This window comes from Ochotona curzoniae, unplaced genomic scaffold, assembly GCF_017591425.1.
Source record: "Ochotona curzoniae isolate NIBS_2020 unplaced genomic scaffold, NIBS_Ocur_1.0 contig_883, whole genome shotgun sequence".
Classification (NCBI taxonomy): domain Eukaryota; kingdom Metazoa; phylum Chordata; class Mammalia; order Lagomorpha; family Ochotonidae; genus Ochotona; species Ochotona curzoniae.
Genome location: NW_024466599.1, coordinates 43,296,614 through 43,440,792, shown reverse-complemented (window position 1 = coordinate 43,440,792; position 144,179 = coordinate 43,296,614). Strand labels below are relative to the sequence as shown.

Genomic DNA, 144,179 nt, shown 5'->3' with positions numbered 1-144,179 from the left:
CTCAATTCTTCACTTTTACTCTGTGATGTTCTTTCATTTGATGGTATGCTATATGTTGAGCTCCAACTAGGCAGCATGTATTAAGTGCTAAGGATTCAAAGAAAAACATAGGGGCTGGCTTTGTGGTGCAGCTGGTTAAGTTGCTCTTTGTAACTGCAGCATTTCATTTCTAAGTGCCTGTTTCAGTTACAGCTGCTTCACTTCTAATCCAGCTTCTTGAACATGTACTTGCAAAAGTAATAGAAGCTAGCCCAAGTACTTGGGCCCGTACCACCCACGTGGGAGACCTGGATGGAGTTCCAGTATCCTGACTCCAGTCTGGCCCAGGTCAGGCTACATGGTCATTTGAGTAGTGAACCAACAGATGAAAAATATTTCTCCATCACCCTCAATCACTTTCTTAAGCAAATAAAAGAATCTTTTAAAAAAGAAAAATATAACTGTAAAAGCAATGTTCGACATTTCCTAAGTGTCCATCATCTATATTTTAAGAGGTTTTATGTATTAATCTTGTATCATCTTGTATTAATTATCAATTGCTTGCTTCAGAATTGCCCTAAAGATGTTTTTCTGAACAGTTTCTAAAAAAAAAATATTTATTTTATTTATTTGAAAGGAAGAGTTGCAGAGAAAGAGAGACAGAGAGATTTTCCACTGGCTGGTTCATTAATCAAAAGGCTGCAATAGCTTGGGCTGTGCTAGGCTGAAACCAGGAGCCTGAAACTCCATCCAGTTTTCTCACATGGTGGTAGGGGCCCAAGTATCTGGACCACTTCCCCAGGCTCATTAACAGGGAACTGTATTAGGAGAGGAACAGCTGGAACTTCACCTGGCTTTCAACTGAGGTATTGACATCACAGGCAGAGGTTTAACTCACTGTGACACAGTGCTCTTTTCCTGAACATTTTTAAAGTATTTTCTTTTTAAAAAAATTTATTTTTATTTGAAAGTCAGATTTTACAGAAACAGGTCTTTCATCTGCTGGTTCACTCCTCACATGGCTGCAGTGGCCAGAGCTGAGCTTATCCAAAGCTGGAGCCAGGAACTTTATGTGGGTCTCCCACATGGGTGCAGGATCTCAAGAACTTAGGTCATCCTCTGCTGCTTTCCAAAGATATAAGCAGGGAGCTGAATGGAAAGTGCAGGAACCAGGATATACATTTATACCCATGTGGAATGTTGGCACTAGCAGATAAAGGATTAGCCTGCCACACTGCCCCCTATTTAAACTACGTTCTAAATGTAATGATTCCTGAAAGCTATTTTTATTTGGCAAGGGAAGGGTGTGTGTATAGAATCATGGGGATTACTTTGATTGAAGAAGTCATTTTTAAATAAATGAGCTGAGTCAGAATCTTCTTTGAGGCCAAAAGTCTTTTTTTTTAAAGAAGTCTCTTAGTGGCACTGGCCAATGGCTCAATGGGATAATCCTTCAAGTTCAGATAGATACTCTGATTCCTAGCTTATTCCTCAAATGTCCACAATAACCAAAATTGGACCAGACTGAAGTCAGGATCCTTGAATTCAATCTGTGTCTTCCATGTAGGTGTCATTTATTTAAGCCACCACTTGCTACTTCCCGGGGTAGCATTAACAGAAAGCTGGACTGTGAAGTGGTGTGGGGCGGGAAAGGAGGGGTGTTGCAGAGAGCAAGTTAAACCACCACCATAAGAGCAACAGTTTGGGTCCTGGCTGCTCCACTTCCAATCCAGTTCATTGCTAATGTGCTAAGTAAAGCAGTGGAAGAAGGCCCAAGTGCTGGGCCCCTGCACCTAATTGGGAGACCCGGATGAAAGTTTTGGCTCCTGGCTTCAGTTTGGTGGTTGTTGTGGCCATTTTGGCAATGAACCAGTAAATGGTTCTCTGTCTTTTTTGCTCTCTCTCTCTCTTCTTTCCTCTACCCGTCCCTTTCCCTCTCCAACTCTACCTTTCAAATAAGTAAAATAAATCTCTCTCTTTTTTTAAAGATTTATTTTTATTATTTTTTCATTGGAAAGGCGGATATACAGAGAGGAGAGACAGAGAGGAAGATCTTCCATCCGATGATTCACTCCCCAAGTGAGCGCAACGGCCGATGCTGTGCCATTCCGAAGCCAGGAGCCTCTTCCGGGTCTCCCACGCCAGGCTGTCCTCTACTGCCTTCCTGGGCCACAGGCAGGGAGCTGGATGGGAAGCAGGGCTGCCGGGATTAGAACCGGCAGCCATATGGGATCCCAGGCATGCAAGGCAAGGACTTTAACCACTGCGGCATCGTGCCAGGCCCAGTAAAATAAATCTTTAAAGGGAAAAAGAAAAGCAGGGCTGGGACTCAAACCTAAGCACTCTGGTGTGGGATGCACATGTCTCTGGGTCTTGCTTACTGGCTCCAAACATCCACACAGAGGACATCTTTTCATGGCCTCTTACTATTCAGGTATCAGAAAGTGAAAACAAAATCTCACTAGAAAGCTGGCTGACAGGTGATTGAATAAATTAAATGCAGGTGAAAATGAAAAGTCTTGCTTCATGTCTGACATTTTCTGAGTCTTTCTGAATACTTTCTTCTCTCTCTAGCCGATGCAGAGGTCCATGAAACCATTCTACTCCCCAAATCAAGAGTGCAAGGAAAGGACTGTCTTATTGCTGATTTCTCATGGTGGGAAGGTTGCTGGCTTTCTTCCAGGCTGCAGTCTCCTGGAGAGCTGGGGCAAGTATCACTTTTTTTGTTTGTTTGTTTGAGTGAAGCAATGTAGTATCACTTATTTTTAAACATTCACATCCTCTCACAGCACCTTACACAAATTGGTTGTAAAAAAACTATTTGCTACATCAAATTGGAGTATTTATGATGTTTACAAAGTTTAAATGTGGCAGGTGGTCCAACTGGTGAGGCACAGGACCTTATATCTCAAAGGAAGGCCATGGTGTTTGTGGAATACCTACTAGCCAACTATGGTAAAATGAGTATGAATTAAGAAATACTAATCTATGACCCATACCTGAGAAAATATTCAAAATATACATTTTTGATGGCCTCAGAGAAGCAACCTCTTCTTAAAACTAGTAGACTTCTTCCTCCTCTTTTTAAAAATATTTATTTATTTTTATTGGAGACAGAGGAAGATCTTCCAGCTGATGATTCACTCTTCAAGTGGCTGCAATGGCTGCAGCTGAGCAGATGCAAAGCCAGGAGCCAGGAGCTCTTCCGGGTCTCCCACACAGGTGCAGGGTCCCAAGGCTTTGGGCGATCCTCAACTGCTTTTCCAAGGCCACAAGCAGGGAGCTATATGGGAAGCAGGGCTGCTGGGATACAAACCAGCACCCATATGGGATCCCGGTGCATACAAGGCGAAGACTTCAGCTGCTAGGCCACATCAGGGCCAAAACTAGTAGACTTATAACTGATCTCCAGCTTCCCATCTTAACCTTTATCATACCAATTTTCTCCTCATTCATCTATATGTGGATGACGTGTCATTCCCTTGGTAACAATGGCTGCGGTGTGAAAACCTATAAGGCCTGACACAAACTGGTCTCTGCATATCCCTTTCCAAGTCCTTTCTGCCTTGGATATCTGCCATGCTCTTCTCTCTACCTGGAGCTCTTTCCCCAGTCTCTTTGGATGGTGGGTTTTCTCATAGCCTCTAGGTCTCAGCATTAATGTCGCTTCTCAGAAACACCTCCCTGAACAGTTCTGTGTTTTCTTAGCTTGTACATTTATCTATTTAGCATATATTATTCCCAGGGCCAAACTAAATACCAAAGTTATTTTCATCTCATCTGTGATCATTTTAGAAATCCTCCAACTAATCCCAAATCCATAGTCTCAACCACCTCCTTCATCTAAATCTCATACACTATTTCACATGCCCCAAACCAGGGTCAGGATGGACAGCCAAAGACCAATTGATAGCCCAGAGCTTGGCCTCCCATTCATTTCCCTCAAAAAGCACTTACTAAAGTCTCTGGCCCATGCTTTCCCCAAGTTCCTGTTTCTCTCTCTCTCTCTCTCTCTGACTTTTCCCTTTCCTCTCTCCCAGTGGCCCTCAGTGCATGGCATGTCTCCCTCTCTAGGATCTGTAAGCAGTAAGTCATCATTCTTTCAATGCCATTAGCTTCTTCTCAACTTGTCACTCAGTCACCTTTATAAATTAAGACCTGGGCACAAATTGACTGCACTATCAAACTGACCACTCTTAGTTGCTCAGTATCCATGCTTTTTTTTCACTTTAGAAAAATTTCCTCAATGGGACATATTTTTTTACTTGTTTATATACTGTGTTCCTGACACCAAGTGTAAATGCCATTAAGGGAAGAATCTCATTTGGTGTATTTCCATCATTCTGGTATTTTCAAATATAGAGTACACAGTACATACTCAGTCTGCATTTCACTAAATGATCAAATAAATATTTAGTAAAAGGAAGAATAAAATGCTATAGGTAAAATCGTGGCCACAGATTACAGAATAGAATATTTTTTTAAAAAGCCCTGTATAATGAATCTCAATCTCTTGTGTTAATAACATTCCCCCAGGGGCTTGGAATATTATTTTTCTATATCCCTGTCTTCTCATTTTAAAATAGTTTTATGAGGTAGAGGCAAGGGGTAAATACAATGATATTTATTTTGGATGCGTAGACATGAAAATTACTTTTATTTCACATGCTGAGAATAGACATATGACCCTAGTACAATGCAAGGTTTGCAATAAAGCTGCAAATGGACCACACTGACATTTCCATCTGTTGTAACTGGACCAGAACTTCAATCACCAGCTGAAAAAACAAACACAGGCACAGCAGGCATTTGCCCTATACCCTGGGTGCATTCCAAAGTGAAAACCACGTGCAAATAACCTAAACGGCTAATGCCTCCTGATTTAGAAGTATTAAAGATCAGAGTGGCTGTGGCAGTAGAACCTAGAAAATGAAGCCCAATGGGAGAGAGAATGATTCACAGGACAGGGAAACAACATATGGGCCAAAAGAAATCACAAAATCTTCCACTTCTTCCTTTCCAATGATCAAACAATGGGGTCTTGAGCATATAGACAGTGTTGCTACAAGGGGAGGAGAACAGCCCCAGTCCCAGCACTTGCAGCAGTTGCCTCATTTTCATAAAGAGCAGAACCGGGCTGTGCCGGGCTTAGGAGCTGCTGGCATGCTGCTCAGGCTAAAGTTACAGCTGCACTGGCTGGGTCTTCTTTTGTAATGAAACTTGATGTGAAACAAAGCCCGCGTGGACCAGAGCCCTCAGTGTGCATCTCTACAACACACAGGAGAGATGGAAAGTGAGTGACGTACTCTGCCGGGTGCAGCAGTTATACGGAGGTGTCAGCCATATTGCCACAAGTTGCCCAACTACTTCTGTGTTAGATGCTCTCTATTTTTCCTTTTAAATCTTATTTTGACTTCTGATGGCAGGGAACAACAGAGAAGGTGACTTCAAGTACACAGTCATGGCCCACACTACTTCCTTTTGTCCTGTGAATATATCTGATTCCTAATTTGACTTTTATTGCTCTGCATAAAACTACTCTCTATATCTAGTGGCATTGGAAAAAAACCAACTATCTTGTTATGCTCCAACTGTGAGGGCTGGGAGTCTGTAAGACACAGTGAAGAGGTCTTTGTCTCATGGTGTAGTGACTGGGACTTCAGCAGGAAAAACTCAAATGCTGGAGGAGAGTGGGTAGGCTGGGAGCAGCAAAAACTGGAACCCTTCATGCTAGTGTCTAAGCTGGTATGCCCAAGGGTTGGCTGCAGTTGGGACTGTTGACTAGGGCACTTGAGGCCTCCCTGTGTGGCTTGGGTTTCTCAGGGGCACAGTGTCAGATTTCCAAAGGTAGCAGCCTGGAAGCAAGCATTCCATGGAATAAGGTACAAGCCAGAAACAAAAACCTTGCCATATTTTCAAACGATCGTTTATTTACATTTAAAAATATTTACTTATTTATTTGAAAGGCAGGGGCACACACACACACACCAGGTAGCCTCCATTCACTGGGTCACAAAAGCTAGGGCTGGACCAGGCTGAAGCCAGGAACTCCAGCCAGATTTCTCCTGAGGGTGGCTGGGACTCTGTAGGAGCACACTGTGATCCTAGAGGGTCAGCGTGCACAGGATTACAGTTGATTGGATAATATTTGCATGAGAACCGAAAGGCTACCTTTTGTATAACTGACTGGATATCATTTGTATGAGAACAGTTGAGTGGACAGCATGTGTATGAGAACACTTGGTGGAATATACAAAACAAAAGGAGTTCCAGACAAAAGCATAGAAACAGTTGATGGGTTTTGTTGCTAAGCTCAATACCTACTCTCTTAACCAATATAACCCTCAGTGTATAAAGTCTGATGCCATTTATAAACTTCGGCTTTGACCATCAGTCAGGGTCCACGCGTGTTATTATTGGCTCCGTGCACCAAGTCCATTGCTGTGGGACAGCGACCAAGACTCAAGTACTTAAATCATCATCAGCTGCCTCTAGACACACAGTAAGCTGAATGGGAAGTTGAAGACAGGGCTCAATCCCATGAATTCCAATATGGGATATCCTAGGGGTTGGCTTAATCTGTCATGGCACAACGCCTCCCTCTACCTCTGCCATATTCTACAGATTACAAGAGACATATGAGCACCTTGGATTCACAGGAATAGGAATTCACTTCTTCCCCTTGGCGGAGTGATAGCAGTTACACAGCAAAGACCTTTATCTTGGAACCCAGTTTGGCTGCTGAGGGACAGCACCCAGTATATTGCTAAAATCCGCTTTTACAGGGAGATTCTAAGAGCCACATCTTAAGTTTATTTATTTTTTTTGAAAGGCAGAGTGATAGAGAGAGGGAGAGACAGAGAGAAAGGGAAATCTTCCACCCCTGGTATATTCCCCAGTGGCAGCAATGGTCAGGGCTGGTCCAGGCTGAATCTGGGAGTCTGGAACTCCATCCCATTTTCCATGGAGCCCTAGTTTTAAGGTCATTAGAAGGCCTTTGTCTATGTGATAAGCTCTATGAGGTACCATCTTAGAACTTTCTGGTATATCACAGGCCCAATCTGGCTTTGACCTTTGCTCTAGAATTAAAATTGGAAAAGTTTTGTCTCTGGAATGACTGGGAACAATAGTTTTATTTCTTAAATTCAGGAAATGAGGGTTCCTTTATAATTCTTCCACGTATTGCTCCTTTTTTGGTATTCCTCTCATCACTGCAACTAGAAGAAGTAGTGGACACTTTCAACCCTCTGCCTAAAAACTTTGTTCTAAGCCTCACTGTCATCAATACAGTTCCTATTTGCCATGTGACAGAAGGTAATTTTGTTAGGCAACTTTCTACTGCCATGCAGAAAACCTTTTTCTCCAGCTTCCAATAACATTCTCATTTTCTTTCAAGTACTTGACATTCTTCTGGAGCTGCATCAGGGTTCTGCTCACAGTCTTCTCAAGGGCTCTCCCAGCTTCTGCATGTCATCAAGTTCCAAAACTAATGCTTCACATTAAATTCTAGGCTTATTGCATCACACCATTTCCAATGAATAAAAGCTATTCTGTTTATAACGGTGGCATCACAAAGCATCTCAAACTTTTTGGTATGAAACAAGAACCATTTAATTCTGCTTATGATATGAATAAAGTACAAGGAAGGCTTGTGTTTGTTCCATAATGTTTGGGTTCTCAAAGATAGAGACTTGAACACTGCAAGTGACTCATTTGGCTGGAAGATGAGCTCATCTCCAGATTTCCCCTTTCATATATCTGGCGCATGAATCAGGACTGTCCTAAAGGATGGATTAGCTGAGACAGCAACTGGAGCACCCACATATGATGGGCACTTCTCTCAGTAAGGATGGTTCCAAAGCGAGCATTCCAAGAGCACCAGGTGCACATTCCCTGCCTTTTCTGACTCAGAGTCTTATGGTTTCACTTTACTACTCTCTGTCAGTCATGGATGTCTTTACATTTTTTATTCATTATTTTTATTGATTCAGAAAATAGGGGTGGGAGTGAGGTTTGAGAGATGGAAAGAGATCTTCCATTTGCTGATTCACTCCCCAAATGCCTTTAAACATTCAAGACTGGGCCAGGCCAAAACTAGAAGCCAGGAACCCAGTCTGGGTATTCATAGTGGGTAGCAAGAGCCAAGTACTTAACCCTCAGCCACTGCCGCCCAGGATGTGGATTAGCAGGAAGGTGGAATCAGAAGTGGAGCCTAGGAGCTGGTGTGATGGTTCAATTGGATAATCCTCTACCTGCAAACATTGCCTCCCATATTGGCACTGGTTCATGTCCCAAGGTTTTGGGCTATCCTCTGCCACTTTGCCAGGCCATAAGCAGGGAGCTGGATGGGAAGTGGAGAAGCCAAGACATGAACTAGCACCTATAGTGAATGCCGGTGCTGGCAGGTGGAGGATTAGCTAATTGAGCCATTGTGCTGAGTCCCAAAAATAAATTAAAAAAAAATTTTTGTGTGGTTTTCAAGGTTTTATCTAAACACAAATTGTGCACCCAAGCTGGCTATTCGTTTTCTTGGCAGCACAGCCTGACACTGGGGTTGGTGACTCAGATGGCTGGCTGGGCTGCTCTTCCCACAACGGCTTTGTGGTTCCTGGAGGCTACACTGTGAGCAATCTTGGCACAGTATGAGTTGTTGCACATGAGACGCACCTCCAGTTCCTTGATGTGTGGACCAGTTACTTGTGGAAGCTGCTGGGCAGTATGTGCTTCATAACCGATGTTGGGCATCAGGATCTGGCCCTTGAACCTGCTCTGCATTCTGCTGTTAGTGGCTCTGGGATTTGGTCAGTTTCACTTGCTCTTGACAAAGTAGTCTGACCAGTGATGGCTGAACTTCTTGGTCTTCTTTTTGACAATCGTGGGCTTCACCAGAGGTCTGAGGGTGGCTGTGGTACCTTTGGGGAAGCAGTGGATCCCACAAATTTAACCCACACTCCTTCAAGCGAGGTGCTTATGCCCCGGGTGCATGAGCTGTTGCAGATTTTCTAGTCACCAGCCATGGGGCAAGCTGGGACTGGAATGGGTGGCTCTGTGGCTTCACTCTCCTTGTTGTTTCCAAAGCTGGCAGAGCACTAGCCACTATCCAGACCAGATCCGGAGGTGTGAATAAATCTTAAATTAAAAAAAAAAAAAAAAAGGTAGAGCCTGGAGTGAGATCAGAGCCACAGTTAGGGGAGGGAGTGAACCTTGTGATAGAGTAGGTTAAGTTGCCACTTGGGATACTTGCATCATATAAGAGAGTGCTGGTTTGAATCTCAGTTATTCATCTGCTAATGTGCCTGGGAAGGCAGCAGATGTTCAAGCACTTGCTTCCCTGTGTTCTACATGGAAGGCAACGATGGAGGTCTAGCTCTTGGCTTTGATTTGGCCCAGGAATGACAGTTATGGGTATTGACAAGGAGGGAGCAGCAGATGAAATATCTATCTTTGCTTTTCCTCTTTGTCACTGCATCTCAAGTAGACAGAAACCAAATCTTTAAAATAAGTGGAATGAAGAATCAAACCCTGGCACTCTGGTATGGGATGAGGGCCATTCAACTGTTGGTTCAAGTGACTGCCTTACAAGTTTCTTTTTAAAAGATTCCTTTGGTATTTAAAAAAGAAATCTTAGCTGTTTTCAACCAAAGGATCAGTTTTTGGATCCACAGCTTTGTATCCTACTGAAAATAGGAGCTCCTCTCTCGAGAATTACATATTCAACCACTTGGTTATTCATTTAAGAAACTTAGGAGTAACTTTTTAAAAATAGTTTTATTGTAATATAATATACATGCCATTGAGTTCACTCATTTCAAGCACACAATTCAAAGTCTTTAGCATATTCATAAAGTTTTATAGCCAACTATTACTAACTTAAAATGTTTCATTATTCCCAAAAGAAACTCTGCATTTTGTATCTCTCCACACCAATGTAATCAACACTCAACCAGTTCTAGGCAGCCATGACTCTACTTTCTGTTTCTATAGAGGTTTTAAAAAAAAAAAACACATTTATTTATTTGTTTGAAAAGGTTATAGAGAAAGGGACACACATACATATATACACACACACACACACACACACACACACACACACAAGGCAAGAGGAGGGAGGGAGGGATAGAGATTTTCTATCTTCTAGTTCGCTACCTAAACGGCCAAAATGGACAGGGATGGACCAGGCCAAAGCAGGGGCTGCTTCAGGATCTCCCACGTGGGTGGCAAAGGCCCAAACACTTGAGTCATTTTCTATTATTTTTCCCAGGTGTATTATCTGGGAGCTTGATCAGAAATGGAGCAGCTGAGACTCAAACCTGTGTACATGTGGAATGCCAGTATTGTAGGCAAAGGTTTTGACTGCCAGACCACAGTGCCAGTCCCTACATGTGTTGATTCTACACATTACATAAAAATGGAACCATTCAGGATGTGGTGCTCTGTGATGGGCTTCTCTTACTTAGCATATTTTGAAGGTCCATCTGTGTTTGTTCCCTTATTATCCTTACTGGAATTGCCAAGCCCTTTTCCTCACATCAATATTCATACATGTGATGGAGACTATAGGTCGGCTCAGGCAGTCAGCAGCCAGCAGCCAGCACAACCTCCTTGCAGTGTGTCTATCTCCAAGACAAAAACTCATATATTAAACGAGAATAAATAAAACTAAAACACACACATACATGATCAGTGAATTAAAGAGCTGGTTTTTGAAAAAATAAACAGAATCAATACACTACTGATCCAACGAACCAAAAAAAAAAAAAAGAAAAGAAACGAAAAAGGAGAGGACACAAATTAATAAAATAGGAGGTAGGGAAATATCACAATGGATGCCAAGATACATATAGAAGCATCAGGAATTACAGGAATTACTACAAGTGTATGCCAACAAATTGGAAGACCCAGAAAAAATAGATAGATTTAGGGACACATGCATTCTACCTAAATGAAGCCAAGCTTATACAGAAAACCTAAATAGAATAACTAAGATGGAGATTAAATAAAAAATTAAGACTCTCTCAGCAAATAAAATTCCAGAGTTGAATGAATAACTTCTCTGCTAAATTCTACCAAACTTTTCAAGAACTAATTCTAATTCTTCTTAAACTACTTAAAACAATTAAAAGAGAAGGAATCCTCCCAAATTCCTAGAAGACAGAATCACCTTAGTTCCCAAACCGGAAAAAGACAGAATAAAGAAAAACTACAGACCAATGTCATTGATTACCATAGATGCAAAAATCCTTCACAAAACACTAGCTAATCAAATCCAACTACACATCAGAAAGCTCATAAGCTCACTCACTCAGACCAAGTGGGATTTATTCCCGGTATACAGGGATGGTTTAACATGCACAAATCAAAACCTGTGGTACATTACTACATTAACAAGCTGAGGAATAAAAACCATAGGATCATCTCAATAGATGCAGAGAAAGCATTTCATCAAATACATATTATTTCATGATGAAAACGTTAAGCAAATTGGATATAGAAGGACCATTTCCCAACACAAGCCACCATTACATTGAATGCAGAAAAGTTGGGGAAATTTCCATTAAAATTCAGAACCAGAGAAGAATACCCTTCCTTCCTTCCTTCTTTCCTTCCTTTAGATTCATTTACGGGCCCAGCACAATACCCTAGTGGCTAAAATCCTTGCCACTAGGGATCCCTTATGGGTGCCGGTTCATGTCCAGATGACCCACACTTCCCATCCAGCTCCCTGATATTCTATATAGGGGAACCAAAAAACTAAGAGATTATTGGAACTCATAAGCGAGTTTGGCATATTTGCAGGATATAAAGCCAACACAAAATTAAATAGCCTTTGTATGCACAAACAATTCCATGTCTGAGAAAGAACTTTGTAAGATCTGTCCTATTTATAACAGCTTAAAAATATTTAATACCTTGGAATAAATTTAACCAAGAATGTAATGTATCTCTCCAATGAAAATTCCATACAAGACAGAAAGAAGTAGAAGACACACACGTGCACATACACACACGCACACAGACACACAGAATCCATGTTCTCATTTTTGGTAGACTTAATAGTATCAAAATGTCCATACTACCGAAAGAAGTTTATAGATTCAGTGTGATCCCCATTAAAATACCAATGACATTCTTCTAGGATCTACAAAAACATAATGCTAAAATTCAAATGGAAGCACAAGAGACCCTAAATAGCTAAAGCAATCTTAAACAACAAAACAAAGCTGAAAGTATCACAATGTCAGACTTCAAAACGTACCACAGGGACCTGGTGCGGTGGCCTAGCGGCTAAAAGTCCTCTCCTTGAACGCGCAGGGGATCACATATGGGTGCTGGATCTAATCTCAGCAGCTCCACTTCCCATCCAGCTCCCTGGTCTAGGAGAGCAGTCAAGGATGGCCCAAAGCCTTGGGTTCCTGCACCTGCATGGGAGACCTGGAGGAAAGTTCCTGGCTCCTGGTTTCGGACCAGCGCAACACCGGCTGTTGCAGTCACTTGGGAGTGAATCAGTGGATAGAGGATCTTTCTCTCTGTCTCTCCTCTCCTGTCTGTATATCTGACTTGGCAATAAAAATAAATAAATCTTTTTTTTTTTAAAGATGCACTACAGGGCAGTAATACTCAAAACAGCCTGGTATAAGCACAAAAATAGAACTGTAGGTCAAAGGAACAGAATGGAAATCTCAGAAATTAATCCACACATCTACTACTACTGGACAAGTGAACTGAAATTAGTTCAGGGAGAAATGACAGACTCTTTGATAAATGGTGCAGGGAAAATTGGATCTATGCATATAGAAATACCAAAGAGTAACTGCACATTTAGCAAAAACCAACTCTGAAATAAAAGATAATTATTTTTACTTCTGTTTTTAATGATTGATTGATTGATTGATTTTATTTGAAAGGCAGATATACAGAGTGAAGGATAGACACAAAAGAAAGATCTTCTATCTGCTGATTCACTTCTCAAATGGCTGCAACAGCTGGAGCTGGGCTGGTTTAAAGTCAGGAGCCTGGAACTTCTTCTGGGTCTCCCATACAGGTACAGTGTCCCAAAACTTTGGGTCACCCTCCCCTGCTCCCAGGCCATAGCAGAGAGCTGGATGGGAAGTGGAACTGACAGGACACAAACCAGTGCCCAAATGGAATGCTGGCATTTGCAAGCAGAGGATTAACCAGTTGGGCCGCTGCGCTAGCCCCCCTCTTTGTTAAAGTTTCATTTCATTTTGGTTTATTTGTGCTCAATGTTTATATTTAAAGTTTTACATATTTATTTGCAAGGTAGAATTACATATAGGTCAACACAGATCTGTCTACAGGTTCACTGCCCAAATGCCCACAATAGTTAGGACCTGGACAAACTGAAGGCTGAAGCCAGGAGACAGGAACTCCATTCATGTCTACCTTATTGTTGCCAGAACCAAGAACTCAAGCCATTATCTGCTGCCTCCCGTATGCACTATCAGGAAGCTGGAATGAATGCAAGGGTGGAATTGGGGGCACTATGGCATGGTTATACATACATACCGTAGGGGTACTTGTTCAAGTCCCAGCTGCTCCTGTTCCTCACTGCTCTTGCTGACTCTAGCTTGTCCTTTAGTTTCAACCAACAAGTGGCTCCCTCAGAGCCCTTTCTGAGCATGTCCCATTCCCAGAGTTTGACTTTCCTCGGGTTATTCCTGCTCTCCACAGCTCACGCTTCTCCACATTGACACTGGCATCAAGTAGACACCCATGCGCTATTTGTTTCATGCCTTCTTCACTACCAGCCTACAATCTCCATGAAGGCAGTAAACTCATCTTATTGCTTCGTGTCTGCATCTCCAGCCAGTGGCATGATCCCAGGCAGTAGTAGCCATTCTAAGAGATTTTCCATCTTCTGGTTCATTCCCTAAATGTCTACTATGGCTGGAGCTAAGCCAACCTGAACCTAGGAGCCAGGAGCCTCCTCTGGGTCTCCCACATGGGTGCAGAGTGCCAAGGGCTTTGGATCATCTTCCACTATTTCCCAGGCCATAAGCAGAGACCTGGATCAGGAAGTGGATCAGCCGAGACTAGAACTGGCACTCACATGGGATGCTGGCACTAGCCTGTTGAACTACCATTCCAGCCTCTATAACATGCTTGTTTCTTTGTTTTTAACAAAAACAACAACCTAGCCTTACCTCCTTTCATTGTGACTGTATTCCAGTTACTATTTGGCCTATCTTTGCAAGCCAAGGTTTGTTTGCCTGCAACACGGTTGCATGTCTCTCTTGGGTAATGGCTTTCACTATCCCTTTCTGGCCGACCTGAGGAAGGGAACAAGCTTGCGAGTAGCGAGTAGCGATGCCTCAGCAGGCAGCTGTCTGTGCAGCCTGTGCAGCAAGGCAGGCCAGGCAGCAATACAGATGGTGTGGTTGGCAGACAGGAAGTGGAGAACCCGTGGGGGCTCTCAGAACAGAGATGGATGATTTCTATAATCTAACCCATTGCCTGATTCAGACACTCTTTAAGGAAAATGGGTTTTGAGTGCTTACACAGATGTGTATATTTTTATACACATGTGACATTTGCACTCAAAATTTAAGTTCGTTCAAGTAAAGATGACAGAAGAAAAATCAAAGGGAAAAAAAGCTCTAGAAGAGTGATTCTTGATGCTTTTTGGATATGAAAATACCAGAACATGTTGATTTTATTTATAAGTTCCAAAGTGATAAGTTCATTTTAAAAAGGTTTATGCACTATGGACAAACATTCATTCAGGAAGTATTTATTTCACACCTACTATGTATAATACCCTAGACAAGGAGCACACACTTGGCCTAATGGTGCTACTAGGGATGCTGCTATTCCATACCAGAGTTCTTATGTAGAGTCCTGGTGCTGCTCCTGAGCCTACTTCATGCTGAGATGCACTTAGGGAGACAACAGATGACAGCTCAAGAGCGTGGGTCCATTTTACCCACGTCAGATTGAGGCCTGGGCCCTCAGCTTCAGCCTGGCTCAGTCACAGCTGTTACAGACATTTGGGGAGTGAAACAACAGATGAGAGGTTTTTTCCTCTCTTTATGTTTCTCTGCTTTTCAAATATATATATATTTTAAGATCCTAGACTAGAAAGCAAAGACACAACGGTAAGCATAAACAGATGATCTCCCACAAATCCATCTTCCAGAGAAAGAATTGCTAATATTTCAGTGCCGTTTGTTCTATCTTCACACATGTCTGACCCTCCTACTAAGCATCCCAGGTCAAAGATTACTGGTCTCTGGGTCACAGATGAAATGTTTGGCTTTATAGCAGCTTTGTACTACACACTACAGGTCTATCCTTGACCAAAGTTTATTCTTCCAATTAAATTCAATACCAGCATTTACTATAGAATTCCTTCTTTATTATGAGTAGTTCTTTTTGATGGGATTCATTTTTGTGGAAGCAGGTACAAGAGCAAGTTAAAACAAATACTGCCTGTCATCCCTTACATCAGGTGAATAGGTGAAAGATATTTCAGACACAAGGCAACCAGGAGGCATTTGTCCAGGAAGTGTGTTAGAGCCTTAATATCCACTAAAGTCAGAATGTTTGAAATCATTTTAATATTTGAAAGGAAGGGAGGTTTCATGTTGTTCACTGGAGCGGATCCACATACCCACAAAGCATTGCGGATATGTCTGATGTCAGCATACTCCTCCCACGTCAGAGATGCTTGTGGGAGTGTGCTGGGTGGAGCATATGGCTCAGCTGCCTCTCATTTACCTTGTCTTGTGTGTTTCACTTTAATGATAGGTCTGGACACATAGTTTACTATGTAACTTTGGATTGGTATCTTAAGATTAATCACTCCTATAATTTTAATTTTTGTACTGAATAACAAAGTTAAATAGTCTTGAGTGATATTTTAACTGGGAATTTTGATCTACATATTCAAGAAGGACTAGGACTGTGGTGCAGGTGGTTAGGCCGTCTCCTCTCTCAGGATCCCACTTCTGAGAGGCAGTTTGAATCCTGGCTCCTCTGCTTCTGATCCAGCTTCCTGCCAGTATACCTGGGAAGGTAGTGGATAATAGTTCAAATGCTTGACTCCCTGTCACCCATGCGGGAAACCAAAATGGAGCTGATAGCTCCTGGTTCCAGCCTGGCCCAGTCCTGATTGTTGAAGCCCTTTAGGAAGTGAACCAGCAGATGGAAGATCTCTTTGTCACTATGTCTTTCAAGCAAATGTTGAAAAAAATTTTAACTTTTAACTTTAAGAATTGTTCAAGGATTTTCTTTCTTCATGAAAGGAAGATCAAAGAAGGCACGTTTTACAAAGAGTAGCTAGCTTTTTTTGTTTCTTAGTTTTTCCTTAAAATTAAAAAAAAATTTATGATACAGTTCTATAGGTTCAGCAATTTCCTGTCCTACCCTCCCCATTTCCCCTCCTCTCCACTGATTTCCCCTATATTATTATAGTAGTATAGTCTTTCAATAAGAGTCACAAGTCCATTATTCTGCTATTTAAGTGCATCCTGACATTTTAGGTATAGACAATGGTAGAAATGCCAGCATCCCACTGTCAAGATATATTTAACAGTTTCATTGGGAATTCATCTTTTATTCAGGAGTAGAGATGCATATTGCAATGCATTTTCATTTTTCAGTACGTTAGTTTCTATTATACAGTTTCTCCAGATAAATGGATGTACATACATGTTTGCCTATGCACATATATGGATCTTGTATTTTACATGAAGTTTGCCTTATATCAGAGAAAACATATGATATCTATACTTTCTGAAAAAGATTTTATTTTTTATTGGAAAGTCAGATATACAGAAAAGAGAAGAGACAGAGAAGATCTTTCATCTGCAGATTCACTCCCAAGTGACTACAATGGCTGGAGCTGAGCTGATCCAAAGCTAGGAGCCAAGAGGCTCTTTCAGGTCTCCCACATGGGTGCAGGGTCCCAAACCCTCAGGTCATCCTCGACTGCTTTCCCAGACTACAAAACCGGGAGCTGGATGGAAAGCAGGGCTGCCAAGATTAAAACTGGCGCCTATAAGGGATCCCAGAATGCAAAGCAGGGACTTTAGCTACTAGGCTACTGTGCTGGGCCCAATACCTGTCCTTTTGGGATTGGCTTATTTCATTGATTATATAAAGGTCTCTATATGGGACCACTTTGTTGCACCTGGTTTTGATTAAATAATTTATATCACCTGCCTATTTTCTCAGGTTTTACTTTGTCATTATTAAAGTTTCTTACGTTAACTTACATTTGTGAGGAGTGATTCAAACATGCCATCTTGGGTCCAGCGCCATTTCCTGTTTCCCCATCCGCACAGCCTGTGAAATTCACGCCATTCCGGTTATCTACCAATCAGATGTAACCTGGCACCTTATCTGATAATTCCACTTCCCAATTTCTGGTCCTTCCCCCTACCTGTGGCTCAGATAATCTCAGTCACCTGTCCCTGGGGCAGCACACATTCCACACAGCCCTTCCCTTCTCCTTCCCCCCCTTGCCCCGCCCCCCGGCCCCGCACTCTTCCCTTCCCTTCTTACCTAGCTCGTCGCTGTCCCCCTCGATCTTGTCCCTTCCCCTTCCCTGGCCGCCCCCATCTTGCCACCATGGCAGGAGACATGTTCCTTCCAGTTTTCTCCCCGTCCACACCTGCTCCCATTCCTACCCTGCTAGAATAAAGGACCTACTAAGGACCTTGCTGTGTCTGGGATTTGGGCTTGCGGTAAACCATTCGTGAAAAGAGGACTTGGCTGCAGTAATTGGCTGTGTGTAACAACGTAAGAACTTTTGGAACTTTACGCTGAAAACCTAACAATATTTGAGCTCTACACATATGTGCTCACAATAATCCTTCAATCAAATCTATACATGATTTATAAGTAATGCAATGTATTCTAGAATTTGATTCCAACCCATATCTTCTCCTTTTAAATCTTGTTCTCATTTTATTTGATTGGCAGAGACAGGCAGCGATCTTAAAGCCAGGAGCCCAGAACTCCATCCAGGTCTCCCTTGTGGGTGGCAGGGACTCACAGACTGGAGCCATTATTTGTGGCTTCCCAAAGTTCACATTAGTCAGAAGTGGGAGCTGGGACTCCAACCAGGCACTTAGCTATGGCATACTCACAGGGGATCTTAAGGGTGACTTTATAAACACTACACCAAACATCTGCTCTGCCTCATTTTCTGCTGTTAAAATTTCCCTTGTCCAAGGCCCACTTTTAAAAGATGTGTACATATTATTTAGGTGAGAGTTGTTATTCTGTAGTCTAGACTGAGGCTCCTAAACAGTGTATATTTTGGACTTCAAAGCCTCTATGAATATCAAAAAAGCAGATGGTCGTGGTGCATACTGAAGTTTGTCATCTCTAGAAGTGTGAAATAGCTTTGGCTAGAAAAACCATTAACTGACTCTTCCTGGAAAGAAAATTTGTAAGAAAGGTAGCAGAATCATTTCATCTGTTTCAAGGCTCCTTTCCCATCTGCACCCTCCACCTTTTCTTGTATGTAATCAGAGGGGAGGAATTCTCCATGCAACCCATGCAACCGTTTGCATTTCATTTGTATACATGTCTGAGGACTGTGGGAGGTTAATGAGGAACAAAATGAAGGGCTAAGAGAGCCTCCCAACTGAACTTTGAGTGAAGCTAACAGTTTTTTCATTATAAAGGAAAGTATGTTAATGGAAGCAGGTAAGTCTTAAAAGAAAGATTATTTATAACAAATCCAATGCCCAAAGTTATCTTCACATTTTGGTGAAAATCTTTTCCACATTAGTTACACAATTCTTTAAAAAAAAAAACTGGGATAGTACCTTCCCTCTAGTTTTTGAAATTTGCAAATTACATATTTGATTTTTTTTTATTTCCTATAGAGTTTTGCAACTTTTAACATGGTGTAGTTATGTCTTCGTTGGACCATTCTTCTAACAGCTAGCTCATAGAGTGCCATTTCCTATAGCACTTGTAGACTTGGAACTAGCCCTAGTTTATGGTTCTTTAGTGTGTGACCTTTTTTTTTTGAACATTTTTTCAGGTGGTCCAATCCACTTTATACTGTCTTTTGGCAGCTTGCAACCTCCTCCCCCATTCTCTCCATGGAGTACATAGCAGGAAGGGGGAGAGGGAGATGGACAGCTGGCTGGCTGAGCCAGCACTAACAGCAGTTTCCTGTAGAGAATGCCAATCTTTTCTTTTCCTACAGTATTTTTTAAATTATTTTTTTTAAATTTTGATGATTTTTACATAGGAGTTAGGGTGCAAAGGATCAAGGGCTATAGGAAGGTGGGTGAGACCATTATTTCCACATTCTCTTTTTTCCTTTCTGTATCTGGGGGAAGGGGAGAGATAAGAGAAGAAGCCACACTCAGGCTTCCAAGTGCCTCTGCACCCTGGGATGGAGGACAGCCATCTGACACTATTGCAGGGTATGGGGCATATGCCAAGGGTCCTGCTTAAGAGGTTTTAATAGTTCAACAATTCTGAATTACTGCCAATCTTGCCATTCCAAGCGCAATAAAATCTCTCCAGAATCCACTGGCTGACATAGTCTACCCTAGCATCTCCGTTTGCCCAGGTATTCACTGCCAACATCTGGCTGGCATAGTTGATCGATTTGTTCTGTCCTCTATCTTCTGTTATAGTCTGAGGGTCCTCTGCAGGCTCCAATGTACTGCCATATCCTCCATGTGCATCTGGATATGATGTCCACTGCTCCATATAAGCCACTGAGAAGACCCAGCTCTGACACATGCACTCCACAGTCAGATGATGGAAATTGCAATTTCCTCCATGGTTGAAGTTCTACATTTGATCTTAGCCAAAAGGCTGAGAAGTGATCATGGTTGAAGCTCTGAGTTCAGCAGTTCAATTGGAGAGATCCCCAAAGAAACTTGATCTGAGATGATCCCAGTCCTGATTCTTGTGTGTACTTGCCAATACAGGTATGGCACAGTCTGACATCCCAGTCAGTTTATGCATATGCTAGTGGTTGCAATTGCTGGGTCAGTTCTGTCTCCAGCCCTGTCTTCTACACAAACTAATGGGTATTGCAGTCCAGTCCTGCCCACTACACACTCGGCCCTCATGCAAACCAGTGGGAGCTGAAGCCTGGTCAGAGTGACCACAGTAACCCTACCAGGCCTGCCCCCTGCCCTGGTTCCCATGCTTGCCGGTATGTACAGCAGACTGGTCCAGTCTGTCCCGCATCCCATTCAGCTCTCATACATGTCAATGGGCATTGAAGCCTAGTGAAACCCAACCAGCCCTACTATCTAGCCCACTCACTTGCTGGCAGGTGGAAAGTGGCAATCTTTTAAAATGGCAATAAAGGCCCATTTTAAATTGCTGGCTGATCACAAACACGTAAAAAATAAGAATAAAGATTTGTAATATTTTAATTGATGGGCCCAGCGGTGTGGCATAGCAGCTAAAGTCCTCGCCTTGAGTGTGCTGGGATCCCATATGGGCACTAGTTCTAATCCTGGTAGCTCTACTTCCCATTCAGCTCCCTGCTTGTGGCCTGGGAAAGCAGCTGAGGACAGCCCAAAGCTGTGGGATCCTGCACCCGTGTGGGAGACCTGGAGGAAGTTCCTGGATCCTGGCTTTGGATCGGCATAGCATCGGCCGCTGCAGTCACTTGGGGAGTGAATCATCGGACAGAAGATCTTCCTATCTCTCCTCCTCTCTGTATATCTGACTTCGTAATAAAAACAAATAAATCTTTAAAAAAAAGGATTTGTAATATTTTAACTGAGAGATTCAGAGAATAGTTGTTCTGTCCAAATGATGGAGTAAAAATAAGTGTATTTTCCATTTTATCTTTGAGAGACAAGGAGAGAGATAGAAAGATTATAAAAGAGAGAGAGAGAAATCCTTTCACTGGCTGTGCCAATGACAGCCAAGACTCTGGCAGGAGCCATCACTGCTGCTTCCCACGATCTGCATTAGTAGGTAAGTAGGAATCAGGCACAGAGGTAGTAATTGAACCAGGCACTCTGATGCGGGATACAGGTATCTCATCCATTGTCTTAACTGTTGGGGCAAAAGCTTAACCCCAAAACAAAATGGGACAGTTATACAGCTAGCTGGCTTAGGTTTATTCACTGGAAGTCATACTCTCCCTGATCTTTGTAAATCTATCAATCAAATGATTCCTCTCCAGGACATGCTTCCTATCACCTGGAAACCATTGCCGTTCCCAAGATCACATGAAGACTGGCAATGCAGAGAGTCAAGCTTCCTGTTCCCCCAGAATGGAAGACAGAAACATTTTCCTCTTTCCCACCTTTCCCCTCCCATCCCACCCCACCCTAGCCCACCCCGAAACATGCCCCATGTGTATCTGTGATCATCTCACCTCTTAAAAAAATAATATTAAAAAAAAATACATTTCAGGGCCCGGCACGATGGCGCAGTGGTTAAGGTCCTTGCCTTGCACGCCCGGGATTCCATATGGGCCCTGGTTCTAATCCCGGCGGCCCCACTTCCCATCCAGCTCCCTACCTGTGGCCCAGGAAAGCAGCAGAGGACGGCCCAAAGCTTTGGGACCCTGCACCTGTGTGGGAGACCCAGAAGAGGCTCCTGGCTTCAGATCGGCATAGCATCGACCGTTGCGCTCACTTGGGGAGTGAATCATCGGATGGAAGATCTTCCTCTCTGTCTCTCCTCTCTGTATATCTGCCTTTCCAATAAAAATTAAAAAAAAAAATACATTTCAGCCTTTTCTACTTATATAGAGTGAGCAGATTTCATATTGTATACGATACAGATTTAGAAACATGGGGGCCACTCCTTTCCCCTCCCCATTACAATTGTTTTTGAGTCTGTAAACTTGCATCCCAGAACTGAGATGCAGCCCAGTCACATGTAGCACAGCTCTAGGGCATCCATTTGCATTGACTAGATTACTGTTGGTGCACCTTTGCATGGCACAGCAGTGAGCCCTTTGCAGCTAGCAGTGCACAGATGGAGGGTTCAAACAGATTAACAGGAACAAGTTAGACATCTGCCACCTCCTCCCCGGCTGGCTATAATCTGAGGTACATGCCTATAGTAATGGTACTTTCTTACTTAGGGTGAGTTTTCTCCGTAATCCAACAGGTTTTCTGAGGCAGGTGGTTTACATTTCTGGGTGGAGCTGGGGAGCCTACACTGCCCTTAATTTTGGGACTTTTCCAGTGTCCTGGGGTAATCATCTTCAATTACTCTTTGAATATCTTTCCCAATATAGTTAGTACATATACAAATTTCTAGTTAGGTATACAGCCACCCACTTTTTTTTTAAACACTTGAAGAAGTACATTTGTGGAGTTGTATTATTCCTTGTCTTTTCATTTAGTAACATGTCTTGGTGACTATGCTATATAAGTGGCATCTTGGGCTACCTCCTCCTTTCTCACAGCTAAATGGTATCCCACTGTGAGTGCCTAAGACTCTTCATAGGCTCAAATGGAACTACTTCAAAGACAAGCAGTTTGCTCCTAGAGGACATCTCCAGAGTCTCATTGGGAAAGGGGCACCAACTTTATAAAAGGATTAAACAGGATAGCAGAAAGAAACAAGCTCACCCTGAAGGTAAGCAGGGGTCATCCTTTGACTTGGAACCACAGATAGGATCTAAAAAAAGGAGAAAACAAATCCCAGGAAAATATGTGTGAGAGAGGAAGAGACTGTGGTTGGTGGTGGTTCCTGTGAGAACTGTGAATTGCAGTAGTTAGGTGACTACTTAGGAAAGCTTTGGGTGGGAGAGGAAGCTGGAATGATTAACTCATACAACTAAAGCTGGAACTCCCTACACATGCTCAGTGAGCAGTGCTGGGTCCCTGAGTGGGAGGACATGGAGGTTAAGACAGCTTTTAGGACATCGCTATCACACATTAGTGCACTTGGCTTTGAGTCTCGGCTCTGCCCTCAATTCCAGCTTCCTGCTAATGTGCATCATGGGAAGCAGCAGATGATGCTGAAGAAATTGTCTCGCTGCAACCTAAGTGAGAGACCTGAATGGAATTCTGGGATCTTGGCTTACTCCTGGGCATTTGAAGAGTGAATCAACATTGGGAGATCTCTTTCTCTCTTTGTTCTTTTGAACTAACTAACTAACTAAGTAAATAAGTAAATAAGATTTTATTTAAAAAGATAGTTCTAGGAGAAGATAGAGAGCAATGAAAAACACAAGTCCTGGTGAAGACAGGCAGGAAGTTGGCTCCACAATACTGAGAAAGATTATTCCCTGCAGACATGCCAAATGGCTGAATGACAGTATTAATTTTCCCCTTTACCCGACTTTCCAGCCCTGGCAGCATTAACTAGACACCCAGAAATTAGATCCTGGCCCTTGGTTTTGGGAGAAAACAGAATCCATGTGCTATGGAATAATGAGAACCAAGACTGTCAAGGCACGGATGAGAATTTCTTCAGTGTTCAGCTGATCAGCTAAGGCATGAGAGAAAAACAGGGCTTAAAAGACACTTAGCTCTCAACCTGGAAAGCAGGAAAACGCTATTATTACAAATAACCAAGAAGGTTTCAGCATGGCAGTCTAGTGGCTAAAAGCTTCACCTTGCATGTGCCAGGATCCCATATGTGTACCAGTTTGTGCCCTGGCTGTTCCACTTCCCATCCAGCTTCCTGTTTGTGGCCTGGGAAAGCAGTGGAAGATGGCCCAAAGCCTTGGGATCCTGGACCTGCATGGGAGACCCAGAAGAAGCTCCGGGATGTTTGCTCCTGGCTTCGGATCAGCTCTGCTTCAACCATTGAAGCTGCTTGGGGAGTGGACAAGAGGACGGATCTCTTTCTCTGCATTTCTTTCTCTCTGCACATCTGGCTTTTCAATTAAAAAAAATAATAAAATAAATCTTTTTAAAAATAAAGAAATGAAAGAAGCAAGAGGATTTGGAAAGCATGCTAGGATAAATTATGATCTAGACATCTAAATTCCAAAATTAGGAATGTGAAGCAAGAACTGATTTGCTAAATAAGTCAGGTTTTAAGGTGTCACTAAACAGTGAAGGTACAGGTTGAGCCAACATAACAGAGGCTTCACATTTGGGGGCTTAAATTCTAGTAGAAGGAATAAGATGAGAGTTCCGATGGTCAACATCTTAGCGCTTAGCTAATGAAAGTCTCAGTCTGGAAAAGCAAACCAGGATGCCCCACAGCATTCACTGCTTGCCCCGTGTTCCTGTTGGGCTTTTTTGTGGGGACACTTCACAGAAGGATATTGGGAAGGACACAACTCTCACCATGCTGCTGATCTCCAGGCTGTACCACCAGCCTCTCTCTTCTATTTTCTAGATTCCCATGACTTTGGTCTAAGTGCTTTACTTGGTGCAGACCCAGATCCTCATTCTGATCTTTTAATCTTTCCTCTTCAACTCTTGACCAACCTGCTAAGCTATTTGTGGATGATCACAATCTGGCAATTGAGCCTCTTATTTGATCGTGACTGCTGCATCTGTGTGTTCACCCTCAAAACTGAACAAAGCGTTACCAAGAAACCTGTAATAGGTCACCTGCACACACACATATGACCACAGGTGTGTACTAGTACTGAGTCACTGCAGCTGTGATGTGACACAGGGGCTTGCAGCACCTACTCCTGCAATCTTCTCATGCCTTCTGACCCTGTTCTCGCCTGATCCTGGCTGTGCCATGTCCTGTGAGCCACTGATCACTGATAAACAGAAACCATTTTACAGTGGCAGTTTTGGCCACAAAGTTATAATCCTTTCTTCTGTCTACCAGAATTTGGAAGCATGCATGGTGCTACTTTTTAAAGATTTATGTATTTATTTGTGAAAGCCAAAGTAAGAGAGGGAAGGGTAAAGAGAAACACATAGAGAGAGATCTTCCACCTGGTGACTCACTCCCCCAAAAGCTACAATGGCTGGGCCAGGCTTGAAGCCAGGAGCTAGAAACCTCATAAGATTCTCCCATGTCAAAGATCCAAGTATTTGGGCCACCTTCTGCTGCTTTGCCCAGGCCATTAGCATGGAGTTGGATTGGAGTTGGATCGGAAGTGTAGCAGCCAAGACCTGAACTGGCGATAATACTGGCAGCTGGCATTTCTAGTATTGATCTGCTATGCCACAGGGCTGGTTGGCCCCTGGTGTTTTCACATGGTGTAAAATCCCTTATGGGAGGTGGGATGCATAGCCTTGCTACAGTTCCATGAGAGTCTACATTATTACTTTCTTATTGGCACTTGCTACAAGTGCCACATGACATCTTTTCCCACCACTGTTATTTAAAAAAAAAAGAAGTTTGTTTACTCTACTTGATAAGGCAGAATTAAAGAGAGTGGGGGATGAGAGAGACACTTGCCAAATGGCTACAACAGACAGACAGGACTGGGACAGGCTGAAGGAGTCAGGAATTCCACCTAAGTCTCCTATGTGAGTAGTAGGAGCCTAGATACTCACACACGTTTCCTCTACTTTCCCAGGTACATTAGCATGGAAGGGGATCTGAGGTGGAACAGCCAAGACTCAAACCAGCACTCATATGGAGATGCTGATGTCACAGTGTGCCACTACATCGCAATGCCAGCCTCACACTGGGACTTTTGATATCTTCAATACATTCATATTTAGAATCATCTGATACGATAATCCTATGATTAATACTTCTCTCAGCTTCTCAAAAAAAATCTTACCTATTGTGCTATTGGACATACCCTTCCACTGGCATTCCATCCAAGTTCCCATTTAGAGAAAGTTCTTTGTTTTAAGATTTAGTTGTTTATTTGGAAATTGAAGATCAGGGGGAATGAGAGATAAGGAGAGCGAGAACGGGTAGAGAGACAAAGATCTTCCATCTTCTAATTCACTGCCCAAATGACCTCAAAGCTGGGGCAGGGCCAGGCCAAAGCCAGGAGTGAAGAGCACCTTCTAGGTCTTTCATGTGGGTAAAGAACTTGATGGCATAGGTGTCCATTTTCCACTACTTTCTCAGATCATTAACCAGGAGCTGAACTGGAATTGGGGCAACCAAAACTCGAAAAATGGCCATATTGGATGCTGGCATTGCAGATAATGGCTGTGTGTGTGTGTGTAGGGGATGTAGTGACAGTTCAGCAGAGCTTGGGCGGTGAGAGGGAGAAGAAGGAGAGGCAGCTAGTTCATGAAAGAGATCTCTTTCATTCAGAAGAATTGACAGAGAAGGAAATGCCAAGAAAAAAAAAAAAACCAAAAAACAAAATAAGAATAACAGAGAGCCAGAGGACACAGGAAGCGGTGGGAATCCACAGGACACTCGGTGGTGATAAGCCGAATCTGCTTATGGTTATTCAATTTTCATTCTTTGAAAACACAGAGATAGAGACATGGAGAGGCCTATCACCTACTGGTTTTCTCCAAAATGGCCCCAACAGCCAAACTGAAGCTAGGAGAGTGGCAAAGACACAAGTACTTGAGCCAACACTTGCTACCTCCCAGAATGTGCATTAGCAGGAAGACGGAATCTGAAGTGGAGCTCAGAGCTTCCTGCCCAGGCCTGTGAAAAAAGGAGCAGAATATGTTTCAAGTGTTTGCACCCTTGCCACCCTTGCAGAAACCCAGAAGAAGCTCTTGACTCCTGGCTGATTCTGCCAAATGGAGAGTGAACCAGTGAACAGAAAAGCTCTCTACCTCTGTCCCCTTCTCTCTCTATCACTGACTTTTGAATAATAATAATAGCAATAATAATAATAATTAGAATTAAGAATCAAGTTAGGTCCTCTGATATAGGATGTAGGTGTCCCAAGCAGTGTCTTAATTGCCTTGACAAATACCTGTACCACTTCCACCTCCAGTCTCATAACTTCTAAGATGAGGAATTCCAGGGTGCTATTTGCCTTAGCAATTAAGTTTCCAACTAAGACAGCCTGGTCCCTTATCAGCAGTACCTCAGCTCACATCCCTACTCTAGTTCCGGCTTCCAGCTTCCAGCAATGTAGACAATTGGTGGTATCAATGATGACTAACAGAACTGGGTTTCTGCCACTTGCATGGGACCATTGGATTGAGTTATTGGGCCCTTGCTTTGGCCTTGGTCCAAATTTGGCCTGCTCCAGCCTCTCTGGCCTTTGGGGGAAGTGAGCCAAAAGATGAGAATCCTCTGTCTTTCTTGCTTTTCTTTTTTAAAAATATTTATTTATTTTTATTGTGCAGTCAGATTTACAGAGAAAAGAACAGAGAGAAAAATTTTCTGCCTGCTGGTTCACTCCCCAAGTGGCTGCAAAGGCTGGAGTTGAGCTGCTCCAAAGCCCAGAACCAGAAACTTCTTCTGGGTTTCCCATGCCAGTGCAGGGTTCCAAGACTTTAGGCTTTCCCAGGCCACAGGCAGTGAGCTGGATGGGAAGGGGAGCAGCCAGGACACGAACCGGCACCCATATGGGATTCTGGCGCATGCAAGGCATAGATTTGGCCACTAGGCCATCACTCCAGGCCCAATCCTCTATCTCTCTAAAATAATTTTTTACATGCCAGCAAGAAAAGAAAAAAGATGAGTGATTTTTACTCCAGAGCAGAACTGAGTGGTTTAATTCAACTCACCCGACAAATCAGTGACAATGCCCGAGCAGTCTCCAGGTTTCTGCCTTCTACCCTAGCGTTCTTGCCCTGTGTTCTGTGCAAGTGGTGTCTTCTCCATTTCCCTTGCAGCAGATTAGACTGCAGTGTTCTGCTCATGACAATTTCATTCCCCACCCTGCCCCCATTTTCTTGATTTATAGAAACCATCACATGCCACAGAGTGACATTATTGAAGGAGAAGGGGATTTGCTGATAAGCCAACAAATCACTTTAAGAAAAATAAAATACTGCCACTTGGGTTGTCACATCCTCCTTCCGATCCAGCTTCCTGCTAAAGTGCCAGGAGGCAGCAGAGGATGCACAGGTACTCCCACATAGGAGTCCCTGCTGGCGATCACGGCTCCTAATGGTATTTGCTGAAAGAAAACAGCAGAAGGGAGATCTCTCTCTTTTCCTCTCTCCATCTGTCTCTATCACTCTGCCTTTCAAGCAAACTTAAAACAAATACTGTGAGGAATTTCAACAAGAATTTTTCCCATGAGTAAAGTGGCTCCATACCTTCTCGCACAGACACATGACAGAAGCAGGGACATTTCTCTCATACCCCTGCTTTAAGCAAAAAACCCAAGTGGGGATCGCTCCTTTTATTCTCTTCTATAAAACTTATCTTGGTATTCCAAGAATGTGTAGTTAAAAACACCAGATAAGAAAAGCTGACTTATCACTGGGATGTTGTACATTGCCACAGTCAATTTAGTCTTGTGTTTCCTGACTTGCCATTATTTTATGACAAAAGTTATCTGGTGGGGAGGGGACCTTTCCGATTGAGTGATATGAAGTAGGATTTGTTTCTGAGGCCTGGTGCTTAGGCCCCTGAATAGCTGTAGAATTTGTATCCACAAGGCCCCCTGGCCTAGTTTGGCCCATGAGTCCTGACAGGAGTATATTAAGATGATATTAAAAATTAGGACTGGAAATTTCTAGACAGTCTTGCAGGGGAAAGTTTGTTAGTACCTGATGACTCAGAAGTTGATCCTCCTTCCTGCAGTTACACAACCGCAGTGGCTACTGGAAGGATAGGGCTTCTCTTCACACTCCCGCTCCTCTCTGCCTTGGGGACATTTTGTTTTCTGTTTCTTCCTCTCCTTCTCCTACTCTTAAACAAACAAACAAAAACTCCACACCTAATTTATTTAAAAGGTTGAGTGACAGAAACAGTGCTCTGCCACTCACTGTTTTGCTCTCCAAATACCCACAACATGAAAACCATGCAGGTCTCCCACATGGGTGGCAGGGTCACATGTACTTGAGCCGCCATCTGCTGCCTTGTACTTTAGCAGGAGACTGGATTGGAAGGAGAGGTACGACTCAGTCCCAGGTGCTCTGGTATGCGATGTGGGCCACACAGGCTTCACCTGCTGCATGAAGCACCTGCTCCTGAAGGTCACTTTTCATTTGTTTGCTTTGCTTTGTGATCCTGAGGACATTTTATTTTAATCACCAGCAATTTTTATTCAGATATTGCAATTATGATACTTAGTGGCACATTAAATATACTCTGAGCCTACAACTTGCTCATATACCATCTAAAGTCTCTAAACAATTCAATTTTTTTCAGGATCAGACCTTTGGGTCTTGCTTCCCAAAAGGTTCAAATACACTAACGATTTAACCTGTTAAGCTCAGAGATAAATTCCATACTTCTTCTCAAAACACACTGGTATTGGGCCCAGCGCCGTGGCCTAACGGCTAAAAGTCCTCGCCTTGAATGCGCCAGGATCCCATATGGGCGCCAGTTCTAATCCCAGCAGCTCTATTTTCCATCCAGCTCTCTGCTTGTTGCCTGGGAAAGCAGTTGAAGACGGTCCAAAGCCTTGGGAACCTGCACCCGTGTGGGATACCTGGAAGGAAGTTCCTGGCTCCTGGTCATTTGGGGAGTGAGTCACTTGGGAAGATCTTCCCATCTGTCTCTCCTCTCTGTATATCTGACTTTGTAATGAAAAGTAAATAAATCTTTTAAAAAAAAATATATATAGGTATTTAAATATATTATGTCTAAATTACTTGAGGAGAAAAGTAACCTCCAAGAGGACAAATGATTCAGAGACACAGGGCATTCATTCATTTGTCACAGCTAAAACTAACATATGGGTGCAGATATATGGACATTTGAAAATATCTGGAATATTGAGATGTTCAAATTTTCAATTAAGATCTTTGCCACTGTGCATAGAGAACATTAAGAGGTAGCTGGGTCTCTCAGGCGGGAACTCACACTGGTTGGGCTCAGGCTGATGTATGAAAGCTGAATTCCAATACATCAGTCCCTGATGAAAACAAGATTGTTGCTCAGTCCTGGGACCTTGTACTGGCATACTAATAACTACATGTTTCAGTAAGGTGCACTGTAAGTCTAACCATTTTCTGGATCATAAAAGAAGTCTCAATAAATTTAAAAAGAAGCAAGTCATACACAGTGTTTTCTCAGTCCAAAATAGAATCAAACTACAAATAAATAATAGAAATATCTCCGGAAAATTCCTAAAACACACACACACATATAACTTGTGGGTCTAAGAAAGGAAAGGGAAATTAGAAAGTATGTTTGGACTAACTATAAAGAAAAACAAACATCAACATTTGTGGATACAACTAAGGAGGTGTTAAAAGGAAATTTCTTTTTTTTATTATTTATTTATCTTTTTAAAGATTTATTTTTATTATTTTTTCATTGGAAAGGCGGATATACAGAGAGGAGAGACAGAGAGGAAGATCTTCCATCCGATGATTCACTCCCCAAGTGAGCGCAACGGGCCGATACTATGCCGATCCGAAGCCAGGCGCCTCTTCTGGGTCTCCCATGCGGGTGCAGGGTCCCAAAGCTTTGGGCCGTCCTCGACTGCTTTCCCAGGCCACAGGCAGGGAGCTGGAAGGGAAACGGGGCTGCCGGGATTAGAACCGGCGCCCATATGGGATCCCGGGCTTGCAAGGCGAGGACCTTTAACCACTTGCGCCACCGCGCTGAGCCCTCTTTTTTTTTTAATAAAGATTTATTTTATTTTTATTGGAAAGGCGGATATACAGACAGGAGAGAGACAGAGAGGAAGATCTTCCATCCAATGATTCACTCCCCAAGTGAGCGCAACGGCCGATGCTATGCCGAGCCGAAGCCAGGAGCCAGGAACTTCTTCCTGGTCTCCCACACACACGGGTGCAGGGTCCCAAAGCTCTGGGCCGTCCTCAACTGCTTTCCCGGGCCACAGGCAGGGAGCTGGATGGAAAGGGGCTTCCAGGATTAGAACCAGCGCCCATATGGGATCCCAGGCATGCAAGATGAGGACCTTAACCACTGCACCACCACGCCAGGCCAAAAAGGAAATTTCTAAGTGGTAAATACTAGCATGAGAAAACAAGAAAGAGGGCCAGCACAGAAACATAACAGGCTAATCCTCTGCCTGCAGGCATCCCATATCCATGCTGGCTCCACATCTAATCCAGCTCTCTGCTTATGGCCTGGGAAAGCAGCAAAGAATGGTTCAGGTCCTTGGGACCCTGCAACCACATGGGAGACCCACAAGAAGCTCCTGGCTACTGGCTTTGGATCAGCAAAACTCCAGCTGATGTGGCCAACTGGGGAGTGAGCCATCAGATGGAATACCACACTGTCTCTCCTCTCTCTGCCAAAAAAAAATTTACCTTTGAAATAGAAATAAATAAATCTTAAGAAAGAAAGAAGAACGAGACGAGAAGAGAGCAGTGAGAGGAGAGAAAAAGGATTGGGACTGGCACTGTCGCATAGCAAGGTAAATCTCTGCTTGTGATACTGGCATCCCAGATGGATGTTGGTTTGTGCCTTGGCTACTCCAATTCCCATCCCACTTCCAACTTATGGCCTGGGAAAGCAGTAGAGGATGCCCTAAGTACTAGGACACATGTGGGAGACCTGGAAGAAGCTCCTGACTTCTGGCTTTGGACCAGATACTTCTGGCCATTGTAGCCATTTGGGAGTGAATCAGAGAAAGAAAGCTCATTGTGTGTGTGTGTTAACCTGTCTCTCAAGAAAATAAATAAATCTGAAAAAGACAGGAAGGTCTCTCATGTGGTACAGGGGCTCTGCTGCTTTCTCAGGCCATCCAGTGGGGAGCTGGATCAAAAGTGGAGCATTGGGCCTGATCTGGTAGCCTAGCAGCTAAAGTCCTTGCCTTGGTGGGTGCCAGGCCGGGATCATCTCCATGCTTGGAGCCCTGATTCCAGCCACCCCATCCACGCGGTGACCTGTCCCTGGGCCTGCCCAAACTGCAGACACTGTTCCCTTCATGGTGAGTACACCAAAAAGGGAAGTTTGGAGGGCTGGGCTGGCATGGGCCTCACCCGCCGCCATCATGGTGTGGTGGATGGGATTGGGGAGAGGGTGAACTTGGGACCTGAGGTGCCAGGCTGGGATCGTCTCCATGCTTGGAGCCCCAATTCCAGTCACCGCATCCATGCAGTGACCTGTCCTGGAGTGGCCAGTGCACCATTCAGCACCAGGTTCTGCCTGCTGGCCACCAGGCAGCCAGCTCTGGGGTTTTGGGGCTTTGAATTGCTGCTTAGGTATCTCCATATTAAGCCCACTGTACTTCTGGGATGTCAGTCAATCCTAACGACTCCCAACGACAGAGTAACTTTTCCTTTGAAGGTTAGCAAGGGTAATGAGACCTGGTAGGTTGGAGTAGAGAGACCAGACGATCTTTTCTGGATAAGACTGATATACCAAACTCCTTTAAATCCTCTGTAGTACTTGTAATCACTGAACAATGATGATCACCGAACACCAATCCATGCAAAAGCTAAGGCTCAGGGCTTGTCTAGCAGGATCATATCCTATTACCTGACATAATGATGGATCAGGAAATGGGTCATATTAGGTAGGACCACGACATTAAGTAGCACACGAGAGAACCATATTAGGAGGTAGATTCTGGGCCCGGCGCGATGATGCAGTGGTTAAGGTCCTTGCCTTGCACACCTGGGATCCCATATGGGCACCAGTTCTAATCCCGGCAGCCCCGCTTTCCATCCAGCTCCCTGTCTGTGGCCTGGGAAAGCAATCAAGGATGGCCCAAAACTTTGGGACCCTGCACCCGTATGGGAGACACAGAAGAGGAGGTAGATTCTGTGGGGGATGTGTGGGCCAAACCCTGTGGAAATAATAGCCCCACTGGTTAGCTCAAGATTTGAAGGGGTGATGGACTAAACTAGGTATGACCAAGGAGCCTGCCATCACTCACAGGTAAAGGAACCCACAACAGTCTGGACTGGTCAAAGCAGCACCCGAATGTGCATCCTGAATAAGGTGTGGGGTGGGCCGGGCTGCAACGTTCGCCAGATCATACAAGGCCAACTGGAAGGCCAGACTATGCCAGACTCAGTCTAAAAGCCAATGGCATGTATGAGAACTGGGTCTGGGAGTGAGTCAAGTGGAGGAACTTGGGAAACTCCTCTGGTGGGTCATAGCTCCCACTGGTGATCACATGGTCCAGATATGGGGATCGGACAAGCTGGGCAAAGTAGCTCCAATGACTGTCTAATGTGTGGATTGGTAATGGAACTGGGTGGACTGGGCAGGACTGAGCAAACCTTAGCCCATAAGCAAAATTAAAAATCAGGATGGAGCACAGGTCATGCCGAGCTAGGCTTTTGCACCTACTGGTCTGTGTGAGCCAGGGATGCTAAGCCACAACGTAAAGGCAAGGGCCGGGACAGGTGAGGGACTGTGCCAAGCTGAGTCAGAGCAACCACTGGCATGTGAGTGATCTATGGCCGGGAACAGGCCCAGTTGGGGAGATAAGGGGACAACCCTAGCTGGGTTGAGGTTCCTATCAAGGAGCACGGGGCTGGAATGGGGGCTGCATTCTGATCAGGATAAGGTTGTAGTCTCACTTAGCACAAGTTTGGACGGGGACTGGATACGCCAAGCAGGGCCAGACTCCAACACCATCTGGTGCTCTGGAGGACCAGGATAGATGTGGGACAGACTAGGCTAGGTCTCAGCCCGTACTGGTACGCGCAAAATCTGGCATTGGGAGAGGTTCTGATGGAGGAGCCTGGGCAACTCCTCTGGAAGGACACAGACCATGCAGGTGAGTGCAAGAAGCATAATAGGAAACAGCTCAGAACAGGCAGGTTTCTCACTGGCATACATTGGGCATGGGTTGGGGGCAGACCAGACTGAGTCATCTACTAGCAAATCTGAGCACCAAAACAGAGTGTGGGTTGAACTAGGTTTGGTCACAACAAAAACAGTGCACAATATGGAATGCCAAGGTGAGGTTACCTGTACTGGATGTGACAACACCCAACCAGCACATGTGAGAACTAGGAAGGGAGGGGCGGAACTGGCAGGAGGAATTTGGGGGTGCTCCCCTGCTGGATGGCTACTCCCACTGGAGAGCGTGAGCTGGGATGGGGGCAGACCAGACTAGGCAGGGCTACAACACCTGTGTGCCTCATGTGGATTAGATCAGGGAAAAGCCAGGCTGGGCTGATTATTCTTACTGGTGCAAGCCAAAATTAGAGTGGGTGAGGGTTGTTTGGGCTTAGCTGCTCCATCAGCTGGCAGAAGCTGGCACTGGGGGCTAATTCTGCCAAGTCAAACCACAGAACCACCTGGAGAGTGCATAATTCAGGAGTGGGAATGGCCTAGAAGAGATATAGTGGGCTCCTCCCACTGGGGTTACCACTCCACTGGAGGACACAAAAACTAGGACAGGGGCTGTGGTGGCTAGACAGAGAGGCACTCAACAACATCCGCGAGGGCTGGATAGTGGAGCTAGTTAGATGGAACTAGGCTTTAATATCCATCCACATGTATGAGAGCCCAATGGGATGTGGGACAGACTGGACTAGTCTGCCACACATACTGGCAAACCAGGGTAAGGGGGCAGGCCTGGTGGGGGTTATTGTGGGTCGCTCTGACTAGGCTGCAGCTCCCACTGGTTTATGTGAGGGCCGAGTGTGTGCTGGTCAGAATCAGGCTGGACTGCAACACCCATTGGTTCCAGGGAAAGTCGGGGCTGAAAACAGAACCAACCCAGCAATTGCAATAACCAGCTGATAGGGGCGACGGACTGTGCTGGGCCCTGTACTTGCTAGCACATACAAGAATCTGGTCTGGGAACACCTCAGAAAAAGTTTGTTTGGAGATCTCCTCAACTGAAATGGTCAGAACCCTAACCATGAAAAGGCAGAAGACAGAACAAGTCAATCAACCACCTCAGCTATATGTTGGCAGTGAAAAACTGGGCAAATGGAAACTCTAAGGTAGACTATGTCAATCACTGGATTCTTCAACGACCTCATCGTGCTTGGAGTGGCAAGATTTGCAGCAATTCATGAATGGTTAACTATCAAAACCACTTGAGCAAGACCCTCGGAGCATGCCCCACATCAGGGACCTGGAGTGGGTGGCTGATTGGGTGGGGCTTCTCCCTCAATATCCCCCTTTACTTCAGATACAAGAAGGAAACAATGTAGAAATAATAGTCTTACCCATTTTCCTGTAGCCCTTGAACCTTTTAAACTATGTAGCAATTATCAAAACTATAATTAAAAAATGGAAAAAAATCTGAGGCACAGTAAAAAAATAAAAAATAAAAAAATCTGAGAGAAAGAGAGAGAGGGTGGGAGGGAGAGAGAGAGGGGGAAAAAAGAGAAAGAGAAAGAAAAGAAACCCATTAAAGTAGACAATGTTAAGAAAATAATAAAGATAAGAGCAGAGATGAGAGCCTGCCATAATAGCTTAATGGCTAAATCCTTCCCTTGCATGCCCTGGGACCCCATATGGGAACCAATTCATGTCCTGGCTATTTCAATTCCTATCTAGTTCCCTGTTTGTGGCCTGGGAAAGCAGTAGAGGACCACCCAAAACCTTAGGACCCTGCACTCACATGGGAGACTCAGAAGAAGTTCCTGGCTCTGTGTCACAGCTCAGCTCAGCTCTAGCTGTTGTGCAAATTTGGGGAGTGAACCAGTGGGAGGAGGATTGTTCTCTGTTTCTCCTTCTCCCTACGGATCTGCCTTTCCAATGAAAATAAATGTTTAAACAAAGAAACAAAAAAACACATAGAAGTAAATCATTGTGGTCCTGGATTTGACAAGTTTCTTATGCACCAAAAACAAAAGAACAGATAAATTAGACTTCACCAAAATTTAAAAGTTTGTTGCCTCAAAGAACACTATTAAGATTATCAAGAGATAGCCCTCCAAAATAGGAGAAATTGCAAATGATTTATCTGATAAGGTCTCTTACTTTTCATAAAAACTTTTACAGTTTCAAATGAAAAAACAACCCATCCATAAAAATGGATGAATGATTTGGATAGACATTTCTAAAAAAAAAAAAAAAAAAAAAAAAAAAAAAAAAAAAAAAAAAAAGATGTACAAATGACCAATGACACAGCAAGAGATGTGCAGTGACACTAGACATGAGAAAAATGCAAATAAAAACCACAGTGAGCTATGACTTACACTTACTAGTATAACTATAATTAAACACAAAACTAGGTTGGTAAGGAGGTGGAGAAAATGGAGCTTTTTGTGTCTTACATGGGGGGTGTAAAATGGTAAAGCTGCTGTGGACAATGATTTGACAGACAGCTCCTCTGAAGTTTAAATACAGAATGACCACAGCATCCAGCAATTCCCATGCCTGACATATTCTCAGGAACTGAAAAAAAAAAAAAAAAAGGTGTTCAAGCAAAAATGTCTACATGAGTGTTCCTAGCAGCACTTTCCACAATGGCCCAAGGGTGGAGACAACCCTAATATATATGATCTGGTGAATGGACAGACAAAAGTGCATGCACGGGCTGGGATAGAAAAGCTGGTATTATGGCATAGCAAATTAAAACTACCACTTGCTGTGCCAGCTATCTATGGCTGCACATAGTTAAGTTCCTGGTGCTCCACCTTTGATTCAGCTATCTGCTAAGGGCCTGGGAAAGCAGTAGAAGAGAGGACATCCACATGGAGTCTCTCACTCCAGGCTTCAGCCTGGCCCAGCCCTGACAACTAGAGCTATTGGAATTTGAAATTAAGAATCTCTTTTTCCTGTCTCTCCTTCTATCTTTCTCTCGTTTTAAATCTGCCTCTGAAATAAAATAAATAAATTTTTTTTAAAATTTGGATAGTTAGATACACAAAGAGGAAGAGAGACAGAGAGGAAGACCCTCCAGCCACTGGTCCAAAGGCAGAAGCCCAAAGCCTCCTCCAGGTCTCCCACACAGGTGCAGGGTCCCAAGGCCTCAGGCCATCCTCAACTGCTTTCCCAGGCCACAAGCAGGGAGCTGGATAGGAAGTGGGGAGGCCGGGATTAGAAACGGCGCCCATATGGGATCCCAGGTATACAAGGTGAGGACCCCAGCCACTAGGCTATCGTGTTGGGCCCAATCTTTTTAAAAATGTATAGACACACATTGATACAGACAGATGCTCCTTGACTTACAAAGCAAAATATCCCCAATCAAAAATGCACCAACTATGGCTAGCCTATTGGATACCCTCGCTTAGCAACACAAGGCACTGTAGTTAGAGAGCTATGGCTCACTGCTGCTGCTCTATGTCAAGAGAATATCAGATGTACAACATTAGCTCAGGACTAGTTCAAAATTCAAACAAATTTCTGTGGCAGGTGTTAGACACAGTGGTTAAGATGGTGCTTGATCATGCATCCCACACAAGAGTGCCTGGTTTTGAATCCTGGCTCTGTTCTTGCTTCTAGGTATGGCTAACACACATTTGAAGCAACAGGTGATGACTCAAGTAGTTGGGGTCCTCCCACTACTTGGGAAATCTGGATTGAGTTCCTGGCTCCAGGCTTTGCCTAATCCAGTGCCAAATATTATATAGGGTACTTGGAAAGTGAATAGATGGTGGGAAACCTTCCTTTTCTGTATTTCTCTTACACACACATATACAGACACACACACATGCAAACACACATAACTGCAATCATTATGACTTACAAATAATTCAGGTTGCAAAAAGCACACATTTTCAAAAAGCATCGTTTCTATCAAAAATCATAGTTTCTACTTTGGTACCCTTGTAAAATTGAAAAGCAAAATGCGTTTTTGCAGTAAAATAATATTCAACTATAAAAGGGATGAAGTAGTGAAACACAATACAACATGGGTAAAACTTGAAAAGTGGAACAAACTGTTTAGAGTAGGCCAATATGTACTGTATGATTTATGTACATAAAGTATCCAGAACAGGCAAACTGATAGAAACAGCACATTAGAGGTGCCAGAGGCAGGAGGGCATGGGGTGTGGGATAGAAGTACCTATTCCTCTGCAACCCAACATGGGCTTCATCAAAAATGTGAACCTGGACTTGGCACAGTGGCCTAGCGGCTAAACTCCTCACCTTGAACACACCAGGATCCCATATGGGCACCGGTTCTAATCCCAGCAGCTCTACTTCCCTTCCAGCTCCCTGCCTGTGGCCTGGGAAAGCAGTCGAGGATGGCCCAAAGCTTTGGGACCCTGCACTAGTGTGGGAGACCTGGAGGAAGTTCCTGGCTTTGGTTCGGCACAGTACCGGCTGTTGTGCTCACTTGGGGAATGAATCCTCGGATGGAAAATTTTCCTTTCTTACTCTCCTCTCTGTATACCTGATTTTCCAATTTAAAAAGAAAGTGAAATTATCATTTTTTGAACAATAACCTCATGAGGGACTATTCTTGTGGCTTAGTGGAAGTTGTTGCTTGCAGTTCCATGGTCTGATCATGAAGTGCACGTGTCAGAGCTGAGCCATCTCAGTGGCTCAGATGGAGCAGTGGATAGCATATCCAGGTTCACTTGTAGGACCTGGCAGTACATTGGAGTCTGCAGAGGACACGTGGTACCACAACAGAAGATGGAGGACAGAACAAATTGATCAACTACCGCAGTCATGTGTTGGCAGTGAATACCTGGGCAAACGAAAACTCTAAGGTGGACTATGTCAGCCACTGGGTTCTGGAGAGATTTTATTGGGCTTGGAGTGATGAGATTGGCAGTAATTCAGAGCTGTTGAATTGTCAAAACCTTTTGAGCAGGACCCTAAGAGGCTTTCGGGGATCCTGGGTTAGTGTTTGGTGGCTGTCCTCCATCCCGGGGTGCAGAGGCATTTGGGAGGCTGGCTGTGGCTTCTCCTCTTGTCTCTCCCCTTCCCCCGGATACAGGAAGGAAAATAAGAGAATGTGGAAATGGTGATCTCACCATTGACCTTTATCATACTAATCAACTATGCAAAAGTCATGAAAAAATAAAAATAATGGAAAAAGAAGTTGTTGCCTGCAGAACCAACATCCTTCTTTTTTTTTAAGATTCATTTATTTTTATTGGAAAGTCAGATATACAGAGAGGAGGAGAGACAGAGAGGAAGATCCTCAGTCCAATGATTCACTCCCCAAGTGAGCGCAACAGCCGGTGCTATGCCGATCCAAAGCCAGGAGCCAGGAACTTCTTCCAGGTATCCCACACGGGTGCGGGGTCCCAAGCCCTTGGGCCGTCCTCCACTGCTTTCCCAGGCCACAAGCAGGGAGCTGGAAGGGAAGTGGAGCTGCTGGGATTAGAACCGGTGCTCATATGGGATCCCGGGCCGTTCAAGGTGAGGACTTTAGCCACTAGGCCACGCCGCCAGGCCCCCAGCATCCCTTTTCAACACTATTTTGAGTCCTGGCTGCTTTACTTCCAGTCCTGCTCCCTACTAATGTACCTGGGAAAGCAGTGGAAGTTGGCCTACATGGTTGGGCCCCTGCATTTATAGGGGAGACCCGAAGAAGTTCCTGGCTCCTGGCTTTAGATTAACCATTGTTGTCACTGGAGAGTCAACCAATGGGAAGAAAATCTGTGTTTGTGTGTGTGTGTGTATAATTCTATCTTTCAAATAAAATACACATATCTTTTTTTTAAAGAACTTGAGTCTGCAATATGTACAGAATATTTTTCAAGCCCACAATAGTAAGACATACAATCCAATAAAAAAAAATGAGCCAAAGATCTATATGGAGAATATTACTTGGTCTGGTGGCTAAGATGCCGGCAACCTATAGCAGAATGCCTAAGTTTAATATCCTACTCCAGCTGCTGATTCCAGTTTTTTCCTAAAGCTAACTCTGGCAGGCAGTAGTGATGGCTCAAGTACCTGGGTCCTTGCCTATCTCTGTGGGAGAAATGGGTTGAGTTCCTGGTCCCAAGTTTGGCCCTCATCCCAACTTGATATAGGCGTTTAGGAAATGACCCAGCGGATGGGACATTATGTTTCTCTCTGCCTCTCAAACTAAAATAAAAAGGGAAAAAAACCGCAGATTACACGATTAGCTGCTAAATACTACTCCTACTGTTCTATCATTGAAACAGAGAGTGTGTGTGTGAGATTTGAATACTTAACCCAAAAAGATCTACAGATGACAAATATGCTCATGAAAAAATATTCAACATGTTAGTCATCAGAGAAATGCAAATTAAAGGCTTAATTAAATACCACCAAACAGCAGTGGCAGATTCAAAATACTAAAAAAAAAAAAAAAAAAAAGCCTCTGTACTCTGTACTAGATATGTACAGATATTTTTTCTTTTGTCATATCTTTTTTTTTTTTTAAGATTTTTGGATTTTTATTTCAAAGTCAGATATACAGAGAGGAGAGATGATTCACTCCCCAAGTGAGTGCAACGGCTGGTGCTGTGCCGATCTGAAACCAGGAGCCAGGAACCTCCTCCAGGTCTCCCACACGGGTGCGGGGTACCAAGGCTTTGGGCCGTCCTCGACTGCTTTCCCAGACCACAAGCAGGAAGCTGGATGGGAAGTGGAACTGTCGGGATCAGAACCGGCACCCATATGGAATCCTGGTGTGTTTAAGACAAGGACTTTAGCCACTGGGCCACCACGCTGGGCCCTCTTTTGTCATTCCTAAATGGTACAATATAACAAGCATTTTAGTGGTTTTTTTTTTTTTTAAGATTTATTTATTTACCTGATAGTCAGAAATACACATAGAGATTTTTCATCTCCTGGTTCACTACTCAAATGGTGCCAACAGCTCAAGCTAGGCCAGTTCACAGCCAGGAACCAGGAGCTTATTCTAGACTCCCACATGGGTTCAGGAGCCCAAACACTTAGGCCACTTCTTGCTGCTTTCTTAGGCATAATGGCAGAGAGCTGAATGGGAAATGGAGCAGACAGGATTCGAACTGATGCCCATGTGGTACCACAGGCATACCCACTATGCCACAGCACTGATCCTGTATGTATTTTTATAGCATCTACATTGCATTAGGTAGTCTAAGAATATACAAATGTCTTCAAGTATATGGAAAGATGTGTATAGTACATGTAAACACTGTATCATTTTTCATAAGGGACATAACCAATTTTGTGTTTTGCTAGTTGTACAGGTCCTGGAATCAATCCCCCAGGGACAACTTTATAAGTATTTTGGAAAATAACTAAGCAGTTTCCTACAAAATCAATTATATGTTTTCCAGATGACCTAGCAATTTCTCCCTCTGGTGTTAACTCAAGAGAAATGACAACAGATTCTCAAAAAAATTTGTAAATAGATATTAACAGCAGCTTAATCTTAACAGCTCAAACTGGAAACATCCTAAATATCCATCTTTGGTAAATGGGTAAATACACCGTGATGTATTTGCAGCAATATGTGGCAAAATTTTTTTTAAGAACTACTTAAAGGAACGAAGAGCAAATGCCAAAACAAATATGTCAGACATAAAAGGGGTATGTATTGTATTATTCTATTCATGTGGAAGTCGACAAAGTACAAAATGACAGTGATAGAAAGTCAATCAGTAGTTTCTAGCTACCAGGGTTTGGGAATAAAGTATCAGCTACACAGGGTGACCTTTTTTGAAATACTGGAAATATTTTACATCATGGCATGGTGAAGAGTAACTGATTGTACACTTGCATCAAAATCATCTGAGTATATGCTCATTAAGTTATATTTAATAAAGTTTAAACTGTTTCTCAATAAAGAAGGTCCCTATCATCTTGACATTTCAGGACTGTCTGGCGTCAGGGCAACCTTCTGCTTCTCAATAGTAATGCTTGAATTTAGAAGGAAAATCCTTGAAAATTCTGAAGTTTTAAAGCCAGCTAATCTATTAGCAAAACTTGAGGGTAGAAAAAGGTATTTTCAAACATATGAGAGAACTTCAAAAGTGAATGAAAAATAAATTTGAAAGACAAGTTTACTTTTGTACAAAAAAGAATGAAATTCTAGTCTAATTCTTCCATAACATGTATTTCTCTGTAAAAATTTAAAAGATCCCTCGTAGGGGCTAGGACAATAGCTCAACTGGCTAATCCTCTACCTTGCAGTGCTGACATTCCATATGGGCACTGATTCACACCCGGTCGTTTTACCCCATCCAACCCCCTGCTTATAGCAGGAAAGTAGTGGAGGACAGTTAAGGCCTTGGAATCCTGCACCTGCATAGAAGACCTGTAGGAAGTCCCTGGCTTTTGACTGGTTCAGCTCCTGCCCATGTGGTCACTTGGGGAGTGATCCAGGGGATGGAAGATCTTTTGCCTATGGCTTTCCATAAATCCTGCCCTTTGCAATAAAAATAAATGCATCTTTTAAAAAAATCCATCATATGCATAAATTTCAGAATTTTTGGCACCAAAATAAACTTCTCTTATTTCCATTTTCCAATAAGTTTTAAAGTACAACATTTAATGCTGATAGCTCTGCATACAAACCTGTTTTAATTAAACCAGCAAAATTGAATTAGCTTTAATCTTTGCCAAAATTATCATATTTACTAGGTGATGTGTACCTGGAAAACACTTAAGTATATTAGTTTCTACTTTTCTGGGAAAAATGCTTAATTTACCTAAGCATTTATTTTAAGCGAAATCTTCCTATAGGTACAAAAAAAGGACAATTGTTGAGATTGAGAGTATTCTGCAGCAAAAAAGAACACTTTAAGATACAAAAGTCCAAACCTCCAAAGGTAAATATACATGCTTTACTTGGGACTGAAAACTAACGAGCTTTTTTTACAGCTTAATGATAGATGCAAGAAGTGTCCCCAGAGAGGATACAAAAGGTAGATTCCCTTAGAGATCCAAAGTTCATCCAAAAGACAGTCCAGGAAAGCAAAGATCTTCCTTGTTAATAAGGCAACAGAAGCTGAGACCATCAATACAAACTCTCCTGAAGGCTGCAATGGCTGGACAAAGAGACACTTTTGGGATTGTAACTTCCAGCCACCTGGCCAGAGGCCTGCTTGTCCTCTCCCACCCGTCCCAGCTGGCTGAGACCACAGGGAAAATCCTCACTAGTAACCAAGTCTGCCTCTCAAGACATAGAACTCCAGGAAAAGAGGATCTTACATTTTTTCCTTCTTATGACAAAGAACACAAAAGGGACAAGGAAAAAGAGGTCTATTCCCGGAAGATGTGGATTAATAGCCAATGGGTACCCAGAACTCCACTTGTAAGTCACAGTTCCCAGAACCAATGCTTACACATGTTTTTCTTCTACCAATCCCAATGTAGAAAGATAGGACAAAGGGGAAACGTTTTGCATTCTTCTGTCAACCCAGGTCTGCAGTCAGAAAACCAGGCAAGCTGACCATGGTCAGATTTTTTACTTTCTACTGGCTGTCAGGTCTCTCAGGATGCCGTGGACAGGTCCTAGATTGAGTGGGGTGTCCTAGCCTTTTAAGATCTCAACTTTGCTGGTCAGAAAAGTGCAGAGGCAACAACAACAACAACAACAAAACCCCAAAACAGAAACAAAACAAAACGCCACATCCATCCCCTTAGGGTCTGGCTGGATCTGAGAATTAAATGGTTAGGACACAGATGGGCAGGAGAAAAATCCAGTATCAACTTTAAGGACAGGGGACCCTCACAGAGAAATAAAAACCTCAAGGAAACAAGTAAGCACAATCAGGTTTTTTTTTTATATATATATATTGAATTGAACTGAAAATGTGATAAGGTCAAGGGCTTCGGGCTAGGGTAGTTCACTCAGTGGTGGAAGTGACTCAGAAGATAAAGATTAAAAAGGCTTGTTTGTACACAATTCTTTAGCCTCAACTTTCCTGTCCTTGATGATAAGGATGTTGCTTCTTTCTAGTACAAGGAGGGTATCTTTCCCATGGGAATCTCATCTTCTGCTTTTAAGAAATAGTTGTGAAGGTCACATTGACCTTCTTGCACCTTCTAGTTTTTTTTTTTGAGTACTTCATTTAAATAATAAAGATGCCAAAATAAGATATTTGAAACTCTTCCATTAGAATATATGAAGAATAGCATGCCTACTTTAAAAAAAATCTTTATTTGAAAGAGTTACCGAGAGAGATATTTCATCTCTGACTCACTCCCTAAATGGCACCAACAACAAGGCCTGGGATAGGACAAAGTCAAGAGTCAGGAACCCCCCTGGATTCCCACATGGCTACAGGAGCCTAAGCACTTGGACCATTCTTTAATTGCTTGGCCAGGCACATTAGCAGGGAGTTGGATTAGAAGTGGAGTAGCTGAGGACTGGATTAGCACTTCATAGGGAATACCAGTGTCTCAATCTACAGCTTAATTCGCTCAGCCACCATAATAACTCCACTGCTTAAAATGTAATCTAGTATTTGTGATAACTATATTGATTTGCACAATCCCTTCCTCCCTCTTTTTGCTTTTGTGACTATGGATTAAGTTGAGGCAGATTTAATAAGTCAATTTTCAAAAATCAATCAACTTTTTTTGAAAGATTTATTTTATTTTTACTGGAAAGGCAGATATACAGAGAGGAGAGACAGAGAGGAAGATCTTCCATCCAATCATTCACTCCCCAAGTGAGTACAACGGCTGATGCTATGCCGATCTGAAGCCTCTTCCAGGTCTCCCACACGGGTGCAGGTTCCCAAAGCTCTGGGCCGTCCTCAACTGCTTTCCCGGGTCACAGGCAGGGAGCTGGATGGGAAGAGGGGCTGCCGGGATTAGAACCAGAGCCCATATGGAATCCCGGGCGTGCAAGGTGAGGACCTTAATCACTGTACCATCGCGCCGGGCCCACCGCACTGGGCCCAAAATTCATTAACTTTTAAAGTATGAAAACAAAGTGATATGGGCCCGGCACCATGGCCTAGCGGCTAAAGTCCTCGCCTTAAACATGCCCAGGATCCCATAAGGGCGCCGGTTCTAATCCCAGCAGTTCTACTTCCCATCCAGCTCCCTGCTTGTGGCCCGGGAAAGCAGCCGAGGACAGCCCAAAGCCTTGGGACCCCGCACCCGTGTGGGAGACCCAGAAGGAAGTTCCTGGATCCTGGCTTCGGATCAACTCAGCACCGGCCATTGTGGTCTCTTAGGAAGTGAATCATCGGACGGAAGATCTTCCTCTCTGTCTCTCCTCCTCTCTGTATGTTTGACTTTGTGATGAAAATAAAATAAAAAATCTTTAAAAAATAAAGTGATAATCAACACATTGTTCTTTGTCACCTAATTTACAGTAATACAAATTATGTGTTGCCAAATTATAACAAGAAATACTAACATATTTCAAATACAAATATTACAGATCCTTTAGCAAAATACTACACATGTATATGCATTATAGAATTCTTTGGTTAAACTTCTAAATTTTACTTATTTATTTGAAGGGTAGAGCTACAGAAACAGAGAGAGGTGTCCCATCTGTTTCTCTCCCAAATCCCTACAACACTATTAGTAGATCTGTGTCAGGTCAAGCTGGGAGCCAAGAACTCAATCTGGGTTTCCCGTGTGGGTGTTAGGATCCCAATTACTTGCGTATCAGCACTGCTGCCTCCCAAAACCTGTACAAGCAGGAAGCTGAATCAGGAGCTAGAAGCAGAACCAGAACTCTAATCCAAGTAATATGATGAGGGACACAGGCCTCCTAAAGGGTGTCTTAATTACTATGCCAAATGACCTCTCCCAAATTCAACTTTTGACAGAATATAAAGGTGAAAATCAGAAACAGAACCAGGGGCTATAGTGTTGGCTCAACTAATCCTTCACCTCTATTTGCAGCCCGGTTGTGTCCTAGCTGCTCCATTTCCCATTCAGCTCTCTGCTTATGCTCTGGGAAAATAGTTAAGGATGGCCCAATGCCTTGGGACCCTGCACCTTCATGGGAGACCTGGAAAGAGCCCCTGGCTCCTGGCTTCAAATCGACTCAGCTCCAGCTGTTGTGGCCATTTGTGGAGTGAATCAGCAGATGAAAGATCTTTCTGTCTTTCCCTCTCTCTGTAAATCTAATTTTTAAAAAACATTTATTTATTTATTATTGGAAAGTCAGATTTACAGAGCAAAGGAGAGACAGAGGCCTTTCATCTGCTGGTTTACTCCCCAAGTGGCTGCAATGGTCGGTGTTGAGCCGATCTGAAGCCAGGATGCAGGAGCTTCTTCCAGGTCTCCCACATGGGTGCAGGATCCCAAGAATTTGAGCCATCCTTGATTGATTTCCCAAGCCACAAACAGGGAGCTAGAAGGGAAGTGGAGTAGCTGGGATATGAACTGGCATCCATAAGTGATCTTGGTGCATACAAGGTGAGAACTTTAGCCACTAGACTACCATGCTGGACCCATCTTAAAAAAAATTTGAACCAGTAATTATATTAGACATGAGACTTTTCCCACGGATTTAATGACATGGAAAGTGAATAAAAGATAGGGAATTGTTCCTTGTTAGTCACTGAAGAAGATTTTTCCCTTGTTTGATACCTCTGTGGATATTATTTGCCTATGTTGACATAAAAATCACACTGGAGTTGAATCAATAGGAATGCTTTTCTTTTTGAAAAGCTGCAGAAAGGCTACTGTGAATATGGGTACATTCTTGCAACACAGAAGCTGTGGTTTGGATCCTTACAGCTACCCATCACTGAGCACCTTCAAGTTGGAAAGCACCGTGTGCTCCTGCTGGCATGAGAATTCCCAACTTGAAGACCACTAGGGTAGACTCAAAGAGGCTCAACATGTCTTAAGAAAATATTGCCATCTAGTGGCAAGTACTCAAGTCGTAGACACGGGGACCTACAGGTTTCCTTGACCCTTTGAGGGGCACTTCTGTTGGGATCAGCCCCAGGCAGCCAAATAGCATGCGTTTATATTACATGTTACATTTAACATGGTGCTTTCTACATATATCATGTTTTTTAATCATTCAAGCAAGCCCTTGGGGGGGGGGGCGGTGCTACTTTCTTCTACAGATGAAACCACTGAGATCAAGGAGGATGACTTATCCAAGATCTCACATCAAACGAATCATTCCACATTTGCTTGTCAGGCACTGTTGCATAAAGGTCATTATCCTAAGCTAGGAGTAGTGGCATGGGTCAGGGGTGATCAAAGATGGCAAAGTCCCACATCCACAAGTGATTCACAATCTAACAAGAACACAGAATCCTGAATGGTGGGATTAGGATTTGCAGGCAGGACTACCAATGTAGGTCAGCGTCCTCCCCACTGCACTGTGGAACAGGAAAGAGAGATGTCAGCAGGGTGCTAGGGCGAGCCCTGGAGACCCTGGGCTATCAGATGAGGTCACAGAGGAGGATGCTTTCCAAGCAGAATGACTGAAAAAATGTCAACCAAGCACTTGGCCTGCCCCTGCCTCCCCTTCTAATCTGCTCTGGGCTTGGAAACCAGATAAGGACATTTATTGAAAGAGTGTTGAATAGGAAAATAAAGGATCTGAACAAAAGCTTTTGAAGCTGGCTGAGGAGGGCTGTGCAGGAGCCTTAGAGTTGAGACACTGGCTGTTCTTGGGGCTTTCTCAAGATGCCTTCCTCTGAGTTGAGGCTGAATTAGGCAAGGAGTGAGAGTAAGCAGAGTTCCAGCAAGACAAGACTGCCACTGTGAGCATGGGGGGACAGTTCAGAAAGCCCACTACCTTCCCCTGCCACACGTGAATCCACAGGTACTGTGTAGGCTTTCTAACATGGTGCACAGCACACATGGGCCTGCTTCCTGCTCTTGAGCATTCCACATTACTGCCTAACCTGAACCTTTGTCAGATTTCTCCCTCTGCCTTGTTCTTCCCATGGCTAGTTCCTGGTCTTGAAGGATTGAATTTTAAATGTCTTCTCAGAAAGCTCTTCACTGATGGCTCTGCCCAATGCAGGGTCCTCCATCTTTACTACATTGTCTACAAACACCTCTTTTATACCCTAACAATGTTCTGTAGATAGTTTTCTTTGCTAACTGAAATTTCAGCTTCCACTACCTTCTAATAAACATGACCTTCTTTCCTATCTCTCTTCCCCTACTTGAATGTAAGCTTTGTGAGGGCAGCTGTTATAGACACAGCTTGCCTCATGCCTGCATCCCTACCATCTAGAATTGTACTTGGCCCATGGTAGGCACTCAATAAATACTTGTAAAATAGGCTGAATGGAAGCACTTCCTCACATTGTCTCAGATGGCCACTCTCCATAAACACAGCCAGGCTGGCCTGGTTTCCAAAATAGTTGCTGACAATTATACTTGGCAGCTCTTAAAGCATCACTGCTGTGTACCTTTATTCTAGGAAATAAACTTTGGGTCACCTTTCTAAGGCCCAGACCATGGGACATGAAGTCAAATAGTGATCAGTGCATCAAATCTTGGCTTCCTTGGCCTGCAATGCCATGTCACTTGCTAACTACTGGGCAGCATATTAGGTAATAAAGTCAGGATATATTTGGATATTAAGTTAGCTTCCTTCTCAATCAATTCACAAGTGAACTCCCAGGGGAAGCTGGCTCTCTGGCTTGTGGCCCACAAGTCACCATGGCCCTGGAGAAAGTGGAGCTTCCCTCCCTTATCCCCTGCCCACTCCTGGATTTAAAAAAAAAAAAAAGTCCAGTTCAACTTCTGTAGCTGTGAAGTTGCGTGAATAGAGCCACATTTATCACGTGAAGAGCTGGAAATGTACTATGGAAACACCAACTGCCAGTGAGCACCATGGGGGCCAGGAAGGAGCCAGGTGCTTCAGCCTTGTGATCTTAGGGGACATTCATGCAGCTCTGGTTCCTACATGGCACCCCTCGGGGTATAGCCATGAAGGACTCCTGTGAGGAAGGCAGGCTGGGGCAGCGTACTCCCTCACTGAGGAGATGCCAGCCAGTGTCCCCACCCCATCTCCATCCTCTCCCCCAAGGTATCAAGTCCTCTTGCCTGTGTCAGCTGTGTCTTCTAGTCTCTACCCTTTGCCTTGTATTCACTACTTCTGAATCATCGCACACCCTCCCCTCCTCCCTCCCTTGCTTTCAGCAGTCTCGGACCTGATAAGTGTTTCCCAGGCCAGGTCTGTTTCTATCCCACAAACAGCCACTTCTCCTCAGCTAACATTTTCCCACATCCTCCTGGCTTCCACTTTGACCTGTTAAGTAACCCATAGGGAATTCGCTGATGTGGTCAAAGGTGCGTTCATCTCTAAATGTGCAGATTACAACAAGATGACTTGATATTTTGTGATTGTTTTTACATCTGAGGTGAGGAAGACCTTTCCATTTGTTCAAGTCTTCATTTGTATTTCTGAGGAATATTTTAAATATTTCATCGGGGGAGCCCAATGCTGTGGCTTAGTGGTTAATGGCTCTGTCTGCAGTGCCAGCATTATCTATGGCCATCAGTTTGAGTCCCCTTGCTGCTCCATATCCACTCCAGCTCCCTGTTAACGTGTCTGGGAGAACAGCAGACGATGACCCAAAGAAATCCAAAATAAATTCCTGGCTCATGATCAGCCAAACTCTGGTCACTGCAGTCATTTGGGGAGTGAACCAGAGGATGGAAAATATCTCTCCATCTGTCTCTTCTTCTCTCTGTGTAAATCTGCCCTTCAAATACATAAATACATCTTTTAAAATTCCATCACATAGATCTTTTTTTTTAAAGATTTATTTTTATTATTATTTTTTTTTTTTTGGAAAGGTGGATATACAGAGAGAAGAGACAGAGAGGAAGATCTTCCGTCCAATGATTCACTCCCCAAGTGAGCCCAATGGCCGATGCCATGCCGGTCCGAAGCCAGGAGCCTCTTCCGTGTCTCCCACGCGGGTGCAGGGTCCCAAAGCTTTGGGCCGTCCTAGACTGCTTTCCCAGGCCACAAGCGGGGAGCTGGATGGGAAGCGGGGCTGCCGGGATTAGAACCGGCGCCCATATGGGATCCCGGGCATGCAAGGCGAGGACCTTAACCACTTGCGCCACCACGATCTTACACATTTCTTGGCAAGTCTATTCTTAGCAATTTTTCCTTTTGTTTTGCCATTATGCATAGTGTCTTTTCTCCACTATATCTAATTATAATTTGTATACATAAGAACTATTTTATACCTTACATCTATTAATTAAACTCCTATTTATAGTGGAATCCATTTGATTCTTTTTTGTTTGCCCCATCACAATCACAACATGTGTAGATACTTAAACTGTGTGACTTCATTTTTCCAGTTTTGATTTCTCTACTCTTGTCCAAATGCATTAATATTATCTAGAACAAAACTGATAAATAGTGGTGATGGTAGACATCCTTGTCTTATTCCTGAATTTTGTGAGAACATTTCTCTTGCTGCCCCACTAAGCCTGAAACTGGAGTTGTGGCTGTCCTGGAATCTGTCCACATCAGTCCTTGCCTTAGCTGTAGACACTGTAATCACTCCCTGAGGCTACAGTGATAGCTCCCTGGCTCCCATTTTCATTCTTGCCCCTTCGAGTTCAATCACCATTAAACAATTGGAGTGGCATCATAAGAATTAAAATCTGATCATGTTTCTCACTGGTGCCTTCCCTTTGGAATCAAGGAAAAGTCCAAAATCCTCCCAGTGATCCATGGACCCTGAACGATTGCACTTGTATGCATTTCCAGCATCAGTGTATATCTCTCTGCCTCACCAGTCTGGCTCATGACTGCCTGCCTACGCTAAGTATCTCCTAACCTGACTCTTCCCATTCACTCTCTCCCACTCCTCTTCAGAAAGTCTTCCCTAATACGTCACATCAAGTATGGTGCCCATGTCCAACTCACCCTGTTCTTTGACAGTCCTTTGCACTACAGCATACTTTTACGCAACTACTGATCTCTCTCTCTCTCTCTCTTTCTTTTTTTTTTTTTTTTTTTTGGCTTTTTCTGCTGGATGGCAAATTGTACTAGTGCTTGAAAAGTCAATTCTATTCAAAACTGTTGGATACATAAATCAATTAATGTCAATTATTCATAACTTATTGAAGACATGGGGCTGCATCCCACAAGTTGAGTCTGACACACCACACATGAATAGTGTCCTTTGAGTGGAAATAAGAGATAATATCAAAGCAGACAGATTAGAAGGGAGGCAAGGAAATTAGCAAAGACTACTGAGATCATGCCAAAAGAACCCCCAGAGCCAACCTGTAGATGCTCCCAATGGCAGAAGATGAAACAATCTGTGTAAGAAAAATAACCACTTTAGATTGAAACACATCAAGTATGCTTACTTTGTATAAGGATATAAAGCAAAACAAAACAGGGAAACAAAGAAACAAAAAAACCTCACCCCAGGGTAGGCATTGTGATACAGAAAGTTAGAGATGCCACTTGCCATATCAGAATGCCGATTTCAGGTCCAGGCTATATGCTGCTTCCTACCCGGCTTCCTGCTAATGTGCCTCAGAAACAGCAGATGGTGGCTCCAAGTACTTGAATCTCATTCACCATGAGACAGAGAGTCGGATAAAGTTCATAGTCCTTAACTTCAGCCTGGCCTAGCCCTGAATGTTGCAGGCAATGGTGGTGGTGGAGAGGAGGGCGGGGGTGAGCCAGTAGATAGAAGATTTGTTTGTCTCACCTTCTCTCCCTTTCTGTCTGCTTTCAAATAAATAAAATTTTTAAAAGGGAGAGCTAAAATTCATACATAACCTCCTGGGGATGGTAGAAAATCAGATTATTCTTTTGAAAACTATTAATGAAGAGGAGGGGAAGTAGCATTCATTCTGATTTCTTATACTAAATTTACACCTAGGTAATTGAATAGATACTAAGGGAAAGTGACTTCTCTGTGATTGTATTCCAACTAACAAGTGAAGAAAAATCATTGAATTAACATCACAGTGTTGCAGCTTAAATGGAATGAATGGATCTGGGCAGTGATGATCAATGACTACTCATATTATAATGCCATATTTCAATCAGACACAATGCCAAACCAGAACTGGATCTAATTCCTCATTCACAGGAAATAACAGAGACAGAGGAACGTGTTACATTCTGCTGGAGGGATACAGTGAACAAAACCCAATTCTGTATTATCAGAGTCCTGATTTCTTCTATAACAAGTTACAAGGAATAAAAAATAAAATGAGAAAGAAATGATAAAGATTTAGAGACTCACCAAACATTTGCTTATTTGGATGGTTGGATAGTTGAAGATGTCAAGGAATTATTGGGACTTTTTAGGTGTCATAACACGGTTGTGCTTAATTTAATGTTTTAAAAGTTACTTACTGTAAAAGACCATTCATTCATTCATTCAATCATTCATTTGAGAGGCACAGATACAGAGAAATAGGAAGGGAAAGAGAGAGGATGATATCTTCCACCTTCTGGCTCACTTCTCCAAAGACTACAACAGCTGAGACTGGGCCCGGGCCCGGCTGAAGCAGGGAGCCTGGAATTCCATCAGGGTCTCCCACATGAGTGCAGGGACCCAAACACTTGGGCCATATTCTTCTGCTTTCCCACGAACATTATCAGAGAGCTGGATTGGAAGTGGAGAAGGCAGGACATGAACCCGTGCCCCTATCTGGGATATGTGTCACAGGCAGAGGCATAATGTATGGCAATACAACTGCAGCCTCTGATTTTATTTGTTGAAAGCATATCTGGTTTTCAGAGATGCATAGGACAATATTGCAAATGAAATGATGCCTGAAATTTTCCTCAAGCTAATGCTGGGTGAGCATAGTAGATGGGGGATAAAAATCAAACAATCGGGCCTGGCGTGATAGCATAACGGTTAAGGTCCTCGCCTTGAACACACTGGGATCCCATATGGCTGCCGGTTCTAATCCCAGCAGCTCCACTTCCCATCCAGCTCCCTGCTTGTGGCCTAGGAAAGCAGTGGAGGATGGCCCAAGGGCTTGGGACCCTGCACCTGCGTGGGAGTCCTGGAAGAAGTTCCTGGCTCCGGGCTTCGGATTGGCATAGCACTGGCTGTTGTGACAGCTTGGGGAGTGAATCACTGGACAGAAGATCTTTCTGTTTCTCATCCTCTCTGTACATCTGTCTTTCCAATAAAATAAATAAATCTTAAAAAAAAATAAATAAGAAAAAAATCAAACAATCTAGTTTATAAATTGATAATTGCTAAAGCTATTTGACAGATACTTTGGAATTAATTATGCAAATCTGCTTATTTTATATGGAATCAAAATTTTCATAATAGAACAGATCAAAATAAAAAATACTACAAGGGGCCCGGCACGGTGGCACAGTGGTTAAGGTCCTCACCTTGCACGCCCGGGATCCCATATGGGCGCCGGTTCTAATCCCCGAAGCCCCTCTTCCCTTCCAGCTCCCTGCCTGTGGCCTGGGAAAGCAGTCGAGGACAGCCCAAAGCTTTGGGACCCTGCACCCACGTGGGAGACCCGGAAGAGGCTCCTGGCTTCGGACCGGCATAGTATCGGCCGTTGCGCTCACTTGGGGAGTGAATCATCGGACGGAAGATCTCTGTCTCTCCTCTCTGTATATCCGCCTTTCCAATAAAAAAATAATAAAAATAAATCTTAAAAAAAATACTACAAGGAACAACGTTTCCCCTAACCTTTAATGTCTCAGACTCAGGACTCGTGTCTACATTCGGGGAGATGTAAAAAGCACATAAAGCTGCTGCTGATTGAGTAAATCTTGACAGTTTAGAGCTTGAAGATGCAATTGTTCCTCAGGAACAGTGAGGAGCCCCACACCCAGAGAGAGGATAACAAAAAATCACTACATTTTTGTCTTGTTCTGTATTACTTGGATTTCCAGGAAGAAACTTGTATTCAGGCTAATCCGTTTTGTCCACGTTTTTAGAATTTTTGTCTCTAGCAATGCCTCACAACAATGAACACCAGAATTCACGATCGTCAATTTGTTATTGATTGGAAGAACACAGCCACTCTGTGCAGATCAGTGCTAGTCAACAGAGAAGGTGTATGACTGTGCTGTGCATATGGCAGCTGATAGCCACATACAGCAACACAGGTACTTGAAATGTGTCAGAGTGATTAAGTGACTGAATTCTAAATTTTATTGAATTCTAATAGCTTTCAATGAAGCTACTGATTGCACAGCACAGTCTGACTCCTGGTAGTTCATATAACAATTGCTTCCTTACACTTTTTACAGTTAGTTCAATCCCAAGCAACATTTTGTTCTTCCCAAATAAATGGATCAGTCAATAGTTTGACTCCTGTGGACATTTCCCCCTCATTTCTATCCCCACTGTTTTATTTAAAACAATCTCAAACATCAAAAAACTTTAAGGATCTTCATGTGTCACCTGTCTTACCTGTCCTCCAGGGGACAGATGGACAATGTTGCTGAAAGAGACTATCTAATCTACACTTTTCATTTGAGATACTCATTTGTCAAGTATCTCATGAGCTTCTGCCTTGTCTGACACTGTACCTCACAGCTGGAGTGGATGCTGGAGCGTGTGACCCTATTATGGTGACTTCAGCCATGTTCTTGGCTTTAGAGAAACAAGTCGATCACAAGCATGGAAAGCAAAAGCAAGAGAGTCTCCTTAAAGTGGCAAAAAGCAGGCCACACCACAGACACAGCAGCCCCTGTGGGTTGTTTGCCTCAGTGATTTCTAGGAACACACAACTTTTCTGTCCTTATATGGACACTTTCACAGATTGTCATGGCAATTATATATTGTCATGGTGGGAGGGGAAGTGATATTTATTATGCTAATACTTGACAGTAACGGTATAATGAGGTTGGAGGTTAGTCGGTGGTTAATGTGGACACCTTGTTGGAACCAATTAAGTTGTACCAGTATCTGGTTTGCCTCCTATTATCCTGTAGTCTTTGCAAGACCTCGGTCTTGTGTGGTTTCTAGCAGGTGGAGGCTGGGTCTTGCCACATGCCATCCTAATATATCTAGAGCTCCCCCATGGGATCCACTTAAGCCTTTGTTACAACTGGTCACAATTCAACTTTTTCTTTTGCTCAGCCCTCTCTAAGTTGTTCCTAAATGCCAATCTCCATCTCAAACAGTCCTGCTTCTCGTCCTTATGCAAAGTAGAGTATTCTGAAAGAGATGAAGAAACTAATTCAGGGAGGTTTAAAAACTAGCCCAAGGCACTGGCATTGTGGTTCATTCAAGTCCCAGATGCTCTGTTTCTGATTTAGCTCCCTGTCAATGGGCCTGAGCAAACAGCAAAAAGTATTCCAAGTTCTTAGGGTCTCTGTCACCCATGTGGGGATTCGGAAGCAGCTCCAGGCTCGTGGATTTGGCCTGGTTAAAGGCTAGCAGTTGTTGCACTTTGAGGAATGAACCAGTGGATGGAAGATTTCTCTCTTCTCTTCCCTTTTTTCTCCCTCCCTCCCTCTCTCCTTATGTATCTCTTTCTCTCCTCTTCCCCTCTTCTTTTTTTCCCTCCCTCACTCTGTCACCCTGCCTTTTAAAATAAACAAATAAATCTTTTTTAAAAAATACCACATGGAACTAGCTGAAGAATCACAGTTTACTTATGACAGAATCAGAACCTGAATCCACTGTCTTAGCATTCGGTGCAGTACTCTTTCCCTTGCTTTCCATCAGGAAATCTCAACCTATCCAGAGTAGTGCTAATGTAACAAGACATTTTTCTAAAATGTTAAATTAAATGACAGATTAATTTCCACTGAGGACAGCATCTTCTCCATCTTCCTTTTCAGGAAATGTTTCCCTCCTCCTTTACACACAGTCCTACTGTCAAAATGGGTACCGATCTGAATGCTCATCAATGGTCTAGGAATGGGCATATATGATTCCCCAGAATCATGCTTTGAAAAAAAGTTATAAGATGTCTCTACCATCTACTTATTCACCTCCCATATGATCACAACAGCCAGGACTGGGCCAAGCTGAAATCAAGACCAGAAATTCTGTTTTTTTTTACATTTTATTATTATTATTATTATCATTTTGTGACAAAGTTCCATAGGCTCCTGTCATTTCCCTTATCCACTCCCCAATTCCGTACCCCCTACCTAGTTCCTCTATATCATTACTAAAATATAGTTCTTCATAAACAGTCATATGTTCATCATTGCAGGCATAGACAATGGCAGATAGTCCAGAACCCTATTGTCAAGATATAGTAAATAGTTTCATTGTAGGTCCATCTTTGTCTGGAGTAGAAATGCATACTGGGCCCGGCGTGGTGGCGCAAGTGGTTAAAGGTCCTCACCTTGCACGCCCGGGATCCCATATGGGCGCCGGTTCTAATCCCGGCGGCCCCGCTTCCCTTCCAGCTCCCTGCCAGTGGCCTGGGAAAGCAGTCGAGGACAGCCCAAAGCTTTGGGAACCTGCACCCGCGTGGGAGACCCGGAAGAGGCTCCTGGCTTCGGATCGGCATAGTATCGACCCATTGCGCTCACTTGGGGATCTTCCTCTCTGTCTCTCCTCTCTGTATATCCGCCTTTCCAACAAAAAAATAATAAAAATAAATCTTTAAAAAAAAAAAAAAAGAAATGCATACTACATTGTATCCTCACATCTGGATGTTAGTTTCCATATCACAGCTACTGTACATTCCTTTAAATAAAAAGTCATAACACAAAATCAATAATAGAGGGCCCGGCGCGATGGCGCAGTGGTTAAGGTCCTCGCCTTGCACGCCCAGGATCCCATATGGGCGCTGGTTCTATCCCGGCAGCCCCGCTTCCCATCCAGCTCCCTGCCTGTGGCCTGGGAAAGCAGTCTAGGATGGCCCAAAGCTTTGGGACCCTGCACCCACGTGGGAGACCTGGAAGAGGCTCCTGGCTTCGGATCAGCATAGCATCGGCTGTTGCGCTCACTTAGGGAGTGAATCATCAGACGGAAGATCTTCCTCTCTGTCTCTCCTCTCTGTATATCCGCCTTTCCAATAAAAATAAATCTTAAAAAATACAAATCTTTAAAAAAATCAATAATAGAAAGAAAAATAGAAATTTACTATGCCATGAAGTTAAATGACATATTACTAGACATGAGAGTCTCCATTACACAACTACTATACATCCACTTAAATGAAAAGCCACAAAACAAACTCAACATCAGGGAGAAAAAAGAAATTAACAACACCATGAAGTTAAACAACATGCTATTAAATGTCTAACGTGTAGCTGAAGAGATGAAAATCAAGAACCTTCTTGCAGAAAATGATGCTACTGTATGATCTACGAGTCACTGAATGACTTAATCAAAAGAAAGTGTTGGACTGGCGTGGTGGCGCAGTGGTTAAGGTCCTCGCCTTGCACGCCCAGGATCCCATATGGGCGCTGATTCTATCCCGGCAGCCCTGCTTCCCTTCCAGCTCCCTGCCTGTGGCCCGGGAAAGCAGTCGAGGACAGCCCAAAGCTTTGGGATCCTGCACCCACGTGGGAGACCCGGAAGAGTCTCCTGGCTTGGGATCGGCATAGTATCGGCCATTGCGCTCACTTGGGGAGTGAATCATCGGACGGAAGATCTTCCTCTCTGTCTCTTCTCTCTGTATATCCACCTTTCCAATAAAAAAAAAAAAAAAAAAACTACCAGAAAGTGTTTCAAAGAGATGAAACTAACGGAAGACAACAAAACCCATGCAATATAGCTTCTGCTGATCTTTGTTGGTGAAGTGTGTCTCTTCTAGACAATAAATAGATGGGTTTTGTTTTTTAATCCAGTCTACTAATCTATAATATTTTATTGAGCTTAAGCTATTTACATTCAGAGTTTAACATGTATGGATGGTACTTTGGTCCTGTCATTTTAGGAATGGGTTGTTCATTGGTTTAGTCTTCTGTTGTCATTTTACTGAGATGTTCTTTGCATTTGCCTTTGGTTTTGTTGGGTGCTATTCCTCTTCTCTGTCAAGAGAACATCTTGAAGTATCACTTGTAGGGTAGGTTTGGAAGAGGCAAATTCTTTTAGCTTTTCTTTACTCTGGAAGAATTTTATTTCATTTTCAAAGAAAAAGGAAAGCTTTTCTGGGTACATTATCCTGCGCCGACAATTTTTTTCGTTTAGAATCTGGAATATATTATCCATTCTCTTCTTGCCTGTAGAGTTTCCTGTGAGAGATCTCCTGTGAGTTTAATTGGCATTCCTTTATATGTCAATTGATTTTTTTTCACGTGCACATTTAAGGATCTTTTCCTTATGTTCAAATGAAGAGAGCTTGATAAGCAAGTGTCTTGGTGAAGATCACTTTTGATCAAGCCTGTTGGGAGTTCTGTGCCTCTCCTGGATCTTGTTTCCCAATTCTTTCTCCAGATTAGGGAAATTTTCCTGTATTATTTCATTAAATATATTTTTGCAAACTCAGCTTCTCTTTCTGCACCTTCTGGGACTCCCATAACTCTTATATTTGGCCTCTTATTAGTGTATTTCAATTCTTGAATACTTGTTTTGGCCTGTTCCAGCTCTGCTTCCAGCTTTTTGTTTGCTTTCCCCTGGTGACAGGAGATATCTTCCAACTCTGATATTCTTTCTTCTGCTTGCTTCATTCTATTTTGGAGACTTTCCATTGTACTTTTAATTTACTCTACTGTGTTCTTAATTTCTGATATATCAGCCTTGATTTGCCTTATTGCTTCCTGAAATTCTTTGAACTCTTGTGTGTGTTTCTCATTTCTGATCAGAAGCTTTAAAATGAGTCTTATGGATTCTGTATGCCACATTTTCTCGATATCTTCCTCAGTTAACTTTGATGAGATTGGCATAGGGTTTTGCTCCTTTGCAGGGGAGTTTTCAGTAATATTCATTGTGCCTTTGTCTCTTCTTTTGCTCTTGGTCATTGCACTTCTGGTTAGCAGAGTTTTCTCCTTGGGGCAGGTTTCTAAGCTGTGTCAACCACAGGTCTACAATGTGATTTTACTTACTGTGATTGGTACACAACTTTTTGCTTGCAGCCACTTGTGGGACAATATCCAGCAAGTTTCAGGTCTGGGTTCTTGTGTTAGATTTCCACTGTGGTCTCCACAGCCTCAGCTCCTGGCTCACCACTCTCCTCCTGTGATACCATGCTGAGGCTGCACCATTGTCTCTGCAACCTTTGTCCCATTTCCAGTTGGAGCAGGTCCCTGGATTAGAGGGACACCAGGTGTCCTATCTAGTTAGGTTGTTGGTGGTGCTGATCTTTCCAGAACCTGTTGGATGTTATGTCTGGGTGCCACACGGACCTATTTTGACCCGCACAATGCCACAGTCGGTATTATTTTCCTGTGGAACCAGTGCAAATCGCTGAACTCAGCGAGTTCTCATGAGCTCAGCACCTGTGCAGTTCGTTGTTGTCCCCTGCAGTCCCAAAGCTATTGCCACAGTGCACAAAATGGCTCCTGACATACCACTACTAGAATTCTTGATCTGCTGGCCATCAGATCTGAGGGCTACCCAGACCTGTTTTGGTTGGAACCTGTAGAATGCCATGTTGCTGCAGTTCACTGAGTCAGAAATGAGTTCACTCAAAGCTCCGTGTATGCTCAGTCCTTTCCCTTCCTTTTGCCTCCTTACACAAAATGGCGCCCAATTTTGCTCTAGGGGGTTGACTGGGCTGTGAAATCCACCCTGTTCTCGCACTGTCCGTCTGGGATTTGCTGCTCTGTCTCTGCTCCTGGTGAAATTAAATGGACCAGCAGGATGGACAGTTCTTTGTCTGGGTTCACCTCCCAAGCTCCCAGTGAAAGTCCCTTCCCACGTGGTTGCTGGTGGAGTTCCAGCTGCTTGTGGAGTTCAGATCACCGTTTGCTGAATGCTGCTGGAGTATCAGTCACTGCAACACCACACTATTGTGTCCACTGCTTTCCCGTGTCTGTCAGTCTCCAGGTACCCCTCTGCTATTGTTCTGTCTTCTCCTATTTCCTTGAATATGTCTTCTCTGCTTCATCCTGATTAAATGTTTTTCTGTCCGTTTAAACGTGTCCTTACCTTATTTCACCATCTTGATTTCTCCAAGAACCAGAAATTTATAGGAGTCTTCCATGTGAGTAGTAATGACCCAAGCACTTGAGCCATCCATCATCTTTTGCCTCCCAGTGCGTATATTAACTGGAAGCAGGATGAGAAGTAGGATTTGGGCTTAGGCACTTTAGTATGGGATATAGGGGTCCCAAGTAATTGTCTAACCAACCATAATACAACACTCATTCCTCTAGAATCATTCCTAAACTGGAACTGAGAGATAAACAGATTCCTTCATTCTGGCTGGATGATCTAGGAATGCTAATTTAGAGGGAAGTAGAAGGAGACAGAGAGGAAGAGGAGACAGAGAAGGAGACAGAGAGGGAGGGATGGGAGAAGAAAGAGGGAGGGAAGAGAGAGAGAGAGACTTTATGGCAATTTGTGTCCCTCTTGAGATATCCCTAGGCCATTGCCACCCGACACCCTGAACTGAGATATCCCTAAACCAGAGCCACCCCTGACACCCTGATCTGTTTGGTTTTCCAACTGATGCATCTTCTCCTTTCTGATTAAGCCAATTCAAGCTAAGTTTTCTACCTGCTGTCCTAATATTGTAAAAATTTATTTCATTCTTCCATTTTGCTGGTCATCTATTTGCACATTCATTTTTATATAGCTGTGTTTATTAGCATACAATATTACATTCTAGGCTCACATAGTAGTACTTCAGTCACACTTTTCTACAGTTAACACAATAACTACAGTAATTTCAACAAGTTAAAAATATACCACAGTTTGGTCCCGGCGAGATAGCACAATGGTTAAGGTCTGTGCCTTGAGCATGCCTGGGATCCCATATGGGTGCTGGTTCTAATCCTCGCAGCTCTACATCCCTTCCAGCTCCCTGCCTATGCCTGGGAAAGCAATCGAGGATGGCCCAAAGCTTTGGGACCCTGCACCTGCATGGGAGACCCAGAAAGAAGTTCCTGGCTCTGGGCTTCGGATCAGCATAGCAACGGCCGTTGCGGCCACTTGGGGAGTGAATCATCAGATGGAAGATCTTCCTCTCTGTCTCTTCTCCTCTCTGTACATCTATCTGCCTTTTCGATAAAATAAATAAATGTTTAAAAATATATACATATACCACAATTTATTTTCCAACTGTAGATCATTCAGTCTGGCTGCTTTTTTTCTCCTGGTTATTAACATTACATTGACTAAGTAGTTGTCAGTTTTATTTTTCTTTCAAATTCTTTTTTTTCCTGATTGTTTATTCGAGAAGGAAACAGAGACACAGAGGGACCTCCCACTTAAAAGTTCACACTCCTAATGCCTGGGATGGCAGGGGCTAAGCCAGGGCAGAAGCTGGGAGCCAGGACCTCAATACAGGTCTCCCACATGGCAGGAACCAGTAACTTGAGCCATCTGTCACTGTCTCACCAGGTCTGTATTATCCATATGTTGGAGACAGGAGCAGAGCTGGGCATCAGAGATGTTTTGAGGTGGAACTTAATTAGCTAGGTGAAATGCACACCCCTGTTGGGTTAAATCTTAAAGTCCAGGAGTAGCACTTCTGAATCACAGGATTTGAGTATTTTCATAGTTCTGATATGAAAACAAGTATCTTTCACATTTGGAAAAATTGGGCTTAGAGGAGCCCTCACTGTCTAACAATGAGCCTTGCCTGGCTCTCTGTCTTGGAACAGCTGCTGATGGCTACTCATCCAGAACATGTGCCAGTGGGAAGAAGCACCCAGGGCCACAGTGCTGGCTGGCCAGTTTTCTGTGGTACAGGGTGTGGTGCAGGGTTCTCATAAAAGAAAGAGAGGCTGGGAAGGTGGCCAGAAGCAGCAGGAGGGACTTTCATAATTGCCCGATCTGCCTGCCCAAATGCAGACTTAGAATCTCCTGAAAGTCAGCAACCACTGCATGAGAGATCCTGGTAGCAAGTATCTAATAAAGCCTCTTCTCTGCTTTCTTTAAAAATTTATTTACTGTTTCCTTGAAAAAGTACAGTGAGAGAGAGAGAGAGAGAAATTTGCTTCCCAATGGTTCGCTCCCCAAATGGCCACAGTGGCTGGGGTGGGTCAGGTTGAGGCCAGGAGCCTAGACCTACCTACCTGTGAGTCTCCTACATGAGTTCAGGGGTGCAAGCACTTGGGCCATCCTCTGTTGCTAGAAGTGGGGCAGCTGGGACTTTAACTGGCAATAAAGCCTCTTTTTACACATGTCTCCCAACAGCACCAAGGATTTATACTTAATACCTCTTATTTTACTGCAAATTATGCTAATAGTTAAAATAAGTTGCAATTGCTTGTCTCATTTCTGGCATTTAAGAGTTAATACGTGGGCCTGGAGTAAAGGATCAGTGGCTAAATCTTTGCCTTGTATCTGTTGGGATCCCACACGGGGGCCAGTTTGTGTCCTACCTGCTCCATTTCTCATACACTACCTGGCTGTGACCCAGGAAAGCAATAGAGGAGGGCTCAAAGCCATGGGACCCTGTATTTGCTCCTGGCTCCTGGCTTTGGATCAGCTCAGCTCTGGCCATTACTACCACTTGGGGAGTGAACCAGCAGACAGATACTCTTTTTTTCTGCATCTCCCTCTGTAAATCTGACTTTCCAATAAAAATAAATAAATTTTTTTTAAGATTTATTTATTTTTATTGGGAAGGTGGATATACAGAAAGGAGGAGAAACAAAGATCTTCCATCCGATGATTCACTCCCCAAGTGAGGGCAATGACTGGAATTGAGCCAATCCGAAGCCAGGAGTTAGGAGCTCTTCCAGGTCTCCCACACAGGTGCAGGGTCCAAAGGCTTTGGGCCATCCTTGACTGCTTTCCCAGGCCACAAGCAGGGAGCTGGATAGGAAGTAGAGCTGCTGGGATTAGAACTGGCGTCCATATGGGATCCTGGCGTGTTCAGGGCGAGGACTTAAGTTGCTAGGCCATCGTCTGGGGCCAAAAATAAATAAATCTTGAAAAAAAAAAAAAGCATAGTCAATCCTTAAAAAGGCATTAATGTTAAAATTAGCTTGGGGGCCTGGCATGATGACTCAATTGGCTAATCTTCTACCTCCATGTGCTGGGCTCCTATTAGGATGCACTTTGTGTACTAGCTGCTCTGCTTCTCATCCAGTTCCCTGTTAGTGGTCTGGGAAAGCAGTGGAGGATAGAACAAAGCTTTGGGACCATGCACCTGCATGTATGATCCGGAGAAGGTTCCTGGTCCCTGGCTTTGGACCAACTCAGCTCTGGCTGTTATGGCCATTTGGGGAGTGAAAAATGGATGAAAAATCTTTTTCTCTGTCTCTTCCATAACTTTGCCTTTCAATAAAAAGAAATTTAGTTCAACAGAAGGTTTTGTACAGCACTTCATGTACAAGTTCCAAGAGTGCTAGAATCTGTGTCATTTTTTATTTCTACATCCTATGCATCCCAAACAGTGTTTTACGCAAAGCAGGTACTGAATAACTACTTCCTGAATGAATAAATTGTTTTGCATAATAAAAGAAATGACGCTGTGTTGTTTAAATCTGCTTGAAGATGGAAGCATTTGGGCCCAGCACAATGGCCTAGCAGCTAAAGTCCTCACCCTGAACACGCCTGGGATCCCATGTGTGTGCCAGTTCTAATCCTAGCAGCTCTATTTCCCATCCAGCTCCCACCCTGCTTGTGGTCTGGGAAAGCAGTCGAGGATGGCCCAAAGCCTTAGGACCCTGTACCCATGTGGAAGACCTGGAGGAAGTTCCTGGTTCCTGCCTTTGGATTGGGGCAGCACTGGCCATTGCAGTCACTTGGGGAGTGAGTCATTGGACGGAAGATCTTCCTCTCTGTCTCTCTGCCTCTGTGTATATCTGACTCTGCAATAAAAATAAAACAAATCTTAAAAAAAAATGGAAGCATTTAAAAATATTTATTTGTGGATAGAAGATATTGCTTTCTGTCTCTCCTCTCTGTATATCTGACTTTCCAATAAAAACTAAAAATAAAATCTTTAAAAATACATATTTATCTGAAAGAGTTACATGGATAAAAGGAGAGATCCTGCATTCATTGATTCTTCCTGCAAATGGCCTCAATGGCCCTAGTTGGGCCAAGCCTAAGCCAAGAGCCTGGAATTCCACCGGGGTCTCCTGTATAGGTGACTCAGGTCCAAGTACGGGGCCACCCTCTACTGCTTCCCCAAGTGAATTAGCAGGGAGTTGGATTGGAAATGAAACATCAACGACTTCAGCAGACTTGAACTGGTGCGCATATGGGATACAGATATTACAAACAGTGGTTTAATCCACTTTGCAATGATGTCAGCCCTGATGAGAGCTAAATTTCAAAACAGTTAAAATTCCAAAAAACACACTTGGGTATGCCAAGTCCAGGTCATATGAAAAAGATCAACAGAAATCATGCATAAGTAGCCTTGTGTATTCCACGAATATCCATTTGGATCTACCTGTGGGGCACCCACACAGAGTACAAGGGGGAGAAGCTTGAAGTGATCTAAGTGACTTGGGAGGAATGTTGCTGAAGCAAGTTATCAATGTAGCACTTTGACAATCTGGTGAAAATTTGATAGCCCTCATAAAGGCTCTCCTGAAAATTGGTCATTTGTAGAACACTGAGCAATTTTACAAGCCAGTTCTATTAAGCTGTAACAAAGTTTATGGGGACTGGCATTGTAACACAGTGGATTAAACTACTGCTTGGAACACTCGCCTCCCATTTCAGAGTGCCAGTTCAAATCCTGGCTGCTTTACTTCTGATCCAGGTCCCTTCTAATCTGCTGGGGAAGGTAGCAGACAATTGTCCTATGACCTACTGTAGATCACCTGGATGTCCTGGATCCTGTCTTCAGCCTCCCCAGCTTTGTTGTTGTGGACATCTGGGTAGTGACTTAGCAGATAAAAGACAGTAGTACATCTTCCTTTTTCCTCTCTACCCTTCAAACAAATAAGCAAACAAACTTAAAAAAAAAAAAGAGAGAGAGAGAAGGTTTTTGAGGTCTTCGGAATGTGCACAGAAAATGCATATTATGAAAAAGTCAGCATAGATTTCAAATTTTTTGCACTATAATAAACTTTGATAAGTTTATTGTATGACACATGTTGAAGTGAAGGGAGTCTTTTGCCTACTTTATAAGACCAATGTATCAAAAATAAAAAGATTAAATTATTCACAGACCTTTTTGGATGGTGCAAGTGAAACATTATTATTATTACTATTTTAAAGATTTTATTTATTTTTATTGGAAAGGCAGATATACAGAGAGGAGGAGAGGAGAGGAAGATTGCTGTGCCCAGATTTTGAGATTCCCAGAAATCACTAGGAGTCTGAAGTTGATCCAAGTGCATGAGGATGGTTTATTCACGCTCAGCACATCCGAGCCTGTGTTCTTGGTTGAGAGCAGGCAGCTGGCTGACCAACCTGCTGGGACCAACACCCCTTACCAGAATGTAGCCCCGAACAGCACATTCATAGGGTTTTTATAGGGGCAGTCCACATTAGCTTGAAAAAGGGCAATTCACCATAGCCTGCAAGGTGAGGGGAAATACCACACCTCTCTACCTACCTCAGCTGGACAGCCCATGCCTCCAGCAACTAAGGTAAGCACCCACTTAATCACTTGGAGCCACCTGTGAGATAACCAGACTTAGATGGGCCTTGATTCATAAGAATTGGGATCCATCAGTGCTAAAGGTCACATAGGCCGTTTAGCCTGAAAGCTCATACAGTTTTTTAGTAGAAACAAGCCATGAACAAATGGTTGGGATTTTGATACTGAGGTTCTTCAAGATTTTCCATCCGATGATTCACTCCCTAAGTGACCATAACGACTAGTACTGTGCCGATCCGAAGCCAGGAGCCAGGAGCTCTTCCAGGTCTCCCAGGTGGGTGCAGGGTCCCAAGGCTCTGGGCCATCCTTCACTGCTTTCTCAGGCCACAAGCAGAGAGCTGGATGGGAAGTGGAGCTGCTGGGATTAGAACTGGTGCCTAGATGGGATCCTGGCGCATTCAAGGTGAGGGCTTTAACCACTACACTATGGTGTTGGGCCTGAAATATTATTCTAATGCTTGCCCACATGCCGAATCTACACAGCTCTGGACTAGCAATCTGGACCAGTTGACATTCTTGGTTCTAATTCCAGCTCTGCCCCCAAACACTTGATCTGGAGGTTTTCTGAGCCCCAGTAGCACCCTGCACTAAACCAAGAGGATTGAATGGAAAACAATATTCTTTCCAGCTGGGCTAACCAATGGCACTTATCTGAAAGCACATTTAGTATCTAAAAATGGCATAAGTAGCTGGGAACACCAAGCACTGGGTAATACGTTCACTGCAGTGGGTAGCATTGTTTTAGACACTGTTACAGGGAAGTGGATGTGAAAATACAAAGTACAAATTTTATCAATTTTTTGTTTTTGTTTTTCTATGTAGTTTCAAAGTTCTAATTTTCTAAACTTAAAGCATGATTGCTCGTGGGCTAAGCAATTCAGAAAGGCTTTCCTGAAGCACGCTGAGTGAAGCCCATGTATGTTTAAAGCTGGCTGAGGAGGGAAGTAAATGTGATGAAAGATGCATTGAGATTACCCGGAGCAGACCCAGTCTATCTTCAGGGCTCTGGGAGGACCTCCTTACTAACTGGCTTTGTTCTGTGACCTCCTAAGTGTCTCTTGAGCTTCCAGCGCTCTATTTTCCCCCCAGATCCATTTCCCCTGTACTGCTTATCTTGTAAAATTAACGACTGGGTAACAGACGTGGGAGCCAAAGCTAATTTTATAAGACATTTGAGTGAGAGGAAATCAATCTTTCAAGGTCCCTGAGATCATACAGAAAACACTGAAGAAGTAATTTCTGGTTCTTTTGCTTCTCATTTCCTTCTTAGTTTTGCTTAATCTTTCAAATCTCTCTCGCCAGAGCTTCTAGGGCACAGTACCTATACACACACAGAACAATGCACTAGGCTGTTTGAAAGGTCACAGCTCACGCTGCCAGCAGGCCTCCCAGCAACTCCTTGGTGGAAATTTACAAAGGTTAAGGGACCTCCACTTTTGCTTTAAGAGCTCCTCCCCTTGGGGACCTGAAACTTGTGTGGTCACCAAAACTGCAAACAGTGGGTTCACTCTTTGAGTTACTGGAAGGAGCACTATCAATCAAGCTCATTTAAGGTATTAGTACATGCTACACATTATCACAATCTATTTTTGGCAATCACAGACATTTCAGAACTAACCAGAGGTCAAATTTAGTTATTCTTGAGTGTTAGAAACTCATGGGCTTAGCTCATTACTGTAAATCCAGCCCTAACATATGTTCAAGTTTAAAATTCTAAGAACTCTTTTCAGTTCTCCTGGTTATGAGATGTGTGTGTGTGCGTGTGTGTGTGTGTGTGTGTGTGTTATGTAAAATGCAAATCTCATGCCTGCTTTGAAAAAATCTAGGCAAAGGGTCATGACAACAATTCAGCTATTTAGCACAACTCTTCGTAAACAAATCACCAAGGGAAAGGCTTAAAGTGAGGTAATAATTCCGGCTCATTGTCAGTGAATAAACAGCAGGCAGCTACAGACATGTTTAATTAATTCCTATATTGGCCTAAAATACAAATTAATACAAAACAGCATTTTGTAATTGCTCATATGACTCCATGAGTGCACAATTTAAGTATGGATTTAGATAAAGGACAGACAAAACTCTGGATAAATATTTTGAAACGGACCTTTCTTGCACGGAAAAGACCAAAAGCTGGAGAGTAAGCGTGGAGAAAGGAAGATGTCAGACATAAATAACAAAGCAAAGTCAAGTGCGCTCCCGGGAGCTGTAAACAAACCAGCCCTGCAGCCAAGGAGGGCCTTGTCAGCAGGGGCAGGGCAAGCTTCCCTGGACAAGGGGAGACTCCAGAGCTGTCCTGGGAAGGCCAGCCTGGTCTGGGTCCGCCCGCAGAGCAGGAGGGAAGGCAGGTCAGTTAGAGGGACAGAGAAATAGAATGGGTGTGGGAGATGTGGGTGGTCAGGGAAGGTAGTGGTAGCGAGTGGAAGAGGGTGAACCTGGAATTGTGAGGTTAAGAAAAAAAAAGGTATACATTTGTTTTGTTTATCTGAAAGACAAATATAAAGAGAAATTTTCCACCCATTGGTTGGTCTCCTCCCCAAATGCCCGCAACAGCTGTGACTGGGCCAACCTAAGCCAGGAGCTAGGATCTCCACCAGGATCTCCCAGTGGATGGCAAAGACCCAAGTGCCTGTTGCCTTCCAGGGTGCACACCAGCTAGAAGCTGCAAGTGAAAGCAGAACCTGGACAAGCCCAAGTGCTTTGCTAGGAAATGTAAGCATGCAAAGTGGTATCTAAACTACTATGCCATATGCCTGCCTTAGATGTTGCCTTAGAGTTTCATTTAGCAGTGCCTTGCATGTTGACATTAACAAAAAAGGGGCCTGGCACAGAAGTCTAGTGGTTAAATTCTTGTCTTACATGCACTGGGATCCCATATGGCTGCCGGTTCTAATCCCGGCAGCTCCACTTCCCATCCAGCTCCCTGCTTGTGGCCTGGGAAAGCAGTCGAGGATGGCTCAATGATTTGGGATCCTACACCCATGTAGGAGACCTGAAGGAGGTGCCTGGCTCCTGGCTTCAGACTGGCGCAGCACTGGCTGTGGCAGTCACTTGGGGAGTAAATCATCGGATGGAAGATTTTCTTCTCTGTCTCTTCTCTCTGTATATCTGAGCTTGCAATAAAAATAAATAAATCTTAAAAAAAAAAAAGGGTAGGAGCCTGGCGCGGAAGCCTAGTGGTTAAATTCTTGTCCTACATGTGCCAGGATCCCTTACAGCTGCCGGTTCATATCCCAGCTGCTCCACTTCCCTTCCAGATCCCTGTTTGTGGCCTGGAAAAGCAGTCAAGGATGACACAGAGCCTTGGGACATTGCACCTGCATGACGACCCAGAAGCAGCACCTAGCTCCTGGCTCCGGTCCTCAGATCAAATCATCTCCAGCTGTTGCAGCCACTTGGGGAAGATCTTTTTCACTGTCTCTCCTCTCTGTCTCTTCTTCTCTCTGTAAATCTGACTTTGCAATAAATAATTAGTAAATCTTTAAAAAAAGAGATAAGTTTAGTTCCAGCACCAAGATATAGCATGCTAAGGCTCCTCCTGCTACATCAGTATCTCAGCAGCTTCAGTAGCCAAGTTCCACCTGCTACCAGCCCTAGTCCCAGCAGCTTCACTTTCAATCCAACTTCCTGCTAATGCCTGGGAAAGGCATAAAACAGTCTTCTATGGCCTCACTGCTGAATTCTAACATAGGTACATTAGGTACCACCAAGTCTAACAATGAAGGAATTTATGATTTGTCTGCCTTTCAAGTAGGAAGATGGCTGAAGGTGAGGAGAGGAGAATAACATGATCAGAGCAGTCAGCTACCTCTCTCCATACAGGGATGCACTGAACATCCTGGTCACTTCCACTCAGACTTGAGCTGGAACTAGATTAGTTCTGGGTCGGGTTGGCTTAGAGTTTCATCGATGTTGACTGAGCAGGCATTTAAAATTAAGGACAGGAAGCAGTCTAAGCATTCTGAGCAGGAATATTGTATTACAAGCAGTAAAGAAAACCCTAAGTCCACCAACCACAAACAACAGTGCCTTCATCCACCTGCCCAGAAACTAGCATGAAAGTAGGTTATGTTGGTATGAAATGAGTAGCTTACTACTGCCTTGGGAAATTGGTGTCACTTTAACTAAATCAGGACAAGCTTGTGCTCATCATCTTTACTAAGGAACCAAAACTACTCATTAAAATGTGATCAATGCTCATCTCAAACCAAAGCCATAATCACCTCCCAAAATTGTATTAACTTTACAAAATTCATGGACGAGCTTTCTCCTCATATCTCGCCATTTTTAATCTGCAAAATTACTGACTAAAACATAACCACATATACTTTCACTGACTCACAGAATTATCTTCTGCCTTTGTCTTCATTTTATTATAGCTATTAGGACTGGGCCATTTGGCTCAGTAGTTAGGAAGCTGCTTGTGATGCTGGCATCCCATACAGGAGTGCCTAGATTCAAGACCAGGCTTTGCCTCTAATAAGAGGCAGCAGGTGACAGCTCAAGTACTTGGGTCCCCTGCAGGGGAGACCTGGATTAAGTTCCAGGTTTTTGGCTTTGTCTGGGCTCAGCAACAGCCATTGCAAGCATTTAGGGAATGAATCAGCAGATAGGTGATCTCTCTCTCTCTTTAGTTTTAAATAAAATAAAAATAATCTTTTAAAAAAAATATTTATTTATTTATTTATTTTACAAAGTCAGATATACAGAGAGGCAGAGAGACAGAGAGGAAGATCTTCCATCCGATGATTCACTCCCCAAGTAACTGCAATGGCCAGTGCTGCGCTGATTCGAACCCAGGAGCCAGGAGCTCTTTTGGGTCTCCCATGAGGGTGCAGGGTCCCAAGGCTTTGGGCCATCCTGGACTGCTATCCCAGGCAGGGAGCTGGATGGGAAGTGGAGTTGCCGGGATTAGAATCAGTGCACATATGGGACCCTGGCGCGTTCGAGGCAAGGACTTTAGCCACTAGGCCACGCTGCCAGGCCCAATAAAAATAATCTTAAAGAAGTTATTAAGAGGCTTTATCATGTAATCTTCTGAACTTCAGCAAGGCAGGAACACCTCTGATCTGCTCACTTTGAGACAGTGAATATTGCTATGAATTTCCACATAAGTTCTTCCACTTCTATCTTTCTGCTTTATACTCTTCCTGGAAAATCCAAGGTTTTATTTATAGCTTACTTATTCATCTGCCTGATGCATATTGAGTACATTTTGTATTCCTAATGCTGTCCTAGGCTCTGCCCTCATTGGACTTTTCTAAAGGAGACAGAAAGTAAATAAACAGGCATTTACTGGCGGTGGGAGGTATTACATATGCAGGGATAGACAGAAGGGGTTGGGCTGTCTTTACTACTACCCACATTTGTGGTAACCAGTTCAGTCCTACAGGAGTGAGAACTCATGCTCCTTTTTTTTCCCTCTATTTTTATTTTGTTGATGATCTTTACATAGTTGACTAGGGTGCAAAGGGTCAAAGGCTAGAGGAAAGTAGGTAAGACCACTGTTTTCAGGAGGACAGAAGGAGGCTTGTATCCTAACCCCAGAGACTCCCGGTAACCTCCCAAATGCTTTCACCACAGAAGCAGTGGATACCTCATCAAGGACCAGCAGTATGGGCACCAAGGACTAATCCCAACCGCCAAGGAGATCACAGGGAATTGGAGTGCCCTTGTAGGCCAAAAACTCTGAGGTGAACCATTCCCTATTGGATCACCCACACGGGATGGAAGAAGCCCAAAACCCTCCTCACAGGGTCTAATGACATCGGAACAACAGCCAGGAGCTCCGACCAATCCTCAGGAACAGAAGAACAGTGAACTTCCTTCAGGACTCAGGAGGGGAGCTTTCTCTAGTCTTTACTTAGTTCCTTCCTGTTTCTGGGGTATGGGGAGAGATAAGGGGAAAATCCCCACCCAGCCTCCCAACCATCCCAGGGTCCCCAATGTGGGGGCTGCTCTGAGGGCACTGCTCAAGTGGTTCTGATAGTTCACAATAGTTCTGAATAGCTGCTGGATCTCGCCATTCCAAATACAATGAAGTCTCTCCGGAACCCTCTGGCTGACATAGTTGTTCAACTTGGAGTCTTCATTTGCCTAGATTTTCACTGCCAACATTTGGCTAGCGTAATTGACCAATTTGTTCTGTCCTCCGTCCTTTGTGGTAGTACTAGGTGTCCTCTGCAGGTTCTAATGTACCGTTGTATCCTCCATGTGCAACTAGCCATGCTGTTCACTGTTTCATCTAACGCACTGAGGAGGCCAGCTCTGACACAAGCATTCCACGGTCACACCATGGACCTTGCAATTTCCTCCATGGTTGAAATTCTAAGTTCAGTGGTTCAGTTGGGGGATTTCAAAAGAAACCTCATCTGAGGTGATCCCAGACCTGATTCTTGTGTGTGCTTATGTCCAGCACAGTCTGTCATCCCAATCAGCTTACACACACACTGGTGGTTGCAATTGCTGGGTCAATTCTGTCTCCAGCCCTGTCTTCTACACAAACTAATGGGTGTTGCAGACCAGCCCAGTCCCACCCACCACACACTTGGCCCTCAGACAAACTAGTGGGAGTTGAAGCCTAGCTGGGGCCACTCCCAATAACCCCCACCAAGCCAGCCCCCTGCCCTGGTTCCCATGCTTGTCGATATGTACAGCAAACTGGTCCAGTCTGTCCCACATCCCATTCAGCTCTCATACATGTCAATGGGCATTGAAGCCTAGTTCAACCCAACCAGCTCCACTATCCAGCTCACACTGGTGCCGGCGGGTGCCACTCTCTGATTAGCCATGCTTGCCCCAGCCATAGTTCTCATGCTTACCAATTGGAATGGTAACTCAAGAGGGAGGTGCCCATTGTTTCCCTACTGGGCCTACTCCCACTCCTGGATCTTGCATTCTCCAGGTGGCTCTGCAGTTTAACTTGGCAGAATTTGCCCCCCTGTGACAGCATCTGCCATTCGATGCTGTGGCAAAGCTCAACCAATCCACAGCCACTCTGTTTATGCATACAACATTAGGAACAGTCAACCCAGTCTGGCTTTTCCCTGATCCAGCTCACATGAGGCCAACAGGTGTTATAGTCCTGCCCACCCTGGCTTGCCCTGAATACCAGCTCTCACATTCACCAGTGGGAGTATGGTCCAGCAGGGGAGAGAGTTCACACCCTTGAGAAAAGCATAAATACCTCTTTTTAAAAAAATCATTTTTGTTGTTGTTAATTTGAAAGACAATTAGAGAAAAAGGATGAATAGGCAGACAGACTGACCATCCATAGGTTCACTCCCCAAACGGCTGAATAGGCCAGTGCCAGGCCAAATTAAAGTCAGGAGTGGAGTTTCTTCCAGGTCTTCTATGTGTGTGCACAAGCCCAAGCATTTGGGCCATCCAGCACTGCTTTCAGAAGTAGAGCAGCTTCCTGGAACTCAATGTCACTCAAAACGGTTCCCATATGGGATGCTGATTTTATAGGTGGAGGAGGCTTAACCTCTTACACCATAATAACCACCCCCATCAATACCTCTTAATAGCCTAATCAGCTCTTAAAGATTTTTCTCTTTCTCTCTGATTTTGCATTTTAAATGAATAAATCTTGTTTAAACAATGTAATGAATAAAATGGCACATTCACAATAGCGCCAAATAAATAAATAAATCGCTCATGGACAAGTTTAATTAAAGAAAAGTATAGACTCTGAAAAACTATAAAATATTGTTCAGAGAAATTAAAGGCGGTCAATAAAAATGAAAAAATGTTATTTTCTTCACTCACAAGACTTAACATGACATGCTAAGATGGCAATACTCCTTTTTAAAATATTTATTGTTTTTTACTTTTATTGGGAAGTCAGAATTACAGAGAGAGAGAGAAATATCTTCACCTGCTGGTTCACTCTCCGAGTGGCTGCAACAGCTGGAGCTGAGCCAATGCAAAGCCAGGAGCTTCTTCCAGGTCTCCCACACAGGTGCAGGGTCCCAAGGCTTTAAACCATCTTCTACTGCTTTCCCAGGCCACAAGCAGGGAGCTGGATGGGAAACGGCCCCCATATGGAATGCCGGGGAATACAAGGCAAGAATTTAACCACTAGGCCATTTCGGTGGGTCCAAGATGGCAATATTGTTAAAATGATCTGTTGATTCAACACAATTTCCTATCAGAATCCCTCTCAACTTAATTGTAGAAATTGACAATCTGACTTTAAGTTTACATGGAATTTCAAGGGTCTCCAGATAGCCAAAATTAATCCTTACAGGGGAGAACAAAGTCAAAAACTCTCATTTTCTGTTTTCAAAGCTTACTACAGAGCAGTGCTAATCAAGTCTTAGTGGCACTAGCACAAAAATAGACATGGAGATCAATAAAAACAGAATATAGCCCAACAATAAACCTATATGTCTATAAGAGTAGGTAAATTGATTATTGGCGAAGGGATCAAGACAACTGAATGGGCAGAAAAAATTATTTTCAACAACTGGATATTCACATGCAAAAAAAAATGACGTTGGACTCTTGTCTTGCACCTTATACAGAAGAGTTAGCTCAGAATGGATCACAGAGATAAACATAAGAGCTAAATAAAACTTCAACAAAAACGTAGGTGAAAATCTTCATCATCTTGGTTTTGGCAAAAGATTCCTAGATACAACAGCCAAAGCACCAGCAGCAAAAGAAAAAAACAGATAAACAGTAAGAAATATTTGTGCTACACAGGATACCATATGGATCTTAAGTAAATCTTTTTTTTTTTTAAAGATATGTTTATTTTTATTGGAAAGTAAGGTTTACAGAGAGAGGAGGAGGAAAGATCTTCCATTTGCAGGTTCACTCCCCAAGTGGCCACAATGGCCATAAAAGAGCCAATCCAAAGCCAGGAGCCTGGAGTTTTTTCCAGGTCTCCCAAACAGGTGCAGGATTCTAAGATCTTGGGTCATCCTCCACTGTCTCCCTAGGTCACAAGCAGGGAGCTGCAAGCGAAGTGGAGCAGCTGGGATATGAACCAGTGCCCATATGGGATCCTGACACATGTAAGGCAAAGACTAGCCACGAGGCAACCACACTGGGCTCAAATCCTGTGTTTGAATGGGCTTCTTTGTCAACTGCTCCAGTAAGGAAGGGCTGAGGTGGGGCATGGCCATCACACCACTGCCAGCCACAGGCAGATGTCCTACAGAAACAGGTCCACATGCAGACCCCACTGGCATCGTAGAGGTGGGACATGTGGATGGCCTCTAGTCTCATTATGACGGAGTGGTCCTATGGCTTCCACTGACAACACACTGTTATGGTAGTGGCAGTGGGGAGAACTGGAAATGTCATCACGACTAGCAACGGTGGAAACATAAGCTCCACCTGCATGCCCCTGGTGTGGCAGGGGCCACAGTTTTTTTCTCTCAAGTTTTGGCTAGAGTATAGAGGTTATTTTCTAGATTTTTCTGTCTTGTTAGGCTGCTCCCCATCGGGTCCTTTGTCAGATGCTTTGGTTAAGACCGCAAGCTTTAGTGTGGGCTTTTTTTTTCTGGTACCAGCTGCTAGCTTCTTCAGCTCCAAATCTAGCATGGGTGAGGCAGAAACAATCTACAGGACTCTGCTGTTCTGTGTGTCCTTGGGTCCTTGGCCAGTCAGCCCTCTCCCTTTTGGAATCTGCCATTGGAGGGGCTGGCAAGACTGCTCCACTTGCAGATCGTCCAAGTGATTGGGTCCCTGTCACCTGTATGAGTGAACCAGATGGAACTGCAAGCTCCTGGCTCCAGCCTGGGCCATCCTTGGCTTTCTAGGTTTTTAGGGGAGGGAACCAGTGGATGAAAGAGCTCCTTCTCTTCCTCTTTGTAATTGACTCTCAAATAAGTGTCCTTTTTTTTTTATTTTGAAAGAACCTGCCTTTGTTTTAATATCACAGACTTTTATTTTAATATTATTTACATAGTTCAGAGAGATTCATGCCCATGTGAGTCTCTGATTAGGGTAGGGAGGGTTGAGATTTGGAGGAAGGTGGGTTGAACAAATGTTTCAATTCTTTTTACTCTTCTTGTCTACTGTGGAGAAGGGGATGACCGCTCCTTGCTGTCAAATTACGTCAGTATAGTATATTAGTATAGTTAACACAAACGGCATTAATCTGGCCCAGAATACCCATCAACTATTGGCTGCCTTTTTTCTCAGTGATCTAACACTTGCCTAGGTACAAGGCAGCCTAGGACATTGCCTACAGCTGGGGCATGTCATAGGCTTTTAAAGCTGACAGTGATCTTGGAGGTAATCTGGTTCAATTACTTTATTTTTAGTGGAAGAAAAGGGAGCCCCAGGTCGTGAGCTTGTTAGCTATCATAACGGGTGTCAACGCCAATGCTCAAAGCTCTTTTTAGTCCATCATGTTGCTTCAATCAGATGACCCTGTTTCATTTTTAGATGTGTACTCAAATTAATTGAAGAATTTTCTTCCAGATGCTCACATTTAGAGGAAATACTTGGCAGCAAATATTCTTTTTCCGGTAATTAAGCTTTATTTGTCAATTTCATTTGTCAGTTTCTTTGCTTGAGTCAAAAATGTTTCTTTTTTTTTTTCTAGGTCAGTGGGAAATAATTTTAATCAAAGAATTGTACATTTTCTTCCCACATATCTTGTTTTCTATTAGGAAGTTACATTGTCATCCATTTTACTTCAGGTAATATATTACAAAATATTTATAGGAATATTCAAAAATAACTAACACAAAAGGCAAGATGAGATATGGCACTTGAGAGTAGAACAAATAACTAAGATTCCCCTGTCACAGTAGACCTTCCATCTCTTTCATGAAAGCTTCATAAAGAACACCCTTAGTTTGTGTGGTCACAGGAACAGCAGAACCAGACATGGGGGCTGCTTTGGCAAGAGGCACAGCACACTCATCCTCTGACAATATTTGGGGAGCAGAAACCCCTTTATTCTCCTGATGTACTCTCAGTGCGTGGTGAAACAAATCGAGGAAATTCTGCCTTGTGATTAATGATTTGTGGCTTGGCACTGATGGTTGCTGTGGGTTTCTTCATGGTGGCTCCACTTGTATCATCTGCCTTGGGTCTTTGAGTCAAATTGGGTGGAGCACTCAGAACTCCAGGGCTTGGCAAGGCAGCTGGTGGGAAAAGCCAAGGTGGGGGTAGGTCTGAGTAGAGGCACCAAAAGTGAGCATGTCATGCCAGGATGATGCCTGGAGGCGGACCTGGGAGTAAACATTGGGGTAAAGGTCCTCAGGTTCCTCGTATTCTGGGTGGTCTCGGGAATGGAGGAGACCCTGAAGGTGGACTGGGAGGAAGGTTGGTAGGTGGTCCAGAAGGTCATAAAGGTACAGCAGGTGGTGGTCCAAGAGGAGGTGGTAAAGGTTTATTTTTCCATTTCTTTCATTAGAGTCTCTGTCAGTCACACTTTCTATCACTGGGAAAATTTGGTGCATTGAACCAAGAGTCATACAAGCAGACTGCTGACTGATGGTCAACACCTCAACAAAAATGTTTCTATGAGAAGGTACTGAGCATCTGATTTTATGTGAAACTCTTGTAAAACGGGCCTTGGTACTAATTCACTGGTAACATTTCATCTAAAAAACTGACAAAATGCAAAAATGTCCCCATTATCCTTGTTTAATGATCAATTATTAACTTGGTGTTGTTCTTTTAGGATATGCTCCTGTTTCCACATACTGTGCTTTTTAAAAAAAATTTTTCTGGAGTACAAATCCTTATTTTAGATTCATCATGTACAACTCCATTGCTAACAATTGTCAAAGGAACACCTTTACTTGATTTATCTGAATAGTTGTTGTCTAATCAAATTATCCAAGATTACCTCAATTGCTTCACAGAAATGCCCAAAGCACTCACTTGTTTCCCTTGCAAAACATTAGACAGTTAGCAACTAGCTGTATTATTAGTCTGTCAAAATTCCACACTGTGGGTGGTGGTCCTGTGGCACAGTGCATTAAACCACTTCCTGCAACATTGGCATTCCATACTGGAGTGTCAGTTCCATTCCCCAGGTTTGTTCGCCCGTTCTAGCTCCCTGCTAATGTATCAGGGAAGGAAGCAGAATATATTTGAGGACCACTACCCATATGGAAGACTTGGATGGAGTTCCAAGCCTTGAACTTTTTGTGGCCATTTGGGAAATGAACCAAGGAATGGAAGATCACATTCTTTTTTTCCCTGTCACTTTACCTTTCAAATAAACAAAATAAACCTGCAAAACGCTCCATGGTGGGCCCAGCACGATAGTGTAGTGGTTAAAGTCCTCGCCTTGCATGCCCGGGAACCCATATGGACGCTGGTTCTAGTCCCAGCGGCTCCACTTCCCATCCAGCTCCCTGCTTGTGGCCTGGGAAAGCTGTTGAGCATGGCCCAAAGCTTTGGGACCCTGCACCTGTGTGGGAGACCTGGAAGAAGCTCCTGGTTCCTGGCTTTGGATTGGCTCAGCTACAGCCGTTGCGGCTGCATGGGGAGTAAATCAGTGGACGGAAGATCTTCCTCTCTGTATATCTGACTTTGCAATAAAAATAACATAAACCTTCAAAACCCTCCATGGTACAATTAGTTTGTTTTCCTATTTGCAAGTCAGAATTATTCCTTTTTAAGACCTTCCTAACAGCTCTGGATAGCATCTTTTTTGATGTATTAAAGTGACTTTAAAACACTTTTTTTTCTCTTTATGAAAAGCTACACTGGAACTTTATAAAATAAGCAAAACTTATGAATGCATTAGGTACTGTATCACCTACAATGCTGACATCCTATATGTGTGCTGGCTTGTGACCTGACTACTCCACTTCTGATCCAGTTCCCTGTTTACATGCCTGGAAAAGCAGAAGATGGTGGCCCAAGTGTACAGGCCTCTGCTCTCAGTGTGGGAGATCTAGATAAAGCTCCTAGCTCCTGGCCCAGCCTGGCCCAGCCTTTGAAGAGTAAATTGAACAAACCAGAGACATTCTCTCCATCTCTCTTTAACATCTTTTCAAATTAAAAAAAAAATTTTTTTAAGATTTATTTTTTTTTATTGGAAAGGCACATTTACAGAGAGAAGGAGAGACAAAGACAAAGATCTTGCATCTGCTGATTCACTCTCCAACTGGCCACAATGGCCAATTGAGTCGATCCAAAGCTAGGAGCCAGGAGCCTCTTCAGGGTCTTCCAAGCGAGTGTAAGGTCCCAAGGACTCATACTGTCCTCCATTGCTTTCCCAGGCTACAAGCAAGGAGCTGGGACATGAACCGGTGCCAATATGGCATCCTGGTGCACATAAGGCAAGGTCTTTAACCAGGAGGCTATTGCACTGGGCCCCACCCACCAAAAAATTATTTTTAAACGTTCCTGAAAATGTTAAAATTCCACCAAAAGAGACAATAATATGTGACCCTCCAGATAATTTCCTATGACATATTTAAATATATCACTTGTATATTTACATATTTAGATTACATATGTTTTAGTTATAAAAACCCTAAGTTATTTTTATAAAGTTTCACTTACTTGAAAAATAAACTGATAGAGCAAAAGGAAGAGACATAAAAAAAAATATTTTCCATTCACTGGTTTACTCACCAAGTGGTGACAATAGTTGACTATGGGCTAGGTTTCCTGTGGTGGGTCTCAGGGTCCCCAATATTTGGTCCATCTTCTGCTGCCTTCCCAGATGAGCAGGAAGCTGGATTGGAAGTCAAAGAGCCAAGACTTGAACCAACTCTGTGATATGGATGCTGGTGTAGCAAGAGGCAGCTTAACCCCTCGTACCAATTTCTCCACTCCAAATTTTCAGTTTTGAGTTTCTACGGTATTTAGCAAAAGCCCTGGGACTCTTTGGATTTGGGGGAAGGAGGCAGTATGTCATTAAACATAAATTATTGGGCCTGGCGCAGTAGTATAGTGGTTAAAGTCCTCACCTTGCATGCGCCAGGGTCCCATATGGTCGCTGGTTCTAATCCCGGTGACCCTGCTTCCCATCTAGCTCCCTGCTTGTGGCCTGGGAAAACAGTCGAGGACGGACCAAAGCTTTGGGATCCTGCACCCTCATGGGAGACCTGGAAAAGAGCTCCTGGTTCCTGGCTTTGGATTGGCTCAGCTACAGCCGTTGCGACTGCATGGGGAGTAAATCAGCGGACGGAAGATCTTCCTCTCTTTAAAAAAACACAGAAATTATTTGGGATTTTAAATTTTTATTTTTTATGACATTCAGATTTGAGTTAAATTTAAAAATTTTAAAAAGATTAGAGTTTATACAAGTGTAAGCTTTAAGATTTAATTTATTTTGTACTACTTCACTTTAGTAGACACTGGCTTTCAACCAAGTAAACGTTTTGATTAGCTAGTTGAGAATAAAAATGAAAGAAAAGAGGAGGCAGAATAAGACTGATTGCTAAAGTAGTCATTTCCTGGGATTATATCTGACTATTTATCAGCACTAATATATTTCTTAGTACTAATATTTTATTCTGGTTGCAATAGTTTGGAAGCCATATGCTTATTACTCCAAGAATTTTGTTTCTCTTTTTAAAGGTAGTATTTATTATTTTCCCGATTAATGTTAATTAATGTTAATTGTGGAAATGTGAAAAAATTTTTTAAAAAATATACATATTTTAAAGATGCATTTTACTACAAAGTCAGATATACAGAGAGGAGGAGAGACAGAGAAGAAGATCTTCTGTCTGTTGATTCACCCCTCAAGTGAGCCGCAATGGCCAGTGCTATGCCGATCCAAAGCCAGGAACCAGGAACTTCCTCCGGGTCTCCCACAAGGGTGCAGGGTCCCAAAGCTTTGGGCTGTCCTCAACTGCCCTCCCAGGCCACAAGCAGGGAGCTGGATGGAAAGTGGAGCTGCCGGGATTAGAACTGGCGCTCATATGGGATCCCAGTGCGTTCAAGGCGAGGACTTTAACCACTACACTAGGCCACGCTGCCAGGCCCCAAAATTTAAAAATATAAAGAAAACTTAAATGACCCATAATCCTGCTAATCAGGAATATCAATGGTGGTACTACGTTAATACAACTGCTTTCCAGTCTTTTTTCTATATATACACGTGAAATTTGATTCTTTAAAATCTTATTTAGAGCCTGGCACAGCAACCTAGTGACTAAAATCCTTGCCTTGCACACGCCGAGATCCCATATGGGCACCAGTTCTAATCCCAGAGGCCCCACTTCCCATCCAGCTCCCTGCTTGTGGCCTGGGAAAGCAGCTGAGGACAGCCCAAGGCCTTGAGATCCTGTCTCTGAGGCTCCTGGCTTTGGATTACCTCAGCTATGGCTGCTTGAGGAGTGAATCAGTGGATGGAAGATCTTCCTTTCTGTCTCCTCTTTTCTGTATATCTGACTTTCCAATAAAAATAAAATAAATATTTAAAAATAAATAAGTAAAATAAAGTATTATTTAGCTTTACTAAGGCAAAGAAACAGAAGATAGAAAGATATTTCCCATTCACTGGTTCACTCCCCAAATGCCTATGACAGGTAGAACTGGTCCAAGCCAAAGATGGAACCAAGAACTCTGGCTCTCTCATGTGGATGGCAGGGCACCAACTACTTAAGACATCACTTCCAAGATGAGCATGAGCAAAAGGTTGGAACCAGGAGTGGAATCAAGACTGGAACCCACACACTTTGATACAGAATGCTGGTGTCCCAAATGGTATTTTAATTGTTGCACCAAATGCCTGTTCTACATGCAATTTTATGCAGTTGAGATGATATTCCATATGACCTAGTGAATTTGATACACATTTTTAAAATGTCTATAGGTTAAAATGACCATATGTTAAAGTAAACATAAATTGACATGATTTGTTTTAAAATTCACTATCAGCGATTTACATTAGACTTTGTACTTTTCATCACTACATGTATTACTGTAGTGAGCATGTTCTGCATATAAATCTTTGTTGAGCGTGGGTGTTTCAGGTAGGGGTTGAGAAACTAGTTGGGACACCCAGAATGTCTAGGTTTGAATCTCACTGTGCTTCTATTCCAGCTTTTTGCCAGTGTACACCGTGGGACACAGGAGGTGATGGCTGAAGTACTTGGATTCCTTCCATCCATGTAGGAGACCTGGATAGATTTCCTGGCTCCCAACTTCGCCTCTGCCCAGACCTGGCTATTGTTTGTATCTGGGGTGTGGACCAATAAGTAAGGACAATTTATGCCTCTGAAAAAGTTAAGTAAAACAACACAAACAAAAAGATACATTAGTACCTTCATGATTGCTACTGAGGAAAATACTCTCTTGGAAAACATAGACTGTGAAGAATTCCTAACAGTGAAATCTTCCTCAGTCATATCTTATTGAAGCCTCATGGACTTATGTCATGATTACACAGTAGTTCCAAGACCAACATAAACACTGTGTCCATATTATGTGGGGGTAACAATAATTTAATTTAAGCATCCTACAGTGAGCCTGGCTATTTAGACAAAATGGAATTATTTTGGGTCCTACATGTGTATGTACATGAACATCCAGATCACAAAATATTTGGTTTAAACACTTTCACTATAGCTTTAAATTCAAATTATTACTGGGCCTGACACAATAGCCTAGTAACTAAAGTGTTTGCCTTGCACATGCTGGGATTCCATAAGGGTGCCAGTTCATATCTCAGCAGCTCCACTTCCCACCCAGCTCCCTGCTTACTGCCTGGGAAAGAGTCAAGGATGGCCCAAGGCCTGGGAACCCTGTACCCGGGTGGAAGACCTGGAAGAAGCTCCTGGCTCCTGGCTCCTGGCTTTGGATCGGCTCAGCTCTGGCCATTGTGGCCACTTGGGGAGTGAACTAGCGGACAGAATATTTTTCTGTTTCTTTCTCCTCTCTGTAAAATCTGCTTTTCCAGTAAAAATAAATAATAAACCTTTTTTAAAAAAGTACAAATTATTTCTGCAATCAGTGAAACTTCAAAGTGCAACATCATAAAATGAAAAAGCTGCCAATATGTTGTCTTTGCACAGTCTTCAAATATGGACGTGCTAACAACTGATGCCTTGCTCGTTCTGTCAAACTTCAAGTACGTTTTCATTAAAAATAAAAACCTATGAACTCCATTGCACAGCTAATAAGAACAATCTCTATTATTACACAGAGTATATGACGCATAGAAAATGGAACTTTCATGTGCACCCTACAGCAAAATTACCTGATGTGTTTAGTTCCCTATACTTTGAAGATAATTGTTAGGTGTGAGATCACATACATCAGGTGTCTTCTCCATTCTTCTTTCTTTTCTTTCTTTCTCTCTCTCTCTCTCTCTCTCTCTCTCTCTCTCTCTTTCTCTCTTTCTTTAAGATTTGATAGACACACAGAGACACACATAGAGAGATCTCCATCTACTAGCAAATGGCGGCAATAGCTGGGGACAGACCAGGCTCATGCCAGGAGCCAGGAACTACATTCTGGTTTCCCACATGAATGGCAGGGCCTCAAGATTTTCGGTGACCCTCCTCTACCTTCCAAGATAGAGCAGCCAGGACTGGAATTGACAAGCTGGTAAGGGATGCCATCATCATAAGTGGTGGTATAACCTACTGTGGCATACAACACCAACCTCCCTGCCTGACTTTTAATTTGAAAAGATGGATGACTTGAATTCAATCCAAAACTGGCAAGTTACTAGCCATGTAACCTTGGTCAAACTACCTTAAATTCTCCATCCACTAGCAAATGGCCACAACAGCTGGGGACAGACCCTCAATGCCCTAAATTTTCTAATAAAGGGACTTCTCAGAGTTGAAAGGGGGTCAGTAAAACAATGAGCTGCATGTACCCAGCTTACAGTTCGTGTTCAACTCACCTTTTCTTACTATGTAGAATAAAAATAAACGTCCTATCTCTAAATTCCCACATGGGTTCCTCAAATAGATCTCCATGATTCCTTCTTCTTATTATTTCTTCAGTTCTATTCAGCATATCTACTCCTCTCTACATCCATGACAGAAGGCACGACGGCCAAAGAGTATGCATGTGTATGTTGTTTGCCCACAACTCACAATATAAAAGGAATATACAGCTAAGCCCACTTTCTCCTTGTAACCAACTACAGCGGAATTACTTTTGAAGGATGAAATTTGAGTAGGAATAGCTAATTATGAAGTAAGTGTCACAACTACACATTTCCTTAGAAAAAATTCACACAATCTGAAACATAGTTTCTATATTCGCTCTAGTTCAATGCCAAACACTTGAAGCAGGCAAGTGTTGTTTTTTTTTTTTTTTTTTTTTTTGCTTTGTTTCGTTTTGTTTTGTTTTCTCTCTCCCTCCTTAAACTCTCTAGGAAAAGTGTGAAGGCAATACTCTTCAGCTCAGGAGGAAAAAATAACTATATATGCTAAATTGTCAAATTTTATTTCTGCCTGTGAATCAGACCAATGTATATATGGAGTTGTAACATGAAGAAACCCAGGTGATAACAGCTTCATGTTATTTTATTTTACATTTCTGAGATGTATACTTGTTGGAGCATTTTCTCCTCAGCATCTTTCAGATTTGAAACACCAATTCTCCACTTTCTTTTTACATGTCTCAATTTCCTAACAATGGCCATCTCACTTTAGTCTGCAATTATTAGGTTCTGTAATTCACAGCCTTCCTGTAGACTGTGACAGAAATTAGTGACACCTGGATGGGCTTTTGGTCATTTTTATTTCCTGACAATGAATATGCTTTGGCATTCTCTTATCCTTGTTCCCAAGTCTCTTCCTATCACTTGCACTTGGGTCCCACAGGCAAGCCAAGATGAAGAAACAAACTATTTTTACAGTCCACCCTCCAGGACAGGTATGGTGCAAAGATGTGCCTGAGAGACAACCCTGTAGGTCTGGACATGACCTTGGGACCTGGGTTCGCCTAGCCTCAATCTGTGCTGCTCCCTCAGAAGTTGGGTACCCAAGAAAAGGTCGGATATCTCCCTCCAAGGAATGGGCGGAAGGAAAGTAGGCAGTAGGAGAGGAAGTGCGCTCGGGAGGCTGTGCCCGCTGGAGGTTTTGAGGTGTGGCCCTGGACCCGCAGGCAGGTAGCCTCTGGGAGGGGCAACATGGGGAAGAGGCCTCATAAAGGCAGGGCGCACGAGAGGAAGAGTGGACCTTAGGGAAAAGGAACAAAACCCTTAAGCTGGTGTTCTTTTATCCAGCCTAAGGGGAGTAGGTCACCAACCAGACAGGGGGATCTTAGGGTCATTTCCGCTTAGGTCTCCAGTCCTGGCCATGGACTGGGGGCACAGAGGCAGTGTGCAGGCATGAGATCTGTAGCAGCGAGCGATCCAGCATCCCCTGAGGTCAGGAGAAGTGACCAATTGTGGCCAGGCTTCAAGCGTCTCTAAATGTCTCACTGAAGAAGTGGTTAACTGCCAGTCTGGAGCAATTATATATATATTTTTCTAAGTAGAAGCCCTGTCCCTTACCTAGCAGCAAAGACCTAAAGTTTTTCTCCCGGTGGTTACGTGCCTCAAGGCTCCATGCTGAATTGCTGCCTGTGCTTTCCAGAAAGGCCCATTCAGTCTTTGTAGCTCTATGACAGCTTCTTAACTGAATCCTCACACTTCTAGCTCAACCTTTGTCTTCACTGTGTTCTCAAGCTCAAGGCTAGGCCAGAGTTAAATGGCTTTCAGAGAGGAAACCTTTCAATGAATGAAACGCCTAGGTAATTGCCAATGCAGGATGTTTTTCAGCTCCCATGGCTGCAAAATATGTTTGGTTTAACCAACCAACTTGTGGGACTGACTCTGGGAAAACAGACAAACATGACCCAGAAAGAAATATGGACAAATACAAAATTGCTGCAATTGAGTCTTGTAAGGTTAGGAATAAAACCTCATCCTGGATGCAAAGGTCACCCAGATGGAGGGGTGACTGATTTCTAGGGCCTTTGGGAATGGTTGCGCAGCAAGAATGACAGCAGAGCAAGGCCATGATGTAGATATTAGGAAACAACTACATAATGCTAATTAACAATACAGACAAGAAATTACATAGATCCCTTAAAATTATCAACACAAAGATGAGTTGGAAGAAATGGGTGAAGAGCTTAGAGAATTTTTTAAATTCAAATCATTAACATCACAGAAACAAAATAACAGTCCTCCATCATTACTTCTTTAGGAGAGTCCAGTGTTGTTATGTGTATTCCTCCAGGTGATGTATGTATAGCCAACCCTGTTCTCCACATACACACGGGGTGCCAGCTCTGGCAACCCTGGTGGTCACTTGGGCTAGGATGACAGATCTCTCTCTTCCTAACTCCATCACTTTGGGAAGCAAGTTTCTACTCCCATCTCTTCCTCTACAGGGCAGGACTGGGGCTGGACCACTTCCAAACTGTACCCAGAGCCCTTCAGTGTGAGAGGGTTTCCTCTGCACATGCAGGAGCTCAGGAAGCTGTCTGCATCTTGGTATTAATTTAGTGTATCTATATGATTCAAGTCTAATTGGTGTTAAGCATTTAACCACATGTCTGAATTTTATCACCCTATCAATTTTAGGTTAAAATAAACCACTTTCTTCTGATCCTTAATAGTTAGTCTGAGGTATTAAACGTCCCTCTTAAACACAATTTATAAGTGTAATAGAATTTTCATATTTAAGTTCCCAAAGCATACACATCTAACAAATCAAATTCTCTTAACATATTTGAACACTGTGTGAATTTCACTGATTCAATTCCCTTAAATTATGTCAAATACAACACATGGTTGTATTTGGTTGTTTCAGGTACTTCACTCCCTCTGATAAGGATGAATGTTCTGTGTCCTATGCTTACAGTATCCCTGCAGGAGTCTTAGCCCCGAAAGGGCATTGGTTAGGGGCCACGCTGCTGAGGTTTAGATTCTGCCTCTGCCACTAATTGCATATGGGACTTTGGGTAAGTTGTCTAAGTCTTTGTGCCTCTGCATTGTCATCTGAAAAGGGGACAGACAGCAGTAGTAGCACATCATGGAGTTACCGGGAGCCTCACTTGAGTGAAGCCAGGCACTCTGTAACCCCCAAAGTCTAGCTGCAAGCCCAAAGCCCTTGCCATGCTCATGAAGACTTCTGCAGAGTTGACCAAATTTCTAGCTGACCAAAAGTACTAGTTGACTAAAAATTTCAATTTAAAAAATCAGTCTAGGGCCTGGCATGGTAGCCTAGTGGCTAAAGTCCTTGCTTTTCACACACCAGGATCCATATAGGTGCAGGTTTTAATCCCAGCAGCTCCACTTCCCATCCAGCTCCCTGCTTGTGGCCTGGGAAAGCAGTGGAGAATGGCCCAAAGCTTTGGGACCCAGGATCCACATGGGAGACTCAGAAGAGGCTCCTGGCTCCTGGCTTCGGATTGGCTCAGCTTTGGCCATTGCGGCCGCTTGGGGAATGAATCTTTTGAAGGAAGATCTTCTCTGTCTTTCCTCCTCTCTGTATATCTGACTTTCCAATAAAAATAAAATAAGTCTTTAAAAAATTCATTATAAAAATGCCAGATACCATTCCAATCAGTGAACTTCTCTAAAGTATCTAAGATATTTTCAGTGCAGACAACTCATTCAAATATAGGACAGCTAGATAAAAATTCGTTAGTAGTAGTAAATATAACTATTTTAGTGTTAATTTCTTCTTTGTGGTTATTTGCAGTTGTAGCAATTTCCTAAAGGAAGGGAACAGATTTATTTTGGGATTGCTAATCTGGTACTGTATGTTTAAAATTGAGGATTGGGATGTAGAGCTGTTAGCCCATGATTCCAGGTAGAGATGGAGAAGAGGCAGGGAGGGGGCTCACTCCTGGGAATTCCATCTGTTCCCCTGGAATGATTCTGATCTGTCTGCCATTTTGTGGCAGCTCAAAAGTCTAGGATTTCAACTGGAATTTATTTTCACAACGTAAAGTGTTACCTATCCCTTAGGAGTCATGCAAGTTTCACCTTTTCATAGTTCTTATGGTAACTGCTTTCAGTTTTTTCCTGTTTGATAGCCTGGGATTCTGCACCTTTCCACTGGAGAGTTCAGCTAATTTCCCTGCTTATTAAAGTTAATTAAATGCTTTAATTCTTATTAAAGTTAATTAAATTCTTTAATATAAATCTCCTTTATATTTTACTTTCTCATCTTTCTATTAAAGAGATTAAAGATGTAGGACTGTGATAAGCCTTAAATGAAGTTTTATAAAGCACTATGTTTAGTATATTGTAAATGCTTTAAAAAGGTTAATTATTATTGTCAGGTCATTATTTTTTCAGCTTTTTCTCCCTTTAAATATTTTGGATTATTTCTTGTGTTACTGTATATGAGGGGACTTCACAAAGTCCACAGAGTGGGCCAGTGTTTTAGAGCAGGGGGTTAAACTACAGTTGTGACAATGACATCCCATATTGTACAGCCTCTAACCCAGCTTTATACTAATGTACCTGAAAAGGCAGTGGGTGATGGCCCTAGTGCTTGGGCTTCTGTCAACCACATGGGAGATCTGATGGAATCTTCTGGCTTCTACCTGGTCTAGACCTGGCTAGGCTGTTGTGGCCACTTGGGGAATGAACCAGTAGAAGCAAGATGTTCTTTCTTTCTCTCTAATGCTTTTGCTTTGTCTTTCATATAATACTCTTTCTTTAAAAATCATTTTATTTTTATCATAAAGTCAGATATACGGAGAGGAGGAGAGAGAAGAAAATCTTTGTCCAATGATTCACTCCCCAAGTGACCACAATGGCCGGTGCTGTGCCAATCCGAAGCCAGGATCCAGGAACTTCCTCCAGGTCTCCCACGTGGGTGCAGGGTCCCAAAGCTTTGGGCCATCCTCCACTACTTTCCCAGGCCACAAGCAGGGAGCTGGATGGGAAGTGGAGCTGCCAGGAGTAGATCCCATATGGGATCCCGGCGCTTTCAAGCCGAGGACTTTAGCGCTAGGCCATAGCGCAAGGCCCGAATGAAATAATGTTTAAAGTCTGTGGGAAATGGGTATTAAAAATAAAATACAAATATTTCATTTTCTTTTTTGGCAGGAACATAAACTTCTCTTTTAAAGATTTATTTTAATTTGAAAAGCAGAATTACAAAGCAAGAACCAGAAAGAGTGAAGAAAGGGAATAGGGGAGAACAATATCTTTCATCCTCTGGCTCATTCTTCAGATGCTGCAAGGGCCACAGCTGGGCCAGTCTGAAACCAGGAGCCACGAGCTTATTCTGGTCTCCCACATGGGTGTAGGGGCCCAAACACTTCACCATTTGCAGAGAGTTGGGTCAGAAGTGGATTGGTCAAGGCTCAAACCAGGGCCCATGTGAGATGCTGGTGCTACAGGTGGAGGCTTAGCTTGCTACACCATGGTTTTTGCCCCATAAACTTCTCTTTTACATTTGATCTTAGCCAAAAGACCAAGAAATGATATAAATCTCTGTTTTAACTTTTTCTTAAACTTTCTGAAGTACCTCCATAGACAGATTTCATAATTTAGTGACTGCATCACATTTCATTGAACATAACATAATTTACTTAATCTAAACTCTCTGTATTGGCATGTAGTTTTTTTTTCTTTTGCTTAATTTTAAAAAGATTGATTTTATTTATTTTTGAAAGAATTGCCAAGAGGGTCCCGGCACAATGGCCTAGCAGCTAAAGTCCTCACCTTGAAATTGCCAGGATCCCATATGGGCGCTAGTTCTAAGCCCAATGGCCCCACTTCCCACCCTGCTTGTGGCCTGGGAAAGCAGTCGAGGATGGCCCAAAGCTTTGGGACCCTGCACCCATGTGGGAGACCTGGAGGAAGTTCCTGGCTCCTGGCTTCAGACTGGCACAGCACCAGCTGTTGCAGTCACTTGGGGAGTGAATCATCAGACAGAAGATTTTCCTCTCTGTCTCTCTGCCTCTGTGTATATCTGACTTTGCAATAAAAATACATAATCTTAGAAAAAAAAAAAGAATTATCAAGAGAAAGTAAGCAAGAGGAAGTCAGGAATGGAGGGAGGGAGAGCAAGAAAAACTGTCATCCTAATTCACTCTGCAAACGTTTGCAACAGACAGAAGAGTTAGGTCAGAATGGAGCTCCATCTGGGCTTCCCAGTGGGTGACAGAAAAGCCCAAGTACTTGAGCCATTATCTGCTACTTTCCTGGGCACATTAGCAGAGGGCTGGATCAGAAGTGAAGTGATTAGGATGTGAACCGGTGTCAAAGGCTTAACCCACTGCACCATGCCAGTCCATTTTTTCTCTTAAATACAATATTATAATGAAATTCACATATATTTTGGCATTTGTACAGGCTACTCTTAGAAGTAGACTCAGGGGCTGTTACTGTGGTACATCAGGTACCACCACTTACACCTAGCATTTCATATCAGGGTTCCAGTTTGAGTCCCAGCTGCTCTGCTTCTGATCTGCTTGTTCATATGCATGGGAAAGTAGCAGGTGATGGCTCAAGTACTTGATCTCCTGTCACCCATATGGGAGATCCAGATGGAGTCCTGAGCTTCTGGCTTTGGCCTGGTTCAGTCCCAAACATTGCAGTCATTGGCAGAGTAAACCAGCAGATGCAACATCTGTCTCTCTCTCTTAATTTGCCTTTCAAGTGAAAAAAAATGAGGAAATCAATAAACAAAATAATAAAGTAAACTCACATCAAATGTAATAAATATTGCCAGACTATCCTCCAGTAGATACTAACAGTCACAACACATGTGACAAGAGCCTGGGTAGAAATTCCTCTCCGAGGGCAGAGACCACTCTATGCTGTGGGAGCTGCACAACCAATGCTACTGCACTGCATTCAGGAAGACTTCAGTGCCCATCCAGCTCCATTGCTCTCTACAAACCAGGCACCAGTCTGAACTGAATGTGGGCCACAAACTCTCAAGTCAGGATCTGCAGCCCTGGGTTCATAAAAGTGAAAATCACAATGGATTATGCCTTTATAATTTCCTTTCTTAAAAAATTAAAAAAAAATGAGAGAAGACTTGTAGAGAAGACTTTTATCAGCAGACTTGTATGTTGCTATTAAAGGACACAGAATAGATAACATTATTTTATAATAACTTATGTAACCTAACACTTAACGTTGACATTCAAGTTATTTAATAGAAGTAGTACTATGAAGGGGCAGGCATTTGGCACAGTGGTTATTACTCTGCTCAAAACATCTTCACTTCATCTAGGCTGTGGGTCTGGGCTTCAGTCCTTGCTCAACTTTCCATTCTAGCTTTCTAGTGGGGAAGTCCTGGAGGCTCCCCTCCTAGGCTCACCCTCAGCCCCAGCTGTTGTGTTCCTTAGCTCCCCAGTGGGAGCTGTGGCCGAGCAGGAGAGTTCCCATTTGTTGGAAAATTGAGTTATCTATGATTTTTTCCGTTATTACAAGCAGCATTGTAATGAATGTCTTCAGGCATGCTATTCCCCATGTGGGAGCATGTGTGGGTAATGTGTGTTCATAGAATATATTACTAGAATTAGAATTATAGTTATAGCAAAAGGAATACTTACAAAGTTGTTGGATATTATTAAAAAGCCCTCTAACAAGATTTTATCAGTTTCCTTTTCTACTTGCAGTGTAATGTAAATATCCTCTCAGTATGGGTTTGGAATTTAGTTAAATGCAATTAGAAGCATATATCAACTTTTGTATCTTTCAGCAATGGCAGGACTTTCAACAAATGAAAGAGAATGCTTATTTTCTTTCAATCATATATTCAAAACCGATCATCATGATCATTAAAAGAAAGGATGCAAAGCCCTAGGGAAAACTGTCTCGTCCAAGTCAGATATTTTCATAGCTGAGTCCACTTAGGTATCTTCATCAAAGTCAGTCCTATTATGGGCCAATAAGCAATCATAAATGTTTGCTGAGTGGACATTCAGCTCAGTGACCTGGGGAACAATTTTGTATGGGAAATACTGTTCAACATATTCTTAGAATTGATTCCTAGAAGTGAGATTCTTTTGCCTAAAAGCCTAAAACATTTAAGGCTCATGATACATATTGCCAAACTGCCTTCCAAAAAATTATACCAATTTATACTTTATTTGAGACAATTTGTCTCCTTGTACTACCTTTTTAAAAGTTAATTTGATAGCTAGATATGTAAACTTTATTTATTTAGAACTCTATTTTGTTGAGAACTTTTAGTGCCTATATAACCAATTTGCTTTTCCTTTATTCTGAATTGAACTTTCATGTTCTCTTAAAAATTACTTTTTATTTGAGATACACAGAGAGAGAAAGGAAGAGAGACAGCCAAAGGAAAAAAAATTCCATTTGTTAGTTTAGTCCACAAATGCCTACAATAACCAGCACTGGGCAAGGTCAAAACCAGAATCCAGGAACTCCCTCTGCTCTCCCACATGAGTGGGATCTCCCACCTGTTGCTTCTTAGAGTGTTCACTAACAAGAAGCTTGACTGGAACTGAAGTAGCCAGGACGCAACCCAGGAACTTCAATATGGGATGCAGGTGTTGAAAGTGCTATCTTAATCACTATGCTAAGCAACCAGTGCTAATTCAGTTTTTGAAAAACTGTTAATTTTTTTAAAAATGATTTATTTATGTAAAAAGCAGAGCGCCACAAGGAGAGTCAAAGAGAGAGAGAGACAGAGAGACCTTCTGTCTGTTAGATTACTCCCTAAATACCTACAAACAGCAAGAAATGGGCCAGCTCAAGGCAAGCAGGGAAGAATTCCATCCTTGGTGGGATGCCAAGTACTGACACCATCTTCAACCTCTTTCCCAGGTACATTAGCAAGAAGACAGATTGGAAGCAAAGCATCAAAGACTGAAATCTGCACTCAGATACAGGTGCACTCAGGCACAAGTGGTTGTTTAACCCATTGCACCATAATGCCAGTTCACATGCTACATTAATTTACTTTTGATCTTGGGCCTGGGAGTGGGTCTAGCAGGGAAAATGTGGGTATCCCTCAGATAGGCTGCAGCTCCCATAGATAAACAGGGACCTGGACAGACAGGTGGTAGCACCTGCCAGCTTAAGTGTGGGCTGGATAATGGGGTCAGTTGGGCTGAGCTAGGCTGCAGCACCCACTGATGTATACAGCAGCCAAATGGGATGCAGGATGAACTAGACCAGTCTGCTGCACACACCAGAGCCAAGGCTGGGGACATGCCTAGTGGGAACTAATGAGGGTTGCTCCAACTAGGCTGCAGTTCTCACTGATATGCATGAGGGCCAAGTGTGTGGTGGGCAGGTTTGGGCTGGGCTGCAGCATCCACTAGTTTGCATTTGAGATGGGCCTGGAGACAGAACTGATAAGGCAAGTGCAACCACCAGCTGTATGTAGGCTGATGTGGGTGACAGACTGAGTTGGACACTGGCTAGTACACACAGGAGTCAGTCTGGGGTCACTTCTGGCAAGGTTTCTTTGGAGCCCTCTCTCCCCACCTGCACTGATGGACTCAAAACTCCAACCAATAGCAAAATCATAGCATCTGTGGTCTGACCATAGAGTGTATGTGTCAGAACTGGGCCTCCTCCATTGGTGCTGAAACGTGTACAGTGAACAGCATGCCCAGATCATTGAGGCCTGCAGAGGATGTCTAGCACCATGGAAGGCAGAACAAATTAGACAATTCTTCTGGCCAAGCTTTGACAGAAAATATCTGGGTGAGAGGAGACTAAGGTGGACTATCTCAACCAATGGACCTTGCAGGATTTCTTCATCCTTGGAGCAACAAAATCAACAACATCTCAAAACTAATGAAACCACTTAAGCAGTACCCTTGGAACATGCCTCATATCAGGGACCCTGGGAAGACATCAAGTGGCCATCCACCATCCCCCATCCCCAGATGCTGATGCAATTAGGCTGCTTGGAGGGGCCCCAATCAAAAAGGTGGAACATTCTGAAAAACCACTAGATCAAAATATGTACAACTTATCATTAGTTTATTTTCTTTTTTTAAAGTTTATTTTTTGTTGGAAAGGCAGATACACAGAGAGGAGGAGAGACAGAAAGGAAGGTCTTCCATCTGATGGTTCACTCCCCAAACGGCTGCAATGGCTGGAGCTGAGCCAATCTGAAGCCAAGAACCAGGAGCTCTTCCGGGTCTCCCACGCAGGTGCAGGGTCCCAAGGCTTTGGACCGTCTTCTACTGCCTTCCCAGGCCACAAGCAGGGAGCTGGATGGGAAGCGGGACTGATAGGATTAGAACCGGTGACCATATGGGGTTCTGGTGCGTTCAAGGAGAGGATCTTCACCGCTGAGCCATCACACCGGGCCCTAGTTAATACGTTTCTGCTCTTGTGAGATAGTAGGTCACCAAGTTCATCATCAAGATAATGGTAATAATATTTTATAGCATTTTCGGTATAATACATGTACTCTAAAATGTCAATGGTTATATGCTAAAAATCTGTCACATTATAACTGTTATTCATGTATTATCACTGAAAAGAACAACAAATACTGATAATAATCATAATCATGTGTTTCAGTACTAAGTATTGGCTTATTTCTACAAAGTGTTCATGCTTGCCAAGCAGGGCAGCAGTAACTCGTTGGGAAGGTGATAATACTAGGGAATGCTGGTAAACCCTCAAGCACTGGGGATGGTACAGTGGCACAGCATACTAATTCTCTGCTTGCAAACACTGGCATCCCATATGGGCACTGGTTCATGTCCCACATGCTCCACTTCTGATTTTGGCCTGGGAAAGCAGTGAAAGATGTCCCAAGGCCTTGGGCCCCAGAATTCCTGAGGAAGGCCAGGAAGAAATTCTCGGCTCCTAGCTTCAGATCAGCTCAGCCCTGGCCATCGGGGCCTTTGGGGAGTGAAACATGCAGGGGGAATATCTCTTTCTGTATCTCTCCTTTTCTCTTTGTAAAAATCTGCCTCTTAAGATATTAAATATTTTTTTAAATGTTACTTCTTTTTATTATTATCATTTTATGATACAGTTCCATAGGCTCCTGGCATTTCCCTTATCCCCTACCCAATTCCCTCTCCCCTCAATGAGTTCCCCTATATCATTACTGTAGTATAGTTCTTCCTACACAGTTATATGTCCATCACTGCAGGCATGGACAGTGGCAGCGTCTAGCATCTTATTGTGAAGATAGAGTAAACAGTTTCATTGGGAGTCCATTTTGTTTGGAAGTAGAGATGCATACTGCATTGTATCCTCACATCTGGATATGATAGCCTCCATTACACAGTTATTATACATACCCTTAAATGAAAAACCACAAAACAAAGTCAACAACAGGAATTAAAAAAAAAATTAACACCATGAAGTTAAATAATCTGCTACTGAATGACTAATGTGTCGCTGAATAAATGAAAATCAAGAACCTTCTTGAAGAAAATGATGCTTCTGTAGGATCTACAAGTCACTAAAGAATTTAATCAGAAGAAAGTGTTAAGAGATGAAACTAAATTTTAAAAAAATCAAAATACATGAGATACAGTTTCTGCTGATCTTTGTTGGTGAAGTGTGTCTCTTCTAGACAATAAATAGATGGGTTTTGTTTTTTAATCCAGTCTACTAATCTATGACGTTTTATTGAGCTTAAGCTATTCACATTCAGAGTTTAACATGTATGGGTGGTACTTTGGTCCTGTCATTTTAGGAATGGGTTGTTCATTGGTTTAGTCTTCTGTTGTCATTTTACTGGGATGCTCTTTGCATTTGCCTTTGGTTTTGGTAGGTGCTATTCCTCTTCTCTGTCAAGAGAACATCTTGAAGTATCACTTGTAGGGTAGGTTTGGAAGAGGCAAATTCTTTTAACTTTTCTTTACTCTGGAAGAATTTTATTTCATTTTCAAAGAAAAAGGAAAGCTTTTCTCGGTACATTATCCTGCGCCGACAATTTTTTTCGTTTAGAATCTGGAATATGTCATCCATTCTCTTCTTGCCTGTAGAGTTTCCTGTGAGAGATCTCCTGTGAGTTTAATTGGCATTCCTTTATATGTCAATTGATTTTTTTCACGTGCACATTTAAGGATCTTTTCATATGTTCAAATGAAGAGAGCTTGATAAGCTCTCTTGTGTCTTGGTGAAGATTGCTTTGATGAACCCTGTTGGGAGTTCTGTGCCCCTCATGGAAGTTGTTTTCCAATTCTTTCTCCAGATTAAGGAAATTTTTCTGTATTATTTCATTAAATATATTTTTGCAAACTCGGCTTCTCTTTCTGCACCTTCTGGGACTCCCATAACTCTTATATTTGGCCTCTTATTAGTGTCTTTCAATTCTTGAATACTTGTTTTGGCCTGTTCCAGCTCTGCTTCCAGCTTTTTGTTTGCTTCCCCCTGGTGACAGGAAATATCTTCAAATTCTGACATTCTTTCTTCTGCTTGCTTCATTCTATTTTGGAGACTCTCCATTGTACTTTTAATTTGCTCCGCTGTATTCTTCATTTCTGATATATCAGCTTCCATTTGATTCATTTTCATTGTAACATATTCCTTAAATTCCTTGAATGCCTGCTTCACATGCTTCTCCTTGTTGATAAGTTTTATAAAAAGTGTTTTGAATTCTGTATCCTCCCTTTTCTCGATGTTTTCATCAGTGAACTCTGAGGTTGTCAAAGGGTTTGTTCCTTTGCAGGGGAGTCTTCAGGGCAGGGGGCGGGCATGGTAGGGGTTATTGTGGGTTGCTCCGTCTAGACTGCAGCTCCCACTGGTTAGTGTGAGGGCTGAGTGTGTGCTGGCCAGAATCAGGCTGGACTGCAACACCCATTGGTTTGTGTAGAAGACAGGGCTAGAAACAGAACAGACCCAGCCACTGCAACCACCAGCATATGCATAAGCTGACTGGGGCGACGGACTGTGCCAGACCCTGTACTGGCATGCACATACAAGAATCTGGTCTGGGATCACCTCAGACGAAGCTTCTTTGGGGAACCCTCCAACTGAACTGCCAGACTCAGAACCCCAACCCTGAAGAGAAGTGCAGGCTCCATGGTCTGACCATGGAGTGCAAGTGTCAAAGCTGAGCCTCTTCAGAGGCTCAGACCAGAGCAGTGGATATCATACCCAGGTGCACATGGATAATATGGCAATCCATCAGAACCTGCACAAGGCACCTGGTACCACAACAGAGGACAGAGTACAGAGGACAGAACAAACAGATCAACTACCCAGCTAGGCATTGGCAGTGAAGATCTGGGCAAACAGAGACTCTAAGGTGGACTATGTCAGCCAGTGAATTCTGGAGAGATTTCATCATGCTTGGAGTAGAAAGATTGGCAGCAATTCAGAACTGTTGAACTATCAAAACCGCTTAAGCAGGACCCTTGGAGCATGTCCCATGTCAGGGACCCTGGGATGGGTGGGAGGCTGAGTGGGGCTTCTTTCTTTATCTGCTCTCTTACCAAGATTAGAAAAAAATGAGAGAAAGAATGTGGAAACAATGGTCTTATCCACTTTGCTGTAGCCTTGATCCTTTGTTCCATAATCAACTATGTAAGGATTATCAAAATAAAAAATAAATAGCAATAATAAAAATTCTTAGGGCCCAGCACAGCAGCCTAGCAGCTAAAGTCCTCGCCTTGCATGCTCCGGAATCCCATGTCGGTGCCAGTTATAATCCCGGCAGTCCTGCTTCCCATCCAACTCCCTGCTTGTGGCCTGGGAAAATAATTGAGGATGGCCTAAAGCCTTGGGACCCTGCACCACGTGAGAAATCCCGAAGAAGCTCCTGGCTCCTGGCTTCAGATTGGCACAGCTCCAGCCATTTGGCCGTTTGGGTGTGAATCATAAAATAGAAGACTTTCCTCTCTCTTTCCTCCTCTGTATATATGCCTTTCCAAAAAAAAAAAATCTTTTATAAATAAATAAATAAATAATTCTCAGAGATTATCTTTGAATCAAAACTTACTTTGGCATTAAGTAATACACTGTCAATTTTTCCTACTAGTACTCTAATAAACAACCAGAAACTTGTGACCTTTAGGTTATTTTAATAATACAAATTTGTTGGACCCGGCGCGGTGGCGCAGCAGTTAAGGTCCTCGCCTTGCACGCCCAGGATCCCGTATGTGCCCCGGTTCTAATCCCAGCAGCCCCGCTTCCCATCCAGCTCCCTGCCTGTGGCCCAGGAGAGCAGTTGAGGACGGCCCAAAGCTTTAGGACCCTGCATCCACGTGGGAGACCTGGAAGAGGCTCCTGGCTTCAGATTGGCTCAGCTCCAGCCATGGCGGCTGCCTGGGGAGTGAATGATTGGATGGAAGATCTTCCTCTCTGTCTCTCCTCTCTGTATATCCACCTTTCCAATAAAATAATAATATATAATAATACAAATTTGCTAACTTACAGTTCTGGAAGTCAGAAATCCAAACTGGCATCCCAGAGCTACCCTTGAGCATCAGCCCTGCTTGGCATTCTTTCTGGAGGATTCCAGAAGACAATCTGTTTCAGGCTTTTGGAGCTTTCCAAGGCTGCCTGTGTGCCTTTGCTCCTGGGCTCTGCCCCCAGCAATCACCATTCTGACCTCAGCAGTGGTAACCCTGACTCTCCTGACTCTCTTTCACTGCTGAGGAACAGTGATTATATTGTCACACTTGGGGCCAGTAATGCACTGCAGCTGGTGCAATAGGATACCAATCTCCCATGTGAGCACCATAGGAGTGCTGCTTCCCAGCTGCTCTTCTTCCAGTCCAGCTTCCCGCTAATGTGTCTGAGAAAGTAGTGGAGGATGGTTCACCGCCACCCATGTGGAAGACCCAGATGGAGTTCCTGCTGCTGGCTTCTGTTTCTGCTTGACTCAGTCCTGCCTGTGGTGGCCATTTGAGGTTGTGAAACAACAGATAAAAAATATCTCTCTTTTCCCATCTATTTTAACTCTGCCTTTTAAGTAAATAAAAATAAATCTTTTTTTAAGATTTATTTATTTATTGGAAAGTCAGATATACAGAGAGGAGGAGAGACAGAGAGGAAGATCTTCCTTCTGATGATTCACTCCCCAAATGAGCGCAACGGCCGATGCTATGCCGATCTGAAGCCAGGAGCCAGGAACTTCTTCCAGGTCTCCCATACGGGTGCAGGGTCCCAAAGCTTTGGGCTGTCCTCAACTGCTTTCCCAGGCCTCAAGCAGGGAGCTGGATGGGAAACAGGGTTTGCTGGGATTAGAACCGGCGCCCATATGGGATCCCGGGGCGTGAAGGCGAGGAGTTTAGCCACTAGGCCACGCCGCCAGGCCCAAAATAAATCTTTAAAAAAAATTTTAAGTGTTCCAAATATCTTCCAGGATTTATATGTAGATATATAGATAGATTGATAGATATGAGAAATATATGTATGGATACATACACACACATAACATCACATCTATCCAGAACACAAGACTACTAGAGCTTAGGTAGTTAAATATATACAAACATTGATACACACAAGCAAGCTGTCCTGAGTAGCCAAAGGATTTTAAGAATTTGTGCTTCATTCATAGGAAAACTTTTTGGTAATATCAACTGATAATTGATTCTCAGATATTACCACTTGACATAAATTCTAATAAGTTTGGTTATATTATTTCTGATCCTTGATTGACTTGATGTATAGAATTAAAAAGAACAGGAGAAAAAAACTATAGGCAAAGAAACAACAGAACAATAGCACTTCGGGAAACAACGTGCCTAATTTAAATGCAATAGACAAATAAAATAGCATTATCCTAAATCTCACATCAAGAGAGGAACATGGGAAAGAAGAGGTACCTTTGGCCAATCACTGCTTCTCTAGGTTTTCACTTCCTCATGTTAAAAAATATGTGATATAGATTGTTTGCTACCTAAATCTATCTACTTTAGAAGTCTATAATTTCAGATAACAACAAGTTGCTTGCCAGAAAAGAGACCAGATGTCTGGGACAATTACTTTTAAATCACTTTTGAGGCAGATGGGACAAAGCTCCTTACTAGTGTCAGAGGTATCAATTCTTCACAGTGAGAACAATGATTAATATTTATGATGGTTTAATTTAATCAGTAATCAGTGAATAGTCTGTAATGCTAAGTATGCCTTCATAAGAAATTATATATGTTTCAGGAGATAAGGTAAGAATAATTTGACAATAACTTTAAAAACACGTAAATGTTTTGACCCTGAAATTCTTCCTCACAGTTCCCATCCTACAGAAACTTTCATGTTAGTACTGAAAGACGTCCGTTTGGAAGATGTGTACTTCCGTACTGATTGTAACAGTTACTGGACATGACCTGGATGTCCATGCACAGAGTGAGACACCAACAAAAACTGGCCTGACAATAGAGGATGTTAAGTGTCTCAGAGGATGGGAAGCAGAACAGGTCGGATCACTCTCCTGGCCAACCTTGGCATCATGGTCCTGGGGATGCATTGAGGTGGACTTGGTCAGCCAATAAACCCTGGGGAGATTTTCTCAATGCTAGTGCAATGAAGTCAATGACGTCACAGAACTATCAAAATCACTCAAATAACACCCTCAGAACATTCTTCCCCACATCAAGGTTTGTAATGCATCATTAAATGAGTATCACCCATTCCCAGGGGATGATGTAATTTGACAGTCAGGAGTGGCCCCTCCCCATTACCAAAATAGGAGAAAAAAAGAAAACTAAAACAGTTGTCCCAGCCACCTTCCTCCATGCCTCGACCTTCTCTGATTAGGATGGGCCCCCACACTGGTCATTCAACCCTCTCAACTATATAAACAATAGTAAGAATATAATTTTTTAAAAAAGAAAACCAGCCTGAAAAGAACCCCAGTATATTGTACTAAATGGCAAGTTGCAACACAATTTATCATTTATTGATGTGTTGACATAAGTATATGAATGCAATAATCAAAGGCAACAAGTTACTAACAAAGGGCAAGATTATGGGGATTTTTCCATGATTTGTTTAATAAACATGTAAAGAAGAAAAACAACAAAGGTAAAAGAAATCTTCAGCCAAATATAAGAAATTAAATAATTTTTTAAAGATTCATTTATTTTTATTTGAAAGACACAGAGAAGAAGAGCAAATCTTCTATCCACTGGCTTGCTCTCCGAACAGCCACTGGCTTACTCTCCAAATGGCCAGAACTAAGCTGGTCTAAAGCCAAGAGTCTTCTGGGTCTTGCACGTCGGTGCAGGGTCTCAAAGCTTTGGGCCATCTTTCGTTGCTTTTTCAGGCCACAAACAGGAAGCTGGATGGAAAGTGGAGCAGCTGGGACAGACTGGTGCCAATATGGGATGCAGCTGCCACAGGGTGGAGGATTAGCTTGCTGTGCCACTGTGCCAATCCCAGGAAACTAAATAAAGCTTTTAACCATATTTTCAGGCAGAAAGTATTGAAATGTAAAACGATATATATTTTTTTAATGTTTCTTTGGAAACCTTTTATTCTTTATGTACTGGGAATGGATGCAGTTGTCTGAGTTGCTAGGTGCTGTGAACTTTTCTCTGCTTTATCCCTATTCATCTTGTCTGGGCTGGATCTTTCAGTAAAGCTTTTCACCTGACATAGGATAATAGCGTGGGCTAGTGTGCTGATTAGTTTACCACGAGTCTCTCTCTCTCTCCCTCTCTCTCTTTCTGCGGAAATCATGTGCATCCGTCTGTTTACTCTCCAGTGGAACCTAGAAGGTCACCTCTAAAAATAATTTTGCCTGGTGTCAGAGCCTCTGTGACACAGAGCTACATACCGCACATGCTCTTGCACTTGGTGTGTAGGCCAGACATATCTAGTTTCCCTACTGACTCAGATCACAGCAGGACGGGGCAAGCAGCCACCAGCCCTTTCTAAAACAGCACACACCTTTCTTCTGGCTGTCACTTCAAACTAGTAATGTTGAAAACTTTTCAATAAATCTACCAGTTGGCTGTATTTCTTCTTCAGAAGCATTAAAGAAATTTTGGAACCAGAACCCCTTCTGTGGCTATCTTACTTTGCAATTTGAAACTACTCTGAATCTCTTATTGAATGAATGAACCCTGGGGGAATTACATATACGCCACTGCCCCCTTTTCCTTTCTCCTGTTATAAGACTGAGCCTTCTATTAGCCCATGCTGGGCTGGGACCACATTGTGGAAGGCCTTCAAAGACAGACTACAGCCTTTGAGCAAAGTATGAAGATGATGACAGAGCTGCCTTCAGCACATTGTCCTGTCATCAATGTATGGCAGACTTGAGTGCCAAAAAGTGAGACAGAGCAAGATCCACTACAAGTGTATCATCCAAGTCAGAAGTAATGAGGGAGTATGTGTTTCTGTACAAGCTGCCAGTTAGGACACCATGTGCCACACTGAGATATCCAGGTTCAGTGAGCAGTTGCAGCTCTTGACTCTAGCTTCCTGCTGACACAGACCCCAGACCCCCAGAACCATGAGGACTGTGGTGATGTTTCAAGTAGTTGGGTCTCTGCCCCTGACACTGGGTTCTTGGCACCTCCAGCTTTGGCCTGGACCAACCCTGGCTGTTGTGGGCACTAGAGGAGTGAACCAGCAGATGGAAGCTGTTTGTTTCTCTCTGCTGACTCTCATCCCAGACTTTTTTTTTTTTTAAAGATTTTATGTTAATATTTTTAGTAATCAATGTTTACTATAATTAATTTTAAAGGTATGATTTTGTTAAATTTAGTTTTATTGGGTTCATCAAGCTTCCTTTAGCCTGTGCTGAATAACTTTCACCATATTAGAAAGTTGCTTGGTCATTGTTTTGTTTTTTTTTTTAATAATCTTACTTAGTTGATTAGGGTACAAAGAAAGGGTAAATGGCCATAGGAAAGTGAAGACCATTCTTTTCACACTAATACCATCATTTTTCCCCCTGTACATCCCAGACTCTTTTGGCTCTGCCTCCTGCCCCTCTGAGCTGCTTGAAGCTTCCAGGCTGCCCTGTTGCAAGTTTCTAGTACATTCACTCAGTGCTGGCCATTTTCTTGGTCCAAGATCACTTTCTCACTTGCCTTCCATTCCTGAGTAATTCCTGCCAGCCTTTTCTTTTTCTTTTTCTTTTTTCCCCCGATTCCACATAGGTGCTTTCTTTTTGGTGGAGTTTTTTCCGGCCCTAGGACCCCATCACAGTGCTTTCCACACTACTGTATTCATTGGACCTCCTGTGTGGCTGAAGAAACCACAAGCCTGGAGAGGGCAGGTGGCATCCAGCCTAGCTTGGTAGATCGGAAGGTCTGCTGAGTAAACGAAGGGAGGCAGGCCTACAGACTGGGAAGAACACGGGGTCTAGATTCCCACAGACCTGGATTAGATTTTCTTCCCTTCCTGAATTTTTTCTTTCCAGCAATTGTTCCTCACAGAGGTGCTGTGAAGGTCAAATGAAGAGTCTGGCACAGGAGGAGTGGGGCTATTTCCTACCCACACTAAGCCAGGGAGAACCTGGAAGACTTGTGCGTGAATGAAGCAAGGTTTAATTTTGAGTTGTTGTGGCACAGGGACCGAAGCCAGCTGGGAGATGATCTGAATTGGGTGTGGAGCTAAAGTAGCAGCTAGATTTTTGGGAGTCCTAGTGCAGGAGCACAAGCTGAACCCCAGGGGTGACTGAAACAACCTGAAGGAAACAGTGCTCAGAGAAGGCAGTGAAGATGAAGATGCTTCTGACAGAGCCAGAGGGAGTGTGATCTGTGAATGACACACTGCAGACAGGTGGAGGAGAAAGTGACCTGAGACTCATTGAGGCTTTAGACTCATTGAAGTTACTGATGTCCTTAGAAAGAGAGCTAATGGTTGTTTTGTGTAGTTAATCATTTGTCTGAAGTCAAACAAGAGGGAGGCCATGTGAGACTGGGAATTCCAAAGCAAAAGACACCTGAACAACCAGAGAAATAAGCACTGAAGGTGGCAAGTGCAGGAGAAACCCAGGAGTTAACCAACCTCAGGGTTCCATGGGCCCTCCCTTGGACCTTACTGCCTGCCCCACTAAGTCCTGTCATGCTACAAATATAAACATGGAGGAATGGAATAGGCATGCCTGGCAGCAATTTACACTGAAGAAGCACACAGAAAAAAGTTTACATAAGAGTTTCTTTAATGATAACTACTGTGACATTTTCTGTATGGCAGGTATCATGCTAAATATTTTTTTTAAGTTTTTTTTATTTATATGAAAGAGAGAATCTTCCATCTCCCTCAAATGAGAATTGTTCCCTCCCTCAAATGGCTGCAACAAGCCAGGGCTGGGCCAGACTGAAGCCAGGAGATTCACCTGGGTCTCCCATGTGAACACAGGGGACCAAGCACTTGGATCATCTTCCATCACTTTTCTAGCCCATTAACAAGGGAGCTGGGTCAGATACAGAGCAGCTAGACCATAAACTGTCATTCAAATGGAATGTGGGCATCACATATGGCTACTTTACTTGCTACATCACACTGCTGGTTCCTGTGTTAAATGCTTTGAGCATATTACCAAAATATTCTTTATAGCATTACCATCAGTTTATCAACAACAACAAAAAAAAAAACCAAGGCTCAGTAGATAACCTGATAAAAGTCAGGGCCCCTGAGTCAGGCATTGTATATTGCAGGATAATAAATAAATATATAGATATAAATAGTTAAGAAGCTGAACTGGGGACATCCCAGCCATGTTCTCAGCTGGCTCTTCCAGCCTTCTGAGGCTGGCAGTTTCTGGATGCTACAGGAAATCCCAAGTCATGGCTCCACACTCACACTTCATTTGTTTTAACTAAAGCCTTAGTCTAAGCTGCTATAACAAAATGTCACACACTGGAAAAAAATAGAAACTTATTTCTCATTGTTCTGGGAAGTTCAGGATCAAGGCAGCAACAGATCTTGCGACTATTGGCTTCTGGCTGTGTCCTCATATGGTAAGAGAGAAAAGCAAGTTCCCTCAGGCCTTCATAAGGACCAAGAGTCCCATTCATGAAGGCTCCATCTTCATGACCTAATTACCTTTCAAAGGTAAACTACCTTCCACCTCCTCAAACCATTGTCTCAATGGATAGGATTTCAACAGATGAATTTGACGGAGGACACAAACATTCAGACCATAGCAGCTGGGGCTCCTGGCCAGAGGCTACACTGCATCAGAGTTCATATCTTAATCAAACTGTCTCTAAGTTCCTGGGTAATGAGAGAAATTTCTCTAAGGATGAGAGGAACAAATGCAGACTCAAGTAAGTGTCCATGTGAAAAGAAAATGCAGACTCAGGACAGAAAGGGCACAATTAGTCGATCTATTATTATTGAGTCCCCTCAAGGAAAAGAGCCAAGTGGGGGAAAAAATTGGTCTCTGCTACTGACAATTGCCTGTTAGGAGGTGGGAAAAGCAGTTCTATTTGATAAGGGATTCCATGCTTTTGGAGCCCTCCACAGCTTCCATCTCTGCTACTATGGTTACTCTACTCAGGTGCCCGTTGTGCCAATTCCAGTGACAAAGCTTGTAACCAAACACTGACCAGACCCACCTGTGGGTTTTCCTCCCTCTTCCCCAACCTGGTCAAAGGTATGAGCAGAGGGAGGGACAACAGCAGCTTTAGCAGCCCAGTATGTCCTAGGTCAAGTTATGCTGAAATACACCTCTAATTATCAACCTGGCAGCCAGCAAAAGAAGCAGGTACACCTTTTGAGAAGAGCACCCAGTACCCAGAGAGGAAGGGGGCTCCTGCAGTGTTCTCTGGCTTAAGGCAGGGTGAGGCACTTAACAGATTGGTGAGCTTCACGGGTGTGTATGGAGACATTATCTCTGATGGAATCTACCCATGGGTTTCTACTTCATATTTCATGACCCCCTATTTTCTCTACCAGAATGAGCGTTCAACAATTGTGTGTGGGAAAGGAGGAGCAACGTTATATACTGAGTATGTGTTTCAGTTGTGTTAACTCTGCCATCCTATAAGCTACATGTTCTTACATTTAGGTATAACTATTTGTCAACTTCACTCCCTTGCCAATTATTCCTGTGCGGGATGTCCAATCAGGTTTTTAGTAATCAGCTGATCACACTGTCCCGCTTGTGCCTTCTTACCCTCCCCTTGATCCCATGCTTTTCAAAGGCTTGAATCATTACATCATTGCAATCTCCACTTACCGTCATTTTCAAGGTCCTACTAATGATGCTGTTAGCAACTAGGCTAGTATTTATGTTGGGGACTACCCTGCCCCACATAACATTGAGGATGGGGTTCGCCTGGCCACCTGGGAAGCATGTGGTCCAATCCCAATGTTCAGCTTGCTGTTTCAGATCACATCCAGTATCAACAATGTTGACTGCATTCTTCCAGAGGCAGTTGTTAAGGCCAAGTTTGAAGTATGAGAGATTTATTACGGGTCATACCTGTTAAAGAACCACAGGAGAAAAGAGCAGGACGTAGTCACAGAAAGTCTCCAGGTCACGATGCAGATCTGGCATCTGTAAAAGCAGAGGGAAAAAGAAGGAGGACTGAGTAGGAAGATAGACTGAGAAACAGTACTAAGAAGATCTCGGCCCACTCCATAGAAGGCCCATATTGAGCAGAAATACCCAGTCACTTGTACCAGCACTGTGCCCAATCATGGCCTGGGAGCTTCCTGAGAAGAAAATGGTCATGGTACATAGTGATTACAAGAAGACAAAGAAGATTTCTGGGTTTTTGGTAATAATATTTCTTTTTTAAGAGAAAAGGCTTTGCTTCTTATTTGTTTTATTTGAAAGACAAAATTACAGAGAGGGAGGAGGAGGGAGGGAGAAAGAGATATGTTCCATCTGCTGGTTCACTTCTCAAATGGTGATAATGACCAAGGCTGGGCAAAGCTAAACTCAGAAGCCTGGAGCTTCATCCCGCTTCCCCCATGTGGATGCCAGGGACCAAGAGCTAGGGCTATTATTCGCTGCTTTTCCAGGTGCATTTGCAGGGAGCATGGTGAAAAGTGGAGCAGCCAGGACTTGAATGTGAGTTCATATAGGTTATAGGTGGCAGCAAAACTGGCCACAACACAGTGCCACCCTAATCATGTTTCTTCATGTATGTGTATGTTTACATATCTTTATTAAGCTCACTTTATATCTGTGAAATTTTGTGTACACTTTCTGTATTTCACTTTTTTAAAAGTCACAGATCTCAGGACTGGCTAATTTTCCACCAGTGGTGGTAGCATCCCTATGGGCATGGGTTCATGTCCTGGCTGCTCTACTTCTGATCCAGTTCCTTGCTTACAGAGTGGGAAAGCAGGGGAGTGTGGCTGGAGTTTTTGGATTCCTACACCCACGTGGAAGACCTGGAAGAAGCTCCTGGTTCCTGGCTTCAGATCAGCTCAGTTCCAGCCATCGTGGCATTTGGGGAGCAAACCAGCAGATGGAAGAGCTCTCTCTGTTTCACTTTCTCTCTAAATCTGCCTTTCAAAAAATAAATAAGTCCTTTAAAAAATACTCCTCAGTTTTAAAAATAATATTCCTCAGTTCAAGAAAGAAATATAGAGGTGAAAATATTTTTAATTATTGTCATTAGTTTCTATCTTTGGTCCCAAAAATAGCCTTAATATTAATTATAATACTAATTAATATTCTTAATTCGAATTTAGAAATTCAGGCCCTAAATGAGGGAAGCATCATACTCAAAAAGGAATTTGACAACACATCAAAAAAAATATTAAAAATATGTAAAATCACTTTTAGGGACTAATTTTATGGAAAACATTAGATAAGGCATAAAGTTTTAAACACAAAGATATTCATTGTTAGAGTGTTCATAGCAGGAAGCATTTGGAAATAATCTAAGTGTCCATCAGTACAGGAACTCCTGAACAAATTAAGGCACAAAACAATGAAATACAAAGAAATAGTTTAAAATAACAATGAAAAGCTATATTTAATGGCATGGGACTATGTTCATGATATAACATTAGTGATGGAAGAAGCATGGAGAGGACAGCATGGTAGTGCTGGCTAATCCTCTGCATGCTAGTGCCAGCATTCCATATGGATGCTGGTTTGTGTCCTGGCTGCTGCACTTCTGATCCAGTTCTCTGCTTAAGGCCTGGGAAAGCAGTGGAAGACAGCCCAAGTTCTTGGGGTTCTGTATCCACATGGAATATGAGGAACAAGCTCCTGATTCCCAGCTTCTTCTCAGCTCAGTTCTGGCTGCTGCTGTCATTTGGAGAGTAAACCAGTAGATGGAAGATCTCCCTCTCTGTCTGTCTCTCCTTCTCTTTGTAAATATCTACCCTTCAAACAAAAACAAACAAAAATGTTTTAAGAAAGGAGGGCAAAATATGTTTAACATAGCCCCTTTACTTAAAATGTGATAAAAGCATGGCTTCATACTTCTTGGATGGTATATTGAAAATTATTATTGTTATGCTTTACCTTTTTAATATTGTTTCCAGATATTCTTAAATGTCTTATTTTTACTCTGAAAGGGAAAAAATTTTCCATCCACTGGGTCTCTACTCAACTGCCAAAAATGGGTAGGAGTGACCCAGGCCAAGTCAATAGCTGGGAACTCAATCCATGGAAGTGGCAGGGACCAAAGTACTTCACCCATCACCTGTTATCTTCTAGGGTGCATCTTAACAGGAAGTTGGGATAAAGAGCAGAACCAGGACACAAACTAGTCATTCTGGTATATGGATGTTGACAACCTCACTGGCATCTTAATTGCTGTGCTACATGTCTGCTCATTTCCAATTTTTTTTACAATGGAAATTTAATACTTATCTAGTCAGAATCCTTCTCTCCAAAACAACTTAAAGTAGATTCATGTTATTAAACGAGTACCCAAACTGATGCTCGAAGTTCACATGGAGCACCTAATAAAGAACAGAATGTGGTGCTGTCTTCAGGAGAATTTTTTACAGAGGAGCCCGAGAGTGCCCTTTACTTGGGTCAGCTGATCTTTTTCAAAGACATATAACTGGGGCCTGGTGCAGTAGCCTAGTGGCTAAATCCTTCCCTTGCACACGCTAGGATCCCACATGAATGTGGTTCTAATCCAGGGGCCCTATTTCCCATCCAGCTCCCTGCTTGTGGCCCGGGAAAGCAGTCAAGAACAGCCCAAAGCCTGGGAACCCTGAACCCACGTGGGAAACCTGAAAGAAGCTCCTGGCTTCAGATCGATGCAGCACCGGCCGTGGTGGTCACTTGGGGAGTGAATCATCGAACAGAAGAACTTGCTCTCTGTCTCTCCTCCTGTTTGTATATTTGACTTTGCAACAAAAATAAATCTTTTTTTTAAAATGGATAAAATATGATCTACTCTGGATTCCCCAAACTAATATTGCATTTCTATATTGAGTTTATTGATGAAAGAGATTCCTTAATATCAATATTTCTATCTCCATGGCCTGCCAAGTTCTTGACAGAAGGTCAATATTCAATAGATATTGAACTAATTTAATTAATGAATGAATGATGTTGTATTGCATTCAGGCAAGCAAACACTTATTTTAGAAATTGTAATGATCAGTTAATTACAGAAACATTTATTTGGGGAGGAGTTGAAACCTCTTCCTTCTTTGTGAAGGGGTCACTGTACTGGCTGGATACCTGAACTAGTAGAACAGGGTTCAAGGCAATTTAATCAAGCACACATTTCATTGCCAAGAATGTGAACCTGCTGGGGTGAGAGGACACCTGTCTTCCTGAGGTCAGTGGCTCTAGTTTTAGATTTATTAGCTGAAATCAGACCAGACTACACATGCTTTGCCAAACAGGGATATCCCAAGTTGCCAATTTTGGATAAATAGCTCCTGGAGGATTTAAGTCTTTGACAATGAAGACTGTGTGCTCTCACCGTAAGTACTACCGATATGTCCGTGCTTGGTGAATAGTAAAGCTCATGTTCTGCAGGTGGGGTGTGTAATGCACAGGCTCCACTTTTATACTTACTTTGAGGATTGGAACTCAATATTTTACGATGTACTAGGAACTTGTTTGCAAAGTAGCATGTTATGAAAAAGCAACCATGGCGCAATATGATCACTCCATTTGGAGAACTTGCAAGTAAATTTAGTAGTTAAAGTTCCTGCCAGTGTTTCTAGCCAATAAAAAGGATATCACCCATTGCCATTGCCAGTTACTCTTATCTGTTGCCACTCCCAATGTCTAATTTGAAGAAACTGCATTTTTCTGAAGGTTTTCTGGCTCCTCCTACTCTTGAACATTTCCCTAGCGGTTAAATTCTTCTGAGGTTTGAGGAAACTCAGTGGTTTTTAATACAGTTGCTACTTTTTCCTCCAAATACAAAAGTATAGCTGGTTAAAATATCAACAGCCGAAACTGGACAACATCTCTTCTTGACAGGGAGGGCATTAATTGGCCTTAATTAGTTAAATGAGGAGATTAAAATAATAATCTTCCATCATTAAACTTTTATGCGGCAAAATGCATTCTGCTCTCAGTTCAACATGGAATGGCTTTTCTTGGTTTCAGTTCAACTTGATAGAACTTCAACAAGCAAAGAGTCAAGCTTAAAGTGAGATAGTTTCCTTTTGATCTCCTGGAACAAAATATGGAGAGGTGAAAAGGAAGGGCTCCTGGGCTCCACAAAACATGGTTCATTAGGGAAAAATTTCCCAAGATGACAGTGTCACTTATAGTTCTCTAAAAATTTATAAGGCAATTTTATCTTTAATGTGACTGCAATCTTAGTATAGTGGCCTTTTATAACACTGTGTTGTGTGTTTAAATGCATATCCCAATGTCAAAGTGGGCTTCAACAGATCACAGCTTTCTGCTCTCTGCAACATGATTCCTTTCTTAATTATCTGCACAATTAGGGCTTTATTTGAAAACAATCTGAAATGTCCATGACTACTTATGAGCAAAGCCTCTCCCTAGTGCCTTCAAAATCAGGAGCAAAGACAGCCTGATGCAGTTTGGTACCCAGGGACACTGACATGGGAAGCCAGTTTGAGTTCCAGCAGCTGGTAAGCTGGGTTTAAGCTATAGGTCCATCACTAACTGGGAGACTTCCAAATTACTTAGCTTGTTACTTGTGGGCAGGAAACCAGGTTACACCCACAGAGTGCAACATAGCACCTAACATAGAGTAGAGATTTGGCAAATCTTTAATTAAGGAAGATCTTCCTCTCTGTCTCTCCTCTCTGTATATCCGCCTTTCCAATAAAAAAATAATAATAATAATAATAAATAAATCTTTTAAAAAAAAAAAAAAAAAGAAAACTGGCAGCAGTTTCAACTTATGCTACAACATTTTCCACTAGGTCCTGATGACACAACAATAGGTAAGACATTTTCTCCACCCTCCCAGGGCTGGAGAGAAAGGATTTATGCATGCATTTTTCTCAATATCCTTAGTGAGTTTAGATGGCACATTTTGAATGGCTAAGGAGTCAGAGGAGCTTTCTTAAAGAGAAAAGCTGGATCGTGTTCCTGGTGGGAGAGGCAGGATTCATTTAACCTGAGGACAGGGCAGAGGCATCTCAAGGCTGTCATAACTGCATAAACCACCTTTTTTTCTCCTGTAGGGGGGTAAAGGGAGAGATAAAGGAAGAAGCCCCACCCAGCCTCCCACCCATCCCAGGGTCCCTGACATGGAACATGCTCCAAGGGTCCTGCTTAAGCAGTTTTGATAGTTCAACAGTTCTGAATTGCTGCCAATCTTTCTACTCCAAGCATGATGAAATCTCTCCAGAATTCACTGGCTGACATAGTCCACCTTAGAGTCTCTGTTTGCCCAGATCTTCACTGCCAATGCCTAGCTGGGTAGTTGATCTGTTTGTTCTGTCCTCTGTACTCTGTCCTCTGTTGTGGTACCAGGTGCCTTGTGCAGGTTCTGATGGATTGCCATATTATCCATGTGCACCTGGGTATGATATCCACTGCTCTGTCTGAGCCTCTGAAGAGGCTCAGCTTTGACACTTGCACTCCATGGTCAGACGATGGAGCCTGCACTGTCTGTCCCACATCTCATTCAGCTTTTATACATGTCAATGGGCATTGAAGCCTAGTTCAACCCAAGCCTAGTTCAGCCCCACCATCCAGCCCTCTTTGCAGAGGGTACATTCAGACAGTTGTCTAATGTTCCCAAGCCCTGTGGTACGATGCCTGCTTGTGCTAGTTTGCCTTCCTGGTTGTGTGGCCACAACAGTGTATATTGTCATGATTAACAAAGTAAACCGGATAAGAGACTAGACATTTCAACCCAAAGCTATTCTGTTACTGGGTAAAACAAAATTGGAAGTATTTGGAGGGTCCACTAGTAGAAAAGAAAGAGGTAGCAAACAAGTACATGTGTCTTAAAACTACATTAAGATTCTACTGCATTTATTAACATGGCCAAAATGAAAGACTGATCACACTAAGCACAGACAAAGATAGACATTAACTAAAATCTTCATACATTGCTAGTAGGAATGTAAAATGATGCAACTACTTTAGAAAGTCTGGCAGTTTCTTAAAAGTGAAATGTTTATTAATTATAACCTAGTCATTCTATTTCTAGGAATTTACTCAGGAGAAATGAAAGCTTATGTATCCAAACTGAAAATAACACAATGTCTTTCACCCACTGAATAAGTGAACTATGGCACATCTATACATGGAATGCTATTTGAAAATAAATTATTCACTCACAACAACAACATGATGATTCTTAAGCTAATTATAATGAGGAGAAAAGCTAGACAAAAAGGTATACATACTGTGCTATTCTTCTTGTGGCAAGGGCAAACAAATCTATATTGACTGAAAGGAGATCTGTGGTAGCCTGGGGAACAGGTGAGGGCCCAAGACGGTGGGATTACAGAAAGGGATGAGGGAATTGTTGGCTATCTTCAAAACCCTGATTCGATGGTGATTTCTCTGGTGATACATAAGTAAAAACTTACCAAATTGTACACTTCAAATATATGCTATTTTCTGTACATGCAATTTTCTGTACATAAATGGCACTGAGATAAAGCTCTTAAAAACAGTGTATCTTCAGAGCCCGGCATGATAGCCTTAGTGGCTAAAATCCTCATTTTGGGTGCACCAGGATTCCATACGGGTGCCAATTAGTGTCCTGGCTGCTCCACTTCCATACAGCTCCCTGACTATGGTCTAAGAAAGCAGTCGGGGATTGCCTTAGGCCTTAGAACCCTGCATCCACATGAGAGAGCTGGAAAAAGCTCTTAGCTTCTGGCTTCAGATCAGCTCAGCTCTGGCTGTTGCAGCCACTTAGGGAGTGAACCAGTAGATGGAAAATCTTTCTCTGTGTGTCTCTTTCTATATATGTGCTTTTCAAATAAAAAAATAGAATAAATCTTTTAAAAAGTAGTATATCTTCAACTTCTTAAATTTTTTTCTTAGGTATAACTTAGAAAATGCTTGTTTTTCTCTCTTAACCAAATCCTGTTTTTAAAAAAAGGTGGGTGGGGGCCCGGCGCGGTGGCGCAAGCGGTTAGGTCCTCGCCTAGCACGCCCGGGATCCCATATGGGCGCCGGTTCTAATCCCGGCAGCCCCGCTTCCCTTCCAGCTCCCTGCCTGTGGCCTGGGAAAGCAGTCGAGGACGGCCCAAAGCCTTGGGACCCTGCACCCGCGTGGGAGACCCGGAAGAGGCTCCTGGCTTCGGATCGGCATAGTATCGACCCGTTGCGGCTCACTTGGGGAGTGAATCATCGGACGGAAGATCTTCCTCTCTGTCTCTCCTCTCTGTATATCCGCCTTTCCAATAAAAAATAATAAAAATAAATCTTTAAAAAAAAAAAAAAAAGGTGGGTGGGAGGGAGTCCACAGCCACTATGATACCACAGCAATCAGGGAAAGTATAAAGGAGTAGAAGTAGCTAATTTCCTAACTGATAATGATTAAAAATTTTGCAGATTTTATGAAAACTTGTGCCCATTCGAACACGCAGCTAGGGCTCCTCTCAGGGCTATAGAAGAGGCATGTAGAAGCAGGGGACTGATACGAGATGGAAGCAAGTTTTAGGGGAGGCTGGGGAGAAGGGAGGAAGGGGGAAGATATGAATCCTGCAGAAGAGTGGACTTCCCAGCTGTGTGGATCCAGCTGTAATTTGGATTTTAAGCTGTGTGGCCTGGCTGTAAGACCACAAAGTGGTGAAGGCTAAGGACATATCAGTTACACAAGGAATGGGCCAAATTCTGAACATCACATGGTACCATCCTCTGGAGCATGTAAATCATCAGCTGACATGCAGACGCTTGGTTGTTCAGGAGATGAAGCTGGCAGCTTTGCCAAGAAGTACTGGACAAGACAGGCAGATACTGCTACTGCGACGCCACTGCTCCTGTTTGCAGATCTGTGACTTGAAGCAGATAATATCATCCCTGGGTGTTAGTCTCAACATCAGTAAAATGAGAGTAGCAAGAATTGCCTGTATGTGTGTCTAGGTGTATGTGTGTGGTTGGGAGGGGGGGGATTGTTACTCAAATCTTCCCTGGGGAATCATACTAAGCCTCTGAAACCTGGCTGATCCCTTGCATTATCTAAAGTCTGTTTAGCAGTTGAAAGAGAAATCGCAAAGTGAAGAAAAAAGAGGCAGGTAGGGGAGCTGCCAGTGTATTCTGCTTACTCTGGAGCAGAACTCAGGGAACCTGGGTAACCAGAGATCTGTTTGTCTGGGGTGCCTCTAAATAATTGCCCTTAAGTACTCCCTCAAAAGAAAGCTGCATTTATTTCAAGTAAGGAAGATACTGAGAAAGCACAGTGCCCAAAGAAAATGCCTCCCCTGAAAGCAGTTTGCCAAGGGTTTTCTAGCAAGGGTTAGGGAGGTGTCTAGGATATGGGAAAGCAGAAGGAGACCCCTTCCTGCCCAAGCAACAGTCATCTTCAGGCACTGTGTGTTCAGAAACCTCAGCCTAGTCTCTGGCAGCTCGACCTGCTCTTGTTTCTGGAGGTCTGACCAGTCCTGAATGCAGTGTATCAAGAGGGAAGATTCTAAAATATCCTCTGAAACACAAGCTCTGTGAGTGAACTGTCTTGACTTCTCTGCCTTGCCACTTTTGCCTCAATGCTACTCTCACGGCTACAAGGAGTCCTGATGCTCTCACATCATTTGCCTCAAGGTTAATCTTCTGTCTTGAAACCTTCTCATTTTTTCAAGTTTTAAAAATCATTTGTGAGGTACTCCTTTCATGGCAGGCACAGATATACTTATTTTACTCAGCCTCCTCAGTGTAGTAGAATCACCTAGGAGGTTTTTAAAATACAGCAACCTAGGACCAACTGGAATCAAGTCTCTAGAGGTTGGCCTTAAGTAGTCTTTAAACAAAAATAACTTACTTTATTTTTAAAAATATTGAAAGCGTGACAGACACAGAGACACCAAGAGAGAAATAGAGGTAGAAGTAGAGATACACAGATCAATCTTTCCATCTGCGGGTTCAATCTGCCAAGCACCTACAATAGCCAAATTTGGACCAGGCCCAAGCCAAGATACAGGAACTCCATCCTGGTCTCCAGTATGGGTAGCAAGCATCCAAGTTCTTGGGCTTCAACCACTGCCTTCCCAAGGAGCTGCATCTGCAGTAGAGCAGCCAGGTCTCAAACAAGCACAATATGGGATGCCAGCATTACAAGCATTGGCTTGGCTTAACCCTGTGCCACAACTGATGCCAGCACTAGAAAAGTAAATAAAGTTATGCACAGACTTAAACAACTCCCTATCTGTGCAGACAATGAACATCTTAATTTCTAGTCAGGGTTCTTTTTTCCCACAGAAATGAAAAACTTTAAGCAGAGACTAGTAACATGCACAAACAGGAATCTAATTTAGTAGTAAAGGAATAAACATACATTCATCTATGAGTACAGTCCACCCTACACAGAGAATGCCTATCATGAGTGGGCATGAGTGAACAGAAAAAAAGAATGATGAGAACGGTGCCTCTGAGCGCAACTGAGGGTAAAAAGAGACTTCTCCCCCATTCTCCATCCTTTATATATATGATAGGGGTGGGCACCCTTACAAGAAAAACAAATGGGTGCGGTTTGAACATGTGCGCTGATGCTGGATGCCGAAGACACATCCAGGGAAGTTGGGTGTATCAAGTCCATAAAGAAATAAACATTACAGAGATAAAAAGAATTCCAGCTCACCTAGAGTTTTACTATCTGTGTAGTTACACCATATCACTGAGAGAAATCAAAAGAAACAGGCCTTAGTTGTTCAAACAGTGCTTGAATTGATTGTTTCCCTTTAAAAGTTCTTAGAGTCACCCAGTTAAATAATCTTTTGTGAATATCCTAAATTGCATTTCCTACCTTGATCATGGGTAGGTAATCAGCTACTAAAGTAGAAAAAACTAAATGGGATGGAGAAAGGATATGTTTTCCCTTTCATTCCAACTGATCTATCAGCACTTCTTCCATTATCAAATAAAACAAAGCAAGCTCTTACAAGAGAGGTAAAAAAGATTACTTCAGAATGATTGGGAGCATCACAGTGGGACAAAAACAGGTGGGATTACAGCAGGGCAATAATCAACCTCATCCAACCCTTCATTTTCTCCAACCTTCAAACCATAACTCAATATTCTAATGACAATAGAACAGGGACACAATTTGGACTTACAATAAGAACTGTTATACGGATGAACATTTTCATTGACAATATCATAAGGATAAAAAAGAAAACTTTAAGAGAAACTAAGAGGAAACATTAGATGTGAGCTATGTACTCTAAAGAGTGTGCCTGGTGGTCATCTTGTTTTGAAAACAACTGCTTTCTGTTTGTACAACACTATTTTCATTGGATCTTTACCACATTCTTTAGGGTAACAGAAAGATAATACAGAAAAAGCAACTGAAGCACAGAAAGGGGCTGTGGTTAGCCCCAGGTAAGATCAAGCTGGGTTTCCACAGCATGTCATCTTTACATTGATACACTGAGGGTTCTCTGTTATACCACCACTTGTGCTTATACAGCAGGCTCCCACACAGGGCTAGAAATCCTTAAGAGCTGGGGTTCTGCCTGTGACCTGTCCCTGGGAGCCTGGCCCAGTACCAGCAATGATATGGCCACTCCAGAGATCTTTTTTTTTTTTTTAAGATTTCTTTCATTTTTATTGGAAAGTCAGATATACAGAGAGCAAGAGATACAAATACCTTCCATCCACTGATTCACTCCCTGAGCGGCTTCAATGGCCAGAGCTGAGTCAATTCGAACCCAGAAGCCTCTTCTGGGTCTCCCACATGGGTGCAGGGTCCCAAAGTGTTGGTCTGTCCTCAACTGCTTTCCCAGGCCACAAGCAGGGAGCTAGATGGGAAGCAGGACCACCAGGATTAGAACTGGCAGCCATATGGGATCCGGCACGTGCAAGGCAAGGACTTTAGCCACTAGGCTACCGTGCTAAGCCCATGAGATCCCTCTGCTTTTTTTTTTTTTTTTAACAGTTTTGTCAAAGTATAAATGACTGTTATAGAAAGAGAAAAAAAAATATATATATATAAGAAATATGTGCTGATCTCTGCTTCTGGTTCCAGACTTAAGGCTGCTAAATTCTTTGTAGACAGGGAGCCTCTGACTCTAGTCCCTGACACAGTTCCTAACCCCTTGGAATATCTCAGTAATAAGAGCATCTTCTAATGAGGTCATTCTTGCAAGGTTCCAAGAGAGCCTCAGGATGACTGACCAAGCCTGACTGCCAAGAGAATCAGCCATGTGATTAGAGGATTGGAACTTTCATCCCTACCTCATGACCTCTGGGAAAGGGAGAAGGGCAGAGTTGAGCCGATCCCTAATGGCTGGTGACAAAATCACTTCCAGACTGTTAAACATGTGCAAGTGCCCAAAACCAGGGCAGCTGGAGAGAGCATGGGAGCTCAATGCTTCTGCCCCATGACTTGCCATTACTTTTTTTTTTAAGCTCACAAGTTTTTATTCGCTGGCCAGTGCCAATTGGTGGTCTGTCCCATTCCACCACACATGGAAGAGGGGAACAGCTGTCATTGTTTTTTCATTCAGCTGTTCATTTGCACCCTGCATCAGAAAAGTTATTAATGTAATCACCTAGTAAATGAGCGTTTCTGATTTCTGTGATCTGTCCAAGCTAAACAGGCAAATCCAACAAAGGGATTAGAAGATTTATGAATCAGAAATAGAAGTGACAGGAGCAGTACCGTGGCATAGTAGGTTAAGCTTCCACCTGTACCACCAGCATCCCATTAGGATGTGGTTTGAGTCCCAGCTGTTCCACTTCTGATCCAGCTCCCTGCTAATAGCCTGGGAAAACAATAAAAAATGGCTCAAACCTTTCGAATCCTGCACTCATGCGGGAGACTCAGGAGAAGCTCCTGACTTTGGATTGCCTCAGCTCCAGCCACTGGGGCCATCTGGGCAGTGAACCTGTGGACAGAAGATTTTTGTCTCTCCTCTCTGTCTTTGTCTCTCCTTGTCTCTCCTTTCTCCTCTCCTCTCTGCCTTTCAAATAAAAACATATTTTTCTAAAAAAAGAGATTTATTTTATTTTTATTGCAAAGAGATATACAGAGAGGAGGAGAGACAGAGAGGAAGATCTTCCGTCCTATGATTCTCTCCCCAAGTGACCACAATGGCCAGTGCTGCACCAATCCGAACCCAGGAGCAAGGAACCTCCTCCAGGTCTCCCACACAGGTGCAGGGACCCAAGGCTTTGGGCTGTTCTCGACTGCTTTCCCAGGCTACAAGCAGGGAGCTGGATGGGAACTAGAGCTGCCGGAATTAGAACCAGCGCCCATATGGGATCCCGGGCACATTCTAGGCGAGGACTTTAGCTACTAGGCTACCGCACCAGGCCCAAAATACATCTTAAAAAAAAAAAAAGAAAGAAATAGAAGTGACAACTTATGACTTGAATTTCCATCGCCTAAATTTAGGTGTTACCTTATGGAACCAAGCCCTTATTTAACTCCAGGCAAGAGATGTTAGAATAGAACTGAATTCTTGATACTCTGTTGGTATCTACTGAAGAATCGCTTGAAGTATGGGGAAAATCCCCCACCCTTCCGGGTCACAAATGAATTACTGTGTTGCGTGCAGGAGAAGTAGGAAAAGTGTTTTTTTCCCTTATCAGTTTCAGGGACATGCAATAAAGTGCATATAATTAATGTAAAATTTGCTAAGTTTAACGTGTACATATTCAATAAACCAACACCACAATCAAGATATTAAACATATGAAACATGTCCATCACTCTCCAGAATTTCCATAAACATTTGTAAATGAACAAAAATCAAACTTTCAGACTCATGGACTAGTTCTGCTCTCCTTGTCCTTGGACAGAGTCTATGCTTTGGTATGATTTTTTTTGCTTCTGTTTTTTTGTTTTCTGTCCCTGTTGTCTAAACCTGGGATGAACTCCCTAACTGAAGATGAGATAGTTTATCTATAGGAGCTCCATTCATATATTGTGCACTGTTGGGCTCCATGCAGTAGATGTGGGGGGGCACAAAGGTGTGAAGAGTATTGTTCCATTGCAGTCAGGGCCGCAAGGAACTTCCCGCTGTTTGGCAGGGCCTGCCCGGCGGACGTCTCTACAACCACCTTCTTTTTGCATGAACATCGGACCACCCTGCAGAAGAATTCCAATCCATCCAGGCATTGTTTGCTACTGTGAGGTTGGCCTTTCACTGATGTGAGCTTGGAAGTTAATGCAAATAATAACATCTTGCAAAAGGGCCTTCTATTATTCCTACTGTCTTGGCTGTCCCCATTGACCTTATGCTAATCAAGGGACCTATATTTTGGCTTTCATTCTTTCCTCATTCTTTAGGTTCCCCTTTTCTTTGTGATACAAGATTGAGTTGTAGGATAAGAATTATAGCAGGAACTTCTATTGTTTTTAGGTAAAACAAATGGCAGCATTATCCTTAGAAACACCCACTTGACCATGATGTAAAAAGTCTGAGCCAGAGTTTGACTTTTTCTGTAAAAATAAAGCGGACAGCTTTCCTGCACTGTCCATTATGATCATGAAATCCTAGTGGTCCATCTTTCTTTACTCTTTGTGCCTCATCCACACACCCTTCGCGAGTTCCGGACTCAGCTGGAGCTGGACTCCAGCAGTGCACACTATGCATGGACTCTGCCTCATGGGAATGGAACTATGCAGCCAGCACTCTGGTGGAATTCCCAGTCTACCAGACACTATGCCCTCGTGGTACTTTTGTAACTCTGAGACACACTCGGGCTTGTTGCATCTTCATAATAATTTGCCTTTCGGCTTTCTGCTCACCAGCTTTAGTATATGTGCTGCCGAAGCAAGCACTCTGCTCACCAGCTTTAAAGCTGCATTTAAAGTGTACGCGAAGCAATACACTTGTCACTTCTCATCAACTTCTTTTTGTTTAGCACCTGGGCTCCTAAACCAGACTGCTGGGGTTCAAATTCCAACTCCATCACTGCATTTTGGACTTTGGGCAGTTTGCCCAATTGAAAGTAAATTTTTGGTGTATGTTGCATATTGCCAGCTTTAAATGAATATATATCTAAGGCCTAGCACAATAGCTCAATTAGTTAATCTTTCACTTTCAAGTACCAGGGTCCCATATGGGCACCAGATCATGTCCCAGATGCTTCACTTCTATTCCAGCTTCCTTCTTGTGGCCTGGGAATGCAGAAGAGGATGGCCCAATGCCTTGGGAACCTGTATCCACTGGGAGTCTCAGAAAAAGCTCCTGGCTTCAGATCACCTTAGTTCCAGCTGTTGTGGATATTCAGGGAGTGAACCAGTGGATAGAAGATTGTTTCGCTTTCTCTCTGTAAGTCTGACTTCCCAATAAAAATAAACAAATCAGCTACGGCAGCAAGGTGAAGTGGCCAGGATGGAAGTTCCACAGGATGGCCAGGGGCCTCCAGAAGCCTCAGCAGCCCCAGAACGAACCTCCAATGTCCAGGAATTCCTCAGACCTGTCAGGGCCCGAGCACTCTGAACCCTTGAGGTTCCCCCAGGGTCCTCAGGACCCACTGCACCCCTGGGGTCTCTATGGCTTCTGGGCACCACAGGGCAGCCAGGACTAACACCTTACAGCCCTAGAATTCTCCATTCCTCTAAGACCTCCAACTTGACTGAGGCCTCTTGCATATCCTGACGACCTCAAATGGTCAGCATAGCCAAAATCCCATCAATCCTAGGCTGAAAGATGCCCTCAGGACCCCCAGGACCTAGGAAGTCTGAGGGTCATGATTCCTGGGCTACCTGCAGGCAAGAGCAGCCAAAGTTAAGATTTCCCAGGCCCTCGCAGGCACCACAGCACCAGTGGTGTCCAAGTGCCAAGAATGCAAGAAACTACTGGCCGAGCTCTACCTGGATGGATACCAACTACAGATGTGGTACAGCAACCGCCGGATGTGCCAGGGTGCTGCGGGCACCCCTGCCCCTGACTCCCTTGTGTAGGAGGACCCACCGTCAGAGGCTCTAGCGAGGCCCAGAAGTTTGCCCTGGATGCCCAGTCCCCTCAGTGCCCCCCAGCTCTGCTCCAGGTTCCAATTTGCACCCCAGGTGGGTAGAAGGGTAAGGTCCCATGCCAGCATGGTACCAGAAAACCAAGTAAGTAAGGGGGATGAGACCAAGTGGTTTGGAGGAGGGAAGCTGGAGGAACTTTCTGGGTCAGACTAATGCACCCATCCATGTGGGAGACCTGAGCTGGGCTGGTTAACATCGACCAACAACAACCATCACCCACTGGCACACACTAAAGCTAGGGCTGGGGACTAACTGACAGGGCTATTTCACAGTACCTGCCATTGAGTGTTGGAGATCAGTAAAATTAGGCTGGGCCATGACACTAATCAATATGCAAGAAAACCAGGTCTAGGGGCAGATTCTGTGGTGGATATGTGGGTTCACTCCTGTGGAACTACAATATCCACTGGTTTGCTCAAGAGCTGGGGGTGGTGAGAAACTGAGCTACACATGACCATAAAACCTCCGCAACACACCTGGGTACTGGGGTTGGGATCAGGCCAGGCTGGTCCAGGCTGTAGCACCCATAGGCACACCCAGGAAGAGTGTGGGTAGGCCAGGTTACAACATCCACCATCACACACAAAAGCCAAGACAAAGGGGGTCAGACTATGTCAAGTAAGGATCTAGCACCCACTGGCACACATGAGATAAAGGTCTGGGAGTGAGCTTGGTGGGAGAACTTGGAGAATTCCCCTTATGGGAGAATTGGGGAATTCCCTTGGTGGGCTATGGCTGCCACTGGTGAGCATGTGATTCAGCCCTAGGGGTTGGTCAGGCTGGGCAAGGCTGCCTCACTTGTCAGCTAGTGTGTGGATAGGTTTTGGAAAGGGCAAATCAGGCAAGGCCAGGCCAAACATTAGCACACTGGCATGTGCAGGAGTCAGGATGTGGTGTGGGCCATGCTGGGCTAGGCTATCACACCTACCAGTTTGCATGAAAGCCAGGGATTAGGGCAGTCTGGGCAGGGCTAGGCTGCAGCACCCACCAAAAATAGCTGGAACTGGCAGAGGGCTGGGCCATGCCAGGCTCCAGCATCTGTTGACAAAGGCTATGCTAGGCTGGGTCAAAACAGCTACTGGCATGCACAAGATCTGTGGCTGGGAGCAGGCCTGGTCAGGGAGCTAAGGGATTGTCCTGGCTGGGTCATGGCATCCATTGGTGAGTGTGAGAGCCAGAAAAGGAACAGTGAACTGGGTTGGACATGACTGCACTGCCCCTTGGCATAGGTGTGGACTGGGTCTGGAGTGTGGCAGACTGCATCCAGTGGTACTCATGAGAGCCAGAGTGGGAATGGGACAGGCTAGGCTAGGTCTTGGCACCTGCTGAACCATGTAGAGCTGGGTCTAGGGGTGGTCCAGACAGGGTTGGGTTGTAGCACCCAACAGTAAGAGTCAGAATGGGTGTGGGCTGGTTGAGCAAGACCACTGTTCCTGCCAGGACAGGAGGTAGACTAAGTCAGGTTGGGCCTAGTACCCACCTGTGTGTGTGAGATCTGCCAATGGGAGGTAAACTGATAAAGAAAATTGGGAAACTCCTCTGTCAAGATGTAGTCCCTGCAAAGAGAAACAGTCCAGACCAGGTCATGTTATAGTGCCCAATGGAACACATGTGGGTCAGGTCTGGGTGCAGGCCAGGCTGGGTCAATTTATAATACCCACTGGCAGATCTGAGAACCAGGACAAGGTGCAGAACAGGTCAGGTGTGGGTCACAACACCAGCTAGATCACATCAGGCCCAGGGCTGTTGGCTTGCTGGGATTGGCTAGGCTATAGCACCCACCAGCATGATCTGCAATTGGGGGCAGGCCGGGCCAGGCCAGGCTGCAGCACCTACCAGCAAAAGCCAAGGTAAGATCAGCCATGTCAGAAAGTGACCTCATCAGCACACATAAGACAAGGGGGAAAGGGGCTAGCCCGGTAGGAAGGCAGTACCTGTAGTGGGCAGTGAGTCAGGGGCTCCCCTGCTAGGTCACCACTCCCACTGGTGAGCATGACAGCTGGGATTGGGGGCAGGCCAGGCTACAATACCCACTGGCCAACATTTGAACTGGGTTAAGAAGACCAGACTAGGCTTAGCGACCATATCCACTGATACATGCATGAACCACAGCATCAACTGGCAAGTACTGGGAATGGGACCAAGTCTGAGCAAGGAACCACCTGGAAAGTGCAAAATTCAGGACTGGCAGAGGGCACAGTAGAGAAACTGTGGGCACCCCTATGATAGGCTACAGCTACCACTAGTGAGCATTAGAACCAGGGCTAGGGGCAGGCCTAGCTGGACAGGCAGTAGTACACGCCAGCATAAGCATAGGCTGGATAGTGGAGTCAGTTAGGCTGAGCTAGGTTGCAACACTCATTGGTTTGTACAAAAGTCTAAAGGGATTCTATACGGGTGCTGGCTCTCCAGCGGCACCACTCTCCATCCAGCTTTCTGCTTGTGGCTGGAAAACCAGTAGATGATGGCCCAGAGCCTTGGAACCCTGTACCTGCGTAGGAAACTGAGAGGAGGATCCTGGCACCTGGCTTTGGATCAGCTCAGCCCTGACCGCTGCGGCCACTTGGGATGGAAAATCGTTCTATCTCTCCTCCTCTCTGTATATATTTTTAAAACTGATGACTTTTCAATAAAAATAAATATATTTTTTTAAAAAGTCAAATGGGGGCCCGGCACAGTAGTCTAGTGACTAAAGTCCTCACCTTGCACACCAGGATCCCATATGGGTTCTGATTCTAATCCTGGTGGCCCCACTTCCCATCCAATTTCCTGTTTGTTTGTAGCCTGGGAAAGCAGTTGAGGATGACCCAAAGCCTTGGAACCCTGCACCCACATGGGAGACCCAGAATGGCTCTGGGGTCCTAGCTTCAAATCAAGCTCAGCTCTGGCCATTGTGACCACTTAGGGAGTGAATCAATAGATGGAAGATCTTCTTCTCTGTCTCTCCTCTGTATATCTGGATTTCCAATTTAAAGAAATACATTTTTTAAAAAGTCAAATGGGATGTGGGACAGACCGTACGAGTCCTCTGCACACACCAACATGCCCAGGAACCAGGGCTAGGATGGGCCTGGTAGAGGTTACTGGGGGGTCACTCCAACTAGGCTAAAGTTCCTGCTGACGTATGTGAGGGCCCAATGTGTGTGTGAGCAGGGACGAGCTGGGCTACATCATTCAGCAGTTTTCGTAAGAGCTGGGGCTGGAAACAGTACTGACCCAACAACTGTAACCACCAGTGTGTGTGTGTAGGCTGAGGTGGGTGATGGACGTAGCTGGAACCCATACTGACTGACACACACACACAGGTCAGTAAGGTCTGGTTGAGGTTTCTTTGGGGTCCCCCCCCGCCTCAACTGGATTGCTGGACTCAGAACTCCAACCACAGGGAAAATCACAGATTCTGTGGTCTGACATGTAGTGCATGTGTCAGAACTCAGCCTCCTCAGTTACTGAAGATGGTGCAGTGAATAGCATGCCAGAGGCACATGAGGGATATGGCAGTTGATTGGGACCTGCAGAGGACATCTAATACCACAGCAGAGGATGGAGGCCAGAACAAATTGGACAGCTCTCCCAACCAGGCTTTGACAGCAAGTATCTGGGCAAATGGAGACTCTAAGATGGACTATGTCAGCCAGTGGACTTTGGAAGGATTTCCTCATCCTTGGAGCAATGAAATCAACAGCGTTTCAAAACCACTGAAACCGGGCCCGGCGCGGTGGCGCAAGTGGTTAAGTCCTCGCCTTGCACGCCCGGGATCCCATATGGGCGCCGGTTCTAATCCCGGCAGCCCCGCTTCCCTTCCAGCTCCCTGCCTGTGGCCTGGGAAAGCAGTCGAGGACGGCCCAAAGCTTTGGGAACCTGCACCCGTGTGGGAGACCCAGAAGAGGCTCCTGGCTTCGGATCGGCATAGTATCGGCCCGTTGCGGCTCACTTGGGGAGTGAATCATCGGACGGAAGATCTTCCTCTCTGTCTCTCCTCTCTGTATATCCGCCTTTCCAATAAAAAATAATAAAAATAAATCTTTAAAAAAAAAAAAAAAAAAAAAAACACTGAAACCACTTGAGTGGTACCCTCAGAGCACGCTCCACATCAGAGAGCCTGGGATGATATCAGGTGACCGTCCGCCATTTTCAGGTTCTGATATGACTGGATGCTGGATGCAGCTTCTAGCCTTCTCTGTCCCCTTCCCACAGATGTAGGAAGAAGAAAAAGAAAAGCAGAAACAATGGTCTCGCCCACTTTCCCCTATTCCTTGACCCTTCCCACTCTTCTTGGTGGTTCACATGGACATGTAACCTTCTCAGCTATGTAAACTTCATTAAAAATAAAATTTAAAAAAAGAGTTCTTCACAGAGCCTCCATTGTACCTAGAAAAAGGACACTGACTCTTTGAAGCTCCCTCCCCTGACCAGATTTTCCCAAAGGGGGCAGGTGTTTGGTTCAATGTTTAAGTCCCAAGTAACCCATACTGGAGGTCCTGGGTACCAGGCTCATGCCTGCTCCTGATCCAGCTTCCTGCTATATATATCCTGAGAAGGAGTAGGTGGTGGCTGAAGTCCCTGCTACCCACATGAAAGATGCAGATTGACTTCTGGGATCCTGGTTGCTATGGCTGTTTGGGAAGTGAACCAACAGATGGAAGATCTCCTTCTCTCTCTGTCCTTGTTTCCGGCTTTGACTGTCTTTTTTTTTTTTTTAAGATTTATTTTTATTGCAAAGTCAGATACACAAAGAGGATGAGAGACAAAAAGGAAGATCTTTCGTCCAGTGAATTACTCCCCAAGTGACTGCAACAGCCAGAGCTGAGCCAATCCGAAGCCAGGAGCCAGGAACCTCCTCCAGGTCTCCCATGCAGGTGCAGGGTCCCACGGCTTTGGGCCATCCTCGACTGCTTTCCCAGGCCACAAGCAGGGAGCTGGATGGGAAGTGGAGCTGCCAGGATTAAAACTGGCACCCATATGGGATTCCAGTGCATTCAAGGAAAGGACTTAATCACTGTATCAGGGCACCAGGCCCCTGACTGTCTTTTAAGTAAAAGGAAAAATTAAAAAAAAACAACAACAACAAAAAAAAAGCCTTCCAAGATGTGTCTATAATCAATTTCCATTGTCTTTTCTAACTTCTAAATCCACTCCAATCAGATCTTCCTCTCACTGCTTCATCAAAACAGCAATGGCCAAAATTCTCAGTAACTTCTACACTGCCAAATCTGAAAGACAAATCTCTTATTTGGCTGCTATCTTTTGTAACACTTTCTTCACTTGCTACTTCCAAGTGAAGCCACCTGCTTTCTTGGTTCTGCTCATTCCTTCTTTGTTAAGTTTTTCCTCTATCTTACCGATATTGAAACTTGGAACAGCTGGGGATGATTCCACAGGCCTCTGCCCTAGCTGCACACATTCACTCCTTGGTGTTCTCCTACAGTCCGTGACTTTAAATACCACCTATAATCCACTACCTTTCCAAGCCCATATATCTAGCTGTCTTAGCCCATTTCTGCTTTTTTTTTTTCAAAAAGATTTATTTATTTTTATTGGAAAGTCAGATACAGAGAGGAGGAGAGACAGAGAGGAAGACCTTCCGTCCGATGGTTCACTCCCCAAGTGACCAACAACAGAAGGTGCTGCGCCAATCTGAAGCCATGAGCCAGGAGCCTCCTCTGGGTCTCCCACACGGGTGCAAGGTCCCAAAGCTTTGAGCTGTTCTCAACTGCTTTCCCAGGCCACAAGCAGGAAGCTGGATGGGAAGCAGGGCTGCCAGGATTAGAACCAGTGCCCATATGGGATCCCGGCGTGGTCAAGGTGAGGACTTTAACTACTAGGCTATCACACCGGGCCCCATTTCTGCTGTTTTAAAGGAAGCACCACATTTTGACACTGATACAGTCAAGACACTGAATATGTTCACAATTCTACCACCACAGGAACCCTCATACTGCACTTACAGTCATGTCCACTTTCCTCCAACTCCAATACCAGTAACCACTTCTCTATATTTATAGGTTTTATTGCAAAAATATTATCTAAGGGCCCAGCATGGTAGCCTAGTGGCTAAAGTCCTCGTCTTGCATGGGCTGGGATCCCATATGGGCGCAAGTTTGTGTCCCAGCAGCTCCACTTCCCATCCAACTCCCTGCTTGTGGCCTGGGAAAGCAGCTGAGGACAGCCCAAAGCCATGTGACCCTGCACTTATGCAGAAGACCTGGAAGAGGCGCCTGGCTCCTGGCTCCTGACTTTAGATCAGCTCAGCTCCAGCCATTGCAGTCACTTGGGGAGTGAATCAGTGGAAAGAAGATCTTCCTCTTTCTCTCCTTCTCTCTGTATATCTGACTTTCCAATAAAAATAAATAAATCTTTTAAATATATAATATGTAAATAAAATCATACAGAATACTTTCACTGTTGTCTTTTAAGTTTTATTTATTTGAAAAAACAGAAAGATCGTCCATCCAGTAACTCACTTTCCAAATACCACTGAAGCCCAGAACTAAATTAAGCCCAAACCAGGAGCCCAGAACTCAATCCAGATCTCCCGTGTAGTCAACAGGGACTCAAGCACTTGACCCACCACGTGCTGCCTCTGAGAGTGTGCATCATCAGGAAGCTGAATCAGAAGCAGAGGATGAACTCATATCCACATGCATATGAGATGTGGGTGTCTTAACTACCAGCACAAACCCATGCTCTGGGATTCCATTTTGCACACCATGTTTCAAGAATACAAGCACAAAGTATCTGCTGGATGAAGAAACTTTAAACTCTTTAACATGATCCTTAGGGCCTTCCATGAAGCATGTTTCTTTTTCAACCTCATCTATCAACTTCACAACGCACTAAACATCTTGGCATATGGCAAGATTGCCTATTCTGATTTTTTTTTCACATTTGCTGTTTAGAGTAGGGGTTCTTTAATACGAATCAGAATCATTTAGATGATTGCATTAATGACAACACAGATTACTGAGCTCTCACTTTCAGAATTTTGGATTCCGAAGGTCCAGGGCAGGGCCAGAGAATCTGCATTTCTGGTTAGCTCCCTGGTGATGTTGATGCTGCTGGTCACAAAATCATGTTTTGAAAATCATGACCTGAGAACACTGTATTACCTACCTCCCCCTCCCCTCGCCTGCCTGACTCCTGACCTTCCAGTTCTCCCTACATGCAGAACACGGTGTTCTGGGCATATTCTGCTTACCCTGTCACATCAACTATTACACAGCCCTGTAATGTTCTAAATGCCTCTCACCCACCCAGAGTGTATCCTAGGCACCAAGTGACACAGAAAAGGCACTCACTTTATGTGATGACTAAGTTCCTGAATTCTGACACTTGAAAACACTCAGCGGAAACAACACCAGGATAGTCATAGGAAATTTAGAAGGAATTGCTCCAAGTGTGTTAGAAATATAAAGATTTCTGCATGACAGATTAAAGAAAAACAATAATAAAGTTCTTAATGTGAAGATTTGCTAGAAAGTTACCATGTTGATTGCAATTCTTTTCACCCAAAACATCTCCCTGAAATAATGGCTGATTACTAAAGTCAAGAATCCAAGCTGACAAGCAACTTCACCCTCAAACTCTGGTTTTGCTTTCCCAGAGCATATTCTTTGTTTTCAGACAATTGCCTCTATCTGCAAGATTAGTGCAGTCAGGACTTCAAACTTCTTCAGAGGATCCCTAGAGCTATCAGATGTTGCCATCAGAAAGGACTTGCCTGCATCAGTCTACAGACCCTTCTAAACTTCAAAATCCTCAGTTCTGGGCCCGGCATGATGGCTCAGTGGATCCTCACCTTGCACTCACAAGGATCCCATATGGGAACCAGTTTGTATCCAGCTGCTCCACTTTGCAACCAGCTCCCTGCCTGTGGCCTGGGAAGCCAGTGGAGGATGGCCCAAGGCCTTGGGTCCCTGCACCTGCGTGGAAGACTCAGAGGAGGCTTCTGGTTCCTGACTTTGGATCAGTTCAGCTTGAGTCATTGCAGCATGTGGGAAGTGAACCAGCAAACAGAAGATCTTTTTACTGTATCTCCTTCTCTTTTTGGATCTAACTTTCCAATAAAAATAGATAAATCTTAAAAAAAAATCCTCAGTTCTTTAGAAACAGAGGACTGCCAGCAAACTCATTTGGCAGCAAAATCTTACCATAACAGATAGATGGCTCTCCTTAGCCTTTATTTATTCTCATTAGCATTAAAATTCATTTTGCATGAATATTAATATTTGATTACAAGATGTTACTCCAGTCCTATGCTCATGTAACAGAATAAATGGTGTTATGTTAGATCTTGTCCTAAAATCTCAACAATTCTGAGTTCTGCCATTTATTTGGTAGGAGAAAGGATAAAAGACTGTCTGCCTGTGTTGAGTGAAATACCTTTCTTAATTTCTTTTGTCCAGTTTATTCCAAATATTTATCTAAATTATACACTCCACTGCTTTATTATTTTGCTTCTGAAAATTTACCTCATTTATTTTCTCTATTTTAGTATCAGATAAATGTGTTGGAAACTTAATATTCCTATTCATGTATAACATTTTCTTTCTAGATCAGTTTATGGGAAATTCTGTATGTTGGGATTCTGTGGTTCATTTCCATCAGATGAATCACCGTCATCCTCATATGAATCATCATCAGAACAACTGAAATTATAGAACTGAAAAAATAAATCTGGCGGGAAATATTATTTTGGACTGCATTCAAAGACTAACGGCACGTTTACAAGCTACTGACAATTGGCAGTCTCAAAGAATCACAGTAGAATGTTTGAAGTTTAAGATGAAAAGGGAATAGAGACAAACAGGAATTACCATTGCAAAGAGCAAAAAAATATCTATTATTTTTAGATGCGAACAAAAAAATGCACACTATCTGTAAAGAAAATACTATTGAGAAGTTTTAAAATTGGGGGGAAGACAGCCATATGTTTTTAGATGGTATATCTGATTTCAATACAAAGAGAAGTCATTCAGGAGAGCTTAAACAAAAAGGGGTTTATTTGATGAAAAATGCTGGAGTTCCTTATCTCCAAGTAGAGACAGAGCAGTAGAGCCAAGGCGGAACCTGGAAAGGTCCAGTGCCCTGTGCAGCTGCTCCATGGGGTCACAGAGGAGTTAACTGCAATGTTCCAGGAAGAATCTAACTGGATTCGTCTGAACTGGTTTTAAACACAGCGTAAGGATGCATGTTGGGATCTGGGAAATGGTGGCGGCAAATCCACTAGTATATCCATTAAATATGAACAGATTCTACATTGTAATATTACAGAGTATTTACCTGTACAGGGCTGGAGCCAAAATATCTGGGTTTGACTTTTGACTTTGCCACTTTATTAAGTGCTTGATCTTGGACAATTTTTTTCAAGTTCTTTATCTTTCAGTCTCCTCACCTTAAAATGAGAATGATAACAAATCATTACATGGATTAAAGGAACAATAGAAATAAGTAGGCAGTAAAAGCTACATGTTTGTTACTTTCATAAATATGAAATGACAATTTCTCCTAAATCATTCTATAAGGTTAATAGGATCCCAGGCATCAGAGGAAGTTCAAATTTACTACGGGTAGAATAATGCATCTTTGCTGAGGAGGAAGGGCAATAAGGGCAGGAGCACTGGGACTGATAAGTTCTTGGTAATGTTAAAGGCTAGGGTGGATTTCAGAGGATCGTGTTTTTTAAACCTTCCTATACTGCAAAATTGTGTCAACTATAGTCTAACAAGACATTCTTAAAGAAAACTATTAGAAAGGAATTTCACCTCATCAGATGGAAGATCTGTCTCTCCTCCTCTCTGTATATCTGACTTTCCAATAAAAATAAATCTTAAAAACAAAACAGAGCAAGCATTTAGCTGGGCAGTTCAAGTGCCTCTGTCCCACAGCAGAGTTCTTGGATTTGATTCCCAGCTCCAGGGCCTGATCGATGCAGACCCCGCAGAGGCAGTTGTGATGGCTGAAGCAACCGGGTTCCTGCCACCCCTGGGAGAGAGCTGGACTGCCTTCCTTCCAGTCATTTCTTCCCACTGGGCTGTTCTGGGATCAAAGGCAGAGCACAAGCAGATGGGAAATCTGTCTCTTAAATACAATCGAAAATTTTAAGAAATAAGAGGAGAAAATACTTCAGAAGAAATCGGTATTTCCAACACATGAAAAGCAGGCAATGTGGCACAGTGTGTTGGACCACCACTTGGACTGCCTATCTCAGCTACTCCACACTGTTGATCCAGCTGCCTGCTAAGGTGCTTGGGCCCCTGGCACACATGTCGGAGTATGGGACAGAGTTCCTGACTCCTGACTCCAGTCTGGCATTTCCAGCACTCTGGAGTGAACTGGAGAACAAAAGATCTGTCACTTTCAAATGAATACACCATCGTTTCTTAAAACATCTCAAAAAAAAAAAAAGAAGTCTGATTAAAATAAAAACGAGTTAGCAACCCATAAAAGTAGGGCTAACAAATAAGCATATTAAGGATGTTCAGTTTTACGCTTAGTTAAAAAATACGAATTACAACAAGCTTCTCCTATTTTTGAAAGAGGTGATAAAGATAACAGAAATCTGACAATACCCAAATTAGCAGGGCAATGCAGACACCACTCTGCACTTGCACGTTCTGTTGCTGGCAAAGTACTAAACACATTTCTAAGAAGCCTGGTGACATCATTCACCATCTCTCAAACGTGCACTCCCCTTTGGTCCAGTCCCTACACTTCCATGAAGTCATGCTACAGCATTCACTAGAGGTGTACAGATTTTTGCATCACTACTTTCATGCTTGCAGACGTGACGACTGGAAATGCTTGTAGTCAAGCCATTCGGGATTTCACTGAACAAGTTATATAATGCCATTAAAAATTATTATGCAACTTGTTTTAATGTAGTTTAAACGTAGTTTAAAGAACAAGCTCATATTTTTCTCGTTAAGCAACAACACCTTTACACGTGTGAGCGTACGCTGAATTTATAGAGCAAGATTATCTCTGGTTTGTGAGACTGCTGTTACATCCGTTTGTGTACTACTTGACTATCATAATTCCTGCGGCAGGAGCAGGCATTAAAATAACAATAACAATAACAAAGGCAGTATTCTCGCCTCAGGAAGTACAAAGAGAACCGGGCTGGGGCCACCACGGCTCCGGAGGCGCAGCGGCGAGGGGAGGGCAGAGCGCCGGGCTGGAGCCGAACGCGCCTCGCCGCGCGGCCTTCTGGGAAACGCCTCCCCCTTCCTGTTGGAGACGCGTCCCGCCCCTGAGGCAGCCTCGCGACGTTTTTACTCTCACAGGAGCTGCGGGGAGGCCGACGCAGCACCTTCTCCCAAACCGCGAACCGCATTCTCCGCCGCTGCCCGCTCGCTCGCTCTCACCCAGGCGCCCCCGGCACGGAGAGCTTCTGAGGGGGACGACTGGCGGGAAGGCAGCGCGCGCGGGCTGCCGTATTCCGCGAGCGTATAGGCGAGGCACGCTCCGATTGGCCGGCAGCTCGGTGGGCGTGCGCGTGCGCACATGCGTCCTGGCGCCGGCGCGCTTCCGCCCTTTGCGGGTGCGTGGAGTGGGCGCAGTCTGGCAAGGGAAGCGCGCGGGAAGCTTGGGGCACGCGAGTGTGACATGTTTGCTCCAAGGGCAGAGACGGAGGAGAGAGGAGCGAGACAAAGGGAGGAAGTTCTGGTCAGCCGCTGCCAGCCCAGGGATGCGGAGGAGAGATCAGCTGGCTAGAAGTGCCTAGAAAGTTGAGACCTTCCGCATGACTTGCCATCCAGAGACTGATAGGAGATGCAGGAACCCACTTCCATCCTTCCTTTTGGGGGGTCACAGCTCCGGCTAATTGGAAATCAGGCCGACCCAAACTGTGTTTGGGCTGAGGTTGATGAAGTTTTAGAATGGTTAGCCTTAAAAATTAATGGTCGTTGGGTTTGAGTTGGCAAAAAAAAAGACACTGGGGAAGAAGTATTCCTGTTTTTTCTTAAATGATGTTAAATTACATATGTATATATAAAGGCAAATTTTAGGTCTTCCATCTGATAGTTCACTCCCCAAATGGCAGCAATGGCTGGGGCTGAGTGGATCTGAAGCCAGGAGCCAGGAGCTGCTTCTGGGTCTCCCACGTGGTGCAGTGTTCCATGGCTTTGGGCCATGCTCTGCTGCTTTCTGAGTCCATAAACAGGGAACCGGAAGGGGAGTAGAGCCACTGGGATACAAACCGGCACCCATAGGGGATGCCAAAGATGGAGACTTAACTTGCTATGCCACTGTTTGGGGTTCTCATGTTGAATCTGTTGTTTTGGGATATTGGGGACAATTTGTAGGTGGTGTAAATTCATCCTGTTCCCTTTGGCTAACCATATAACCTTATGATTAATCAGCATTGCTGTAGAAGTCCAGTGTTCTGGCTGCCAGAGAATGGGGCAAGAAACAAAGTATTGGGAAGGCAACACTTCCACTGGGCCTTCAAAACTGCCTAATACTTCCTGGCCAGAGAGTTCTAGACCAACTGACAGGGCTATTCAAAACAAAAGTTAAAGAGTATGTCTTCTTGGGCCCAGGGTGGTGGTCTAGCAGCTGAATGTGTCAGGATCCCATATGGGTGCCAGTTCTAATCCCGGCAGGCCTGCTTCCCATCCAGCTCCCTGCTTGTGGCCTGGGAAAGCAGTCGAGGATGGCCCAAAGCTGTGGGACCCTGCACCTGCATGGGAGACCTGGAGGAGGTTCCTGGCTCCTGGTTTCGGATCAGCACAGCACCAGCCATTGCAGTCACTTGGGGAGTGAATCATAGAACAGAAGATCTTCCTCTTTTTCTCTCCTCCTCTGTGTATATCTGGCTTTGCAATAATAAATCTTAAAAAAAAAAAAAGTATGTCATCTGAAGAGTTCTTCAAGCTGAAATACTTGTTTGGCTTAACACAAGTAATGTAACTGTTGCAGACTTCATGGTAAATTATATTGGCCACAACTTATTTTCATTTTTAAATTCTTGGACTTGTTGATACTAAAAAGTTTTTTCCTATTTTCCTCTCAGAATTTTGTTTTAAAAGAATTGAAAAATTACCCCCCCCCAAAAAAAGGTATATTTCAATGTGATTACATGCTACATATATTTCAAGTAAAAGTTCAAAAATGTTTAGGTATTTAGGCGTATTAGAAAATACCGATAGGGCCCAGCGCAATGGCCTAGTGACTAAATCCTTGCCTTGCAATTACCGGGATTCCATATGGGTGCCAGTTCATGTTCTGACTGCTCTACTTCCTTTGTAGCTCCCTGCTCATAGCCTGGGAAAGCAGTAGGCGACAGCCCAAGGCCTTGGGACCCTGCACCCACATGGGAGACTCGGAAGAAGCTCCTGCCTCCTGGCTTCAGATCAGCTCAGCTCCAGTCATTGTGACCACTTGGGAAGTGAACCAGTGGATGGACGATCTTTCTGTCTCTCTGTAAATCTGCCTTTCCAATAAAAAGAAATATTAAAGATTTATTTTTATTTCAAAGTCAGATATACAAAGAGGAGAGACAGAAAGGTCTTCCATCCGTTGATTCACTCCCCAAGTGACAGCAATGGCCGGTGTTGCACTGATCCGAAACCAGGAGCCAGGAGCTCCCACTCAGATGCAGGGTACCAAGACTTTCCTCAACTGCTTTTCCAGGCCACAAGCAGGGAGCTGGATGGGAAGTGGAGCATCTGGGATTAGAACCGGTGCCCATATGGGATCCCGGCGCGTTCAAGGCGAGGACTTTAGCTGCTAGGCCATCGTGCTGGGCCAAGAAAGATATATTAAAAAAGAAAGACAATACCAATAAACAGAACAACAGGAAGTCTTCATGAATGTCACTGTTCAGAGTTGACTTTTGGTTGTTTTTTTTCCTGTCATATGTTTGTCTTAGAAATGCAGAATATTGTCTATGGCCATACCATCCTGAAAACACCCGATTTCATCTAATCTTGGAAAAATGCAGAATATTTAAACATAGTCTAGAGGAACACCAACCTATGTCTTTTTGGCAGAGCCATGCCAGGCTTCTGCTTAGATATTTAGTATTGTTTGCTTTATTATGAAATGAATATGCATTATTTTCTAATTACAAAAACACCAAAGGTATTGAAATATGTTATGAATATATCTGTAACTTAAATATTTTAGAACTGCAGCAACAGTGACTTTAAAAGAATTCATTATTTTGAGAGTTAACGTAATACAAAGTGTTAGCCTGAGGAGAGCATAATGCTGGCCTACATGCTGAGCCTGCTGACCACCCCTTTGTGGAGTTACTAGCTTATCTCAAACCAGCACCCCGTGTCTGAACACACTCTGCCAAAGCTGAAGCCACTGCCTTATCTCCCGGTGCAGACCCTGACACCCGCTGCTTTACCTGTTGTCCCCACATCCAAGCGCTGCATACCTTACATGGCCATTGCCCTCACACAGTGACCACTGTGTGGAAGTGCTTCCAGGTTCTCCCACCAGGGACTGGTCCCTCAGGTTCTCTCTTGACACTAACCTCTTTGCCAAGAGCCTCTCAGTGTCTGCTTGCCTCCAAACCTAACACAAAGTAGGTTTTGATTTAACATGACAGATGAAATGTTTTCCTAGGAAAGCATGTTGAAATGAGAGATTGAAAACTAAAAGGAACTAAGGAATTGGGAATGCGGCATTAGTGGATGAGGGATGTTAGCATGTTCTTATTGGGAAGAAAGGGGATCTAAACTGAATGGAGAGGGGAGCGCCAACTAGAAACAATAGTTCAGAACACCAGAAAGGTTGTGAGGATGGGAGACACTTCATCAGCGGAGGGCATGGAAAGGAAACCAGAGATTTGAAACGCAATACACAGTAGACTTTATAGATTTCTGGGTCCAGGTCACTAAGCCTAGGCTAAGTAACCAAGAGAGAGAAGGCTTATTTGGTACAGAATTTGAACTAGAGACTCCATATTCAGAAACTCCAGGCACACAGATGAAGTCTGTATGAAATAACAAAGCAATCCCCTACCCCTTTTTCTATTGTTTGCTGTCAGAATGCTGACAGCCAAGTGTGTACACCAAGCAAAAGACTGTTTAGATAAAAGACCTTGTTTTCTTTCAAAGTTTTATTTATTTGAACATTAGAGAGGTCTTCCATCTGGGCAAGCTGAAGCCAGGAGTTTCTTCTGAGTCCCTGACATGGGTGGCGGGGACCCAAGCATCTTCCACTGCCTTCCCAGGCCACCAGCAGGGAGCTAGATTGAAAGTGGAGGAGCTGGAACACAAAGCAGTGCCCATATAGGATGCTAGCATCACAAAAGGCAGCTTGACTGGTAATACTAAGAGTGGCTCCAAAAAAAAGCCTCTTGGGAAATACCTGAGCTAACACTTTGGGGTACTCCCAACAGAATGGCCTGCTCTTTGCACTCCTCCTTCATTTTACAGTGAAGTCTCTTCATTGGTAAATTCTGCGCTCATAAACAGTTAATCCTGTGCATTCTCTCTCTTTTTTTTTTTTAAAGATTTATTCATTTTCATTACAAAGCTAGATATACAGAGAGGAGGAGAGACAGAGAGGAAGATCTTCAGTCCGATGATTCACTCCCTAAGTGAGCACAAGGGCCGATGCTATACCAATCCAAAGCCAGGAGCCAGTAACTTCTTCCGGGTATCCCACATGAGTGCAGGGTCTCAAAGCTTTGGGCTGTCCTCAACTGCTTTCCCAGACCACAAGCAGGGAGCTGGATGGGAAGTGGAGCTGCTGGGATTAGAACCAGTGCCCATATGGGATCCCAGGTGTGCAAGGCGAGGACTTTAGCCACTAGGCCACGCCGCCAGGCCCATGTGCATTCTCTCTTGCTCTCTCTCTTAGGGCCTTATCCTGGGAAACTCAGGAGCAAGAAACCTTGCCCTTGGCCCTCTGCCAACTCTGAAGATGGCTCAATCACCTCAGGGTCATCCTTCCCTTTTATATATGGATAAAGCATATTAACAGCTGAATAATATGCTTTTGCTTTCTCTAGTTTCAGCCATCTGACTTTGCTCTAAAAATATTAAATGGAATATTCCAAAGGTAAACAGTTGATAAATCTTCAGTTGTACCTGCCCTTAGCAGTGTGATAAGCTCATACCACTCTACTCCATCCGAGCAAGAACGTGAATCAACATATCCACCTGCCACATGCCTGTCAGTCACATAATAGATTCTCAGATTGACAGCTGGGTAGCGCAGTCAGTCCTTAGGTTTAATTTATCCTTGCACTACTTGGTAATGGTCTCAAAGCCCAAGAATAATGATGTGAGCAATTCAGATCACACCAACAAGAAGCGGTACAGTATCCATTTGAGGGAAAAGGTGAAAATTCTTGACCTAAGGGGGAAGAAAAACTTAATGCTGAGGTTGCATAGACCTACAGTTAGAAAAACTAGTCTTGTGTGAGGCTGCGTCTTTTATGAAACTGTGAAGATGGGAAAAAGTTTGTGCTATATATGCTGTCACATCTCATACTGCAAAAGTTCCAGCCACAGTGCATTTACGTTGTTCGTCACTCCTCTCAGTGCGTTTAATCACACAAGCATTGTATCCCATCACAAGAAGGGTGGTACAGAACAAAAGGAGATTCTGAGAGAGAGAACACACAACTTATATCATAATATAGTTATTACTCTATTTGATCAGTGATTACTGTTAACCTCTTACTGGTAGTGAATATAAAGTTTGGTGCTAGTTATAGTTTCAGACATCCACTGGTGGTCTTGGAACTATCCTTCAGTTTTAAGGGGGATTTGTTGTATGTGTGTATTTGCAATAGAGACTTATTTAGGCTCTCTTACACAATAATTGCTGTAGGCTGCCTGCGTCAATAAGAGATAAGAATTTCACAGAAACCCTTGGACACATGTCAAAGTACAGCCATTCTCACTGAGACAAAAATCATGGGATCCATCTCTGAAGCCAGATTTTTTGCACAGTCCCTTAGCTATTGAGTTTGGAAACTCACTAGGGCAATATTCCAGCTGTCACACGACTCCACCATTGGTCCCTACTTCCCTTTGGGTCATTTTCCCCATCACTCAATGCCAATTACAATTTCTTCACATTTTTCAGTTCTCCTTGCCCAGATTGGAAAGAATCCTATTGTATTAATCACTATTTGTCACCCTTGCTGGGCAGCTTAGCTCTCCTTGATGTGATACAAAGTGAAAGAGGAAAGCAAAGCACTGTGGAATAGAATGTGGGTGCACCAGAAATGACCCAGTCACTTTATAACTTTATTATTATTATTATTATTATTATTATTATTATTATTGATGGGCCTGGCACAGTAACCTAGTGGCTAGAGTCCTCTCCTTGTATGTGCCAGGATCCCATATGGGTGCTGGTTCGTATCCTGACTGCTCCACTTCCTTTCTAGCTCCTTGTAGCCTGGAAAACAGTTGAGGACAGCCCAAAGCCTTGGGATCCTGCATACGTGTGGGAGACCCAGAAGAAGCTCCTGGCTCCTAGCTTCAGATCAGCTCAGCTCTGGCTGTTGTAGCCACTTGGGGAGTAGACCGGTGGATGGAAGATATTTCTCTGACTCTCCTTCTCTCTGTAAATCAGCTTTTCCAGTAAAAATAAATAAAAATGTTTTACAAACTATTTATTTGACAGAGCATCAGGGAGAGTGAGAGAGAAAGAATATTTCGATTTGTTGGTTTATTCCCCAAATGTTAGCAGCAGCTGGGCCTAAGTTAGGCCAAAGCCAGGACCAAGGAAGCCCAACCAGATCTCCCATGTAGGTGGCAGGAGTCCAAGTACTTGGGCCATTATCCACTGCCTGTCCAGGTGCATTAGCAGAAAGCTGCATTGGAATAAAACAGCTGAGTCTCAAGCCCACACTCGGATGCTGGATGCCAGCATTGCAAAAGCGGCAGCTTATCCCACTGTACAACACTGGCCCCAGAGCATTTCTTTTTTTAGTTTTGGCATATTGTATCATCTGGGGCTTCAACTTGATACATACTACGGTTTTCTAGTGTTACATGAATTTCACCTTGTTGTGGACATTATGTGTTTCTAAACTATATAGCATGAATTTGTATGATAATAAGTGCTACTTAATTCCACAGATAAGTTCTACTTTGCTTAATCATACAATTCTATTCACTCTGTGATAGTAATTACCAAATCTAAGCAAATCTGTCTCTTTTTCTTTCTATAACTCTGCCTTTCAAATAAATAAATCTTAAAACAAAACAGCTCTGGCAGCTGTATCTTCTGCGGGTCTCATGCTGCATTCTAACATCTCCAGATCAGAGTATGTGCAAGTGGCAACCCAGTGTATGCAAGAGACAGGCCTGCAGACCAGGAGTAAGCCTCCCTTATTACAGCTCACGCTCATGGTAGCTAATCCAGCCCCCAAGAGAGCCAAGTCACACCCAGGAGATCTAGTCCAGTCTCTTGAGAATGACATGCATCCTTTCTGCAGAGCAGTGTCTTCATGACCTCCCTAAGCACCACCTCCTGGCCACATCTCCTGGCCACACCCCCTGACTTTTCCACTCTGTGGAAATAAGCCTCAGCTCGAGTTTTGGTAGCACCAAACTGCATTTATGCTATGGCACTCTCCACCACTGCTGTTTCCACTTGAATAAGCCAACCTATCTTCGTGGTTATGCTCATTTGGATTTAGTTTCTATTACAACAAGAATATAATACTGTGACAGAGAATATTAATTGACTTTCAGTAGCCATTCTTCTGGTAACAGAGCTCTCAATTTATAATGGAGAGAACTGCTCAGAATATCAATACATTTACCATCCTATCACAAGATGTAGTGACTTGTGACTGTGTCTTAGCCAGAAAGATATAGGCAGAAGTGCTGCATACAGCTTCCAGTAAGAAAAGAACTGTGTCCCTTCTTTACCTTTCCTTGTGACGGCTGCACCTCTTAGCACCATTTTGGATCATGAGATAATTATGAGGGAATCAAGGTCATGCACAGCAGAACATTAAGAAAGAAAGAACTTGGATTTCTGACACAAAAAAAATTAGCATTGTATCAACCTTGAACTTTTAACTTCCTGCTTTGTATGAGAGAAAAATAGGCATATATTATGTAAGCTACTGTTATTTTGGGATTTTCTTTTTTTGATCATTATCTGAACCAAATCCTAACTAACTAACTAACTAAGCCTTATACATATTTTACCGTGTGCTCCCATTTTAAGTCAAACTTGATCATGTGATTTATGAATCATAAATGAATCTCACCTCAAAGCCCTGAATTACTTGGGGTTTTTTGTTTTTGTTTTTGATTTTTTTTTTTTCAGATTTATTTTCCTTAGGAAGGCAGATTTACAGAGAGAAGGAGGAGAAACAGAGAGAAAGATCTTGCATTCGCTGGTTCACTCCCCAAGTGACTTCAGTGGCCAGAGCTAAGCTGATCCAAAGCCAGGAGCCACGAGTTTCTTCTAGGTCTCCTGTGCAGGTGCAGGATCCCAAGGCTCTGAGCTGTCCTCAACTGCTGTCCCAGGCCACAGGCAGGGAACTAGATGGGAAGTGGAGCAGCCAGAATACAAACTGGCATTCATATGTGATCCTGATGCTTGCAAAATAAGGATTTAGCCACTGAGCCATAGTACTAGGCCCATGAATTACTTGGATTTTTAGGAAACATTTTTGATGGGATAAGTTGAGCATTTGCAGTGAAAGTGTTACAATGAAACTAGAAAAAAAACCAACAAAATGGAAAAATGGGCATGGATCTATTTCTTTCTTTCAATATATTGAATCTTAGAATCTAAGATCCTCCAGTAATTATTAGAGATAATAATAATAGTTCAAGCTATGATGTCAATACCTGGACCTGAAAGTAGATAGCTTTTTTTTTAAAGATTTATTTTTATTATTTTTTCATTGGAAAGGCAGATATACAGAGAGGAGAGACAGAGAGGTAGATCTTCCATCCGATGATTCACTCCGCAAGTGAGCACAACGGCTGATACTATGCCGATCCGAAGCCAGGAGCCTCTTCTGGGTCTCCCACACGGGTGCAGGGTCCCAAAGCTTTGGGCCGTCCTCTACTGCTTTCCCGGGCCACAGGCAGGGAGCTGGAAGGGAAGCGGGGCTGCCGGGATAGAATCGGCACCCATATGGGATCCCGGGCGTGCAAAGCGAGGACCTTAACCACTGCGCCACTGCGCCGGGCCCAGTAGATAGCTTTTAAACGTATCCATAGTTATCAAGGATTGAAATCTGAGGAAACTACAATCAAATTACCATCTCAGAACATCACTATTTTGGGACATTCCCAGTTTCAAGATGAAGAAAGCACATCTCCCCTTGACTCACCCACTGACTATGGTTACACACCTGAAAGAAACTATGGATTGATTATTTGAAGATTCTGCAAGGGCCGGCCTTAGACACAGTTGATAAGACATGTGAAAGATGCCTGGGTCCGAGTCCCAACTCTGCTCCCAATTACAGCTTACTGCTGGTACACACCCAGGAAGGCAAAGCATGATGGATCAGTGCACACCAGGGGAGGCAGGAGGAAGTAAATCAGGTACTTGAGCCCCTTCCAGCTGTGTGGGAGACCCAACCTGAGTTCCTGGTTCCCAGCCTTGGAGTGGCTCAGTCCATGCTGTTGAGGGTATTAAGGGAGTTTACTATGGAAAGATTATTTGTTTCTCTGCCTTTCAAATACATAACAGTTGTTAAAATTAAAACAAACCAGAAAAGAAAATCTGCAAAGCAAATAGAAGCCAAAACCTTGGGAAACATTTTTAATTTGAAGTACTGCTGACCCGGCAGAGAGCTTGCTATTTTTCCTCTGATATCCCAGCCTAACCGCAGTGCAGCCCTAAAGCACAGATCAGGCAGGCAGAAAAGAGTTCAACAGAAGTCTTCCAGTTCTGGGTTGAACTGTGACAGAGTTCCCTAATATACAAAGAGTAGGAGAATCCCATATGATTTGTGTGTTTCTCCATATTCTAGGACCCAAAACCCCAGGTAATCCCGCAATAGCCGATGTGAAATTAACAATAATTGTATTTTCTTTCTGATCAAAGGAGCTACGCTTGCCCAAATCCTTTTAAATGTTTGTTTGTTTAAAGAGCAACAGAGAGATAGAGAGAAAGCTTCCATCCTCAAATGGCTGCAACAGCCAGGCTGTAGCCAGGATCCAGGAACTTCATCTGGATGTACCACACAGATGGCAGGAGCCCAGGTACTTGGTCCCTCTTCCACTTCCTTTTCAAATGTATTAGCATGACAGTTTTAAGTGGGAACTGGGAGTTACAAGCAATGAGTTAACCTGCTGCACCAAAATGCAACACCTGAAAATTCTGAAGGTAGGGCAAAGGGTAAACTGGTTCTGAATTTTCGCTTCTGCTCTCCTAATGCCGGACACAGCATCAGGCACAGTCACAAACAGTGAACAGCACAGTGGGGTAAAGAGAATTCTCCTTAGAGAACTATGAAAGGCAGCCCCCAGGGGAGTGGGTAAAAAAAAAAAAAAAAAAGGAGATAGCATAGAGAGAAGCAGGAGCTATAGAAAGCAAAAAATTGTTCAGGATTTCTAAGCTAACTCCTAAGCTGTGCATGTGTGGATATGACCCTTGACACCATATTGTAGTCTTTGAGAACTTAACTTGCTAATCTAAGAACTTGAGAACTGAACAAGGTCCCTGCCCAGGAGCTTGACAACTATTGGGACAGATCCAGACAACACTGCAAAATCTTTGAAAATAGAACTGACAAGGAAATCACAAGATAGAGAAATCTGGTGGAATATTACAGTCTTATCCCTCACCAGACTGCCTACTAAAATAGGAATATCAATATTCTCTGTAAGATTTAAACAAGATTCATAGCACCTTAGCATAACATTAAAAATATCCGCTTGTTGATCATGCATGCCCTGGGAAGCAGCCCAGATGCTTGGGTCTCTGCCACCTGTGGGGGAGCCCTGGACTCTGAATTCCAGGCTCCTGGTTTTGGCCTGGTCCACCCTCAGATGGGAACATTTTAAGGAGTGAACTATCATTTGAAAGATCTCTCTTGATCTCTCTCTCTCAGAAACAAAAAGAGAGTGGTTGTGTTGATATAGTAGGCAAGATACATTCCATAGCAAAGAAAGCAGGGAATAAAGATCATTTCATAACAAAGAGTCAGTTCATTAAGTGGACTTAAGTATTTCAATTGCTTGTGCGTGTAACAACAGAAACATGAAACAAAAAACAAAAGAAATGAAAAACTAGATGTGTCCACTAGTATTATGATTGGTAATAGATAAAGCAATAACCAGAAAATTAACAAGCACATAGTACACTCACACACACACACACATACACACACACACATCTCAACATCAACCAAGTCTGACATCAATAGAACACTCCATCCAATAACAGCATAATACATTATTTTCAAATGCATTGTGAAAACTCACTAACATAGGCTATATACTGGGTCATAAAACAATAAAGTCATAGAAATGAAAATGATGCCAAGTATATTTGCTGACCATAACGGAAATGGGTTAGAAATAAATAACAAAAATAAACAAATCTCAGACCACTTGTAAATTAAACAGGGTGCTGGCATCATGGCATACCCAGTTGAGCTGCTGTCTGTGATACAATTCTATTGAGCACTGGCTCAAGTTCCAGTTGCTACACTTCTGATCCAGCTCCTTTCTTATACACCTGGGAAAAAAGCAGAGGATGGCCAAAGTCCCTGGGCCTCTCCACCCACATGGGAGAACTGGATGGAATCCTAGGCTCCTGGCTTTGACTTGGCTCAGTCCTGGCCAGGCCAGTGAAGCAACAAATGGATAATATTCTCTCTCAGGACCTGATGAGACAGCCTACAAGCTAAAGTCCTTGCCTTGCATATACCAGTTCATGCCCCTGCTGCTTTACTTCCCATCCAGCTTCCTCCTTGTAGCCTGGGAAAGCAGCCCAAAACCTATGGACCCTGCACCCATGTGGGAGAGCCAGAGGAAATTCCTGGCTCCTGGCTTCAGATCAGTTCAGTTTGGCCATTGTGACCACTTGGGGAGAGAATCAGCAGATAGACAAGTTTCTTCTCCGTGTCTTCTTCTCTATATTTGTCTTTCTTTCCAATAGAGATAAATAAATCTTAAAAAAAAAAAAAAAAAAAAGCTTTCTGAGAAAGATTGCATCCGTCGGGCAGCCTGTGCTGGACCGCTCCTGTTCCTGACTCACTGCTATGCCTCTCAACAAGGAGTAAGTAAGTCAGGAAGCCGTGCCACAGCCATGGCTTTAAGGATAGTGGCAAGACTCCCATGAAGCCTGAAGTGGTCATCCACCATATCAGGATCACCCTGACCAGCTGCAACGTCAAGTCCCTGGAGAAGGTGTATGCTGACCTGGTCAGAAGCAGAGGAGATAAGAAAGTCTGGAAGAGAAAGGACCAGTTCAGATGCCTACCAAGACATTGCGAATCACTACAAGAAAAACACCCGAGATTGCTTTCAGATGTGAATCCACAAGCGGCTCATTGACCTGAACAGTCTTTCTGAGATTGTGAAGCAGATCACTTCCATCAGCATTGAACCAGGAATGGGAAGCTGAAGTCACCACTGCAGATACCTAAGCCAAACAGCTATTTTAATAAATTGACTGCTGGGCCCAGCATGATGGCCTAGTGACTAAAGTCCTCACGTTGAATGCCCCGGGATCCCATGTGGGTACCAGTTCTAATCCCGGCAGCTCCGCTTCCCATCCAGCTCCCTCCTTGTGGCCTGGGAATGCAGTTGAGGACAGCCCAAAGCTTTGGGGCCCTTCACCTGTGTGGGATATCTG

General features: G+C 43.5%; 1 long non-coding RNA gene and 2 pseudogenes across 1 annotated transcript; 1 reads left to right on the top strand and 2 right to left on the bottom strand.

Annotated features, from left to right (window-relative positions):
- Positions 1–8,496: 8,496 nt before the first annotated feature.
- LOC121164941 lies at positions 8,497–14,154 on the bottom strand (annotated as a pseudogene).
- A 64,631-nt stretch (positions 14,155–78,785) lies between these two features.
- On the bottom strand, positions 78,786–131,852 carry LOC121165011. The gene is made up of 4 exons (XR_005885186.1): positions 131,777–131,852; positions 129,693–129,804; positions 105,360–105,434; positions 78,786–78,853 (listed from the first exon to the last, which is right to left on the bottom strand). It is a non-coding gene; the product is annotated as an uncharacterized LOC121165011 (long non-coding RNA).
- A 4,779-nt stretch (positions 131,853–136,631) lies between these two features.
- Positions 136,632–143,970, top strand: LOC121164940 (annotated as a pseudogene).
- Positions 143,971–144,179: the final 209 nt, after the last annotated feature.